At 41.3% G+C, this 144,179-nt stretch overlaps 1 non-coding gene across 1 annotated transcript; it reads left to right on the top strand.

The window, feature by feature from the left end:
• The first annotated feature begins 11,855 nt into the window (after positions 1-11,855).
• Positions 11,856-11,962, top strand: LOC122127648. The gene has a single exon (XR_006151236.1). It is a non-coding gene; the product is annotated as a U6 spliceosomal RNA (small nuclear RNA).
• Positions 11,963-144,179: the final 132,217 nt, after the last annotated feature.

The following is a 144,179-nucleotide window of genomic DNA, read 5'->3' as shown; positions in this document are numbered from 1 at the left end:
AGTCATGGCATCAAAAAGGCAGAGGCAAATTATCAGTTGGGACAAGAGAAGGAATAACTCTAGAAGAAAGGAAAAATGATAGTAACTAGTGCATACCAGAAACCATTCTAGGGAACCATTTTTGGTTATTGAAGAACTAGTTATCAACCAGGCTTATTCTTCATTCTTTAGCATTCTTTATTCTTTAGCATTCTAAATCTCTTAGGCTAGTTCTTAATCTCTGTGTGATAAATGTATCTCCTCCTATGTTGTTTTTCCATACCTGATCCCTTTTGGTTTCTAAAAATCTCAGTCTCTCCTAATACTAAATACACCTACACAGATGGAAAGGGGTTGCTAATGTAAGGGTCGCATAGCTCATGAGTCATTAAAGTAACAAAATGGAATAGGAGGACTTATTTATTGCTACCTCAATTTTTCTGAAAAGTTGCCATGTCATCATTTGATTCAAATTTCCATTATTTGTCTACATAGTGTCATTAAGTGCACTAAGTGGAAATATGAGCTGTATACTGGTGGGTTAAGTCTGTAATCTTAGTTAATCAGGAGGTTGAGACCACAGGATTGCAGTTCAAAGCCAGCCTGCTCTGGAAAGTCCATAAGAATCTTATTTTCAATTAACCACCAGAACCCCAGAAGTGGTGTCATAGCTAAAGTGGTAGAGCACTGAGCTTGAACTGAATAGCTGAAAGACAGCACCCAGGATCAGAGTTCAAGCCCCACGACCAACAAAAAGTGCAAATATGACTTTAAGTTTCCCCAAAAAGGAAGGACAAGGTCAATAGTAATCTTGCAAAGCAGAAAAAAAATAATACCAAAATGATTCAGTGCACTTACTTTTGCTGAGTTATTTAAGTTATGGCTTCTTGGTTGGACATATTGTCTTCTTTTAAAAATTGTAAAATATTAGCTTTATAATAAACTTCATTTAGTATTTCTTGGTTCAAAACAGAAGTCTTGATGCAGTTGATGTCACTTGGCGTTTTTCTTTTGCCAGTCATGGTGCCTGAACTCTGGGCCTGGGCAATGTCCCTAAGCTCTTCAGCTCAAGGCTAGTGCTCTACCACTTGAGACACAGCACCACATCCAGCTTTTTCTGCTCTTGTGGTGATGAAGAATTGAACCCAGGGCCTCATGCATTCAAGGCAAGCACTCTACTCCTCAGTCATATTCTCAGCCCATCACTTGCCTTTCTTTCTATCTCAGTTCAAAGCAAACCCAGACAGGAGAGTCTGTCAAACTCTCATCTATAATTAACCACCAAAAAGTCCAGAAGTGGAGGTTTGGCTCAAGCAGTAAAGTACTAGCTTTGGGTGCAGGTGGGCAGGAAAGACATCTATTCAGGGACATGGTCCAGTCTCTGGGAGCAAGCCCCAGAACCAGCACAAACTAAACAAGCAAGCAAACAAAAAACCCAAGGTATTTCTTTGGGACCCTCCTTAAAGGAGTACTGGTCTGAGAAGGGACTGCTTTTGCTGATTAAACTCACTGGATCCTGCTTTTTTGGAATCCTTATTGCTATGGAGAACTCAGGACCAGACTAAAGGAATGGATAACTACATCCTGCAACAAGAGACTCATCTCAGGAGTGAAATGTCCATCTCTAAAGAACTTTAAAATCTCCATGCCTTTTTTTCTTTGCAGTAGAATACTTTTAAAACAACGTTATTTTCTTTTATTCTATGCTGGACCTCAAATGGCACATTATTTCCTTTTGTAATACTCTCAACCAGAAGTTTACAAACAAGTTTTATATGAGTAAAAAGCACACTCGAAAAATCAGGGACAGAGTTTCCCTCAAGCCTTGGATCCTTTAACTGTACAGTAAAAAGGAAAGCACAAATTAACTTGAACTTTGTCATACCTCTACGTTCAATTCCTCTCCTGGGATCAGTTTCCACATCCAGTAATAGTTCCAGTAACAACTTATGGTGTTGCTTGAGGTATAATGTTTACTGGCTTCATTGAAAAAGCACAAGGACACCTTTGGACATCATGTAGCAGTGTTTCAGAGACAACTTAGTAAAGAGAAAATATGAAATTTAAATTGCTTATAAATACATTATCCATGAGTACATTGAGTTCAAACTTCATAAATGCTCTGTAAATTAAGGCGAATTTTAAATGGGAAGAGGGTTCTCAGATCATTTTTTTGTGAGTGTATGTGCTGTGCATTATTTTCTAAGTGAACAAGAGTTAAAAGGAAGAGAAACAATAGCAATAATAGGAGAAGGAGAAGTTCTTTGTTTAAGGGTTCAATACAATATAGAAGGCTGTACAAATAAGACAACATTGAAACAATGAAGCCAAGTTCAGTATGTAGATTTACAGAAGTGATATAGAGAAAGCATTTCTCCTACGTGGAACATGAAGTATGAGGCCACTCCCTTTCTAAATCACACATCCAATCGTGCAAATTTGTAAAAAGTAGAATAGAAGTATGATTCTGGTTCAATGCCAGTCAGATATAAGAGAATGGACTTAACTGGAAAAAAAGTCCATCCTGAAAGAGCAGGGATTATACTAGCAATGAACCTGGAGGCAAAGATCATATTTCTTTATATTTCATATATATATATATATATATATATATATGTGTGTGTATATATACGTATATATATACATATGCATATATATATATATATATATATATATATATATATATATATATATATATATATATATATAGTTGTTGTTGTTGGTCGTGGCACTTGAACCCTGGGCGCTGTCCCTCTGCTATTCAACTCCAGGCTAGTGCTCTACCACTTGAGCCACAGCGCCACTTCCAGTTTTCTTGTAGTTAATTAGAGAAAAGAGTCTCCGGGACTTTCCCACCGGGGCTGGCTTTGAACCTCAATACTCAGATCTCACTGCCACCTAGATTAAGATCACATTTCTAACAGTGTACATTCAGCATATGTAATGTGTATGTTCATCTATCTTTATATGAATTCTTGAGTTAAAAATCTGGGCTACAGGTTAGACTTAACACTCACAAAAATGTTTGTAGTTTAAAAGTTGATACTCCTGGAAAAATAAAACTTAAGGATGTAAAGGAGTCTGGGAAGTTCAGTTTGCACCCAGTCTGGGCAGAACAGTCTTTGAGACACTATCTATAATTAACCAGCCAAAGCTGAATTGGAAAAACATTTCAAGTCATGGAATACCACTCATGAGCAAGATTGTTGAATAAGAGCTTGAGGCTTTTGCATACATACACACAAACATACGCATACACACAGAGGCACTTTTATATGCACACATGAATACACAAATGAAACAACTTTCAGAATATGTAGAAAACATAGAAAGCAATAGAAAATATGTCCTGCGTAAAACTAGAATCAAGTGATAAATTTTAATATTAAAAAGTCCTCAAGTGAACTTTCTTCAAAAAAGTTTGAGACTATTACATAGGTAGGGACCAGAGTTAGTAAGAAAGTCAAGTAATCATTATTAAAGGGATCGGATCCATGGAAGAATGAATCAGAGACCCCTGCATGTGCATCAGAAAATGTTCATATCCTGTGTCAAATGTTAGAACATCTTTCAAAATTGTACATAAACAATCTGAATAGTCAATGGATAAGATCATCAGAGAAGTTCAGAATTGCTAGTGTGTTTCTAGATTAAATAAAACAACAAACTATGGCTGGGCAATATGATACAAGCCAGGAATTCTAGCACTCAGACTAAGACAGGAGATTAGAGAGTGGAATTACATAGTGATACCTTCCCTGGACCAGGTAGTATAATTTTGTCTCAATAAAACAAACCAAATTACAAGAAAGTAATACACAGTTGGAAGTTTGGGCTAATTTTGTCATTATGTTTTGAGAAGTCAAGTTTCCTATTGAAATGCAATTGATATATAATCCTCAGTTGTATTGTAAATCTCTCTTCATTAAAGAACATTATTAGATGCAAAATACCTTGTGATTCCCATCCAAAATTTGAAAAAGTAAGTAAGCGTCATTCTGTTGGATGCCAAAGAAAGGATGAAGGTTTACAAAACTTAAGCCCGGAGAAATAGCACAGTTCGTATAATGTAGGAATTTGTGGACCTTGCAAAATTATAATTTAGATTCAAAATAAATAGTTTGTTTTTTTTTGTAATTCCATATTCTATTGGATATTACAAAATTCTTTTTAAATAGAGGTTTTAACTGACAAATTCATAAATGATTCTAGCATTCTGTTTGCCTAGAATATTCTTTCAAGAGAGTTATAATTAGAATTTAGTTAATAGATCATTCCAACAGTTCATGTATAAAATGATAATGTGAATAATCTAGACAGAGTTGCCAACAAATGGATGATATTAATTTATAAATTTAGGAAAAGCATTTTTTGAGGTTTTGGTATCACATGGTATGAAGAGAATAATTGTGTGACATCTTCTTTCATCTACTTATATGTTACACAGGAAGCAATTTCGTTAATTATATGTCTCTGTATACAATGAGAAAAATGCTAGGTTTGGTTTCATTTTTATTTTATTTTTTTTGGGGGGGAGTCAGGTCCTGAGGCCTGAACTCTGGGCCTGGGCGCTGTCCCTCAGCTCTCCAGCTCAAGGCTAGTGCTCTACCACTTGAGCCACACGCCATTTCCGGCTTTATTTCTTTTTGCTTATGTGGTGCTGAGGAATCGAACCCAGGGCCTCATGTGCGCAAGGCAAGCGCTATACCACTGAGCGACCTTCCTAGCCCAATTTTTGTTTTTGTTTTATTGGTTTGACCTAGGGCTTGAACTCTGGGCCTTGACACTGTCTTTGAGCTCAAGGCTCCTGCCCTTCCACTTCAACGTCAGTGCCACTTGTGTCTGGCTTTTTCTGAGAAGTTTATTGGAGATAAGAGTTTAAGGGACCTTCCTGCCTGGATGGGCTTTGAACCATAATCTTCTGATCTTAGTATCCTGAATATCTATGATAGTTAAAAAAGTATGAATGTAAATAATATTTGCAAGAGTTCTGATCTCAAGAATACCACTGGGGGAAAATTGATGCAACTGAGTTTATTGTGGTGTTCTTTGCAGAACAAGGAGGGCATCACAATACCAGAGGTGCAGTATTTTTTCACAGTAGAGATAAGTTATTCATGATGTAAAATAAGGAAATTTTAAGGTGCACCTTACAAGTTGGAAACTGTTGGGTAGGATGACTTTATGGCATAAAGCTTGGGATTGCTAACTCTTGAAGAATTATTACAGATGCTTCATAGTTTTATCCTCTACAAGAATGTGGCTATTTTTCTGTTGACTTCTCAATGTGTAACACACCATTGGAAACTGCATCTATTGCAGAATTACATAACATGAAAACAAGTACTGTTTTGAATCTCTCAGGTATGGAATGTTCAGAATTTGAAAATGAGTAGTTATTAGTCATAGGAATTTTGAAGAACACATATATTCTTTCCTAACAACTTATTTAATTTTAAAAGTTATGGGTTTCCATAGAATTAAACTGTTTTCCGTTTTATGTGTATGAAAGTACTAAATTTATTTTTTTCCAAAATATGCAAGTATATTGTGAAGTATATTGTCTAGTTGGATAACATTCAAGCTGACGACCTTCTGATAAAGAAAGGGTAATTAAATCATATTAGATGCCAAATAGTATTGATTTTTAAAATTTTACTATATAAAGAATAATATTAACTATACAAATACAGTGAAATTTTATTTTATGCAGCTTATTTTTTTAAATTTAATTTTATTGTCAAAGTGATGTACAGTCGGGTTACAGTAATTGTAAGGTAGTGAATACATAACTTTTCAAACTTGTTACCCCCTCCCTCACTTTTCTCACAGTTTTCCTTCACTTACGTACCCCTCACAAGTTGTAATGTATATTTACTACATATTGTCTTGTGAGTATTGTTAATGCATTGGTTTGGCCTTTGTCATTTGTGTCACCATTGTGATGTTCCTCTTCCCTTCCCTAATTAAGGTAAATGTATACACAATACACAGGGTACCAAAATCAAATACAGCAAGGGATAAACCAAAGGGGAAAAACCAAAGAAAATAGAAATCACATAATACATAAAAAGCAACAACCGCAAATAATAATCTCTGATTCCATATCTTGGAGTTCATTTTGTTCAACATCAGCTTATGTGGTCATATATATGCATAACAAAACCACTGGAAAATAATAATTGTATGGACAATATATCGTGAAAACAACATGTTAACTGTTTTTCATGGTAAGGGGGTATTAGGATTGGTGAATTCGCAGTTTTGATAAAGGAATTTCAAAAGAGTTTTAAAAATATGACACGTAAATTTTAATTGTTCAAACTTTTAAACAACGTAGCCTATTAAGAAAATTTAAAATTGCCTGGGAAAATAGGCTTTCATGCAAAGAAATCCATGGACATTTAGTGGAGAGGGAGCAATATGAGTGAAGATGACTCATTTTCACACTAAACAAACAAACCTCAGAAACCTTGCTGTAAATCCTGTAGCTTTCCTTGAAAACTGTCCTTACCCAGGAAATATTCTCTCACTGTGTGAAACAAGGTTATAGTACAATTTAATTCAAATTTCTTTACAAAAAGACATCAAAATTTGTGAATTGACCTTTAATTACCAAACAGTAATTCTCTGAAAAAGATAATTTGGGTCAAAATACTTAGGGAGAAAGTGCCCTCCACAATGAAAAAAGGTATTGGCTTTACACTTTTGGTTTGTAATACTTTCCACAATGTCTTTGCCCATGAAGCACTGAAACACAGAAAAAAATCTGATTGGATACTTCCAACCAGTGATTTCACATTTCTAATTGGCTCACAAATATAAATCTTTATTAAAATGAGATAGTGAAGACTTCTCTTTTTACATAAGACAAAAAGTTTTTGGTTCAGAAAAGAATTGAGCACATGGAAAAAGTAAGAAAACAGTGTTCTTAGAAGCACTAGCTAAGAAAATTGGCTTCAGCAGTAGAGGGAGGCCAAAACTTTTTGATATAAATTGTAATATTTTTGCTACCTAAAGTGATTTTACAGAGCCGATTTGGCTCACTAAAATGCAGAACGGATTGAGTGAAGACATGAAAATAAATCTCACATTCAAAGAGGCAACTTAAAAGAGTTTTAAAGGAGAAACCATGAAGATGTAGCCGTGGGGGAGGCCTTAGAATCCTTCAGCTTCACTAGACTTGGAGCCAAGAAGCTGTGATTAATTGGAAATCAGGCAAGAGCTAAGAGGAGGACATAGAAGTAGGACATAGAAGCATTGTCCTTTGTAACAGGCACTGCCATCCAAGGTATGGGTGATTGAACTTTATTCTCTGCCATACATCTTGTTGATCAAATGCAAGACTAAGAGAAAAATAATCTATTGAAATAATTTTGCAAAGAATAATTTCACTGTTCCTGATATGGTATCTAAGGACACTCTTAAGTGAGAAGATAAAAGTGGAGTATTCTGCGGTTTCCTCTAAGCATCTTGTTAGCAAAACATATCTTTGAGGTTAGAAGTGATTGAACCAAAAAGTGGTGGAGTACTTATGTTTGTGGGCACTTTAGACAGAAGAAGACTTTCTTTTTCTTTCTTTTTTTTTTTTTGGGTCCAGTCGTGGGACCTGAATTCTGGGCTTGGGCGCTGTCCCTCAGCTCTTCAGCTCAAGGCTCGCGCTCTACCACTTGAGCCACAACGCCACTTCCGGTTTTTTTCTTTTTGCTTATGTGGTACTGAGGAATCAAACTCATGGCCTCAAGCATGCAAGGCAAGCGCTCCACCACTGAGCCACCTTCCAGCCCAACACAATAAGACTTTCAAGGTAAAAGAAAAACGGATATCCAAATATTTTTGATCACAGTTTCTTGGACTGGTTTTTTTAGAGACAAAGTTTTACATTACATTTTGTCCTGATTATCATCAATGTTGGGTTTTTATGGCAACCAAATGCAGGGGTGAAGTTTAATGGACTCCCATGAACAAGTAAACAGCATGATAAAAGAAATGGCAAATAATATTTAGTGAATTACTTTCACCAACTACTTTTCCAGAACAAAGAAGGAAATATATAACTCAAAATCAATTGATTTAAAAGTATGAAGAAAGAGTAGTGAAGAGAGATGAAAGAAAACATAGAGAATTGTTTTCTCTCCAGCAGAGTAATGGGTTCTTGATCTTTTCTATTGCATTCTATCTTCACAAGCTATCAAGTGTGACTCAGGACTACACTATCCAGTTCAGACAGAGAACTCACAGAAGGAAGATAACATTTGCAGCAGATAAAGTTGATTTATAACCTGAGGCAATCTATTTAAATCTGTTCTAATTTCTCCCCTACTCCAAACTGCCCTCTTTGAATAATTTTGTTTGCTTGTCCCAAGACTTCCCTTCATTAACTGCTTAAAATTTTGAGAGGTCATATTCATACTCTCTAGAGATTGCTGTTTGGTTGTAATTTTTGTGTGATTTTTCACTGAATTTCAAAAGGTTGTGCAAGTGTGTTACAGTTAAATATGTCCATCTAATTGTCCAATGCTCCTGGATCAGATTCACTCCTATCATTGTCAACCAACTCCTTCTCCAAAATTTATTTCAGATTTACCACTTCCTTTATCACATGTGTACATTGATATTCTAGCTGTACTTGCCCCTTGTTCCATTTTTCATTCATTCTATGTATTTACTATTATTCCTCTCTGGCTTCAACTTCCTGATAATCATTCTGTTAAACTGTCTGTTAATAGTTTAAAAGGTATATATACATTCCATGGAGTTTCAATCCTGCATATACTTGAACTTATGTCATCTTATATTTCCATAATTCATTCATCTGCTGTAAGAATTCATAAGACTGGAGACGTGAAGCACCTAGACATGATTTAATTCTCATCCATTTGGAAGATTAATCTTTAGTCAACAAGAAAGTTTAAAAATGGTTTAGAATGTATTCCAAACTACCAATTTTATAAATGGCTTCGTACAATGGTGTGTGATTATTTTGTTATACATGGGATAATATTTTCTACTACATTTAAGTTTTGGAAAAAAGAAAATTAAAATTTAATATTATAGAGGAATATGATAGAAATAAAAGACAGATTTTATGTTTGTCACATCTCTGATGAGTACGCATATTCAAGACTTACTATGTTAGACAGATAGGGAAAACATAAAATAACATATGATAAGGCAACTATTTGGGACTTTTTAAAATGTACCTTATTAAATAATGAAATTTACTTTATTAGGTAACGTTTGGGTTTGAAATATGGGAGGCTGAGATATTTAACAAATTTTGAAAGACACCTAATGAATAACACAAACGGTGGGTGGTACTATTTCTACAGTTTAATGAATGGTTGAACCTGATTGGCATTAGTGCTGGGTAAGTAAATCAACTCTATTGTAACTCTATTGTAACTCTATTGCCACTAAGTATCATCTATTTGTCAAATGTTATTTTGGTGAATGTGATTTTTTTTGGTAGGTCGTGGGGCTTGAACTCTGGGCTTGGGCACTGTCCCTGTGCTGTTCAGCTCAAGGGGAGCACTCTACCACTTGAGCCACAGTGCCACTTCTGATATTTGAGTGGTTTATTGGAGATAAGAGTCTAACCGACTTTCCTGCCCGGGCTGGCTTTGAACCGTGATCCTCAGATCTCAGCCTCCTGAGTATTTAGGATTACATGCATGAGCCACTAGCACCTGATTTGCAAATTTGATGTTTCAAAGTTTATTTGAAAAAGAATACACTTTCAGGAGATTAAATATTTTGAGAATGACAACATTTTTATACCACAGAACCAAGTTTTACTGAAGTACCTGTGTATTTTTTTATTGTGAAAATACTGTACACAAGGGTTACAATTACATGGGCAAGATAATGAGTGCATTTCTTATCAAGCATTGTAGCCTCCTCCTTTGTTTCCCCTTCCCATCCCTTCGCATCCTCCCCCTGCTCCCCCGACCCGATCCTCCCCACCACCACCCCCCCGGACCAAAGTTGTAAAGTTTGTTTTTGACATGGCAACTTGTACATCTCACAGTGTTATTAAGCAATAAGGATCTTCTCAATTAATGGTTTTTTTGTAAATTTCATTTGACCTCTAAGTCAAGTTTTCCTGGCCTTTATAGACCAATTGTGGATCTATCCTTCCAGGAGCTATTTTTCTGGCCCACTTATGCTGGACTGAAATTGTTCATTAATCATTAGGGGAGGGGTATTAAAAATAATCTTGTGACACTTTGTGATCTTGTTCACTCATATGGGCTGGTCATCTGTAAATTGAAAGTTTGAATTGCAGTACTTTCTCTTAGATTTTGTGATCTCATCCTTCATTTTAAGTTGACTTGCATTTCACTATTGCTTACTGCTAATTCCTGCTTCTCAAGGAATTGAGGCCCTGAAATATTATAGGAAATGAGAAATTGACATGGATCTTCAATTACTTTCTATTGGCAGGTTGCCTGGGCCTAGTAGAGAAGTCTTGACCCTGTTATCTGATGATGTGGGTAACTGGGACATGGGATCCTAGAACCCATACATTTTGCAGAAGATAAATATCTTGCATACATGATATCAGAAAAATTTGCGTATAATCAATAGTTATGCTTCAGAAATATGGAGAAAAACAGTTTGGAACCAGCGAGTTAAAACAATAAACAGAGCAGCAGAGTAAAATCCTTTATAGTTTAGAGGAAAACAACATTTTTTTTTACCATGTGAATTCAGAAGAACAAGAACACTTAGAAGGTATCACAAGTTTATAGTGAAGACATTACATTGATACTTTTTATATTCTAGTATGTATTCTAAACCTAATTATTTATATTCCAATTCTCTTTATTGGAATAAATAATTATCAATTTATTTGTCAAATTATCAATTTATTTTACTAAGGTTCACTGTGTGAAATATGAAATCAGCACATATAAATATAAAATATCTAACTATATATAATATAATAAAAAGGGCACATGTTTTGCATTGTTCTGTTGTGGTTAGGGTATCAAAGACAACTCTGTTTTAAAGTATTATTGCATTATCTGTACCTCAGTGTTAGGTAGAGTTAGACCTAAAGCTTTAGCATTTGTAGAGGCAAGAGGAAACACTGTGATTAAAACATTACCAATTTAAGGCCTAATAATGAGGAGAAACATGGACTTCTCCTGGAGCTATGGAAATATTTGGTGATAGAAAGTCAGTAGTGTAAGTTCCTGCCTGGTTGGACGGTAGACAGGCCAGACATCAGGAAATCATGCATATGAAGAATTTTTTCACCTTGGCGTTAACCTACTTTTGAAATGGTAGGTATAATAAACACTTAAATTTTGATAAAATACCTTCTAGTCTGAACAGTTCTGTTCGAAATGTTCATCTCTCTATGATCCCTTGTAACTAAGATTAGTTTTGTTCCAGTAAGACAATCTATGCTGTCAGGGTAGGATATTCTGGTTCGTCTGTTCCTACATGGAAGAAGGATAAAGGGTCAGGTAGACATTTGTGCCAGTAAGACCTCATTTGGGAAAATTTAAGCTGGAGAAGTTTAGAAGTAGCTCTTAAGCAAGGCTTACTTTGAAACTATTAGCTCCACAAAGCTAACTCAGTTACATAAATAAGTACTTGAAAAAGCCATCACCTTAGGACCTAGCTATAAGTGCTTCAAAGTATGATCAAATCTAAAATGAAAAAGCCTTAAAATTGTCATTGACAAAAAAACACAAATGTGAGCAATTGACTGAACAATATAATTTTTTTCCACTATACACATTATTTTAGGGAAATAAGATCAATAGTATTGTTAGGAACAATAAGGTTTCCTTGCTACAAATAGGCACCCAATGATATAAGCCTGTATAAAGATTGCATCATTAATTACTTAAATTTAGAGGATACTACCTGCTTCAGTAGTACGTATACCCAAATTACAACAATACAGAGATTAACATGACACTTGCACAAGGATAATATGGAAATATGTGAAGTATTCCATATTTTTCGTTCTTCAGTTGCAGAAATGAAAAACAGTTATTAAGAAGTTGATTGCAAAGTTACAAGCGTAACAATATATGCAAGTGTTAGAATTAAACATTAGTTTGACATCAGCGTATTAAATCTTCACCTTGGAAAGGCCTTTACATAGAATAACCTTTACAAAACTTTTGAAATTAGTTAACATTGTCATTTTATCCCAAAGAAACATACTACTATAAGAACCTAGAAAAAGGGACTGGGAAGGTGGCTCAGTGGTAGAGAGCTTGCCTTGCATGTTTGAGGCCCTGTGTTCGATTCCTCAGCACAACATAAGCAAAAAAAAGCCTGAAGTGGCGCTGTGGCTCAAGTGGTAGAGTGCTAGCCTTGAGCTGAAGAGCTGAGGGACAGCATCCAGGCCCAGAGTTCAGGCCCACGACTGGACCAAAAAACAAAAACAAGAACCTAGAAAAAAGTAATCTTAAATTTTCTATATGGAATGCAATATGAAAGGACACATTTATTAATAAATATATATATTATAAAGCAATGTTGAATTCAAAGTATATCTAGGAAAGAATGAAATAGATTATGGATATTATGCAAACACAGAATATAGAATATTTTAAAATATACTTTTTTCAGAAAAGAACCAGAAATATCTTTAGTTTCTGTACCACTCATTTCAACAGATAAGATCAAATTATTTCTGATTAAAAAATCTTAAACTGTGCAGAAATCATTACAGATGTACACAAACAACTCACATTTTGACATCAAAGCCAGGCAATTCACTTGGAAAAATTCCACGGAATTTTTACATTAAGATATTGCTGTTATTTGGATTGTGAAAATATTTTGTATGGACACAAAGAATGGACTGGCATTTTGATGTTTAAGAAACGTAACTGATATCTTAACTATGCTAAATAATGCTGCAATGAACATAGTTGTTCTGGTAGCTTTAGTATGGTCTTGTTTGATGCCTCTAAGTAGATGAATGGATTAAGAAAATAGAATCCTATGGAATGGAATTTTATGCCTCCCTCAGAAAGAATGACATTGCCCCATTTGTTAGGAAATGGAAAGACTTGGAAAACAATATATTAAGTGAAGTAAGCCAGGCCCAAAGAAACATATATCCTATGGTTTCCCTTATTTGCAATAACTAGTATATGTCTGAGACAAGCAGAAATGGTCAGATAAGTTGATGTTAGGTGAAATGAACCCCAAGATAAGGATTCAAATGTTTTTTTTTCTTTCTTGCAATTGTTTCTAACATATTTATAAGATGATTTCTTTGTTGCTTTGTATGTCCCTCTACCACCGTATAACCCCCGCTTTAATTGTATTTGGTGTTGGTATGATTTGTGGAGGGGAAGGAAAAAAACAAATTGTTTAAATAGGGATACAGGTTGACCCATTGCAACAATGAGATATACAAGATGTCATGTAGAAAAACGAACTTTACAACTTTGGCCAGGGGGAGGGTTAGTGAGGGGGGAGGGGAGTAGGGGGGAGATGAGAAGTTATGGGAAGGGGAAATAAAGGAGGAGCCAACAATGCTTGGTAAGAAATGTACTCATTACCTTGCCCATGTAATTTTAACCCCTCTGTATGGTGTTTTCACAGTAAAATAATAAAATTCAACAAAAAAAAAAAAGATAAAAGAAAAGAAACTTAACCGAAACATTACAATTTAATAGAACAATTTGTACAGCCTTCCACAACTTCAAAGAGGTAGTGATGCATACTTATCCTTTTGGTAATATCAAAGGCAGTTTCTTCCAAGTTGTTCTTCAGACCTGGTTTGATATAATGTTTCAACAGAAGGAGATCCAGTGTATTTTTGCTATCTATATTCCCAGGAGCAAGATGCAAGGGAGTCAAGAAGCGTTTAGTTTGGGCATTGGTATCTGCATCATGATGAAGTAAGAAAGACACCACACTGGTATTATTACACGAGTAAGCAATGCACAGGGGTGTCCAGCCATTAACAATTTTTGCATGAATATCTGCTGCTTGAGCCACCAACTCATGGACAATGTATAAGTGTCCACTGTAGGCTTCCCGATGAAGAGGGGTATATTCATTGTCATCCCTAGTATTCACATGAGTGGCCTTTATGGAAGGTAGTCAGAACACTCTACTAAGCCAATTATTTTCAGCAGCTCAAAGAAGAAATTTGCTTGATCCTACTCCATTTTTTTTCTTGCAATTGATACGATTTCTCACTTTATCATTTTGTTACTCATCTTCATCAGAATTGCCTAACTAGAGACTTTCAGTGCCAGTGGGAATAAGGTGTCCATGTATTTCCCCAATATTTCATATTTTTTGAACTTGTGGGAAAAATACAGTGAATTTTCTGCATCTTTTTTTTCATGATGATTTATTTTCTCTTTTTACATTTTTATTATTCTAAATCATTCTAACTGGAAAGTTGGGAATTGATGGAGAGCCGAGGAAAGATGTTCCTCTCCGTATTCAAATGTACAGACTGAAAATGAGGATCACTGTTGTCTTCATGTACAGCTTCTTCCAGGAATGAGAAAATAGAAGGTGGCTCAGGGGTAGAATGTTTGCCTTGCATGTACGAGCAATGGCAGGTCATGTCCACTTTGCAGCCTTGTCATTCAGACCCACGGTGCAAAGAAAAAGATGTAATACCCCAGCCCTCTGAAGCTTGCCACTTTTTGTGGTATCCTACTTTATTTCTTCCTGCAAACCCTCAGGGCCTAAGATCCCAGGATCGGCTATGGGTCCAGAGACTGCATCACAGCCTAGGGTGATGGAAGCTGAGTCAGAGCTGCCACAACCTGAGTTCAAGCCCCGTGGTTGGCAAAATAAAGAATAAATAAAACAATTAATTAACTATTTAACTAAATTAAAAAGAAATAAACCTCTCTAGTTTGGAATTTCTGCCAGTTTCCTTCCTTAGCCTGGGATTTGAACTCAGGGTCTTGGTAAATCTGTAGCAATGTGAGGGTAGGTGCAGAGTTGCCACTACTTGAGTTCAAACCCCGTGCCAGCCAAAAATAAAAAAAAAGTCACTGAGCTCTGCATGGGGAGTAGTTGTGGAGATGGGAGGGAAGGGATGGTAGGGGGAAAACAAACAAAGAGGAGGCAACAATGCTCAATAGGAAATGAACTCATGACCTTGCTCATGTAACTGTGATCCCTCTGTACAACATTTTTTGCAATAAAAATGTACAAAAAAAGAAACAATGTAGTGCTCAGAGAAGCACTTTGGAGGTAAGGTAAGGATGTCTGAAAAGCTGTACAAAATTCTACAGTGCTTTTTTAAAAAATGCTCTTTATGGAACTTAATGAACATAACTGCTTTCATTAAAAAAATTAAGCCACTGTCATGGAACTGGGGCCAGCATTTCTGTAATTACTGTGATTTGATCTCACCCTCCAGGTAACTCTTTTGCACCATGGGTGAAGGGGAAGCTTACTGTCTTTGAGGAAAAAAATTCAGGCTAGAGTTCTGAGGCCCGAAATGAATGCCCTGCAATGGAAAAAAATATTTCTATACATGTGTAATATATGATATATACTTACATATGTATGTTTATTACATATTATTTTTATTATTGATTTTGTATTTTATTTTTTATTTGATTCATTTATTTATTGTTTATTGTATTTAGTATTACTGTACACATAATATTTAGTACATGTTTTACATCTATTATAAAATGATTCACAATAATTTAGGACATTGACTCATTTTCATTTATACTTTATTAAGTTTTGAAACATGATACATAATTAAATGGAAGCATTTGTTACAGTCTTCACATGTTTAGAGTCTCTCCCACAGATGAGTTTTGTCTTCTTTATCTTTGGACACCTTCCTATAGGGATTTCGTTAGATGATTTATAATCAGAGGCCTTTTCTTGAGGATAGGCAAGTTGAGGAATAAAATTGTAAGGGTGGGGCTAGAATTGTGACTTAGTGGTAAGGAGCTTGCTCAGCATGCATGAATCCCATGGTTTGAATCCTCAGTACCACATACTTAGAAAAACTCAGAAGCTGTGGAGTGGCTCAAGTGGTAGATCTCTATTCTTGAGAAAAAGAAGCTCAGAGACAGTACCCAGGCCATAAGATCAAGCCCCAGGACTTTCAAAAATAAAAGACCAGATTCTGGTGGCTCACATCTGGAAAAGAAGGAAAGCCTGTTAGACTCTTATCTCCAATGAACCACCAAAAGACACTGTGGCTCAATTGGTACTGTTTGCCTTGAGCTGAAGGGCTCAGGGACAGTGCCCAGGCTTGAGTTTGAGACACACAACTGGAAAAAAGTGAGGGTTAATCAAAGTATTTTTCCTATTTGCTAATTAAGAGAATGTTCTCTGGAAAATGAATGCTGATGTATAACAGAATTGGAGTCAGAGCTCAAGGTTCAAGTTTAGTAGATCCATATGCCCAGCCTCTGAGACTCTAGCATTATAACCTTGTGTGCTACACGGTTCTGAAAGAGTTAATATGCTCCCCAAGCCCTTTGTGATAAGCAGTTGACTTGTACTGAAAATGTCATTACAGTTCTGAACCTAGCAGAGAATCAGTTGCTCACGCCCATCACCCTAGCTTAGGAGGCTGAGGTCTCAGGATCACAGGGTAAAGTCAGCCAGAGTAGGAAAGACTATGACACTCTGACTTCCACTTATGAAAGGTCAGATGTTCAAGAGCTTCCTGGGTTTCCCTTGGTGATGAGAATTTACTTGCATTCTAAATGTTCTTACAGTTCTCAAGCTATAGAAGCAGGAAAGAAACATTATTGACCCATCCTGGGTTCAAATTAAGTTCTCATGGTCCAAGCCCTAGCCCTGTTAGCAAGAAGAACTCCACTGTATCACTGTATTTGAAGGACAGAAAATAGTTGCAAAAGCCAGGCTAGGTGAAGAGACCAAGGCCTGCAGGATTAGGAGGCAGAAAAGACACACTCAACAGGAAAGTGAGCTGCAAAACCACTTATTCATTCCAGGCACAACCAGCAACAGGGGGGGGGGGGACTTCAAACATTTGTTAGAGTTACACCAGGGTCAGGCTTTTCTCAGCCTCTTCAAACAATGACTGATTAACCTTCCTCCCTCAGGTGAAGGGAGCCTCAAGCTATCTTTAGGTTACCAATACAGAGCCAGTTTAGTGTGTGAGTGTGTGTGTGTGGGGGTGGGGGAACAGAATTGAAAACCCTGATCTCTGGTTTTAAGGAGTGGGTTTTTCACTCTTCATCTGTCAGATTTGAAGGCCCTTCTTCTACCTCGGTGAGTCCATTCTCCTTCCTTCATTCTGCCCATCATTAATGCCAATCCCTAGTCCAAGGAGAAGCAGGGCCGTTTCTCTTCTCTCTCCAAGCACCTTAGTTAGAACCTGGCTCTTCCCTCTTGGCTCTGGGGCCCTCATGTGCCTGAGAAGCGGGAGAGAGACAGTCTTCCTGCTCTGTGGTTATGTGAATGCGATACTAGTATCCTGGCAAACTGCAGAAGGCCTCATGACTGCTAATTATTCCCTTCTTCCCTCTTGACGTCCAAGAACAGATTCATCTATCATCTTTGTATCTATCTATCTATCTATCTATCTATCTATCTATCTATCTATCTATCTATCTATCTATCTATCATCTATCTATATATCTACCCACCCACCTACCTACCTACCTATTTATCTCTTTGCCAGTTCTCTGTTGAACTCAAGGCCTGGGCACTATCTGTAGCAATCTATTACTTGAGTCACAGCACCAATTCTGGCTTTTTCTGTGTATGTGCTACTGAGGAATCGAACCCAGGGTTCTTGCATGCTAGGCAAACAGTCTCTCACTAATCCACATTCCCAGCCCCCTCATCTTTTTCTTAATGGTAGTTTTATATAAGTAGGCTGCCATTTTTCGTCCCCAAGTTAATTTTTCTGAATACCGGTTACCTCTAAGAAACCTGATCTTGTCTTCCCTTGCCTGATTTGTGATTGTTCCTGTGTTGGCCTCATAATAAAATGTAAATAAACCCTGCTGAGAGCCTAAGTGTGCATCATATAAGGACACTGGCCTGCAATCCTGGAAGAGAAAAGCGATGGGCCTGAAATGAAGATTATGATGCAGTTTGTGCAACAGGCATCTCTGAAAAATAAATCAGTAAATAAAAGCAGAAGCATTGCATATGGTCAGTTTCCACTCAGGGAGGTATTACACACATAAGTAGGTAAGGCACTGATACATAACTTGGCCTTCTCTCTTTGAATTTTTTTTTGTGGCCATTGCAGGGCTTAAACTCAGGGCCCTATGGAATCCTGAGTTGTGTTACTCAAGGCTGAGGCTCTACCACTGCCACAGCTCCACTTCCAGCCATCTGGTCGATAAAAATTGGACATGAGCACCTCCCAGGCTTTCCTGCCTGCTCTGGCCAGTATCTCCGGCTTGGCTTTGTCTCTCAAAGCTGCAGCTCTACCCTCTGGGCCACTGCTCCATTCTGGTTTACTGGTGGTTTATTGGAGAAAAGAGGCTCACAACTTCCTGCACAGGCTGGCTTTGGACGGCAATCTCCTGAGGAGGATTCTAGCAACTTTCCTCAGGGATTCGCCAAGGAACTGCTCCACATAAACCTTTAGTCTAAATCTCAAGAGGTACTAGAGAAAAACAGAAACTGGAAGATGTTTCTAGTGTGTTCTAGATACTTAAGGTTGGAAACATTCATAATTATTAGGTCATTTTATAGGCAAAAGTAGCACTTCAGACTGCATGAGGATCGTTCCAGCTTTCGATCCACTCATCCTGAGACAGTAAATTTACTGCAGCTCAATGCTAAGTGACTGAACTGGCATGTCCTGTGGACATTTGCTCCCAAATCCTGGAACACTCCTTTCTCACTTTTGGCTGCAAACCTGTGACCAGAGTAGAAGATGAGGAGAGAAAATCGTTTTCAGAGAAAGCAGCTATAAAGAACATTGGGTAGTTTACTTATAAATTAAAACCAATGGAATGACCCTGTTAAGAAGTCAGCTTGTCCAGAGTAAAAAATGAAGAAGGAAAGAAAAGGAAGTGCCAGTGGCTGCTGACTCTAATCTCAGCTCTGAGGAGGCTGAGATGTAGAGAACCTTAGTTTGAATCCAGCCAGTATTGGAAAGTCCCTGACACTGTTATTTCTAAGAGATCACAGAAAAGCCCAGATGTGGGGCTGCGACTGAAGGTTAATGCAATACCTGAGCAAAAGCAGCTCAGGGATAATGCCTAGGCTCATAATCCAACCCCAGGACCTGCCCTCGCAAAAAGGGCCTGTACCTCCATGTCTTTGCGTATGTATGGATGTTCCTTTAGGTATAGTTTCAGAGTACTCATAATGAACAGCACAAAACTAGGAAATTTGTTTTTAATACAATGATTTCATAGCATAGAGAGTGCTTTCGAAACAGTGCATGTTCAGGGACTCTCCTTACTGTTCCCAGTGTAACCTGAGGGTTTCTTCCCACCCCACGCTGTGGGAAGAAGTCTCACTCATTGTATGAACTGGCAAACAAAAGGCCTTACTCCTGTACAGCGGTGAAACAACTCCATTTGGACCAATTAGTGAGGATGAGTGTGGGTAGGCTCTGAAGGCCAGGAGAAAAAGGCCTCTTTGTACCCCAAGCTATCTCTCTCCCCAGTTCTCTGTTTTGACAGGATGCCTTCATTTTTGTAACCTCCCTTGGCAGGCCAAGTTCCCTGCACTTATCCTGCCTTTGTGAGACTATATTCCGGTGTTCAGATACAGTGCTCAATATAATTCAGGAGTTCTTCAGGCAGAAAACTAGGATATTGAACCTAATGAAATGTTTAATTGCAGGCGATTATGGGCCTGTGATGCCTTTCCTAGGTTTCTGGAACCTTGGGAAATCCAAGCACATATCACATATCAGAAAGATTCCTGTCATCTAGGGATGGTGAAGCTCATCATGTTTTGAAACATTTGACCTCTCCTTGTTGGGCCCTGGGTGGCTAGGTTTTGGGTTGAACACAGGGCCTGGGTGCTGAACATGAGCTCAGTGCAGAAGCCTAGTGCTTTACCATTCTGTGTCTTAGTTTCACTTCTGGTCTGTGTGTGTGTGTGTGTGTGTGTGTGTGTGTGTGTGTGACCCTGTGTGTGCGTGCAGACACCAGTAATGGAGCTTGAATTCAGCACTGTACCTTGTTTTTCTTGAACAAGGATAGCTCTCTCCCACTTGAACCACAGAGCTACTTCAGGCTTTTTGCTAGTGAGGTGGCCCTGAGAAATCAAGGCCAGGGTTTCATTTATGCAAAGCACTCTACGGCACATTCCCAGCCCTCTACTTCAGGTTTGTTAGTTTGTTTCTGCTTTTTTGTTGTTGTTGGTTGTAGCAGATGATATATGGGCCTGCGTGCTGTCCCTGAGTTCTTCAGCTCAATTCTGGTGCTCTACCACTTGAGCCACAGAGCCACTTCAGGTTTTCTGGTGGCCCATTGGAGCTAAGTGTCTCAAGGACTTTTCTGCCCCAGACTAGCTTTGAACCATGATCCTCAGATCTCATCCTCCTGAGTAGCTAGGATGACAGGCATGAGCCACAAATACCAAGCTTCCACTTCAGGTTTCTTAGTGTTCAATTGGACATAATAGTCTCATAGGACCTTTTGTGTATGAGATAGTTTGGAACCCAGATCCTCAGATCTCAGCTTCCTGAGAAGGCAGCTATCAACCCCTAGGTCATGGCACTCTGCTGCAAGGGGGTCCGTGGTTCCACATGGTGGAGTGGTAGCCATGTGCCCAAGAGGTAAGGGTCAGAGCCTGGGCCCTGAGTTCAAGGTGATGACTTAGCCAAAGCAGAACAAAACAATTGTCTTCAGGAGACAACTCACTAGTCTTCAGTAATACATAATTTTGTCCCTGCCATGGAGACATAGCTGAACTCAAACTTCTTGTCTGCATAATCATCTCAGTATGTAGCTCTTACAACGACCCAATGAAAGAATGAATCCTGAGAAGGACACAGCACGTGGCACTCTTCGCATTACTCAGCACACAGCATCCTATGAAAGACTCAGAACACAGCACCCAATGCAGGACTCAGCACACTGCACCCTGTGAAAGCCTCTACACATAGCTCCCTGTGCAAGACTCAGCACAGAGCACCCTATGAAGGACTCAGCACATAGCTCTATTCCAAAAGTTGTGATTAGAATGAGGGAAATAATAGAAATATACTGTGACATCATGAATATTGTGACATCACATTGCTAGATGTAATGACTATTGTGTCACATTGTCACATCACAAATCTGTTCTGACTTCATCACATTTGTGCCAACAAATCCCTTTGGAATCCTCACAATCACATTCTAAAATTATATACTCATTGTGAGTTAATGACAATTGAGGCATGCCATTGTCACATCAGCAATCTACTGCGACATCACAAAGGTATTTTGAAATCATCACTATTATGGCATCACCAACTTATTGTCACATAACACTCTTATGACATAATTTGATATCATATTGCAATTGTGATATTACTGTACCATCATGTTTTCACAAATCTATTATGCCCTCATCACATCTTAGAAAATTCATGGCCTTTGGGATATCAAGTTCTTTCTATGAACGTGTTTCATTGTGAACTTGTAGCAATTGAAATTTGAAATAAGATGTGACATTACAAACTAGTTTTGACATCACTAACCCAGTTTTATATCATTAACATTTTGAAAACTGAAACCTGTTAGGAATTTTAGCACTTTTGACAAAACACATGTGTCATCACAGTTCATTTGTGTATGTCATTATGATTTCATTCTCATATCCTCACTATATACTAATGGCAATTAAGATCTGACATGCCATTTTGACATCACAAACCCTTTGTGACATCATATCCAATTTGACATCAGACTGTTGTTATGACACCATCAGCTCATTGTGACATCATCAAGCTACAGTGACATCATAGCATTGCCATTTTGCTGTCATAGACACACTGTGAATGTACTGTGAATGTATATCCTGTGATTTCATAATATTTCAAATGTGGCATATCAGTTGATATCAGAAACACATTGTGACCTCATAACCATTGTAACATTATAAACCCTGTGTGACGTCATAACCAGTGTCATATCACATTGTTATTATGACATCTTTAGCTTATGGTGACATCACAAAATGACAATGACATTATAGCATTTGCCATTATGTCATTGTGATATCACAGTCACATTATGAATACCTGATCTGTGATTTCATTGTATTTGAAATGGGGCATATGGGTTGATATCAGAAACTCATTGTGTTGTCATAACCATTGTCACATCAAAATTCCCTTTGTGACATCAATTTGGCAATGTGACATAACAAAGGCAATGTGATGCTACTCAGGCACCGTGATATCACAATGGTCATGAACTCACAATGGGTTTCTGATATCAACCAACATGCCACATTAGAAATAGAATCAAATAACATAATAGGCAAACACAACGTGTATATGACATCAGAATGACAATGTGATGTTACAGTGCTATGATGTCATTGTAGTTTTACATGTCAAAATGAGCTGATGGTATCATAATGGCAACATGATGTCACAATTATGATGATGTCAGAAAAGATTTGTTATGTTTCAATGGTATGTCTGATGTCAGGTGTCATTAGTTCCCCATGAGGATATGGATACAAAAAAAGTTCTGTGATGTCACAGAGGTCATGTGTGTTTTCAAAGGTGGTAAGAGGTCATAATAGTTTAGTAATGGCATGATGTGATCCATAATGTCACAATGGAAATGAGATGTCACAATGGAAATGAGAAGTCTTATTGGGTTTTTGATGTCACATTGGTGATGAGGTCACAATGGTTTTGTGATTTCAGTTTATTTGTAATATCAGAATGATATATCCAATTTCAATTACTCATAATTCAATGTGAGGATACCAGGTGATAGAAGAAGCTTCATAGTATGAGGTCATAGCATGTGAAAACCCAATAGGACAGTGATTTTACAATGACAATGTGATGTCTCAACATCATGTTATAATCATGTTGTGAGGTCACAATTGGTGACACCATACTAATGAGGGGTCACAATAGATTTGAGATGTCCCAAGGGGTTGGTGATGTCACAATGGCATGTAGGATCTCAATTGTCATTAATTCATTATGTGTATATGAGTTTGGGAAGGGATTCTGATGTCACCAAAGTATATGTAGTCACAAAGGTGAAGAACTAACAGGTCTGAGATGTCCAAAGTCACACAATGGTTATGATGTCCAGTGGTGTGATATCATGATGTTACACTGGATTTTAGATATCTCATGTCATATCTGAAATATGAGGTCGAACACAGTATTTCAACTCACAAAGGGCCTAAGATACCACAATGGCATTTCACAAAAATTATGAGGACAGGAGAAGTATTTGATGTCACAGTGAGTTAGTGATATAATGAAGGCAATGTGCTGTGACAAAGAGATTTGATGTCACAAAAGTTATGAGTTCACAATGGTTTCCTGAAATCAACTCACATGACACATTTGAAATTGAATGAAATCAAAGAATAGGCATTCACAATGGGTCTATGACATCCAAATGACAATATGATGTCAAGGCAGCAATGTTTGATAGGATATGTACTCATTACCTTGCTAATGTAACTGCAATCCCTCTGTACACTATACTTACAATAAATAACACGCAGAAGAAAAAAAAAGAAAAAATGGTATGGTTTCATTGGTGTTTGGTGATGTTACAATGAGATGATGATGTCATGATGACAATGTGATTTCACAGTCATAATTATTGCTCAAAGTATTTGTGATGATACAATGCTATGTGTGATCACAATTTTCATTAGTTCACTATGAGGATATGGGTACACAAAGGGTCTGTGATGCCACAGAGGTCATGTGTTTTCTTAAAGGTGCTAAGAGTTCACAATAGCTTTGTGATGTCACAATGTGATTGCGAAGGCACAACAGCAATGTGATGTCACAATGGGTTTGTGTTGTCACAGTGGTGATGAGGCCAAATGAATTTGTGATGTCACTATGAGTTTGTAATATCACAATGACATGTGTAATTTCAATTTCTACTAGTTCACAATGAGGATACAATTTCAAAGAAAAAAATTTAAGCTCCAAAGACCTTGAGTTTTTAATCATAACTTGTGTGATATGCTGCCTTTAGTAAGCTTATAATGTTTTCAAACTCATAATGATTCTGGTATGACATAAGATATTCGAAATTGACTCTGACATCATGAACATTGTGACATCACATTGATAGATATCAAGACCATTGTATCATATTGTGAACTCATAAATCTATTAGGACTTCTTCACATTTGTGCCAATACATGACTTTGGAGACAACACAGTCTCTTTGTGAACTCATATCTTCATTGTGAATTGATGACATTTGAGATCTGGCATGGCATGGTGACATTTCCCACCAATTGTGAGAACACAAACCTATTATAGTAGAAACACATTGTGTTCTAATAGCCATTGTGGTAGCACAACCCCTTTGTGATCCCACATTTCCATTGTGATATCACTAACCCACGGTGAAATTGCAATCCTCTCATACCCAGTCCAGGAATGAAATGTGAAACCTGAATTCAGTTGACATCTAGATCATGGTGACATTACACTGATAGATGTTATGAGTATTTGGTCCTAACACCTGTTACTACTGCATCACTTTTGAGAAAACGCATGCTTTTGGAGACATCACAGTTCCTTTGTGAGCTCATATACGCATTGAGAGTTAATGACAATTGAGATCACATGTATCATTTTGATAGCACCAACCTATTGTGACCTCACACACCTGGTAAATTCATCACCAGTGTGGCCTTACCAATTGTGATATCAAAACATTATTAAGTCATCATATTGCAACCTACATTACCATTGTGATATCACTGTTCCATTGTTTTTTCAAAAATCTAGTATGTCTTCATAGCATTTTAGAAAATTCATGGCCTTTTATATTCAGTCTTCTTCTGTGAACTCATATCCTCATTGTGAAATAGTAGCAACTGAAATTGGACATGTGATTATGAGATGTGATTTCACAAAACTATTTGATTTCATCACCAATGTGACATCCCAAACCCATTGTGAACTTTCATTGTCATTTGACATCACTATCACATTGTGTCATCCCAAACCTATTAGGACCTCTTAGCACCATTGAAAAAACACATGGCCTTTGTGACATCACAATCTCTTTGTGTAACTATACCCTCATTATGAACTGACAATTGATATCAGACATGCCATTGTAACATAACGAACATTTGTGACATCACCAATGTGACATATTCTCATTATGACAGCATCAACTACTTTTGACATCACAGAACTACAGTGATAACATAGCATTATGAGGACACATTTTCATTGTGATGTTATAGACAGATTGTGAATGTCTGTTTTTAATCTTTTTTTTTTTTTGCGTGTGTGGGTCGTGGGGCGTGGAGCTTGAAATCTGAGCTTGGGTACTCTCCCTGTTCTTCAGTTCTAGGCGAGCACACTGTCACTTGAGCCACAGCGCCACTTCTGGTTTTCTAGTGGTTTTTATTGGATATAAGAGTCTCATGGATGTTGAGCATTTCTTCATGTGTCTATTGGCCATCCTTCTTTCTTCTTCAGAGAAGTTTTTCTTTAAGTCTTTTGCCCACTTGTTTATTGGGCAGTTATTTCTTTGAGGATTTGTTGTTGGGGGATTTAATTTTTTGAGTTCCAAGTATATTTTAGATATGAGACCCTTGTCCGTTGTATGGCTAGTAAAGATCTTCTCCCAATCCGTGGGCTTTCTATTGATCTTGATAGCTATGTCCTTTGCCATGCAGAAGCTCTGCAACTTTATGCAATCCCATTTGTCCAACCTTTCTTTGATTTGTTGTGTTTCAGGGTCTCTATTCAGAAAATTTCGGCCTGAGCCAAGGAGACCTAGGGTTTCTCCTATTCCATCCTGTAATGTTTTCAGAGTGTCTGCTTTGACTTCGAGGTCTTTGATCCATTTGGAGTTGATTCTGGTGCAGGGTGATATATAAGGATCTAGCTTTAGTTTTCTACGTGTAGTTAACCAATTTTGCCAGCACCATTTACTGAAGAGGCTGCCTTTGTTCCATTCTATTGTTTTAGCTCCCTTATTGAAGATTAGATGGCTAGAGGTCTGTAGGTTCATTTCTGGGTTTTCAATTCTATTCCATTGGTCCTGAGGTCTGTTCTTATGCCAATACCAAGCTGTTTTGATTACTATGGCTCTATAGTAGAGTTTGAAATTTGGTATTGATATTCCTCCAGCAGTGTTCTTTCCGATGAGGAGCGTTTTTGCTATTCGGGGTCTTTTATTGCTCCGTATGAATTTTTGGATTGCCTCTTCTATTTCCTTGAAGAATGAGGTTGGAATTTTGATAGGTATCGCGTTGAATTTGTAGATAGCCATTTTCACGATGTTAATCTTTCCAATCCGGGAGCATGGGAGGTTTTGACATTTTTTAAGTTCTGTGTTGACCAGAAAGAATGACATTGCCCCATTTGTTAGGAAATGGAAAGACTTGGAAAAAATTATATTAAGCGAAGTAAGCCAGGCCCAAAGAAACATAGGCCCCATGGTTTCCCTCATTTGCAATAGCTAGTATATGTATGAGTCAAGCGGAAAAGGTCAGATAATGTGATGTTAGGAAAATGAGCCCTTAGATATGTATTTTAATGTTTTTTTCTTTCATGCATGTGTTTCTAACGCATTTATAAGGTTATTTCTTTGTTGCTTTGTATGTCCCTCCCCCACAGTATAACCCCTGCTTTCAGTATGTTTGATGTCAGTATAACTTGTGGAGGAGATGGGGAAAAACAAGTCGTTTAAGGATACAGGTGGACCTATTGCAACAATGAGAAGTACAAGTTGTCATGTCCAAAACGAGCTTTACAATGTTGGTGCGGGGGGGGGGGGGAGGAGAAGGATTGGGACTCGGGGGAGAGAAGGGGGAGGCTGGGAAGGGATGTGAAGGGTAAACAAAGGAGGAGGCTGCAATTCTTGGTAAGAAATTTACGCATTATCCTGCCCATGTAATTGTAACCCCTCTGTACAGTATGTTCACAAATAAAATAAAATAAAAAAAAAAAAGAGTCTCATGGACTTCCCTGCCTGAGTTTGCTTTGAAGTGTTATCCTCAGATCAAAGCCTCCTGAGTAGCTTGGATTACAGGTGTTAGCCACCAGCGCCGAACTTTTTCATTGTATTCCAAATTTGACATGTGTGTTGATATCAGAAACATAATGTGACCTAATAACCATTGTAGCATCATAAATCAGCAGTGACATCAAATTGTTATTATGACACTATCAGCTCATTGTGACATCACCAAACGATAATGGCATCATAGCATTATAAATCACAGTGACATTGTTACATCATAGATGTAACAGTGTGAAAGCCTATTCTAGGAATTCATTCTGTTTCTGAAACCCATTTTGACCATATAACCATTCTGATATCACAATCCCTTGTGACATCGCATTGCCATTGTGATATCATTAACCTGCTATGCCATCACAAACCAGTCCTGTCCTTAAAAGTTTTGTGACATGTTGCCATTGTCATATATTAGGCCCTATGTGAGCTCACAATCTGTTTTCAATCTCATATTTCTGGTATGACATGTGATATCAGAAATCCCCTCTGACCTCATACTGCCAGAGGTCATGACCATTGTGTCACATTGTGATATCACAAAACTGTTAGAATGGCATCACATTTGTGACAACACATGCTTTTGGGGACATTACAGTCCCTTTTTGAATTCATACATTCATTGCCAATTAATGACAATGGAGAACTGCCATGACAATCTGACATCATGAACCCATTGTGACACTACAAACTTATTGTAACCTCATCATGAGAATGGCATCAACAACTAATTGCGGTCTTAAAGCATTGACATGACATTGTGGTATTGCCAGTGTGATGTCACTGTCCTATTGTGTTTTTATAAACCTATTACGGCCATATCACATCTTAGAAAATTCATGGCCTTTGAGACTTCAAGCTCTTTCTGTGAACTCCTGTACTTATGACCTCTAAGGCAAGGAGAAAAACCATGGAGTCGCATTTAACACAATAAACCAATTTACACTAGAAAGGGGACTGTGATTACCTTATCCTGGACTTGATACCCAGGTCCAAGAGCAGCCTTGACCACCAAACCTCAGACCTCCAATGGGCACCCTTTCTTAATTGGTCTGCAAACCAACATCCAAAAAATTATCATCTCCAAAGATCCAAACTTCAACGAGCAAGGCTTGTTACTTTTCCATCCCTCCCTCCTTCGCCACAGACCTGTCCTTCCTTCCTGGTCTTTTCCTTTTTCCCTTCCACCACTTCCTTCTTCTCTTCAGTCCACTCCACTCTCCACAGGTCTGCCCTACTCTATGCCAGTGACCAATTGCCAACCTTCTGCTCTCCTTCAACTTCCTCTCTTCTCAGATTTTTTCCTTCTTGCTGTCCTCACACTTTCTTCCATCTGGGTAGCTCCCATTTTTATCTCCCCTTCCAGTGCTCTGAAAATGCAACCTATATATAGGTTGTAACCTTCCTCACTCCAATGGGTCTCCTGCCTAACCGTTTTCAACCATCACTTCCCAAACTGCCCAATGTTCAATCACTTCTTGACAGCTCACCATGTGAGGTTTGACACCTCCACCTTTGGCAGCATTCCCCACACTATCCAGGGAGCCAGGCCAAGAATTTAAAATGATTGTCAGCTCCCACAGATAATTCTGTCCCCACTGGTTATTACAGTATCCTCATAGTGAATTAGAAGAAATTGAAGTTGTATATGTCACTGTTATATTACAAACTTGATGAGACAACACAAACTCATTGTGATATCACATTGCCATTGTGCCACCATGATCACATTGTGACGTCCCCAACTTATTGTGATCTCAAAAGCATTGAAAAAAGCATGGCCTTTGTGACATCACAGGCCTTTGTGTACCCATATCATTTTGAGCTAATGACAATTGAGATCAGACATGCCATTTTAACATCTCAAAACCTTTGTGACATCATCACCAGTGTAACATCACATTATCATTATGACAACATCAGCCCATCGTGACACCATATAACAACAATGACATCATAGCATTATGACATTACAATGTTATTGTTATGTCCCAGATGCCTTGGAATGCCTATTCTGTGATTTCATTCTATATCAAATGTGGCAGGTGAGTTGATATCAGAAATACATTGTGATCACATAACCATTATGACATCACAATACCTTGATGACACCATATTGGCATTATGATATCACTAACCCACTGTGACATCATCAAACTGTCCTATCCTCATAAATTTTTTGACATGCTGCCAGTGTGTTATCTTTGGCCTCTCTGAGTTCATAAATTGTTCAACTCATAATACTTCAGGTATGACATGTGATATCAGAAATCCAGTGTGACATCATGACCACTGTGACATCACACTGCCAGATGTCATGACCACTGAGTCACATTGTGACATCACAAACCTGTTACGACTCATTAAACTTGTGCCAATATATTCCTTTGGAGACATCAAACCCTTGTGAATTTATATATTCATTTTCAATTAGAGATCTGGCATGAGACTATGACATCACCCACCATCCCATTGTGAAATCACAAACCTATGTGACCTCCTCACCTGTATAGCATCACCAACTGTTTGTGACTTCAAAAAAATACTATATCAGGTAATGGTAACATCACATTGTCAATGGGATTTTCACCATTGCATTTTCACCAATCTATTATTTCCTCATATTTTACAAAATTCATGGCATTTCTGAATTCTAGCTCCTTATGTGAACTCGTATCTTAATTGTGATCTAGTAGAATGAAATTGGACATGTAATGGTGATATTACAAATTCATTGTGACATCACTATCCATGTGTGACCTTATCACCACGGTGATTTCACAAACCCATTGTGACATCACATTACCACAGTGATATCATGATCACCTTGTGACATCCCAAACTTGTGACCTCTTAGCAACTTTGAAAAAGCACATGGTGTTTGTGACATCACAGTCCCTTTGGGTAACCATGTCTTCATTGTGAACAAAGGACAACTGACATCAGGCATGCCATTGTACCATTACAAATGCTGTGTGACATCATCTCGAGTGAGATCACATTGTTATGATACCAACTGCCCATTGTGACATCCCAAAATGACAATGACATCATAGCATTATAACATCACATTTTCATTGCGAGGTCATAGAGACAATGTGATTGCCTATTCTGTGATTTCATTCTATCTCAAATGTGGCATATAGGTTGATTTCAGAAACCTATTGTGACCACATCACCATTGTGACGTTACAATCCCTTTTTGAATCATATTGACATTGTGATATTATTAATGCAATGTACCATCACAAACATGTCTTAACCTTACAAATTTTGTAATAAGCGACTACCTTGACCAGGGCTGGATGCCCAGAGCTAAATGCAGCCTCAACCATGAATCCTCAGTCCTCCCAAGATCAATCCAGCCATTTGTTAACTGGTCTGCAAACAACCAGCCCCCAACATAATTAACTCCAAAGCTCTACACTTCAAAGGACAAGGCTTTTTCCTTTCTCTTCATCCTCCTTCTCTTCAGACCTGTCCTATCTTTCAGGTCTTTTCATTTTTTCCTTCAACCATTCCCTTCTTCTCTTCAGGCTGCTCTATTCTTGACAGACCTGCCCTGCCCTGTCCAGGTGGCCAGTTGCCGTCCTTCACCACCTGCTCTCCCTCAATTTCCTCTCCTCCCAGGTCTTTACCCTCCTGCAGTCTCATCACTTCTTTCCTTCCAGGACTTTCCCCTTTTTCTCTCCCCTTCTGTTGCTCTGAACATGCATCCTATATATAGGCTGTACCTTTCCCCCACTGGAATATATTTCCTGCATAAGAGTTTTCAAACATAACTTCCCAAATGTCCATGCCAAATCATTTCTTGGCAGCTCACCATGTGGGGCTTGACATCCTATCTCCTTCAGCAGCATGTCCTTCCCCCTCCAGTGGCATGCACTCCCCTCTCCGGTGGTCTAGACTAGGACCCTATTATGACTATTTGTTCCCGTGGATTATAAGGGCACTGCTGGTTATTACAATGTCCTCATGGTGAACTAGGAGCACTTGAAATTGGACAAATAATTGTGATATTACAAACTCATGACATAACTAACCCATTTTGACCTCATCACCACTGTGACATCACAAACCCATTGTGAAATCACATTGCTGTTTTGACACCAGGATCACATTGTGACATCCCAAATATATTATGACCTCTTATAACCTTTGAAAAATTACATAGCTTTGTGACATCACAGTCCCTTTGTGTACCCAAATCCCCACTGTGAAATATTAACAATTGAGAATCATACATGACATTTTAACATCAAAAACAGTTTGTGAGATCATCACAATTGTGACATCACATTGAAGTTTTGACACCATCTGCTCATTGTAAAATCACAAAACGAAAATGATATGATAGAATTAGTACTTCACATTGTCATTGTGACATCATAGACACAGTATGAATGCCTTTTCTGATTTCATTCTATTTCAAATGTGGCCTGTAGGTTGATATCATAACCAAATCGTGAACTCATAACCATTGTGACATCACAATCCCTTTGTACATCACGTTGCCATTGTGATATCACTAACCCACTGTGACATCTCAAACCTATCCTGTCATCATAACTTTTGTGACATGCTGCAATTCTGATACCATAGGCCTTTTTGTCCTCATAATCTGTTGTCGACCTCGTTAGATTTCACATATGACATTTGATATCACAAATTCCCCGTGACATCATGACCATGGTGAGATCACACTGCCAGATATCATAACCATTGTGCCAAATTCTGACTTCACAAACCTTTTAGGATTTCAATATATTTGTGACAACACATACTTTTGGAGAAGACGCAGTACCTTTGTGAACTCATATACTCATTGTAAGTTAAAGACAATTGAGAACCATCATGTAATTGTGACATGCCCAACACATTGCGACATCACCAATCTTTTGTGACTTCATCACGAATGTGGCATCATCAACTAATTGTGACACCAAAAGAATATTTTGACATGACGTAGTGAGTTGATATTGCCATGGTGATTTCACTGTCCCATTGTGTATTCACAAACCTAAAATGACCTCATAACATTTTTAAAAATTCATATCCTTTAGGACTTCAAGCTCCTTCTGTGAACTTCATGCACATTGTGAAATACTAGCAATTGAAATGGGACATGTGTTGGAGATATTACAAAACCATCATGATATCAAAAACCCATGGTGACCTCATCACAACTGTGTATCATAAAGCTATCATGACCCTAAGTACCTTTGAAAACACACATGGCATTTGTGACATCACAGTCCATATGTGTACCCATATCCTCATTGTGTACACATGACAATTGAATTCATATATGCCGTTGTAACATCACAAACCCTTTGTGACCCCATCACCACATATTCATTATGACATCATTACTTCCTTGCAACATCAACAATTTACAATGACCTCATAGCATTATGAATTATATAGTCATTGTGATGTTATAGACACATTGTAAATTTCTATTATCTTATTTCATTCTATTTCAAATGTGGCATGTGGGTTGATATCAGAAAACCATTGTGATCTCATAAATATATGGCATCATATTCACTTAGTGACATCACAGTGCCATGGTGATATTACTAACACACCATGGCATCACAAATCTGCCCTGTCCTCATAAGTCTTGAGATGTGCTGCAACTGTGATGTCTTAGGCCCTTTATAAGCGTGTAATCTGCTTTAATCCTTATAATATTTCAGTTATGATATGTGACATCAGAAATCCACTGTGACATCATGATCATTATGACATCATACTGACAGACATCACGAACATTGTGTCACACTGTGACATCACAAGCTTCTTAGGACTTCATCATATTTGTGACAACACCTGCCTTTGGAGATACCACAGTCTGTTTGTGAACTCTTATTCTCTGTGATTTCATGAAAAATGGGATCCTTTATACCATTTGGATATCACCAACCAATTATGACATCATAGACCTACGATTACCCCTTATGTATATGGCATCAGAAACTAACTGTGACATCAAAATATTTTGTGAAGTCACAATATGACACGATGATCATGACATCTGTCAGTGTGATATCACAATGGTCATGATGTCACAGTGGATTTCTGATATGTCATACATGAAATATGATGTTGAAAACAAATTATGAGGACAAAAGGTGTAAGATATCACAATGTCAGCATGTCTCAAATGTATGAGGACAGGAGAAGTTTGTGATGTCACATTGTGTTAGTGATAGCACAATGGCACTCTGATGTCACTAAGTGATTATGATGTCAAAATGGTTATGTAGGCACAAATGTGCATTTCTCATATCAATTCTCATACCACAGAATCACAGAATAGGCATTCACAATATGTGTATGATGTTACAAAGAGAATTGTTGTCATAATGCAATATGTCATTGAGTTTGGTGATGTCACAATGAGCTGAGGTTTCCATAATGAAAAAATGATGAGACACTGTTGAGGATGTCACAAACACTTTTTGATGTTATAGTGGCATGCCTGATCTCAATTGTCATTACTTAACAAGGATATGGATACACAAAGGGACTGTGATGTTGAAAAGGGCATGTGATTTTTCAAAGGAGCTAAGAGGTCATAATAGATTTGAGCTGTCACAATGGAATCATGATGTAACAATGACAATGTTGTCACAATGGCTTTGTGATGTCATGGCGGTGATGATGTCAAAATGGGTTTGTGATGTCACAATCAAATTTCCAATTTCAATTGCTACCAGTTCACAAGGAAGATACTGTATTAATCAGCAGGGTCCCAATAATATATAGGGTCCAATAATCAGCATGGCCCCATCTCCTGGCAAGCTGGAGAGGACAAAGTATGCCACCAAAGAAGGTGGGGCATTCGGTGGGAGGGGCTGATGCATTAATCTCCACGTGTTGAACTGTTAAGAATTTATTGGGCTGTGGGCAGTTTGGGATGTTACAGTTAAAAAATGTTAGGCAGTTGGAGTGGAGAAGGGGTACAGACTTTATATAAGCTGCTTGTTCAGAGCAACAGAAGGGGAGAGAAAAAGGGAAAAGTCCTGGAAGGAAAAAAGTGGTATGATAGCAGAAGGGGAAAGACCTGGGAGGAGAGGATGTTGAGGGAGAGCAGGAGGTGAAGAATGGCAAAAGACAACCCAGGCAAAGCAGTTAAGGCCTGTGGAGAGTGGAGAGGCCTTAAGAGAAGAAGGAACTGGTAGAAGAGAAAAAGGGAAAGTCCTCGAAGGAAGTATAGGACTGTGAAGGAGAGACAAAGGGAAGGGGAAAAAAAGGCTTGCCCTTTGATATTTGGAGCTTTCGATATCATAATTTTGGGGGTTGATGGTTTGGAGAACATTTATTATATTAACTGTGTCTCGATGAATTCTCTTGAACTATAGAGGTCCTAATTTTTGGAGACCCCATTGACATAATCCATTTGGATGGCATCAGGCCTTGGCCCCAGAGAAAAATCCCCATAGGAGAGAGTGTCAGCACTCAGGGTTGAGAGTCTACCTCAAGTGTCTGTCTTCAGAGGAACAACATGGACAAAAGTCATTTAGGTACCTCTAAGGATACGTCTGGCCAAGCTTGCCAGTCTGTTTTGAGGACCCCCCTCTAGAGGTCAAGTGTGGCTTCCTTAGGAAGCCATCTGGGAACTCTTTGAGAGGCCGTGTAGGGCTTCCAAAGGAAGCTATCTGGAACCTCATCAAGAGTACATCTTCAACTTCCTTAAGAAGCCATCTGAGACCTACTCTGTAGGTCATCTGGGGCCTTCTCCAGGGGTCATCTTGGACTTTCTCCAGAGGTCATCTGGGGCTTCCTCAGAAGGCCACCTGAGACCTCTTCAAAAGTAGTCATTGGGGCTTCGTTAAGAGGCAATCCAGGACCACCTCTTGAGGTCATTTGGAGCTTCTTTGGGTGGTCATCTCGGGTTACCTTGATGAGAAATGTATGACTATCTTCGGACATCATCTGGGACTTCCTTGAGAAGCCATATAGGACCTTCTCTGGACGTAATCTGTGGCTTTCTCAAGAGGGTTATCTGGACCCTCCTCTGGAGTTCATATGTGGCCTCTGTGAGTGGCCATCTGGGAGCTACATGAGAGGTAATCTCAGCCACATTGAGAGGACATCTGGGACCTCCCTTGGAGGTCATCTAACACTTCCTTGGGAAGCCATTTGAAACCTCCAAGAGAGGTCTTTTAGGGCCTCCTAGGAATGACATATGTGACATCCTCCACAGATCGTCTGTGGCCTCCTCAACAGACAATCTGGGACATTCTCTCTGTCATCTGGGACCTCCTGTAGAGGTCAACATTGAGAGGTGTAGGGAATGTGGGGTGTCTGTGGCTATTGGTCTGTCTGTGTATGCTGATAGTTCTGCGTCCTGTATGCACCTGTGTTTACTCCTTTTCTCAGGATGGGAGAATAAGGCCTAAAGGTGTCATATCCAAAACATATTCTCCTCCAGGTTTACAGAATTCCTCAGAGAAAGATGCACTGATGTACTGTCTCTCCTATTCTTTGCCATCAACACCTCTAATGTTGTCCTCCCATACCAAAAGTGGTTGTACCAGTCTGAAGTGGTACAATGTGGTATGTTACCCTAATTACCTTTGAGACAGGAACTTGGAGTAGATGGTGGGCAAGCCCCATTTCCAATATATGTTCCCTTTACAACTAGTGACCTGTATAACTGGAAACAGCAAAATCCATCCTTTTCAGAAAAAAGGGGCTCATTACTTCATTAGAGACAGTAATTTTCACACACAAGCACATCTGGGATAAGGGTCAGCAAATTTTACAGGCACTTTTCACCTGGTAGAAAAGGGAGTGAATCCTGCTTGGTGACTTGAAGGTGGTCCTTCGACCAGAGAGTAGCCCCAATATTGAACCAGCAAGTCTTTCCACAGACTTACCCAAGCTGAGACTAACAGCAATTGAGGAATGGAGGTGCTTACCTATTATTGCCAGGTTCTGTTAGCAGGGATGCCACAGTGGCTAAAAAGCCAAATCATCAATCTAAGATGGGTGAGATGGTACAGTTCCCCAGTGAGTACCCTAATGCTTTTCTGAAACTTCTTCCAGAAGCCTATAGGACATATAGGCCCACAGATCTTGAAGCCCTGGACAATGAAAGAGTCCTATATATGGCCTTTGTTACCCATACAGCCCCAGATATTAGAAGAAAGCTTCAAAAGTCAGAAGCTTTTTAGGGAAAAGTTTATTCTAATTTGGAAGTAGTCGCCCAGAGGCTGTTTGTTACCAGAGATACCCGGGAAAGAGAGTCTAAGAAAAGGGTTTGAGTTTTGGTAGGAGCACCGGTATGGGGATCAAGAAACTCTTGGCAAAGACAGTACAAGTCATTTGCAAATGGCAATAGGGAGCCTCTAGGACTACATCACTGTGCTTATTGCAAAAAAAATGGACATTGGGAAAAGGAATGTCCAAGGAGGAGAAAGATAGAAAATGACAGGTTAATTAATCACATTAACCACATGGAAAATGTGTTCATATCTCTGGAGAAACATGCAAAGGAGCTTAGGGCTCTGAATTCGAACTATGTTCAATTTAAAAAGCAGCCCTCTGAACTTAAGAAATGTGGCAAAGAAAAAAATCCACCCTTCTATCTCAAAACATAGTTTTATAAAAGAGTGAGTCTCCAATATGTGCCAGTCAAAACCACCAAGAGATTAAAAGCACATAGAAGAGCACATTGGAGAAAACAGAAAATTTTTTGATGTGAAGAAAAGATTTGAGGATATAAATTAGGAACTTGTGAGAGTCAAAAATGAGAAGAAAATCCTCAAAAGGATCCTAGAAAACACTCAGAATCAAATGAAATTCAAGTACATTAGCCTGGGTGAGTATGAGGCAAATTAGGGGTCCACAGATCAGAGGCAAACAGAAGCACAGGACAGCAATGCTGCCATCCTTGCTAACTACAAGTGAGGCCAAGAAGAGATCCTGATGCTGCATTAAGAAAACATTGCCATGAAAAAGGAGCTGGACCTGATATAAGAATGTTTTAGGCTGAAGTACATGTCGATTATAAGCTTTGAAGAGTGTCACCAGAAATTCAAAGCAACAGAGAAAGAAGGAAAGGGTAGTTAGCATAGAAGATGGGAAAGTGCTGTGTCATAGAAGATGAAGCCAAGAAAAGTGAACAGGAAAATATCAGGCTCAAGAAAGAGATTGCTACTATTCAGAAAGAGTTAAAGGACCACATGCTCTGACAGAGAGTGCCAAGGAAAGGGAAAGAACATTAGGAACAAAAACAGAAGACCTAAGCAAACAGTTGGAAGATCTGTCACAAAAATACACTAAATTGGAAAATTAGAAAGAGAAACTACTAGAATAAAAAGCCAAAAAGACTGCTGAGATCTTCACCATAAATGTAATGCAGAAGTTTCATGTCCCAATGGAACAGGTGGAGGTGGGAAAAATTACCTCTCAATAGCACCTTTATGAACTTAAGGGAGGAGCTGAAGAGCAAGCAAAGGTGTTGTGAGAAGGAGCAGCAGTTGGCCAGTCAAAGGAACTCTCCTGTGACCCTGCCAAAACACTTGCAGGTTAAGGAGCACATTGAGAAGGAGAGTGGGATCACGTAAGCAAGTATGAGAGAAAAGAAGGAGAATAAAATGGAAGAAGACTCCAAGGTTCAGAGTACAATACAGGAAGTAAAGAAACTAGAGACCCTAAGATACAGGGAAACATCTGAGCTGATCATGTAGCTTGGGAGACCACTCTAAAACCAGTTGGTTCTCTAGAGCTTCTAGTCGTTAAGATTAAAGGAAGAAGCATAAACAGTGGTAATAACTGTGCAAATGTTTATACTGAACTTGTGAAAATAGCATACAGGCTCAAGCTTTCTGTCAGTTTACATATAGATATTTGCAGGTAAATTAAGTGAGACCACTGCCTAAATCTTCTGAAAGCCAGTGGGGCCTCAGCCTGAAATTCTTTGTAATGCGTGCAGGTAATTTCCAACAGGTAAATGCTGAAAAGCTGGAACTTTGGAAAGAATTCATGTATGAGGAACCTCAGACCGTGAATTTGGGAAAGTGGACTCCACAGAGGTAAAGCCTGGAAAGTATGAGTATTGGTATCTGTTAGTAATAGTGGACAATTTTTCAGACTGAGCTGATTTGGCTTACCCTTAGTTTTGGAGTCCAAAGATGGCCCTTCATTCATGGTCCAAGTTCTCAATTTTTAACTAACACCCTAGGAATAAATTGGAAGTTATAATCTATTTATAGACCTTAGAGTTCAAGGCACTACAAAGAATGAATATGACCTTAAAGGAAACTAACTAAATTAAATACAGATACTGGCCATGGCTAGGTAAGCCTCCTCCACTTTGCTGTCCTTCGAGCAAGATGTAGCTTCTATGTTAAAGGATTTAATTACTTTGAAATACTTTAGTGTAGACCACCCCCTTTGGTTCCTAAACTTGGGAAGGTTATATTAACAGAAATGTCTAACTACAGACTGCAGGCATTACAACATATTCTTTTATGTACCTATCCTTTGGTAATCAAGGCCCACTGGCCACCTCAGAAAAACTCCACCTGAAGGGGAGGGGCCAAGATGGTGATGGAACAGCAGGGAAACACCTCAGCTCTCTCTAACCAAATAGAGTTTGGACTTCAATGCTCTGTTTCTACAAATGACCCACAAAAAAGGCAATTACTCAGAGAGATACAGGAAGTGAAAAAAGAAAAGGGAAAAACTTACACAGACAGTAAAGTGGGAAGACCCTACCCCACCCATTGTTGGTGATGGGGCTCTACACTAAGCAGCTTAATTGGTGGGGTTTCATGCCAGGCTGCTTAAGTGGCCAGGCTCTGGACCGTCTGTGGACCACACACTCACAAGCATCCCAAGGGTCTCAGAAGACTCCCAAGAGGTCGTGCCAACCTAGAGAATACAAGCAGAAAACTCAGAAGGCAGAGCTAGCACAAAAACTCGCCACACCCTCCCTGGCATAGCATCTCTTCCTGGCTGGTACAAGCAGCCCAATCCAGTCAGGAGCAGCAGCAGCTGTCAGCAGTTGTGAACGACACTAGACTGGCAACATGGCACCTCTGTCCTGGTGGTTTAAATAGCCTAGCTTAACCTGGAGAAGCAGCGGCAGCTGGCAATGGTGGCAAACCACCCAGACTCCAGGCACAATGCCTCTTGACACTAGCCCACAGAAACAGCCCAGACCAGCCCTGGGTGGCAGCAGTGAATAGGGCAGGGACAGCTGCAGTGAACAACTCCAGATCGGTGAAGGTTTGTGCCTCTCCATACTGGTCTGCATAAGGAGCCCAGCCTAGCCTGAGGCAGCAGCAGTGGTTAACACCTGACTTGTGGTGGGGTGCCTGGCTTGCATAAGTGGCCCAGCTGATTCTGGGGCAGTGGCAGCAGCTGGGGAAGTGGCAACACCTGTGGCAGCAGCAGCGTCATCAACAGCAGCAGTGAACAACTCCGGACCCGTAGTGGGGTGCAGCGCTTCTCCATACTGGTTTTTATAAGCAGCGCAGCCTACCCCATGGTGGCAAAGGGGGTGAACAACCCCAGACTTGAGGCAGAGTGTGGTGCTGAACAACCCCAGAAAAGCCTCATGAACTTTCCTGACTGGACTGGCTTTGAACCTGAATACACAGATCTGAGCCTTCTGAATAGTTAGAATTACAGTCATTCACACCAGCAAGGTCTTATTCTTGCCAACCTCCTAATTTTTTCTGAAATAGATCATTTCTTAATTCATACAAGGAATTTAAGGAAATACAAAAGAATCGACATAATACCCTGTATTCTATCTGACCATAGTGGAATCAAACTAGCTCTCAATAATAAGGCATAAAATAGAAAAAACTTAAACACATGGAAATTAAACAGAACTCAGTTGAACAATACATGGGTCACCGAAGAAATTAAAGAAGAAATTAAAAACTTCCTACAATTCAATGAAAATGAAGAAACATCACAACGAAATCTATGGGCCACAGCAAAAGCAGTCCTGAGGAGCAAATTTATTGCTCTCAGTGCACACATCAAGAAAACAAAGACCGGATTGGGAAAGTGGCTCTGAGGTAGAACACTTGCCTTGCATGCATGAGGCCTGTGTTTGATTCCTCAGCACAACATAAGCAAAAAGGAAAAAAGCCAGAATAGCGCTGTGGTTCAAGTGGTAGAGTGGTAGCCTTGAGCTGAAGAGTTGAGGGACAGTGCCCAGGCCCAGAGTTCAGGCCCCATCACCGGACGACCCCCTCCAAAAAAAAAAAAAAGAAAAAAGAAAAAAAAGACCAAGTAAACAATCTTATGATGCAACTAAAACTGCTGGAGAAACAAGAAAAATTTGAACCTAAAGTTGCTAGACAGAAAGAGATAACCGAAATAAGAGCTGAAATTAATGAGGTAGACATTAAGAAAATTATAAATAAAATTAATAAAATAAAAAGGTTTTTTGTTAAAAAAAAGTCAGTAAAACTGAGGGACCACTGGCAAGAGTAACTAACAAAATAAGAGAGGAGACCCAAATCAATAATATCAGAGATATCACAGGAAAATTACAACAGACATCCAAGATATCCAATTAATCATAAAGAAGTAATTCCAGACTCTAATCACAAAAGAAGGAAAACCAAGCAGAGAGGGATAAATTTCTACTGAAATTCAAATTTCTATTCCCCCCTTTCCTTTTCAGCCATGCTTCTCTACCATGTATGATGGGGGCAGCAGTTCGGTAAACAAATATCTTTTCCTGCCTGAATAGCATGTGGTGTTCTCTTCATTGGCTACCTAATGAAACCTACCTATTTAATATACCTTACATATGGTGCTATGATTCGGATGGGGTTTTTGAGTCGGAAATGTTAGAATTTCCTAACCACCACTTTTCTGTGAACCAAACTGCCTTGAGACTTTTAACCAATACCATTGCTGGCCTTCACATCCACATCCACATTACTTCTCCAGTCTTGTGAGTGAAACTACTCTCTATGGCTCTTTGTTGGTCAATCTCTGTGCAGATGTGGCAGCATGACAGATAGCTCCTATGGCCTTTGGCCGAAAGGCTGGTAACCTACGAAGCTGAGGATGCTAGGTTTGGGGGGCTTGGCCATTTCTCTCTAGAGGGCTCTGGGGGAAGTCGGGATGCTGCTTCTGCTTGGTCAGCTCTTCTTCATTCACCAGACTGACTCTCCTAAACATTTTCTGGGGTGCTGTGAGTCATGCCAGAGCCGTAAAACCCCTCTGAAATGCCTCCTGCGCTCTCTGGATATCCAGAGCACCTAATGTTTTAATGCTATTCTAAGATTTAGACAATTATTGCCTCTGCAATGGTACATGGTCAGAAGTCTGTTTACTTTCAGGCTCTCTATGCTCTCTGCTATTCATGTCCAACTTTCTATATCTCTCCCTTTGTTTTCTACAACTTTTTGGATTGTGTCCTGAAGAATGCAATATGGGCTGGGTTCCAGGGACCCCCCTCTAGGTTCCCTCTCAAAGGCTTGCCAAACTAAGCTTGATTTTTTGTTTATGCTTTCTTTGCTTTTTTTCAGAAATTTGCCATCTTGAGTTCGCTATCTTGGCCACATGATGGGTTAAGGGTTTGGCCGGATCCAACCCTTACCGCTCCACCAAGCTTACTACTCCTACACCCACCTATTCTAATGTGCCTTTCTAACAAGTTGCTCTTTTCACAGACTCTGGAAACTGAGGCCCAACCATCTGATGTGCTTTGTTAGAAAAGATGTCTAAAAAATGTCAAAAAATTTAGGTTTTGCATTTTGCCTTTTTTGTTTTGTGTTGTGTTCAAGTACTGACAACATATGTGTCCTAAGATTCTCTCATCTAATGAGTTTTTTCATTGCAGAATATTTGGTCAATTCTTGATAAGGACTAGGTAAGCTCTTCTTATTCTATTTGATCTCCTTGTTACTTTAGTTGAAAATAACAAAGGGCTTTTGTGGCAAAGATTGTAGTTCAAAGCCAGCCAGGGCTGAAAAATCCCTCAGACTCCATTTCCCAACTAACCTGCAAACAGCCAGGCAGGAAGCATTTGCTCAAGCCTCTTATCTCTAACCAGGAAACACTGCAAGTGGTACTATAATTCAAAGTGGTAGAGTGCTAGCCTTGAGCAGAAGTGCTCAGGGACAGTGCCCAGGCCTTAAGTACAAACCTCCTTGAATACCAACTGGGACAAACCATCCCAGCAACAAGCACCTAGACTCAGCCAGTCTGGGGAACAAGGAAAAATGGAAAGGAGTAAGAGGAGATATTATCACATCATTCACTTTGTGCTGCCCTTTCAAAATTAACCAGAGCCGGGAGATCAATAGAAGTAAGAAGACTGCCCATCTAATGTCAATATCTATCTAACTTTCAACTGAAAGGAATTTATATTCTTGCCTTTGTTACTTGACTTATTCTCTACCTAGTCACCAGATGTCAGAAATAGTTAGCGACATTTGTACCAATATTTTCAGCCCCAAGACCTTCCTCTTGCTATTTATTTGCTCTATAGTATTTTTTTCAGTCCCTCAATGCCTGAGTCTTCTCCAGACTTCATCCAAGAGACTTGCCTACTCTCGACTTCATCTAAGCACTCAATGCCCAAGTGACAGCTGTTTCCTGCTGCCTTCTCCTAGAGGGGACCATATCTCAGCCTTTTACCACTACTGTTGACACCCATGAAAACAGGAAGTAGCCAGAGAGAATCTTTGCACTTTTTCATAATTATCAAAAGGCTGGAATATAAGGTCTGAACAGGGACACCCCCCTTCTTCTTGGCTAAGTTTCCACCCAATATCTGTTACATAGATAACTGGCAGATCTGGAAGCAGTCACCTTCCCCTCCTGCTAGGTCACATCCTGGGCCACCTCTGGTCACATGCCTCCCATCTGATCTTAGGAGGGTCGCAGACCCTGAGATCACATCTGGATCCAGTGTGTCCACACCTTTCCCCCACCTGGCCACGCCTCCTCCTGTCCATGGCCTAGATAAGTCCTGGCCCAGAGGTGGGGAACCCCTTCCTTTTCAGCCATGCTTCTCCACCATGCATGGTGGGGGCAGCCTTTTGAAAAAAAATAAATATTGCCCAAACAGAACCAAGAAGAAATAAATCAATTGAGCATGTCAATAACCTACAAAGAGATAATAGAAGTAATCAGAAGTCTTCCAACAGTAAAAGCCCAGGACCTGATGGATTCACAACAGAATTCTACATGGCCTTTAAAGAGGAACTAATACCCATACTCCTCCAGCTCCTCAGAGAAATAGAAACAGAGGGAGTAATCCCAAACTCATTCTATGAAGCCAATATCACCTTCATTCCCAAACCAGGCAAAGACCCAACAAAAAAAGAACTATACACCAATCTCTTTTATTAAGACAGATGCAAAGCTCCTCAATAAAACTGCAGCCAACAGAATCCAGAAACCTCACCAAAAAAATCATACATTATAACCAAGTAGGCTTCATCCCAGAGATGCGGGGATGGTTTAACACATGTAAGTCAATAAATGTAATCCATCACATCAACAGATCCAAGGTCAAGAACCACATGAATATCAACATTGATGCAGAAAAGGTTTTTGATGAAATTCAGCACTCATTTATGTTAAAAGATCTGGGAAAAAATAGGAATATATAGAACATTTGAAAAGACAATAAAAGCCTTACATGGCAGATCAAAGGCCAATATTATACTTAATGAGGAAAAACTACAACCAATTCCCCTAAAAACAGGAACAAGGCAAGTATGCCCACTCTCTCCACTCTTCTTCAATATAGTTCTGGAATTCTTAGCCAGAGCAACAAGGCAAGAAGAAGACATTAAAGGGATCCACACAGGAGAGGAAGAAGACAAACTATTTTTTTTCAGATGGCACTATTTTATAAATTAATGATCCCTAAAGCTCAGCCCCAAACTCTTAGAGCTTATAAACCAATTTGACAAGGTAGCAGGATACAAAATTAACCCACAAAAATCAGCCGCCTTTCTGTACACCAACAATGTACAAGCAGAAATGGAAATCAAGGAAACAACCCTATTCACAATAAAAAAGTATCTAGGAATTAAACTAACCAAAGATGTACAGGGTCTATTTCATGGAAAGTGTAAAAGCCTTAAAAAATGAATCATAGAGTGTGAAGATTCAGGGTCTATGTTGAGGGGGTAAAATGATACAGGCTCCAGTCTCAGGATTATCTGAGGACTGTGTTTGGTATTAGGAAAGCTCTTGGCACGCCGGGCTAGAGAGGGAAAATGTTCTCTCTCCCTATCGCAAAACACATGTCATAGACTCCTGGGAGCTGAGGAAGTAGCTCTTCTGCTTACTTAAGCATAGATGAACAGCTGGTCAAGCATTTTCCTGAGATTGGAGAAGTGGTTTGAGCTTGCTCTAAAATGGTTTAGATAATAATATACCAAGACATTGTCTCATAGCTCAAGTAAAAATGTATCTGTTGAAATTTTTGTGTGAATATCTTCTGACCAAATCTTGGCAAAGATCATGCTTGCTTGTCTTTAAATACCTACTAACAATAAAGCACAGCATGCAGTGGAAATTGCATTTTTCACTCTGAATCCCCTGTGTCCTGGTGATTTCGTGACGCTTACCCAGGGACCCCAATGAACTAGACGTTGACAATTGGCGCCCGAACAGGGATCCTGCACTGTTGAATTCAGGAAGGGTTATTCAGGTAAGTACTTTCAATTACAGGGTGATGGGACAAGTTAAGTCTACTCCGTACTTACATATGCTTAAACATTTACTTGCTGCCTATGGTGTAAATATTTCTTCTTTTGACATAGAAATGTGTATTAATGTAGTTAGGGAATGGAATCCTTTGGTTCCCCGATAAAGGAACATTAGATGTTGATAATTGTAAACGAGTAAAGAATAATGTAGAAAGAGCTGTTCGAGAAGGGGAAGAGATTAGATTTTGGTCAATTTGGGCTATTTTACATACCCTTTTTAAAGCTTTGAATGAGGAAACATTAATGGCAGACTTAAAGAAAGAGGCCACCCCTTCTATTGAAGATTTACAATTGGACTCTGAGGTTAAGGATGCAATAGATAAGGATGCATTGCAATTAACAAAGAAAAAACTAGAGGTAAAAATGGGCTGAAAAGGAACAAACTGAAAGTGTAAATAAAATTTCTGAGCAAATGGAATTGATTTTATCAAAATTACAGCAAATGGAGTTGGAAATTAGCAGAGTGAATGGAGAACCTGAGAAAGTGAAAGTAAAGCAGCCTTCGGCTCTTCCCCTGGCCGATGCAATATTTACAGCATCACTCCCTCACAAAACAGAGGGCTCAGACAGTGAGTTTGATGATGAAATGCCTATTTTTTCTTATCCTGTAATTCGACCACCCCCTATGAATGGTATAGCTCAACCAGCCAGATATGAAGGTGTTGCTGTTGATGATATTGGTAAACTTAAAAAGGCAGTGACGTTGTATGGTCCTCAGTATCTTTATGTTAAGGAATTGCTTAATGGGCTTGCTCGACATTACAATAATTTTGCTCCCGAAGATTGGAAGATGCTTTGTAAAGCCTTGCTTAAGGAACCTTAATACCAACAATGGCAAATGTGGTTTACTGAGTTATGTACAGAAAGGTCAAGACAAAATGCACAGAGCAGTAATTCACGCCTACAGGTCATAACCTTTCCCATGTTGAGTGTAACAGAACAATATGTGGATGCTCCTATGCAAGTGAACTCTCCGAAAGAGATCCATGAGCAGTTACAAGACATAGCATGGGAAAGGATTCGGCCAGTAGAAGAGCATTATGGCTCTTGAACTAAAGTAATTCAAAAACCTAATAAACCCTGTGTTAAATTTTTATCACAATTAAAATAGCACCTAAAAATACAAAAAGATACAGGGGTAAAATATTTAGGATACGTTGTTTCTAGACAAACAGTGACACCTCAAAAATATCTTTATGACGTGATCAATTACATACGTTAAATGATTTTCAAAAGCTCTTAGGAGATATTAATTGGATGTGACCAGCCTTAGAAATTCCTACTTATCAATTACATAATTTGTTTTAATTGTTAAAGGGGAGCCTGATTTACATAGCAAAAACTTTAACTTAGGAGGATAAAAATGAATTGCAATTTGTACAGCAAAAAATAAAAAAGAAATGGTTTTACATCGAGTAATGCTGAATCAACCCATAAATTTATATATTTTGGATGCATGGAAATACCCAACAGGAATTATAGGACAAAATGAGCTACCATTAGAATGGATTTATACACGGCATGGATTTACAAAGAATATTATGCCTTATGAACAACAGTTGACAATTATTATTCAACAGGACAGGCAACGGGTATTTACCCTATCGGGGTATGATTTATTTAAAATTATTTTTCCTTTGTCAAAAGACCAAGTAAAATATTTGTTAAACATGTCTGAAATGCTACAAATAGCATTAGTAAATTTTACTGGGCAATTTTCCTATCATTTTCCCAAAGGTAGATTGTGGGATTGCTTGCATAAACAACAATTTGTCATTAATGATATAATTACCAAGGCCCCTATTCCCACTGCTCTTACCAGTTTTACAGATGGCTCCAAAACAAAAAGTGCTTATTGGACAACAAATAAATATTAGGTACAAACAACTACTTTTGCATCAGTTCAACAAAATGAACTTTTTGCTATTATTAAGGTGCTGCAAGATTTTGTGGGAGATATTAATATTGTTACTGATTCTGCTTATGCTGTAGTAGTTGTGACTAATATAGTCACTGCTGTTACATATTCATCTAAACCCTAGCTAAATCAATTATTTAAACAATTACAAGCATTACTGCAACATACTGCAACAACGTAATGCCAAAGTGTTTGTAACTCACATTGAGGCTCATTCTTCATTACCTGGGTACCTTGTATATGGCAATAATCAGGTTGATAAATTAGTTAGTTTTGCTTCTGCTGAACAGGATCATGCTCATTTACATACAAATGCTGGCCTTTCATATATGCATTATAAAATACCTTATTCTCAAGCTAAACAAATTATTAAAAGGTGTCCTATCTGCAGACCAATGCATTTGAGAGTTGTATTTGCTAGAGTAAATACTCGAGGATTACAACCTAACGAGCTCTGACAAATGGATATGACGCATGTACAAGCCTTTGGCCGTTTTTCCTTTGTACATGTTACAATAGATACTTATTCTAAATTTGTTTGGGCTTCTGTCCTTATGGGAGAAACTGTTAACCATGTAATAGAACACTTTTTGGAAGCTTTTGCCATTATTGGAGTACCTGCCAAAATAAAGACTGATAATGGACCAGCCTATAAAAGAATCAAATTTAAAAGATTTTGTGAACTTTATGATGTGGTATATATTACAGTAATAGAATATAACCCCCAAGGACAAGCCATTATTGAATGAGTTCATGGCACACTAAAACAACAAATTAAAAAATTAAAAAGGAGGAAAAGGTTGGATGAAGGTATGGATATTTTGTGGTTTTCCATGCAAAATCCTAAAATAATTTTACATCAAGCTCTTTTTGTTCTCAATTTTTTAAACTTACCACAAGGAGATATTTTAACTACAGCTGAGCACCATTTTGAACAAGTTTCAGAAAATCCTTATTTAAATGCTCCCGTATGGATTAAGATTGCATTGGATGCAGAATGCCAACCAGGAACATTATTACATAAGGGGCGAGGGTATGGTTTTGTGTCTACACAGGATGGCAAACAATACTGGCTTCCAGCACGATGGATACAGACGCTGCCCAGTGAGGACAGCCAGTATCCCGCAAGGAATCAGCCACCAGTTGAGGAAGAAGAAAGCCCAGCTGCCCACCTGGGGGCAGGTTAAAAAGTTGACTGGAGAAGGACAAAACATGTTACAACGTGCTGGTAAACCTGTCACTGCTGAGAACTTGTTCTTGGCCATGTGTGCCCTGCTTACTGTAAACTCTGGCCATGCTAATGCTAATGTAAGTTATTAGGCCTTTGTTCCTAACCCTCCTTTATTGGAACCTGTTGTTTGGAGAGACATGGATATAACCATCTATACTGTTCCTGCTATTTTATCTCCTCGTTGGAATAATTTGACATTTTACAATAAGGATGATGGTAGCTTTTTAAATTTTACTTACTATATTCATTCCTTGCCTGTTTGGGCCCTCCTCCATGTTTAGTTATGAATTGGCAACATTGGGTTTTACCTGGGAAACACACTTCCGATTCTAGAACACAGCTACAGTGATTAACTACTTGGTCCATTAATAGTAGCTGGGAAAGTGTCACCTTTGATGGCGAGTTATCCTTACCTATGTGCCCTGATTTTACTTGCCTTTTGTGTGGCAAGAGTGTAGAGGAACATTTGGAAAAAAGTTCAATAATTTTATTAATTGAGGAACTTTTGAACAATTTATTAACACATGTTCAGAATGGAATATTACCAGATGTGATTTATCAAATGTTACTAGGATGCCGGATGCCATTAATGGATTGCTTACTGGAGCTCGATTGATAGCCTGGGGAGACGGAGGCATTACAGATGCTCGATGGGCTTTTATGGCTGCACCCACTGCTGATCAGGCTCATCGTTGGAAGGGCAAAGCGGCGCTATACCCCGTGATGCTACCAAATGGATTGTTTTCGGGGATGGCCAACTCTGCATCCACTTATAATTTTACTTTGTACAAATCTTATAATGTAACTGCTTGTGTACCTCTGCCTTATGTATTTTTAGTGGGAAATTTTACATTTTCTCCTACTATTTTTTTGTTTTAATTGTCGCCTGTATTCTTGCATTAATTCCTCTCTTAATTTTAATGACAGTGATAGTATTATGATTTTCCACAAAGAACTCATATTTGGCTACCTGTTAAATTAGGAAGAGAATAGTCCCCAAATCCTTTGGATAGTGTTGTTATTGAATTTTTTACCAAACTACTAAAACGTACAAAACGTACAATTGGAGCCATTATAGATGTGATTTTAAGCCAAATTGCTATTACTACTGTTGCTGCAGTGTCTGGAATTGACCTACACACTTCTTTACAAACTAAAAACTTTGTGAAAGAATGGCACCGGGATTCACATAAATTGTGGGTCTTACAGGCAAAAATTGATGCTCAATTACAAACACAGATTAATATTCTTAAACAGACAGGGGGATGGTTAGGAAACATTATTGGCTTTAGAAAAACAGTTATTGTTAAAATATGATTGGAATTCTACTACCTTTTGCATTACTAATGTAAAATATAATAAATCTATACATGATTGAAATGGACTACAGCAGTATTTATCTGGAAAGTCTACTGCTGCTCAATTAGTTGCTCAGTTACAATTTAATGTACATGATATTTTTGGTAAACAATTTGCAAATGATGATGCTTCTAATATTGCTGATACATTTATTAAACGGTTGGAAGGGTTAGATCTGAAAGGAATACTACAAAGCATTTCACATACTGCTAGTGGTATGGGAATTATGATTGTTATTATTCTGTTTGCACTTTTGCTGTTATATTTGATTTTTATGAAACCAAAGCAAGTTTCTATGATAACCCTGTGCAAAGCTTTACTTTTAAAACAAAAGAAAAAAGAAAGAAATTGTGAAGACTCAGGGTCTATGTTGACGGGGTAGAATGATGCAGGCTCCAGCCTCAGGATTATCTGAGGACTGTGTTTGGTATTAGGAAAGCTCTTGGCACGCCGGGCTAGAGAGGGAAAATGTTCTCTCTCCCTATCTCAAAACACATGTCACAGACTCCTGGGAGCTGAGGAAGTAGCTCTTCTGCTTGCTTAAGCATAGATGAACAGCTGGTCAAGCATTTTCCTGAGATTGGAGAAGTGGTTTGAGTTTGCTCCAAAATAGTTTAGATAATAATATACCAAGACATTGTCTCTTAGGTCAAGTAAAAATGTATCTGTTGAAATTTTTGTGTGAATGTCTTCTGACCAAATCTTGGCAAAGATCATGCTTGCTTGTCTTTAAATACCCACTAACAATAAAGTACAGCATGCAGTGGCAATTGCTGTTTGCACTCTGCATCCCCTGTGTCCTGATGATTTTGTGATCCTTACCCAGGGACCCCAACGCACTAGACCTTGACAATAGAAGATACCAGGTATCGAAAGATTTCCCATATTCCGGGATAGGCAGAATTAATATGGTGAAAATGACCATACTGCCAAAATTAATTAACACATTCAATGCTATTTCCATTAAAATTCCAGTGACCTACTTTTCTGAAATAGAGAAAATAGTCCAAAAATTCATATGGAACAACAAAAGACCTAGCATAGCCAAAATAATTTTAGGCAAAAGAAAGAATGCAGGAGAGTTCATGATACAGGACTTCAAGCTATATAATAGAGCCATAATAACAAAGACAGCTTGGTACTGGCACAAAGAGAGACCCAAAAATAAATGAGTCAGGTTAGAGGACACAGAAATATAGCCGCATATGGACAGTCAGTTGATATTTGACAAAGGAGCCAAAGATATACAGTGGAACAATCACAACCTCTTCAAATACTGTGTTGGGAAAACTGGCCACATGCAGAAAACTAAAAGTGGATCCTAGCCTATCATAATGCACTAACATCAACTCAAAATGGATTAAAGACCTTAACATCAAGCCTGAAAATCTGAAACTACTGCAGGACTGGGTATGAGAGACACTTGAACTTACAGGCATAGGCAGGAACTTCCAGAACAGATGCCCAGGGTCATTACAATTTTGAGAATGACTCGATGGGACTACCTTAAAATAAATAGTTTCCGCACAGATAAAAAAATAGCAACCACACTAGAAAGAAAGCCAAATAATTGGGAAAATATATTTACCAGCAATTATCTTGTACATGTAATTGTAACCCCTCTGCACAGTTTTTTTGCAATAAAAATAAAATAAAATAAATATTTACCAGCAATATATTAGAAAAGGGTCTAATAGCCATTATATATGGTGAACTTAAAAAACTAACTCTTCATAAATCTAACAAACCAATCTTGAAATGGTCAAGGTTGCTAAAGAGATACTTCTCAGAAGAAGAGATAAAAAATTGCAAAGGAACACGTGAGGAAATATTCATAATTCCTGGCTGTAAAGGAAATGCAAAAAAAAACAACTCTGAGATACCACCTTACTCCATTCAGAATGGCCCACATCCTAAATTTAGACAATGACAAATGCTGGAAGGGATGCAAAGAAAGAGAAACATTACTGCATTGCTTGCAGTAATGTATATTAATACAACCACTTTGGAAACCAGTCTGGAGGTACCTCAGAAAGCTCAATATCGACCTCTCCTATGAACTGGCCATACCACTCCTAGGCATCTACTCTGAACAATAGGAACCAGTATAGAAAGACACACACCTCAATGATTATTGCAGCACTGTTCACAATAGCCAAGATTTGGAAAGAACCCAGATGAGCTACTACTGATAAATGGATCCAAAAATTGTGGTACCTATATACAATGAAATACTATGCAGCCTTTAGAAAGGACAAAATGATGGCATTTGCAGGGAAATGAATGGAACTAGACCAAATTATTTGAGTGAGATAAGCCAAGAACAACAAGACAAATGGCACAGGGTCTACCTGATATGTGGATGCTAAAGCCAAAATGCAAGAAGGTATGACAAAGTAAACAGGACTCGAGAAACAAAGGACAGCCACTCATTTTGTTGTATCACCATTGATGACTCCATGTTCTTGACCATGTAGATGGTAGAAATATGCATGCAATAGAGGGAAGCCAGGAGGAGGAACACAATAAGTGGGAAATGGAACAACATACAACAAAGTGGCCCATCATTTGCACTGGACATAGAAGAAAAATAACTAAGCAACCCAAACACAGTGATGGGAAGGGAGGAATGTGTGGGAAAGAGGGAAAGAAGGAATAGCCGACACTAAGCAAAAGGAAAAAAATGTAAACATCATCTGAGGTGGGAAAAATAATTTGGATTGTCAAAGCTCATAGAATTAACAAACTTTAGACCATGATAACAATAATTTGCCTTGTCAAGTTTAAAAAGTGTTTGTGACTTTAACTAAGTATCACAATTCCACAATACTGTGAAATATGTGAAATATATGTAATCACCTATCTCAATTTTTCAAAACGTGTGAGAAGGGAAGGGTTATGAGGGATGAGTGACAATATTGTCAGACACCTTGTATTCATGTACTGTTTTGTAGGATGGGAACATCTTTGTAAAACTACTTAAAGAAAATAATAATAAAAACTGTTTAAAAATAAATAAACATTAGGATGACGATAAAAAAGTTCAAATATAAAATAAGAAATTAATCCAGTTGGAACGAAAATTTCTTTGGGGAGAGTAATGTAGTGTATTCTATAGCAAGTCTCACTTCAGCATTAAATTCAAAAGCTAGACCTCAAGTAAATGAAATAAACTAAGAAATTGAATTGAAAAAAGAAAAAAAAAGAAACTCCACCCACTCTTCCTTGCCTGGACAGCTGGTGTGGGTAAAAATGCATCATGCTCCTGAATTGGAACTGAAGTGGCAAGGACCTTACTTGGTCATTCTAACTTCACTGTTGCATATTATATTAGCATGAAAACAGCATTAGATTCATCAGTCTCTAGTAAAATAGGCAGTGGACCCATATACAGAGAAGGCTACAAGATGGACTGTGCAGACACTCAGAGGGACCCTTAAGGATAAGACTTACTAAGTGTTAATTAGCAATAACTAGTGTGTTTCTATAATTTACTTGTTTACAATTAAATTTACATTTTAAGCCTGTTCATTGGGTGGAGAGATGGGATTTTTTAGGACTTGGTAAGAACGAATCAAGGATTTGATTTGACATGAAAACCAGTGGGGGATGTATAAAGCAGCAAAGCCCTAATAATCAGCATGACCCACTAATCAATGCGGCCCCATATCCTGGCCCGCAGGAGTGCATGAGTCATGCCACCAAAGGGGCCAGGGCATGCTGCTGGAGGGAGTTGGATGTCATCCTCAAATGAGCTGTTAAGAAGCTATTGAGGAATGCGCAGTTCATGAAGTGATGGATGAAAACTGTTAGGCAGGAGACCCACTAGGTCTGGGAGGGGTTCAAGCTATATATAGGCTGCATAGCCAGAGCAATGGAATTGGAGAAAATCAAGTGAAGACCTGGAAGGAAGGAAGTGGTGAGATAGCAGGGGGGAAAGACTTGGGAGAAGAGGAATTTGAGGGAGTGCAGGAGGGGAAGGACGCCAATTGGCCACCAGGCCAGAGAAGTGTAGGCCTGTAGATAGTGGAGAGGCCTAAAGAGAAGAAGGAAGTGATGGAAGGGAAAAAGGGAAATGAAGGACATGTCTATAAAAAGGAGGGAGTTAGAGGAAAGGAAAAAGCCTTACCTATTGAAGTATGGAGTTTCGAGATGATAATTTGGGGGGTTGGTGGTTTGCACAGTAATTAACTATGTGCAGGGCTGCCCATTGGAGGTCTGAGATTTGGTGGTTGGGGCTGGCTTGTCAATGAGTGTACGGCCCAGGACAAGGCAAATGCAGGCCCATTTCTAGCGTAAATAAAATTACGCTCAATGTGCCTTATTACATTGTGTTTTATGTAACATAAGTATAGAAGTTTATAAGTTAATAGTGTCAAAGGCTACGAATTTTGTAAAATGTTATGAGGTCATAATAGCTTTGCAAAACCCAATGGGACAATGATATCACAATGTCAATATGATGTCACAATATCAAATCATAATAATATTTTGATGTCATAATTAGTTGGTGATGCCATAATGGTGATGAGGTCACAATAGGTTTATGATGTCACAATGGATTGATGATGTCACAATGGCATGCTAGACTTCAATTTTCCATAACTTCAAATGAGAATATAAATCCAGAATGGGATTGTGATATCTACAAAGTCATGCATTGGCCTAAACGTTATGAACTCCCAACAAGTATGTAATGTCACAATGGATTACAATGTTCATGATATCTGACAGAGTGATGACATAATTTTCATGATATCAGAGTGCATTTCTAATATCACATATCATACCTGAAATTAGTAAAAAACAGATTATCAGATCAAAAAGGGCTTGTGTGTCACAAGGGCATCAGGTCAAAGTTATGAGAGGACCGGTTAATGATGGCACACTAGTGATTCTGCTTCGAAGGGTTTGTAATATTACAATGGTATAACTGATCCCAATTGTTAGACCACAAAGAATATATGGGTAAACAACTGAATTTTTTTGTCACAAAGGCCATATGCTGTTTCAAAGGTGCTAAGAGATCATAATCGATTAAAACGTCACAATGTGATGGTGATGTCACAATGGCAATGTGATGATGCAATAGGTTTGTGATATCACGGTGGTTATGAGGTCACCCATGGAATAGTGATGTCATTATGAATTTGTAATATTACAATCACATGTCTGATTTCAATTGCTACTGGTTTACAATGAGGATAAGAATTCAAGGAAGGAGCTAGAAGTCCTAAAACCCATGAATATTCTAACATGTGATTTCAAAATAAGTTTGTGAAAACAGAATGGTAGAGTAATATCACAATGTCAATATGATGTCACAATATCATGTCATAATAAAGTGTTAAGGGAGTTCTGAGGAAGATGGTGGAGGAGAAGCTGGAGGCTAAACAAGCTTTCTCATAGAAAGCAGTTTTAGTGTTCAAGTGAACAATCCTTGGGTAGAGAATCACACCAAATGTGCCATCACAGTACAGAGAGTGTGTCCAGAGAGGGAAAATCCAGTCAAGGAGACAGATCTGAGCACTTGCAAGTAGCCGTGGCTGCTGTGGCTGCAGCGGCAGCAGTGGTGTCCATAGCCATCATTCCTACAACAGAGAGATCCCAGGACAAAGGTGCCAGACACAGCGGACAGGGGATTCTACTCAACACCAGCAAGAACTGAGAAGGAGCAGATACCTTCATCCTTCAGATTGCAGACCAGAGAGTGCCCAGGAACTAAGATTCTGTCATGAGTAGAACCCTGAAATCCTCACTCCTTCTCAGGGAGCAGAGGTGGGAATGCCAGCCCTATCCCCTACCACCACTGGAGATCTCCATCTTTGATACTGACAAAGACGCAGCTGAGCAGGTAACTCCAACTCAGGCCTTGGAAGAAAACAAAAGAGTCATTTTGCAAGTCACAGCAACAAGAAGGGACCTGGCAGGCTCAGTTCCACCCAGGGCAAAGTCACCCCGCCCAGGCAGAGAGAGCTCTGCCCTCAGAGAAGTGACTTTCTTCACGGTGTAAACAGAGCCAGAGTCTGCCCCTCCCTACAGAAGCCTAGACAAACAATTGAAATTCAGTAAACATAAATCCTGAGAATGAGTCAAAGCTGGACTCTGTGTCTCAGAAGCTAGCCCTTCAGGGAAAAGCTACTGTTTGCTAAATGGCCTCAAACCTACCCAGAACCTAGCCCCATCACAGCTTCTCCAAACTAGAGGAAATTGCCATTTCCCTCTTTTGGGATACTCAAAGCAGAACTCCGTCCCATTGAACTAGCCTGGGAAGAGGATCACAAAATCCTGCCTAACACAGAGCATTTTCTGCCCAAACAAACTGACTTAAGAAACCAATCAAGCCATAGGAAACCAAACACCACAAACAGACCAGAGACTCGACCAAGAGACTGGTTATGGACACAGGGGAGATACAAGTTCTTCCCATTCCCGCCCCCTAAAAAAAACTCAAAAAGCCAAAGAACTCTTTTATGAATTTTTTTTTTATTTTAATTTTAAAAATGTTTTCTGATAGTATTTTCTCTCATAATTTTTATTTTTGGTGTATGTGCGTGTGTGTGTTTGACCTTTTGGTCCTTTTTATTATTTTCATATTTTCTCTTTCTTTTTTGCATGACTTAATTGCTGTTCTGCTCATCCCCAGATATATACCTGTTGTCAATTATTACACCTTATCCTCCATTTTGTACATAATTAATCCAGAAATTTATTACTCAATTCACAACCTTTTAGGCTTAAATTCTTTACGAGCAGTTTTATTTCTTTATACCTACATAATTTTCTAGTAACCAATTAAAAAAACTTTTATTTTTTAGTTTTTCATGTCTCCTTTCTCCCCTCTCCTCTTCTCATCCTATTCTTTTCTTCTCTCAATACCATTTCTTTAAACTTACATAAATTGTGTTTCATTTCTTAAACTTGAATTTTTGTTTTTCCATTTTTTTCTTTAAAATATCTCTCCTATCATTCTGCCCAAACCACTTCCCTCTCAGAGATTAGGACTTGGTTAAATTTACTTTCCTTTAATCTATCCATATCCCTCTAGTCTTATTTTTCCCCACATTTCTACCTAAAGCTAATAATTTCTGGTTTGCCAAATCCTTCTTTGCTGTTTGTAACCCATTAATCCATGGTTGTTTGACGTTGAATAGATTGTATCTGTTGAACTATATTGTATTTGAAGCCATTTTGATTGTGCGACTACAGGACTCTGGTTGATGCTTGCCTTAAAATAGTATTCTAGCACAAAATTGGTGTTACTTTCATACCAAGTTGGCAGAACAAGCTGGAAGAGCACAAGAAAAATGGCAAATCCAGGTGTCTGAACTCCCACTCATGATAATCAGGTGACCGAATAGTTAATGAATAATTCAGAGGAGAGTTATCAAAAGCTCTATGAACACTGCTGGTAAACATGGTGAATGAAATAACTGAAAACTTGCAAAGGACTCAGTGTGAGTATGATAGAGAGCGAGAGGAGGCAAACAAAAATTAATACAGGAATCGTGAGAGCATTAGGGAACTACTTAAAGATTAAAACAGGAATTGCATAAGCCGGTTGAGAACAGTTAAAGAGAAATACAGGGATAACATGAGAAGGTTGAAAACAGTCATAGAGAATTACAGGAATTGTGTAAATGTGAGGAAACTTATCAAAGTGTAATACAGGAATTGAGAGAGAGGGATGAGAATAGAAGATCAATACAGGCACTCATGGAATCCATAAACAGACAGCTGAAACAATTCTGAGAGACCACAAAAGGAATGATGAATGGAGCCCAACAGAAGGAATGGGAGTCCAAGGAAACCATAACCAATCAACTAAGTGATTTGAGAATAAACACTGAACACCAAATTAAGGAAGTAAAGTTGAAACAATATCTAAAACAAATCTCCAACAAAGAATTTGAAGCCATTAAAACCACCCAATTAGAAGGAAAAGTAATAAAAACAAAGAAGGAAGACTTGACAGTAAGTTAGACCATGCAGAATATCGAATCTCAGGGATTGAAGACAGCCTGGATATTATAGAGAAAGAACATACAATTATCCAAGACAAATTCTAGAAATACGATCTATTCAATATTTGGAAGACACCATCAGAAGGCAAATGTGAGGATACTGGGTATAGAGGAGCACCTAGAGACAGAAGTTAATGGTCTAGGAAATATATTTAACAGAATCCTAGCAGAGAACTTCCCAAACATGCAAAAATATAGGCCTATTCAGATACAAGAAGCCATTAGAACCCCATATAGACCAGACCAGAACAGAACATCCCACTGTCACATTGTAATCTGCACAGGATCAATTCAGACCAAGGAAAGGATCCTTAAAGCTGTCAAGTCGCCTCTAAAAGGAAAAAAATTAGAATAACCTCAGATTTCTCAGCAGAGATGAATAAAGCAAGAGCCTGGCATGATGTATGCCATGCCCTAAAGAAAAGTAAGTACCAGCCAAGAATACTGTTCCCAGCTAAACCCTCCTTCATAACCGAAGGTCAAATAAAAACAGTCCATTGCAAAGAAAAATTGAAACAATAAATCTCCACCAAACCAGCTGTACAAAAGGTACATAAAGATGTCCTATGCATAGAAAACGAACAAGACCACAGTAAAGGGTGAGAAACTGCGTTCAAGGGAATAAAATTAGAACTCAACACCAAAAGCCACAAATGAAGTCCTGTAACACATGGAGGTTGAACAACACACTGTTGAATCACAAATGAGTCATGGAAGAAATTAGAAAGGAAATAGAAATTTTCATGATATTCAACAAAAATAAACACACAAATTACCAGCTCCTCTGGGACACAGCAAAGGTAGTACAGAGAGGCAAGTTCATAGCTGTGAGTTCCTATATCAATAAATTAGAGAGATTTGAAACCATCAATTTAATAAGACATCTGAACCTCCTTAAAAAAAGAGCAGCAAGATAAACCCCAATCCAAGAAATGGAAAGAAATAATTAAAATTAAATCAGAATTAAATGAATTAGAATCCAAAAACACCATATAAAGAATCAACAAAACAAAGAATTGGTTCTTCAAAAAATTTAACAAAATTGATAGACCCTTAGGAATTCTTATCAGACAAAGAAGACAAGACACCCAAATAACCTCAAAGATGAGAATGGAAACATCACCACAGAAACAACCAAGATTCAGAACATTATAAAGGAATATTTCTCAAACCATTATGCTAATAAGTTTGAGAACCTGGTAGAAATGGACATTTTCCTAGCTAATATCGACTTGCAGAAACTCAACCAAGATGAGATAAATCAAGTAACATGACCATATCAAGCATGGAAATAGAAAGAGCAATAAGAAACTTCCCACTTAAGAAAAGCCCAGGACAAGATGGATTTTAAATGGAATATTACAAGGCCTTCAAAGCAGAGCACACACCAATACTCCAAAAACTCTTCAATGAAATTGACAGAGTAAGCTCACTACAGAATTCTTTCTATGAAGCCATCATAATCCTCACCCCAAAGCAAGGCAGGGACTCATCAAAGAAAGAGAACTATAAACCCATTTCTTTGATGAACATTGATGTAAAACACCTCAACAAAATTTTGGCCAATCGACTTCAACATTTCATCCAAAATCTCATACACAACGATCAATCAGTATTTATTTCAGTGATGAAAAGCTGGTTCAATATATGCAAATCAATTAATGTAACTTATCACATCAACAAGAGCAAGGATTAGAACCACATTGTTATCTCAATAGATGAAGAAAAAGTATTTGACAAGATCCAACACCCCTTTATAATGAAGGCTCTGGGAAAACTATGAATCCAGAGAATATTCCTCAATACAATAAAGGCTGTATATGACAAGCCTACAGCCAGCATTATACTTAATGGTGAAAAACTAAAGCCATTTCCTCTTAACTCAGGAAGGAGACAAGGATGTCCACTCTGTCCGCTTCTCTTCAATCTAGTATTAGAATGACTATCTACATCAATAAGAAAAGATGTAAATAAAAAAGGGATGCAAATAGGGAAAGATGAAGTAAAATTCTCCCTCTTTAAGATGACATGATCTTGTTTTTAAAGAATCCCATGGACCACTCAGAAATTACTCATGATGATTCAAAACTTTGGCAAAGTAGCAGGGTATAAAATTAACTCTCAGAAATCTATGACTTTTCTGTATGCCAGCAATGAGAAAAGCGTGGCTGAAATTAGGAAAGCAACTCCATTCATAATACCACACAAAAATTAAAATACCTAGGAATTAACTTAATCAAAGAAGTGAAGGACCTTTTTGATGAAAACTTTAAAAACCTGAAAAAGGAAATCGAATCAGAACTTAGAAAGTGGTAAAAAAAAAAAAAAAACAAAAAAACAAAAAAACAAAAAAACAAAAAAAACCCCAACAACTCTCATGCTCCTGGATTAGAAAGATCAACATCATGAAAATGGTAATACTTCCCAAGGCTATCTACAAATTCAATGTGATACCTATCAATATTCCAAACTCGTTCTTCATGGAAATAGAAGAGGCAATGCAAAAATTCATATGGAACAGTAAAAACCCAGAATAGCAAAAACAATTCTCAACAGAAACAACAGTGCTGAAGGAATATCAATACCAAATTTCAAACTGTACTACAAAACCATAGTAATGAAAACAGTTTGGTACTTGCACAAAATCAGACCTCAGGATCAATGGAATAGAATTGAATACCCAGAAAATGAACGCACTGACATATAGCCACCTAATCTTTGAGAAAGGAGCTAAAAAATAGCATGGAAGAAAGATAGCCTCTTTAGTAAATGGTGTTGGCAACGTTGGTTAATCACTTATAGAAAACAAAAGCTAGATCATTATATATCACCCTGCAGCAGAATCAATTCCAAATGGATCAAAGACCTCGGAGTCAAAGCAGACACCCTAAAAACTTTAGAGGACAAAATAGGAGATACTCTAGATATCCTTGGAACAGGACTAAATTTTCTTAATAGAGACCCATAAACACAACAAATCAAAGAAAGGTTGGACAAATGGGATTGCATGAAATTGCAGAGCTTCTGCATGGCAAAGGACAAAGCTCACAAGATCAATAAAAAGCCCATGGATTAGGAGAAGACCTTCACTAACCATAAAAGGGACAAGGGTCTCATATCTAAAATATACTTGGAACTCAAAAAATTAAATCCCCCAACAACAAATCCTCAAAGAAACCACTGCCCAATAAATAAGTGGGCTAAAGACTTACAGAGAATCTTCTCCGAAAAGGAAAGTGGGATCGCTAATAGACACATGAAGAAATGCTCAGCCTCCCTAGCCATTAAAGAAATGCAAATCTAAACAACACTGAAATACAACATCACTCCATTTAGAATGGCTATAATCAAGAACTCTAATAATAACAGATCCTGGACTGGATATTGGTGAGATTGTAAACTTGTTCAACCACTTTGGAAAGTAGTATGGAGGTTCCTCAAAAGACTCTACATAGAGCTCCTTGATGACCCAGCAATCCCACTTTTGGGTATTTACCCAAGTGATAACAAACAAGAATATACTAAAGCTACCAGCATAACTATGTTCATTGCAGCATTATTTACCATAGCTAAGATATGGAACCAACCCAGATGCCCCTCAGTAGATGAATGGATCAAGAAAATTGGTATATATACACAATGGAATTCTATGCCTCCATCAGAAAGAATGACATTGCCCCATTTGTTAGGAAATGGAAAGACTTGGAAAAAATTAAATTAAGTGAAGTAAGCCAGGCCCAAAGAAATATAGGTCCCATGGTTTCCCTTATTTGCAATAACCAATTTATGTCTGAGACAAGCTGAAACGGCCACATATGTTGATGTTAGGCGAAATGAACCCCTTGGTAAGGACTCAAATTGTTTTTCTTTTCTTTTTTCTAGTATATTTGTAAGATGATTTCTCTGTTGCTTTGCATGTTCATACTCCACGGGATAACCCCTGTTTTCAGTATATTTGATGTTGGTATAATTTTGGGAGGGGAAGGGAAAAACAAATAGGGATACAGGGTGACCCATTGCAACAATGACATGTACAAGACATTATGTCGAAAACCAAACTTTATAACTTTGTCGTGGGGTGGGGAGGTGCAGAGGGAGAGATGGGAATGGATGGGAAGGGGAAACAACGGGGGAGGCAACAATGATTGATAAGAAATGTACTCATTACTTTATTCATGTAATTGTAAACCCACTGTATGTATTTTTACAATAAAAAATCATGAAATAATAAAGTAAAAATCCATGTCACTTTTTTTTGTCAGTCATGGGGCTTGAACTCTGAACATTGGCATTGTCCCTCAGCTCTTCAGTTCAGGAATGCCACTATACAACTTGAGAGCCACAGTACCATTTCTAGTTTTCAAGAGTTATATTGGAGATAAGAGTCTCACAGACTTTTCTGCCCAGGCTGGCTTTGAACCACTACCCTCAGATCTCAGACTTTTGGGTAGCTAGGATTACAGGCATGAGTCAACAAAGCCCAGATCCAAGACAATTTTTAAAAAGCAAGCTTATTGAAACTTCTGCCTTTTTCCAAGAAACAATCTTACTTTTTCAGCATTAGTTTATAACTATGAGTTACTTTTAGATGTAACTGAGTTTTTCAATAGAATCAAATATAAGTTTTATTATTACTAAGTATCCCACAAATATCACTATAATTGATTTCCCCCAAAGTCAATTATTACATACAATATTACTCACTATTATTGTTAGAGTCTATATTACATATAATGTGAAGTGAACCATTTCATATAAATTAGTAGATGCTATTTTAGCATTATAAATTCACATCTGTGATTTTAAACGAAGGAAAGAAGATTTTTCAAGTTAAAATGAAATATGAATGTGTAGTGTGTCCCAACTGAACCTAAAATTCTGAGTTCATACAGACAAAATTATTTTCTTTCAACTAAAGACTTTCCACTAAAGTAACACTATTAGAAATAGTGAGGCAAGAGGAGGAAGAATTAAAATCATGTCAAACAATGTCTCTGTTATTCTGCTAACCCCTCCTCTTTGATGACCTGCCAATTCCCCGTTGTCACAAAGCTTCAAGTGTCCCTCTTAGAATTCTATTTGGAAAAGTTCTCAATCACTGATTCTTTTTGTACTTTCTGTTATATGAAACAAAATATAGACACAAAACAATTGATATAAAATGCACACTTATGTTGAAGTCACCACAACTGGAAAAACAACCAACAAAGTAGAATTCCCCCAGGAACAAAAACATGTTGTGTCCAGTTTTTTTTTTGAAAGCACAAATAACTCAAATACATGTTAACTTGGAGTAGAGCCATAAAGATAACTGTGTCTCAAAAATAAGGTTGTGTTAATTTGTAATTAAATTCATCTAGATGAACCTAATATAGCAAATCCCTTGAATGGATAAAATTGTTTAAAACAAATGTGACTGTATAAGGAGTGAGATCTGCATATATATAAAAGAATAAAATAACAAAATCATGACATACTTTAAAAATTCAGAAATGCAATGAATAAGTCCAATAATATCCATATTGAAAACTAATTCCTACTGATTTAACAAGAAAAAATATGCAACTATACAATCTGAGCAGTGTACGTGAGTCTACATAATTTTAAACTACTCCAAATTACACTTTGTAGAAGACTGAATGTGGGTTACCTAAAGGAAAACTTCAACATATAATATAAATGAATTAAAAATCTCATGAAAAGAGAAAAGTAGTTACTGGAAAATACTAGTTTAATAAATGGTGGTCAAAATCTTTCTAGTACTGAAAAAATTGCACACCTATTTATTTAGATCCAGAAAAAGACCCAAGTTACTCGAGCTGATTTGAAACTTTGGCAAAGTAGCAGGATACATCTGTAAAATTTCTATGGATGTTGACTCTGGCAAGGAATGTATTTCCTCTTTGCTCTGACAAATAAATATATGAACGAACATAACTTCTACAACTAAATATCAAGACCTAACTAAACATATAACCAGAAAAGTCATCATGTAAGCTGTATTGCAACTGGAGTAAAATTGAGATACCACTTCACCCCAATTAGAATGGCTATAATCAAGAACTCTAGTAACAACAGATGCTGGACAGGATGTGGACACAAGGGAAAGTTACTGAATTGTTGGTGGGAGTGTAAACTTGTTCAACCGCTTTGGAAAGCAGTATGGAGGGTCCTCAAAAGACTCCACATAGAGCTCTCTTATAACCCATCAATTCCACTTTTGGGCATTTACCCAAATGTTCCCAAACAAGACCATACTAAAACTACCAACACGACTATGTTTATTGCAGCCTTATTTACCATAGCTAAGATACGGTACCTACCCAGATGCCCCTCAGTAGATGAATGGATCAAGAGAATCTGGTATATATACACAATGGAATTTTATGCCTCCATCAGAAAGAATGACATTGCCTCATTTGTTAGGAAATGGAAAAACTTGGAAAAAATGATAGTAAGTGAAGTAAGTCAGGACCGAAGAAACATATGTCTTATAGTTTCCCTTATTTGCAATAAGTAGTATATGTCTGAGTCAAGCAGAAAAGGTCAGATAAGTTGATGTTAGGGAAATGAATCCTAAAATATATATTCAAATGGTTTTTTATCTTTCATACGATTGTTTTTAACACATTTATAAAATGATTTCTTTGTTGCTTTGTATGTCCCTCCCCCACTGTATAACCCGGCTTTCATAGTATTTGATGTCTCTATAATTTGTGGAGGGGAAGGGAAAAAAAAATCGTTTAAATAAGGATAAAGGTGGACCCATTTCAACAATGAGATGTAAAAGTCGTTACGTCGAAAATCAACTTGACAAATTTGGTGCGGGGGGATGATGGAGGTGCGGGAGGAGGATGGGAAGGGATGTGAAGGGGAAACAAAGGAGGAGGCTACAATGTTTGATAAGAAATGTACTCATTATTTGCCCATGTAATTGTAACTCCTCTGTATAGTATTTTCACAATAAAAAAAGATAAATCAGTCATACTGATTCTGTATTTATTGTAAATGTTGATTTTTTTCAATAATTATTTCGTTTAGTTTGCTTTTTTAAAACATTGTGTTAAATGATGTATATCTTGGTAACAAATTTTGGATGCCTCCTTAAATTTTGTTCTGAGTATAAAGTCTCACTTCAGTTCCTAACCCGTGAAATGATGTTGATTACAAAAAAATTCTAATAGCCACTGTTTATAATACACAAAATCTCATAAGCATGACACCAAAAGCATTGGTTAACATTTGGATATCAGGGTCTCATGACTGATGAGGCCTATCTGCAGGAGTATCATTGTACCTAGATTCCTCAGCCTAAATTTAGCCACTGTTTAAAAATGTTTATATCTTTGTCACCCATCAGAGATTAAATCTGAATATAAAGCCTAAGGAAAATGATAAAGAATTTAGCTTTTCTGGATATAAAGTAACAATATGCATCATAGAGTAACTCACTGGTTTAAAGTCAACCTATTTCTCCAAAACATTCTAGGTATTTCCTTAAAATGTGTATTATTTCCTTGAAAGCAATGGGGAATGTGAGAAGAGGATTAACCAAGCATTGCCTTGAAATATACGTAATTTGGATGTACCTCTACAATTCGCTATAAGCATTTCTGATAAAAATGTTTGAATAATTGATTTTCTGTTCAGATATAATATATCCTAGTTTCATATACTAAACTACATTCAGAAAATGGTATATACCGATTAACTAAAGAAAGTCCTGGAAGAAAAAATGGCATCTCTATACTATGTGATGCCCAATTCTTAGGTATTTCATTCTGCCTCCATTTAGTGAATGCGATTGTTTAAATCCTTCATAAGGTATTAATTAAAATCGATCAGTGTCCTATAATATAATTGTGTATGATTTTGTTCTAGAATGATTCAAGGAGTGCCCATTCAATCACGACAAACATCACATTCCATTGGTAGTCATATGGATAGGAATGAGTTTCTTAGGATCTCCTGCCATTTGAAGGTGGCAGGATCAGGATTCGAACTGTGGGCTCCAGCTCCCACCACTTAAACCTGAGAATAGGGAACTCACCTGTGTGTCCAAGAACATCAGCAAGACCAGTGATAAGACAGGCACAAGTGTCTCTCAGCATTCCTCCTTGATACTTACAAGGCTTCTCTGAACATGACTTTTTTCATTTTTTATTGTAAAAATATTATACAGATGGGTTACAGTTAAATGAGCAAGGTAAAGAGTACATTTCCTATTGAACATTGTTGTCTCCTCCTTTGTTTTCCCCATACCATCCCTTCCCTCCCATCTCCACATCTACTCCCCCTGCCGATCTCAGTGACTTAATTTTTTATTTTTGGCTTTGTACAGGGTTTGATCTCAAGTAGTGGCAACTATGAACTTTCCCTCACATTGGGACACATTTACCAAGACCCTGAGTTCAAATCCCAGGCTAGGAAATAAAAGTGGCAGAAATTCCAAACCAGGGAGCTATATTTTTTATTTTAGTTAAATGATTAATTATTTTTTTAATTTATTCTTTATTTTGCCAACACGGGGGTTGAACTCAGGTCATGCAACTCTGCCTCAGCTTTGATCGCCCTAGGCTGGAGTACAACCTCTGGACCCAGAGCCGATCTTGGGATCCTAGGCCCAGAGGGCTTGCACGAAGAAAAAAAAAAGTAGGATACCACAAAAAGTGGTGAGCTGTAGAGGGCTGGGGGTTTACGTTTTTTACCTTTACACGGTGACCATCCTGGGTCTGAATGACACAGCTGCAATTGGACCTGACCAGCCATTGCTGAAGGCTGTTGGACTATCAGGGAAACCATAGGTCTACCTGTCAACATAGGCTCTGGGGTCAAATCCCGGTCCTGACACCTACCAATGGCAGGAGATCACAAGAGACTCATTCCTGTGCATAGAAATACCTATTGAAAGAGTACTTCTTGATGCAGTGTAGTCTAAAATTGGATGCAATAATCCTATCATGTGGATTGATCTTAATAGTTTATTGAACATGAAAAGAATAATATTACTTCAGGGGCGGTATAATAAATGCCTAAGAGTTGGTAGGAACCTAGTAGGTTTCATTCAATCATAGACAGACAGATCTGGTGCTCCTTTCCAATATGTATTTATTTGTATACCACCATCTGCCTATCCATGTATCACTGTTTTGGCCAAAACTGGGACTGGAGGTCAGGACTTGGGAACCACCTGACAGCTTCATTGTCTAGAGGCTGCTGTGCTCAGACTCATCCATTCATGAATTGGGCCTGGTAGGCCCTGACTTCAGATCCCAGCACTGCCAAAAATTTAATCTTGGAGTAAGAAGCCGAGTATGACACATTTTATCCTTTTCTGGGAGAGTCCTGAGTGTCAGGCATGATGGATATCATATCTACAAATCTGGATGCTGTGATAGGATGTAAGCAATGTAATAAATGGTAGCGGTTTCATCAGAGTCAATAAAATAATTGCTAAATAAATGAATAAAACCAGAAATAAAATGAATAACTACACCAAACACAATATGTACTGAATATCTGTATGGAAGTATAAATCCTATATTTAAAATGGATATAAAGAGTATGTTTTCCCAGCCTGAAGCTTGAATTCAGGCCTAGGGAACAGGCCTGACTTTCTTGTCTTCAAGCATGGTCAGATTCCCTTCTCTCACAGTGCTGCATATTTACCCAGACCTTGAGTTCAAATACCAGGCCTGGCAGAAAAAATGGCACGAATTGCAAACCAGGGGGGTATTTTTTTTTTAATGGCAGGTTATTGGGGATGCCATTGTCCTGCATGACAACATAGGTTGTGAGCCCTGGAGAAGCAAAAGTTGAGAAGGTGACGCCTCCACAAATTGAGGATCACAGAGAATGGAGACATGCCCCAGACCTAGAGGGTCTGCGAGCACTCTCAGAGGCTGAAATCCACAGGGGGAAACTCCCGCTGCAGGAGTGGTGACCCCTGCAATGGGGTCACAGTAGCTCAGTGGCAGACAGAGTTGGAGCCACAGGCCTCCTGCCTCATGAGCTGCCACCATAGCAGGCTTGGGGATGGGAAGTGGGACAGGGGGCATCCGAAAACAAAATCTGCTTCATCCATGACCTGCATGATGACGTGGACTTCCATAGTCCAGCGGATGAGCACCACCATCGATGCAGCCAGCTGTTGGCACACATCTGCACTGTCTTGGAATCCCTCATGGCGTGTAAGAGCAGATGTTCATCCTGGATGAACTGTGTCTGGAGAAAGCCAAGCGCGTGTGCTGGCTCTCCCAGGAGAAGATGGAGAAAGGAGAGCTGGGGAGCTGCTGTCCCTTCTTGCAGGAGAAGGAACAGATAGAGGGCTCCAGATGCCGGCACAGGATGAGCCCCCACAACCAGAGCTGCTTCAGATGCCTCAGGCTCTAGGGTGGGCAAAATGAGGGAGGAGCTGAAAGGTTTTGAAGAATTGCAACTTCAAGACAGCTTGGAAACTGCCAGAGGAGAAATCTGGGTTCCCGACCCTGTAGATGACTCCCCTATGGAGCACATCCTGCAGCAGATGCCCCACATCCAGAGCCATCTACAGCTAGCCGGCTTGGTCATGGAGTGCTCCCTTTCTTTCTTCTGTAGATTGATGTGGATGGATGATGACTCTCTATGTAACATACTGATTCTCAAAAGCCACGTCAGCCACCAGAAATAGGTGGCCAGGCAGCCTTCTCCCAGGCCTCCATCTGCCGTGTGATGGGAAGGGTAAACTGAAGGTCAGGTAGGGCAGAGGCTGCCGGGAAGCGGCCCAAATTCAAGGGACATATAATAGCCCGTTTGTGGCCAAGGAAGAGACCCATGTTATGCTTATCTCAAACAATAAATTGTTTTCAAAGGGAATAAAAGCCTCCAACAAAGATTTGTTCTTCCAGTCCTGGGGCTTGAACTCAGGGCCTGGCCACTGTCCCTGAGCTCTTTTTGGTTAAGGCTGGCACTCTACCAGTTGAGTGTTTACTGATAGTTCATCGAAGATAAGAGTCTCACTCACTTTCCTGTCCAAGCTGGCTTGGCACCATGATCCTCCAGATCTCAGCTTCCTGAGTAGGATGACAGGTATGAGCCCCCAGTGCCCAGCTTGTGATGCCTTTTGAAGGTATTTTGTCAAGTCTGTAAAAGGAGTCCCAAAGTCCTGGATAGACCATGACCCAATCAAGAAGCTGGGATGGGGGAAGGTTGACCTTCTAGCCATTCTGTTCTCCAAAATTAAAGATGCCAGTTGGCGTTGTATGCATCAAACACCTAGGCCAACAGCCATCAGGCTTAGTGGGGAATAGGTAGAGAATACCCAAAGATTGCAGTGTAGAAATCTCTGAATTTGCAAGCATGTGGTGTGTGTGTGTGTGTGTGTGTGTGTGTGTGTGTGTGTGTGTGTGTGTGTGTGTGTTTGTGTGTGTGTGTGAACTCAGGGCCTAGGCTCTATCCCTGTGTTTTCTTGGTCAAGCCTAGTACTCTGCCACATGAGCCACAGTCCCATTTGCTTTATGATGGTTAATTGTAGATAGGATTCTCAAGGACTTTCCTGTCCATTGTGGCTTGGATCAAGAGTAAACACAACTCACAGGTACAATCCTTATGGTGGGCGACTCCTGCCCCCTGATGGCCAGACATGGAACATGAGAGGCCGTGCCATTGTCCTCTAGAGTTCAATTGGGGGAAGTGACCAGGGCCAAGCTGACTTTTGCTCACCATGGGTGCTGATACCAGAGCAGGTCTGTTACACCCTAGGCCAAGAGAGCTCCAGGAGGCCCGGCTCCCAGGGGCACAAGGAAGGGAGAGGTCAGCTCTAGGCCGAGCTAAGAGCCTTTGCCCACAGACACCCCAACTTGGCTTTCCTGATCACCACAAGACCTGTCAAAGAAGAACCCCAAAAAAACAAAATTGGAGCTGTGGGTCAAAGTGATAGAGCTCTAGCATTGAACCAGTGAGATCAGGGACAGAGCCCCCAAGGTTTGAGTTCAAGACCCCCAGCTGACCCTCCCCAATAAAACACAGGTTGGCTAAAGTAAACTTGTAGTATTTGTGAAGTGTTTCTAAAGAATGGTGATACTAAAGAAAGTACCGTAATTCTAATGACAGCTGAACTTGTGACATACAGCTATGTGCTGAGTCCTTCACAGGGCGCTATTTGCTGGGTCCTTCCCACATGGTGTTTTGTGCTGAGTCCTCAAAAATGTGCTGTTTTCTGAGTCATCCCAAAGGGTGCTATCTGCTGAGTCCCTGAGAAGAGTGGGCCATGCTGGGTTTTTTAAAGGGTGCTGTGTGCTGAGTCCATTACACAACGTACTATATGCTGAGTCCTTCAAAAGGTGCGGTGTGCTAATTCACCCCAAAGGGTGCTGCTATGTGCTGAGCTTGAGAAGTGAGGAAGAGGTGAATTTTTCAAGTGCTTTGTGCCAAGACCTTAAAATAGGGTGTTCTGTACTGTCCTGCAAATGGTGCTCTGGGCTGAGTCCTTGGACAGTGTGGTATGTCCTTCCACACTGTGGTATGTGCTGAGTCTTTCAAAATTGTGCTATCTGCTAAGTTTTTTGAAGGGTGCTATGCACTGAGTGCTTTACACAGTGTGCAATGTACTCAGTCCTTCAAAGGGAGATGTGTGTGTCTTAACACAGGATGCTATGTACTGAGTCCCTGGGAAAGAGTGCTGTGTGCTTGAGTTTTTCAAAGCATGCCATGTGCTGAGTCCTTCACACTGTGAGCTATGGACTCCCTCATTCAAAGGATGCTGTGTGCTGAGTACTCTACACAGGGTACTATATACTGAGTCATTCAAAGGGAGCTGTGTCCTGAGTCCTTCACACAGGGTGCTTTGGGCTGTTTTTTGAAGTGCTTTGGGTTGTTTTTTGAAGTGTGCTATGTGCTGAGACATCTCAAAGGGTGCTATGTTCTGAGTCCTTGAAAGGCAGTTATCCCCAACAATCACACACACACACACACACACACACACACACACACACACACACACCAGGGTCACTGTACACCTGCTTGGTGTGTAGAGTGGAGGGGGAAGAAGGAGAGTATCCTCCAGTGGTGGTGCTGAGGGGAGATTTGATCCCCTGGGCAGATACTGGGGTTAGGAGGTAGTAATGAGCTGAGGTGAGGCTACAATTGCATGGCCTGGAAGCCTTAGGGCCCAGTCAGGGCTTGGCTTGCAGCAGGGGTGGGGGGCCGGGGCCAAGGGGAAGGGGGCATGGCAAGGGGAGGAGGGGTAGGATCCAGGGCACACTGTGTTAGCAGCAGGGGGTGGGTGCACCCCATGGGGGCAAGACAGCCAAAGAGAGGAGTGGGGGCAGAGAGAGAGAGAGCAGATCAAAGAGTGAGCACACACACAAAGGCAAGGAGCTTTATAGGCTGGTGACCTCCCAAATCTTAGCACAGGTCCCGGCAGGGAGCACAGAGCATGGGGAGCCTGTGGAGCAGGACATTGCAACAGACAGCCACTCAGAAGTGTGGTGGCCATGGCAGGCCTGAGTCTGAGGTCCCTGCGCAGGGAGTATGGAGGTGGAGGTGGCTGAGGTGGGGGCAGTGTTGGCTGATGAGGAGGAGCAGAGGCCAGGTGCAGCCCCTACATGCCCAGCAGACACAAGCCTGCCCACTCCCTGCAGCATCGCATTTCAAACACGGTGTTTTTGGCTCAGACCCATGGTGCCTCTCGAAGTCGCCCAGCAGAGATGGCATGCCCCTGGCTTGCTTGCAGCCCCTACCAGGTCTCGGATCCCGGTCCTTGGACTACGGGCCTGCATGCACCTGGAGGCTCTGCCTACAGCTTCTCCCAGTAGCACACATGAGTGGCTGCCCCATGGGCCTGCACCCTGCAAACCCTCCTGCCAAAAGACCCTCTCCTGCTGACATGGACCTGACCCTCCTGTCTCCCCTCTCCTGTACTGCTATTGCCTGCCCCATGCCCCACAGCCTGACATGTCCCTGCGACAAATGTACCCCAGTGTTGGAGAGTGGGAGTGGGTGACGACTCCGGGATCCCACCCCCACCCTAGTAACCGGTATACCAGGAAATGGGGTAATGCAGGAATGAGTGAGGAGGGGTCGCCACAGAGCTCCTGGCCTGGAACAGTGGGAGCCACACAGCCACGCATGTGCACCCTTCCTCTCCCTGTTGGGAACCTGGTGGCTTTAGTCAGAGGTGGGGAGCAGCACCTCCACACCTGCCTTCTCGTGTCTTTTGCTTTTTGCTGGGAGTGGTGGGTGTTGGATGCAAATGATAGGCCCTCTTTGCTGTGTGAGCCCTTGTCTTCTGTGCTCAGTCACCCTTTCACCTAAGGAGGGTCCCAGAAAAACCCACTAGTTATGTGAGGGCACTTGGAGTCAGATAGAAGGTGAATATCTGGGAAGAACACACCCCCTCTGACACACATATACCTGACCTGTCCCCCCACATCAGCTGTCAACAGTTCTCACATGGTGATCACATTTCCCAGCTCTCCCAGCATCTGCTGGCTCACAGTCCATCTGCTCTCCTAGTCCTTCACAAGAATCCACCAAGTCACCCAGAAGCATCTAGGCTGGAAGTAGGGAGTCTGTCCATGTATGTAGCCTTTAGGACCCCATGCATTTCCCAACACTGCCCCCACCCCAGGTCAAACACCCCTCTGGGACACTGTGACTCCCCTGCTTGTTTTCAGTCCTGGCTCTGAGGAGCCACCTATCTCAGGACACCTTCACACAGCGTCCTGGCCTGGGATTTTGGTGAATGGTGAATAAATGCTGGTTGTTCCCAAGGGAAAGTGTATGGGCCTTGAGAAAGGGAGAGATAGAGTGGTTCTGCGTTATTAGAGTGGTGCTCCTTTGGGTGGGAGCCACTAGTTTGACAAGGGAATCCCTGTGCTCCAGCTTGTACCTTGTCCCAGAGGAGGAACCAACAACTCAGGAGAGACACTGCTGAGTCTCTTTGTGTGTGCATTTGTGTGTGTGTGTGTGTGTGTGTGTGTGTATGCATGAGAGAGAGAGAGGGATGGAGGCAGAGAGAGAGAGACAGAGAGGAAGAGAGAGAGAGAGGAAGAGAGACAGAGAGGGAGAGAGAGGAGAGAGAGATCATCTTTCTCCTTATACCTGCCTGTCTGTGCTCAGGTGAGTGATCAGTTGGCAAATTGCATGTGCTGCATGGAGGAGTCTTCTGTCACAGGTCTGGATTTATGTGTGTGTGGTGTTTGTGTGTGTGTGTGGTTGTGTGTGTATGTGTGTTTGGAGAGCAGGGAGAACAATGAAAACATATTTAAGTCATTGTGTCTAAAAAGAGCAAAAGCATTTTATATGTATGTGTGTGTGTGTGTGTGTGTGTGTGTGTGTGTGTGTGTGTATTTGTTCTTCTTTTTTCATCAATGCCAAGTATGAGTCCAGCCATATTTTTGTTTTCTCCTTCACCATTTCATGGCTCCTTTGGAGAAATTTTCAGTAGACATTCCTTTCCACCTACCTCTTCCCTATTTCCTATAGCCCACAGTAGCTGCTGGGCCTGTGTGGGTCTCCCCTAGGAGGCCTGTGTGAATTGCAGACCAGGGTGGACAGAAGGACTGTCTTCAGCCAGAAGGCTCATGAGGCAAGTGTGAATGCAGGCATACTCTTCTAGCCAGACAGTCTGCTCTCGTGTGTATAGTTGGAGCTAATTAGAGGGTTGGGAATGTGTCTGCCAAATATAATTAAGGAATTAGTTGCGGGGGGGGGGGAGTAGGGCAGGGGCTGTGAGGCTAGGAGGGTCTGGGGCATGGTGAACGGTGTGACATGGCACATGGTTCACCACGACCGAGGATGAGAAGGCAACCTTACCCAGGGCATTGACTGTGTCCGTGGGCATCTGGGCAGGATGCTCTGGGGCCCCACTGGTGACATGGATTCCCTCCCAGGGCATTGTACCAGTGGTCAATCATCTCTGGGGTCCTGCAGACTCCAATCTGTGTCCCGCCTGGGCAGTTTCCAGCTGGGCAGTGGTAGGCACGTGCATTCCCCCTGTGGAGCCCGCTCAGTATCAGGCCGTGGCTGTTAGCAAGGGCTGTCTGAATGCCAGTTTCTGTAACCTGCTCTAGGCTGTCTGGAAGGAAAAGGGGACAGCTGACTTTGGAACCCTTTGATTGGGACAAATTAAATACCATGTTTTCCAGGGTTTTATCTTGAAGCTGACAATTTCCACTAACACCTGGGATTATGGGTCAAATTAGATGGAACATTTCAGCCACCAAACAATGACATTCAAAGCACCACAGGCAGAGTTCCCTAGCCAGATGGTCTCCTGCTATGAACATCATGCCTTGACTGCCTTTCTTTGGCAGCTGTTGATTCTATTCCTGCTCTCTCTAGGGTGACCACCACAGTCGAGGACATCATGGGGAGCAGAGATTGTGACCTCACCATCCCCAGCCTGCCAGCTGTGAGCAGAGATGATTCCCAGCATCTGCACTGGACTCTTGGAGATTCAGAAACCTGGGATGCTTCGAGGATCCTTTCTCTGCAACTTGAACCTTGGGGGCCGGATATGTTAGACCATCCTGGGTAGCCTCAGGGGGAGAAGAGGATGCCCCTTCAGCCAGGCCTTCATCTCAAGGCAACCTCGTTCACACCTGTGTGGGGAATTGAGTGCCACAGAGATGGTCAGCAGCTGAACAGAGATCTTTGAGAAGATAGGCATCCCAGAGGCCCCGGAATCCAGCGAGTACCTCGTGGCTCACTTCCTCGGAACCAAAACAGTTAAGTGCAGTGGCACCAGGAGGGCAGGAAGAGGGAGGACAGAGAACTGTGGGAGAGCTACATCAGGCTTCCCCCCCACCAGGATGCTTACCTGTATCAGATGGGACTTTTCTGTAGTATTGTCGTAGAAAGATGCTCATTTATTTATCCAAAAAACAGTTACAGTATGAGCCAGGCTCCAGGGGGTCCATAGACAATGAAAGGTTCCAGTGCTGGTTCCACAGTACATGAAGAAACCTTGGTTTGAGCTGGATGCCGATGCTTCACACCTGTCATCCTAGCTACTAAGAGGCTGAGATGGGAGGATAGAGGCTTAAGGCCGGGGCAGGAAAGCCTGTAAGACTGTTATGTCCAACTAACTAGCAAAAAGAAAACAGTAGAAGTGGATGTGAGGCTGAAGCTGTAGTCTGTTGGCCTTGAGTAAAAAGGCTCAACCACATCACCCAGGTTCTGAGTTCAAGGTCCAGGAGTGAGAGAAAGAAAGGAAAGAGAGAGAGAGGAGGGAAATACAGAGAGAGAAAAGGAAGAAAGGAAGGAAGAAGGAAGAACATGCAAGCCTTGGTTTGGAGTCCCTGGATCATGGGAGCCAACAATTCATATCTCTGTGGGGACAGTTGCAGAGCATAAAGGCAGTATGTAGGACCAAGCCACTAACCCCTCAGCAACTTCATGACATCCAGGAGCCTTGTGGTCACCGACTGCAGAGAGAAGCAGCCTTGAGTAGAGCCTTGGGCTCAGGGTGGGTCACCAGGTTTCAATCATCTTCCGCCCCAGGGAGTTTATTTTCTGGTCAGATATGAAGGAAATGTCTAAGGGCTAGGGAGGTGTTGGGGTGATGGAGTGTCAAGAGGGGGGAGCAAGGGATAAAAAGGAAGATGTAGAGGGAGGATGATCCCAGTTCAGGTGTGTCAGGACCTCGCCTGTCAACCTAGACCATCACTGATAGAGCTTTTGACCCAGCCACATTGCAATTAAATGTCCTGGTGCCTGTTGACCACCTGGCTATCATCCACCGCAGGATGCCTGTGCAGTAAGACATTGGGGACTGGGATTTCCAGGCTCAATCTGAAGATCACATCCTCTGTGTTCATTTCTTTACCAGAGAAAGAGGTAAGCATGCCACTGGCACAGGACAGACAGGGAATGAGGGCGGGAGTCAGATCAGTGGTGCCCCAAGATTTCCTCAAGTGGGCGTTAGGACCCCGTGATTGCCATTCTCAGAGGCAGAGGTGGGTGTCTTTGCTGGCTCAGCCTTTAGTCTAGATGGCAGATCTGGGACTCAGAGAGGGCCAACTGAAGGTGAGGAAAGTTTGGGTAGAGGCTGGTGGGAAAACTAGAGGCACTAGGCTCTGAGCATTGTTGTTTCTTTGAGAATACTCACCACCTAGGAACATTCTTGGGATGGATGAGCCCTTTTCTCCTTCCCGAGAGAGAGGGACCCTTGGCCCAGAAATCCTTTCATTCCCACATCTTGTAGTTGGATAACTAGAACTCACCTCACTGCCCAGTATTGAGGCAGTACAGCGAGAGATCCTGAGTCTTTGATAAGGTCAGGGGGTCTCAGTATGAGATTGTACTTGAATGTCCTAACTAGGTGCATGGTCAGTCCCATCTAAGAATGTCTTGATGTAGCACATAGAATCTAAAGAATCAGAGCATGATGGGGCCTGTTCTGGGAGTCTTGAATATCATGTCTTAACTTCAAGCTCCCATGTGCCCACATGCATCTCTTTCTTGGGTGGGTTTCAGCCTTGAGTAGCCTGGATTATAGCCACTGGCATCCAGCTACAAGGATATCTTTTCATATTTTCTTCTATTGTAACAGCTGTCTACTTGCCCTGGCCAAGATCTCTGACCTCCACAACAGCTCCCAGCAGCCCCTGATTGTGTGGAGACCACAAAGGTCAAACTGATCCCATTTCTTTGTCCTCACGGGAGGAAGTTATGTTTCATCTGAAGCCTGGGGTAGGAGGGGTGGCTGTAGATGGATGCTCAGCTGGGAGAGAGGTAGTCTGTTTTAGCCAAGAAGGTAAATGTGGCCAAATGCTAATAGCAAGAAATGTCTGTGAGACTCTCCTCTCCCAAGAACCACCTGAAAGCTGGAAGAAAAGATATGGTTCAAGTTGTAGAGAGCTAGCCCTGAATGAAAAAAGTGAGGGACAGAGCCTGGGCCCTGAGTTCAAGCCTTAGTACCAAGATGCATACTTGCTCATCCACACACAAACACACCACACACACACACACACACACACACACACACACATTCAGAGGAAGGTAGTAATGATGAGCTGAACTAGAACTGGGGGCAGTCTGAGGCATAGTCACAGTAAACTCTCAAGCCAAATCAAGTGCTTTCTCCCTAAGTCTTTCTTGGGCTGAGGGGTCTCGGCCATGCCAGTAAGTTCCAAGCCCTGGGATTCCTGGGATAGCGACTGCTACAAGCAACAGCCAGTTGGCTGTGGATTTCTGAGCCTACAAGGCTTTCATGAGCCCAACTCAACACCTGCCCAAGGTGTGCCTGACAAATTCACACACTTGTGATACCCGCATGAGTGGACGTTACTTGGAGTGACATCTTGCACCTCCTGCCCCTCCTGGCCCAGAACCCTGGTCTGAGATGGCAATCCACTGCTCAGATCCACATTGCACCCATCACAGATGCAATTCTGATGATCTCCATGCCCCAAGGCTCAATCTTTCTCTGGTACTGTGGCCCGCTCTGTAGGCAATGGCCTCCAAACAGGCTCCACTCAAGACTTGTAGAACACCTACACATTGGGAGAACCTCAGGGGGCCCACTGGAAACTACTTTGCCTAGAGCCATAGAGTGAGGTCCAAGCAGAACAGGTTTTGGTCACGGGGCTTGAACTATGGGCCTGGGCTCTGTCCCCAGCTCTTAAGCTTACAACTTGAGCTACAGAACTACGTCGGGTCCTCTGGAGGATCCTTGGAGATCAGAGTCTCCCGGACTTTCCTGCCTGGGCTGGCATTGAACTGCGATCCTCACATCTCAACCTCCTGAGGAGGTAGGAGGACATATATGAGCCACTGGCGCCCAGCTGATCTGGCCTTTCACCAGAGTTTACTAGGAGCTCCTGAAAGCTTTTCTTTATTTTTCTGTGCCAGTACTGGGCTTGAACTCAGGGTCTGATTTCTGGTCTCTTAACTTTTTCCCTCAAGGTTAGTACTCTACCACTTGAGCCCCAGCTCCATTTCTGCTTTTTGGTAGTTCATTTGCAAGAAGAGTCTCACTAACTTTCCTCTCCTGATCTGGCTGGACCCTTGATCTCTATCTATCTCAGGCTCCTGAGTAGGTAGGATTTACAGGGTTCGAGCCACTGTTAGCATTGGGCTAGAAGCTTTTCTTCCTGCATTTGCCCTGACTCCTCCATGCAATGCATGGCTGAGGGTTAGGAACTATGAAAAATAGGCTTCCAGCCACAGGAAATGGCTGGGGTCCCTAGTGGAAAGCCATTCTAATCTTCCCCCTAGGCCCCACTCTAGGACTCCACCCTCTGCCCTGTGACTCAAGTACAAACTTTGACCCAGCCTTGAATGTCCTACCAGACTTTTCTGAAGCCACAGAGCTTTCATTCCAACAACACCACCTGCTCTATAGCACACCTCAGGAGCTCTGTCCATGCTGTACCTTCTGCCTGAGGCTCTCTGTCTTGTATCCACATCTTAGAATTCCTGTAGAATTTTGGCACTGGATATATCACCTCCTGGAACAAGCCTTTGCTTCCCTTCTACCTCTTTTTTCATATTGAGTTGCTAGAGATGGAATTTTTGCAGGCTGACTGGCAAATGCTCTATCTTGGTGTGTGTGTGTGTGTGTGTGTGTGTGTGTGTGTGTGTGTGTGTGTGTGTGTGTGTGTGTGCCTCTCCTGGGTTTGAATTAATTGCCTGGATGCTATCCTATCCCTGAGCTTTTGTGCTCAAGGCTAGCACATTACTACTTGAACCACAGTTCTATTTCTGGCTTTGGGGGTGTTTAATTGGAGAAAAGGTTCTCATACAGACTTTCTTGCATGCAATTGGGATCCTTAGATCTCAGCTTGCTGAGTAGCTTCCAAGGGTGAGCCACCAGCACCTGCCTTCTACCCTACCTCTTACATATAACCTCAGCCTTCCTCTGAGTCCCAGAAAAAATATGTCTCACCAGGTTCACTTCTTTTTGTGCCAGTCTTGGGGCTTGAAATCAGGGTCTGGGCAAGTTCCTGAACTTCTTTTGCTCAAGGGTATCACTTAAGCCACAATGCGACTTTTGGCTTTTGCTGTTTCTGTGGAACTGAGGAATCAAACCCAGGATTTAGTGCATGCTAGGCAAACACTCTACCACTAAGCCACATTCACAGCCCAAGGCTCACTTCTAACGGGAGTTATGAGGGTGGGATTTATTGACATACCTCTTTAGACATAAAAATCGCTGAAAATTTCATATCTATCAAGATTTGGGAGCAGCATGTGACTAGGCAATGAGGAATGATAAATGAGTGATAGCCACCAGGCCCCAGAGGATCTAGGCTCACATCCTACAGAGGGATAGAGAATATGGAGCCAGAAACTTTGACCACTCCTACAGTGTAGGAACTGTGATCTCCCTGGAGGCAGTGGCCGGCTTCTAGTTGTCCCGATGGGACACCTCAGACAGAACATCAAGCTTCAGTTATTAAATGGCATACAAGGATGCTTTGTTCAAGTTGCCGGCTCAGACTTAGTACTCTTCAGGGCTTGTCCCAGCTTGCCCAGTTTGGGGGGCTGGGCATTGGCAACCTGCTGAATGCCCATCATCCATACATCATCCATCCAAACACAGAGACATGGAGTTATTGCCTCCTTGGGGGGGGGAGCATTTCCGTGTTGCACTATCAGCCTAGACCCTGTCCCTGAGCTCCTTTTGCTCAAGGGTAGTGCTCTGCCCTTGAGCAATAGCCCCATTCATGTTTTTTTCCCTGTAATCTCTTAGAAATAAGAGGGTCGTGGACTTTCCTGCCCCGGTTGAATTCAAATTGTCAGTCTCTACATCTCAGCCTCCTGAGGAGCTAGGATTACAGGCAGGAGCCCCTGGGTCCTGGTTTTCTTTTCTTCTTGTTGTTCTTTTTGTAATCATAACAATCTGAAATCTTCACGGTGTTATTCCAATGGTTTGCATTCGAAGTAAACTACCCAGGCTTGGAGTTCGAATGCCAGGACTGCCACCCACAAATTGAAGGAGATACTGACAAACTCATTCCCATTCATGTGAATGCTAATGGAATGTTATAAAAATAATAATTAAATTTGCAGTTAATTCATGATTCTATTTTAGAATGCCATGCAAAAATTATTGGATTTATATTTTCCATTCTAGCACCTTGGTGTGATTCCCCTAATGGAAGGATATTGAATAATTTTTAATTAATGTTTCTATAAGTATTCAACCAGGATACTTTATTAAATGGAGGCATAATTTCATAACTAATAATTGGTAATAATATATATAATTTAATATCCTCACATTCCCTCTCTCTTTATGCATATATATATATATATATATATATATATATATATACACATCTATCTATCTATCTACCAATCTACACAATCGATCTGTTTATGCTCTTGTCACTATTGGCACTACTGGGGCTCAGTGGTAGAGTGCTTGCCTAGTACATACAAAGCCTTGGGTTCAATCCTCACTACAATGTGCATAGAAAAATCCAGAAGTTGTGTTGTCGCTCAAGCATCGGAGCACTAGCTTTGAGCATAAAAGCTTAGAGACTGTGTCTAGACTCTTACTCAACACCCAGGAATGGCACCAAATAAAGATAGAATGTTCTGACTGCAACTATATAACGATAGCACTGCAAATACCTCATCACAGAGCAAGCCAGAAGTCTGATGCTGACAGCTGACATCTAACCTGACTTAGCCAGATGTAAACGGCTGCAACCCAGCTCCACAGAACCAGATGGTGCTGGCTCCATCACCTTTGTCATCCAAGATACTCGGGGGCTGAGATCTGACACTGTTGGGTTTAAAACCCAGCCCAGATAGGAAGTCGGTGAAATTCTGAGCTGTGGCACAAAGTGGTAGAGTTCTAGCCTTGAGCAAAAGATCATAGGACAGTACCCCCAACCTTTCAGTGAAATTTCCGTGGCTGACTCCACCTCCCCCCAAAACCCATCCCTCTTAATCATTAGATGTGAACTTTATGTAGTTTGTTATGTATTTCTGAAAGAATGGTGATACTGAGGAAAGCACCCTAACACTGACAGCTTGTGGGATACAGCTATGTGAGGAGTCTTTCATGAGGTATTGTGTGCTGAGTCCTTCACGGGGTAAATTCTTTCACTTAGTCCTTGTAAGGGCTCCAGAAGTCAGATGATTGTTCAGATGAGAATCTTGAGGCTCAGATATGTCCCCATGTCAGTGCCAATTGTGTATGTACCTAACTCTAGTGAGTTGTCTCCTGCAGACAATTGTTTTGGTTTATTTTTCTTGGTCGTGAACCTTGAACTTAGGGCCTAGCCACTGAACTTTCTCTGTTGGGCTCATGGCCAGCACCCCACCATGTGGAGCCAAGAACCCTCTTGCAACAGAGTGTTAGAGTGTAGGCATCTGTAGCTGAGGTCTGTCATCCTGCCTACTCAGGAAGCTGAGATATGACGACCTCGGTTCCAAACTATCCCAGACACAAAAGGTCCCATGAGACTATTATCTCCTATTCACCACTTAGAAACTTGAGGTGGAAGCTGGGTGCCAGCAACTCACACCTGTCATCCTAGCTACTCAGGATCCTGAGAGCTGAGAATCACAATCCAAAGCCAGCCTGGGCAGGAAATTCCTTGGGACGCTTCTCTCCAGTGAATTAACAAAAACCTGCAGGGGTGCTGTAGTTCAAGTGGTAGAGCACTTTTATTTAGCTGAAGAGCTCAAGGACAGCACCCAGGCCTAGACTTCAATTCCTCCAACTTACAAGAAAAGAAAGAAAGAAACCTGAAATGGATTGCTGGGAATGTGTCTTAGGGTAGAGTGCTTTGCATGTATGAAACCCTGGGCTTGATTATTTAGTACCACTTCACTAGAATAAAGCCTGAAGTGGCTCTGTGGCTCAAGTGGTAGAGTCCTAGTTTTGTACAGGAGAAACTCAGGTACAGTGTTCAGGCCCTGAGTTCAAGCTCTAGGACAAGTGTGTGCACACACATTCATGCACACACACACACACACACACACACACACACACACACACACACATACACACACAGATACCAGAAATGATGTTGTGACACCAAATGGTAAAGCACTGAGCTTCTGTTCTGAGCTCATAGTCAGCACTCAGGCCCTTTGTTCAACCCCAAAACCTAGCCACCCAGGGCCCAACTAGGAGAGGTCAAAGGTTTTAAAACTTGATGAACTTCACCGGCTCTAGATGCCAGGAAGCATTGTGATATTACACATGTGCTTAGATTTAGCAAGCTTCTAGAACCTAGGAAGGCACCGTTGCCAATAATGAATCATTTTATTAGATTCAGCTCCCTTGTTGTCTGCCAGAAAGGACCCTTGAATTTATTGTAGCAAGTTATTTCAACACTGGAACATAGTCTAACAAAGACAGGATAAGTGCATGGAACTTCGCCTTCCACAGGAGGTGGCACAAATGGAGGCTTCTTGTCAAAATAGCACTGAGGAGAGAGATAGCTTGAGTTTCAAAGGGGCCTTTTTTTCCTAGGCTTCAGAGCCCACCCACACTCCTCCTCACTAATTGACCTAGATGGAGTTGTTTGTTACACAGGTGTACAGATGTGAGGATTTTGTCTGCCTGTTCCAACAGTGAGGCAGACTTCCTCCAGCAGTCCCTGGTGTGGAGAAAACCTCAGGCTACACTGGGATTGGGGAACCCCGGAACATGCACTGTCTTGAAAGCACTGTCTGTGCTATGAAATCATTTTATTCAAAGCAAATTTCCTAGTTTGGTGCCTTTCATCTTAGGGATTCTGGACCTTCACTGATAGAAATACATGCATACATATATGGGGAGACATGGAGTTACTTTTGTTTTTTTTGGCAGGTTCAGGGGTTGTATTATGAGCCTAGGCACATTCCCTGAGCTCCTTTTGCTCAAGGGTATCGCTCTGTCCTTGAGCCACAGCCACAGTTATGGCAATTTTTTATTTCTGTGATCTCACAGAAATAACAGTGCTGTGGACTTTCCTGTCCTGGCTGAGTTCAAACTGGCATTCTCTACCTCTCAGACTTCTGAAGAGCTAGGATTACAGGCAGGCACAAATGACACCCGGCTTTCTTTACTTCTTGTTCTTTTTTTCATTGTGACAAACTGAAATCTTCACAGTGTCATTCTAATGGTTTGCATTTTGAAGTAAACTACCCAGGCCTGGAGTTCGAATGCCAGGACTGCCTCCTACAAATGGAGGGAGATCTTGAGAAAATCTTCACGATTCATGTGTATGCTTAATGGAGTGTTATAAAAGTAACAATTATAAGCCGGGTGCCGGTGGCTCACGCCTGTAATCCTAGCTACTCAGGAGGCTGAGATCTGAGGATCGCGGTTCAAAGCCAGCCTGGGCAGGAAAGTCCGTGAAACTCTTATCTCCAATAAACCACTAGAAAACCGGAAGTGGCGCTGTAGCTCAAGTGGTAGAGCGCTCGCCTTGAGCTAAAGAGCTGAGGGACAGCGCTCAGGCCCAGAGTTCAAGCCCCACAACCAAAAAAAAAAAAAAAAAAAGTAACAATTATATTTACAGTTAGTTCATGATTCTCTTATAGAATGCCACACAAAAAGTATTGGATTATGTCTTCCATTCTAGCACCACGGTGTGATAGTTCCAATTAAGGAATACTGACTACATTTACATTAATGCTTCAATAAGTATTCAACCATGATACTTCATTAAATGGAGGCATAATTTAATAATAATTCATAATATATATATAATTTAATATCCTCACATTGTCTCTCTCTCTCATATATAGCAAACTACACATCTATCTATCTATCTCTATATCAATCTCAATCTCTATATCTATATCTATCAACCACTGCTATGGCTTGTTCTCAGGTCCTCAGAACTGGCTGGCAGCTCAGTTTGCCAAGGACTATTTTTCTACACTGACCTTTTCATGAATTGGGCATTGTGGGCTGTGAGTTCAAGTCCAAGCATGGCCAAAATTTTACATGTGGAGTCAGACGTAAATTTTGACACATTTTTTTCCTTCTCTGTGAAAGTTCTGGCTCTCAATATGATGTATAGTATAACCCATATGTAAATATACCCATGTGATAAGATGTAATACATGAAATAAATGTTATATATGTAATAATACTAAATAAAATAAAAAATAAGGGTAATAAATGTCATAGGGAATAAACCCATATATGTAAATAGATCTCATATATGAATATTATTTTTATCTGTGCTGGGGCTTGAATTCGGGCCCTGGAAACTGGGCTGAAATTGCTTTATTCAATGATAGTGAGCTTCCTCTGCCCCACAGTGACACAGAATTGCCCAGGCCCTGAGTTCAAATTCCAGGCCTTCCAGAAAAATGGTGCAAATTCCAAGTAAAGGCCTTAATATTTTTTGGCCAGGCTTGGGGCTTGAACTCAGCTTGTGGCAACTCTGCCTCAACTTCTATCATCCTAGGCTGGGGTGTACCCTCTGGACCCACAGTCCATCCTAAGACCCTATGACCCGAGTTCAAATCTTGGGACTCACAAGAAAAAAAAGGAGAAGTGCTGGGAAGGTGGGTCAGTAATAGAGTGCTTAGCTTGCATGCATAAAGCACTGGGTTTGATTCCTCAGCACCACATAAGCAGAAAAAAGCTGGAAGTCGTGCTATGGCTCAAGTGGCAGAGCGATAGTCTTGAGCTGAATAGTTGATGGACAGCACCCAGAATCAGAGTTCTGGCCCCAATACCGAAAAAAAAAAGAAGAACAAAGAGAGGGGGAAAAAAGGAGAAGGATACAACTGAGAAGTTCCAGAAGTCGGTTTTACATAGTTTACTCCTTTGCATTGCAACCATCCTGGGTCTAAATGACAGGGCCCAGAAAGTGTACATGACCTTGTACTGCTGAAGTTTGGTGGACTATCATGGAAGCCATAGCCAAAACCAGCAACCTAGACCCGGGGTGCGAATCTCAGGACTGCCACCTACGAATGGTGGGAGATCCTAAGAAATGCTTTCTGATATACTTCCATACGAATTGAATGTTGTAAAGTAATTATATTAGTAGTGTATGATTATATTATAAAATTATACACAATAATTATAGTACACTGACTAAATTTCAATTAATACTTTGTTATGTATTCAACCACCATTCTTAAATAAAGGAAGGAATAATTTATCAATAAATGGTAGTAATATAGTATATAAAATCAAATAATATACAGATATCTCTGTCTTGTTTTATACATACATGCATATATATATATATTTCTATGAAACAATCTATATATCTGTTTCTACATTTGTCATTCCTGGGGCTTAGTGGTAGAGTGCTTGCCTAGTACATACAAAGCCCTGGGTTCGATTCCTCTCTACTGTGTGCACAGATACATCAAGAATTCATGCTGTCACTCAAGCAGCCGAGCACTAGCTGAGCATAAAAGCTTAGTGAATGTCTCTAGACTCTTACTCAAGACCCAGGAATGGCATCAAAAAAAAGATAGACTGTTCTGACTGCAACTATATAATGATAACACTACAAATACCTCATGACAGAGCAAGCTGGGAGTCTGAAGTTGATGGTTGGCATCTAACCTGACTTAGCCAGAGGTCAAGAGCTGCAACCCAGCACCATGGAACCAGACACTGCTGGCTCACCCCTAGCTGCTAGGGGGATGAGATTAGACACTGGTGGGTTGAAAACTCAGCCCTGGCAGGAAGTCTACCAGACTATAAGCTGTGCCTCAAAGTGTTAGAGATGTAGCCTTGAGGAAAAGATCTCAGGACAGTACCTCCAACCTATTAGTGCAATCCCCGAGGCTGATGACACTATCCACAAAACACACCCCTCTAAACCATTTAATGTGAACTTGTGCGGTTTGTGACATGTATCTGAAAGAATGGTGATACTGATGAAAGCACCCTAATTCTAATGACAGTTTGTAGGATACAGCTATGTGATGAGTCCTTCCAGGGGTGCTAGGTCGTTCATGGAGTACTGTGTGCTGAGTCCTGCACAGGGTCCTATGTACTGAGTCCTTCATGAGTTATATTGGTTCATCTGGTCCTTATAAGAGCTACAGAAGTAAGATAATTGTGCAGAGGCTCATATATGTCCCCAAGGCAGGGCTGGATTTATGTATACACTGAGCTCTAGTGACTTGTCTCCTGCAGACAATTGTTTTGGTTAAGTTTTCTCCATTACGAACCTTGAACTCAGAGCCTAGGTGCTGACTTTCTTCTTGGGCTCATGGCTAACGTTCTACCATGTGGAGCCAAGGACATCCTTGCAGCAAAGTGTCACGGCTTAGGTGTCTTTTGCTGAGGTCTATCATCCTGCCTGCTCAGGATGCTGAGGATCTTGGTTCAAAACTATCCCAGATCATGGTCCAAAGCCAGCCTGGGCAGGAAATTCCTTGAGATGGTTATTTCCAATAAACTACCAGAAAGCCTAAAGGGGTGCTGTAGCTCAAGTGGTAGAGCACTAGATATGAGCTGAAGAGATCAGAGGCAGCACCCAGGCCCAGACATCAACTCTTCCAACTTACAAGAAAAGAAAGAAAGAAACCGGAAGTGGAGCATAGGGAATGTTTCTTAGAGGTAGACGGCTTTGCATGTGTGAAACCCAGGGTTTGAATTCTCAGTACCACATCCCTAGGGAAAAAAAGCCTGAAGTGGCTCAATTGGTAGAGTGCTGTCACTCAGGTAGAGAAAAACTCAGGTAGAGTGGTTAGGAACTGAGTTCAAGCACCATGACTGGTGTATGCACAAACACACACACACACACACACACACACACACACGGAGGCATCGTTGCCAATAATGAATAATTTCATTAGGTTCAGCTCCCTAATTGTCTGCCAGAAGGACCCTTGAATTAGTGGTAGTAGTTTGTTTCAACACTGAAACATAGGCTTACAAAGACAGGATGAGTGCAGGGAACTTGGCCTGCCACGGGAGATGGCACAAATGAAGACTTCCTGTCAAAACACAGCACTGGGAGGAGAGATAGCTTGGGGTACAAAGAGGCCTTTTTCTCCTGACCTTCAGAGCCTGCCCACATACATCCTTCCTAATTGCCCCGCATGAATTGTTTGCTACACAGCTGTACAGGCAGGAGTGAGGCTTTTTCTCTGCCTGTTCCAACAATGAGGCACACTTCCTCCAGCATACTCGGGTATGAAAAAACCTCAGGCTACACTGGGAACATTGAGGGGAGCCAGGGAACATGCACCATCTTGAAAGTACTCTCTGTGCTATGAAATCATTCTATTCAAAGCAAATTCCCTAGCTGGGTGCCTTTCTTCTTATTGACTCTGGATGTTCACCGATACAAATACATGGATACATTCACAGACACATGGAGTTACTGGCTCTTTTTTTTGTGGCAGTTCCTGAGGCTTGAACTGTGAGCCTAGACCTTTTCCCTGAGCTCCTTTTGCTCAAGGATGCATTTTATTGTATCTTAAACCATGATTACACTAGGCTGGGGTGCAGCTTTTACACCCAAAGATGACTCAGGGATCCTAGGACGCAAGTTCAACTCCCATCTCTGGCAAAAAAAAAAAAAAACAACCAAAAACATCAAACCAACAAAAATGGACGAGGAAAAAAACCAGATAGTTTTATACAACAGTTTTACTTTTGTTTCCTTAGCACTGTGACCCTCCTGGGTCTCAATGACTTGGCTTGAAAATCGTACGTGACCTTGCATGGACGAAGGCTGGGGGCTGTCCATGAAGCCTGAGTCCAACCCAGACACCTAGGCCCTGAGTTCGATCCCAGGACTGCCACCTACACATGGATGAAGATCCTAAGAAATGTGTTCCTATCTTTAGGAATACTAATACAATGTTTGAAATGTACTAATTAAATTACTAATTAGCTAGTCATTCTTGTATATGATGATAAGCAATAAATATAGGTCATTGATTAATACTTTATTAAGTATCCTACTGTGATTAATTAATGTAGGCATAATTTTATACCAAATAATTGGTAATAATATAATACATAGAAATAAGATATAGACATCACTCTTTCTATACGATTATACACTAGAATTTACATAAATGTCTATCTGTCTCCCTGTATACATTTATAGATGCATATACATATGTAAATATACACACACGCGTGCACACACACACACACACACACACACACACACACACTGCATTCTAAGCATCTATCTGTTTATATATTGGCAATTCCTACGGCTCGATCTCAGGTCCTCAAATTTGCCCGCCAACTTCACTTGCATCAGACTGGTGTGCTAAAATTTGCCCATTCATGAAGTGGGCCTGCCAAAACCTTAATCCTGCTGGAAAGCCAACTGTCCCACTTGTTTTCCTTATCAGTGAAAGTCCTGGGTCTCAGGAATGATGTATAATACACAGGAAAATCTATGTCTTATGTAATATGATGCAAAAAATGATATATGTTTAATCATACTCACTAAAGTACATAAGAAATAAATAAAACACAAAATAAAATGAATACATTAACTGCAATATGCAGTGAATATGTGTATGTAAATATAAATCATTTATTTAAAATGTATATGAATATTATTTTTTCGAGTGCTAGGCCTTGAATTCATGCCCTAAGAACAGGCCTGACTTTCTTTTGTTCCAGCATGATGATCTTCCCAATCTCCCACAGTGCTGCAGATTTACCCATACGCTGAGTTCAAATCCCAGGCCTGGCAGAAAAAATGGCCCGAATTCCAAGTCAAGGAGCCTCATAATATTTTAAATATGTTTAATGTATGTATGTATGTATGTATGTATGTATGTATGTATGTTCAGATGAAATGGAAATAGAGCAACTATGAACTCAAAAGGAATGTGTAAAGAAGACATAGGCACAAAGTAGAATATGCCAAGAAATGCTGAAGTATAATTTCAAATAATGTGCTCAGGTTTGAGGGTGTGTTCAAAGTACAGCTTCAGACAATGTAGTTGGATATCTTGGGGGGAAAACTGCTTTAAACTATTCTGGGATAATTGTACAAGTAGAAGCCCCTAACTCTGACTCTAATGAGCCACAACATCATCAACTTAGGGACAATTTTCCAAGGGCAAAGTGAGAAAAAGAAGGCTCATCACAGTTAGTGTTCAGGTTGAAGCAATGGCCATCACATAACTTTTCTTATAAATGTTCATTTATTTTGGAGCATTAAAGTAGGAAAAAGCCAAGTAAATATTCTGCATGTACCTAAATTAAGTGGAACGTATTATATTGGAAGTTATAGATTATGTCTTTTTATACTCTATCTTGGGACAAATGATCTACTGTCAGTTATTTTCTTCTCTTCCCCTCTTTTGCCCTTCCACTTACATAATTATTATTTGAAGCGACAGGCTTGAGCTTGCATTTCTAAATTCTTCAAAATTATCTGAACTATATCATACTTCTGGCAGTCTCCTATATCTTTCTCAAGGGAAATATTTTGTCACTACCATTTTTGTCCTATATGATATTGGATATCTTCTTGCCTAATTCAGTCCAAGATATACATTAAACTTATCCAGATATCTCAACAATTGTACCACCATAAAATACTATCTTACTTAGAAAGGATTATTTTAGTATACCTGGTGAGGTGGCATCTGTCATTTTTGAATGACCCTAAATCATACTTACATGCAATCATGTTTAAAACCAATATGCCACTCAGTAGATGAACGAATTGACAAAATGTGAATTTTGTGGAATTCTATGCTTCCAATTCATAAGGAAATAGAAAGACTTGGAAAAATCCTACTAAGTAAAATCAACAAGCCACAAATAAACAGATTCCATGGTTTTCCTCATTTGTAATAAGTAGAAAATGTCTAGGATAGTCCTAGCAGATGAACAGAATTTCTCAACAGCTATGTATATATGACCATATAAGATGATGCTGAGCAAAATGAACTCCTGGATATTGAAACAGAGGTTTAACTTTGTGGTTGTTGTTTTTAATGTACTATGTGATTTCTTTTTTCTTTTGTGTTTTCCCCTATGGTTTATCCCCTGCTGTATTTGATTTCAGTATCCTATGTATTGTATATACATTTATCTTAATTTGGCAAGGGAAAAGGCACAACAAAATGGCGAGACAAAGGACAAAGGGCAAACCAATGCAATAGCAATACTTACAAGACAACATGTTGGAAATTTACATTACAACTTGTCAGGAGTATTGGGGTGAAAGAAAAGTCTGAGAAAAATGAGGGAGGGTATAAAAAGTTCGACGTGTTATGTATTCACTACCTTACAATTACTACAACCCCTTCTATATATCACCTTGACAATAAAATTAAATTAAAACATGACCTGCATAAAATACAATTTCACTGTATTGGTATAGTAAATATTATTCTATGTGTATTACCTTTTTAAAAAATGAACATTTTGGCTGCTAATTTGAATTAATTACCCCTTTCTTTATCAAAGAGACATCCACTGGAATTTATCAAACTATACAATATTTTCACAATATGCTTGCTATTATATTGAAAAAATATCATTTTTAATATTTTCTCATAATAAATCAGAAAACAGTTGAATTCTATGGAAACTCCTAACTTTTAAAACTTACTAATTGTTAAGAGGACAGAATATATATGGTCTTCAACATTCCTATGACTACTAACTACTCATTTTCAAATTCTGAAAATGCCATACCAGAGACATTCAAAACTACCTGTTTGCATTTTATTTCCAATGAGGCGTTACATATTTAAAAGTCAACAGAAAAAGTAGATACATTTTGGTAGAAGATAAAACTATAAAGTATCTATAATAATTAATTCCTCAAAAGTAAACATTTGTTCATCAGAGTAAGCTATTATTTCTATGACAATCAATCCCAATTTTTATTCCATAAAGTCATCCTAGACCAACAGTTTTCAATTTGTAAGGTACATCTTAAAATTCCCTAAATTCACATCATGACTAGCTTATCACTATTGTGAAAAAATACTGCACTTCTGCTAATGTGATGCCCTTCGTCTTGTGGAAAAAAACACTATACTAAACTTTGCTGCATCATTTTCCCCCAGTGGTATTCTTGAGATCAGAACACTTGCAAATATTATTTTTATTTTAATATATACTTATATATATTATCTATCATGGATATTCAGGAGATCTGAATATCTGAATATTAAGATCTGAAGATTATGTTTCAAAGCCACCCAAGCAGGAAGGTTCCTTAAATTCTTCTCTCCAATAAACTGCTCATGAAAATCTAGACACAAGTGGCATTGAGGTTCAAATGGTAGAGCAGTAGCATTGAGCAAAATAGGCTCACGGACTGTGCCCAGACCCAGAGATCAAGCCCTAGGACAAAACAAACAACAAAAACAAAATAAAACCAAACCCCAAACCTTGCATTCTCTCATTGTATACAGAGGTAAATAATTAAGGAAATTTCTTCCTGTGTTTTGTATAGGTAGAAGAAAAAAATGTCACACAATTAATCTCTTCATACTATGTTACACAAAAATCTCAAAAGATTGCTCGCTTTCTAAATTTATAAATTAATATCAATTTGTTGGCAACTATGTCTAGATTATTCACAGTATCATGTTACACATGAACTGTTGGAATTGTCGATTAACTAAGTTCTAATTATACCTCACTTGAAAGAATATTCTAGGCAAATAGAATGCCAGAATCATTTGTGAATTTCTAAATTAAATATTCTACTTGAAAAGAATTTTGTATTATCCTATTGAATAGTAAATTACAAACAAAAATATTTATTTTAAATCTAACTTCTAATTTGTATACAAAGCCCTACATTAAATCAATTTTCCTATTATTCAAGGCTTAAACTTTTGTAATCCTTCATCATTTCTTTGGAATCTAACAGAATGATTTTTACTTTTTCAAATTTTTGGTTGGGAATCATGATCTCTTTAGCATGTAGGAATGTTCTGTAATGAAGACAACATTTAAAACACAACTGAGGATTATATATTAGTTGCATTTCAATAGGAAACTTGACTTCTCAAAATATAATCACAAAATTAGCCCAAACTTCCAAATGTGTATGCCTTCCTTGTTTATTTTTTATTCCTTTCTTGGTTTGTTTTATTGAGACAAAATTATACTACCTAGTCCAGGGAATGTATCACTATGTAATTCCACTTTCTAATCTCCTGTCTTAGTCTGAGTGCTAGAATTCCTGGTATGAATCACATTGTCCTACCATTGTTTGTTGGTTTATTTAGATACAGACTCCAATAACATTTTCCACTAGACTGATGGCTCAGACTGTTCATGTACTATGTTCAAAGCTATTCTAACATTTGATACAGGATATGAACATTTTCAGATGCACCTGTAGGGATCTCTGATTCATTCCTCCATGGATACGTTCCCTTTATTAATGATGACTTGACTTTCTATCTCTGGCCCCTACCTATATAATATTCTCAAACTTTTTTTTTTTTTTGGGTCCGGTCGTGGGGCCTGAACTCTGGGCGCTGTCCCTCAGCTCTTCAGCTCAAGGCTAGCGCTCTACCACTTGAGCCACAGCACCACTTCTGGCTTTTTTCTTATGTGGTGCTGAGGAATCGAACCCAGGGCCTCATGCATGCAAGGCAAGCGCTCTACCACTGAGCCACCTTCCCAGCCCTATTTTCAAGCTTTTGGGGGGAAAGTTCCCTTGAGGACTTTCTAATATTAAAAATTATCACTTGATTCTAATCTTACGCAGGAAATATTTTCTATTATTTTCTTACTTTTCTAAACATTCTGAGACTTCCCAGACTCCTTTCCATTATTAGGTTTTATTTCTCCAGGAGTATCAACTCTAAAACTACAAACATTTTTCTGAGTGTAAAATCTAAGCTGTAGCCCAGATTTTTAACTCGAGTTCATATAAAGATAGATGGACATACACATTACATATGCTGAGTGTACACTGTTAGAAATATGATCCTAAGCAAGTTTCCAGTGGCTCACGCTTATAGTCCTAGCTACCCAGGAGGTTGAGACTGAGGATTGCAGTTCAAATCCAGCACTGGTAGGAAAGTTTCTGAGGCACTTATCTCCAATGAAGCACCAGAAAATTGGAGGTTGTGGCTCAAGAGGTAGAGCACAAGCTTTGAGTTGAAGAGAAATGGGACAATGCCCAGGCCTGGAGCTCAGGCCACACGAGCATCAAAAAAAGAAAAAAGAAAAAGAAAAAGAAAGAAAAAGAGAAAAAGAAATGTGATCTTAGCCACCAGTTCATTGCTAGTATAATTCCTGCTCTCTCAACATGGCCTTTTTTTCAGTTAAGTCCATGCTCTTATATCTGACTTGCTTGGAACCAGAATTATTCTTCCATTCTACTTTTTTACAAATTCGCATGATTAACTAACATGTTTAGAGCTAGTAGAAGAAAGAGAGTGGCCTCATCCTTCATATTCCATTTAGGAGTAATGCTTTCTCTATATCACTCCCATAGATCTACATACTGGTCTTGGCTTTATTGTTTCAAAGTTATCTTATTTGCATAGTCTTCTATAATGCATTGAACCATTATACCTAAACGTAGAACTTCTCTTTCTTCTATTCCCATTGTTTCTCCTTCTACTAACTTATGTAAACTTGGGAACTAATGCACAACACACACACTCACAAAAAATGTTTCTGAGAACCTTCTTCCCACTTAAAATTGGTCTTAATTTACAGAGCACTTAGGAAATTTGAAGTTAATGTACTCCAGGATAATTTTTTTTTCGTTTTTTTATTGTGAAAATGGTGTAGAGAGGGGTTTGAGTTACATAAGTAAGTTAATGAGTACATTATGTAACGAACATTGTTATCTCATTTGTTTCTCCCCTGCCATCCTTTTTCTTCCCACGGTCCCAAATCCCCCCTCCCATCCCCAGATTGTAAAGTTCGTTTTCAACATAGAGTCTTGTTCATCTCATTGTTACAATGGGTTATACTGTGTCCTTGTTTCAGAATTTTATTTCCCTTCCACTCCCACAGTAGAAAAATGTATATGCAAGATGCAGGTCACCAACATCAAATACAGTGAAAATGGGTTATACCATGGAGGAAGAAAATAGAACATAGACTAAAAAAAATCACAGCATGGTAATAAAAGAGTTCCTGCTTGACTTGACTCCCTGCTGCCTCTGACTGTCTCCAGGTCTAGGAGAAGCTGGGGAATGGGCAAGTGGCGCACTTACCTTTCCTCGGACCCGGTCTGTCTTCTGCGAGATGGACCAAGACCCAACATCTGGCACCCAACATGGGGCACGAAAGGAAAATATTCCAGCCGAGGTTAAGGGGTCTCTAAGGGTAAGTGAAATCCTTAGTATGGGTAATGCTATCTCAGAGAAGGAGGAGGAGGGGGCAACATTAGGCCTAGAGGGAATAAAAGAGGACTTGGGAAGTGGTAAGGAAAAGAGGTTACCCCTCTGACTTGGGTGCCCCTGACAGTCCTATGCCCTCACCCTAATCCCACAATTTAGGGGGGGAGGTACAGTGCCCTATGCGGCCCTGCAGAGGAACCTGGGAGATCTGGACCCCTACAGACCTTCCACAGAGAAGCTGAGGGCTGGAAAAATAACCTACACTGAGTCCTATCCTGTAAAGGAAGGGCCACCCAGGAGCCTGGACCCTGGGCCAAAGGATTCAATTCCCCAAGTGTATTCAGTCAATCCGGCACCAGAGCTAACAGACCCTTGGAATGGTATCCATGGGAAGCCAAGGATATTAAACAACTCCGCAAGGCAGTGGCAGAGCATGGTCCGAACTCTCCTGGGCCCAGACCCTATTACAGGACATTGCTTATTACCAGTGTGTCCCTAAGGATTGGCTAGATGTGGCCAAAGCTGTCCTCACCAGTTCTCAGTTTATTAAATCGTGTGCCTTCTTTAAGGAGGAATGCAGATGGCAGGAGGAGAATACCTGGGAGGCTCAATCCACAATACCGATTACTTATGCCATGTTAACAGGGGCAGGGGAATGGTACTCCACCGACATCCAACAGGCCGCAATACCTGGCCTCTACAGTGACCAGGTGAGGCAGGCAGGACTTGCCGAGTGGTACTAATTGGATGAAGGGCCCACTGAGTCTGCCATAGCATGAGTAAGACAAAAACTGGGTGAGCTTCTACCTGATTTTATAGACCGAGTCCAACAGAGTGTTCACCACAAGTCGCCAGCAGGGGACCTCCGAGATCAGTTTTTTAAAGCTACTGCTTTGGGAAGGGATGAATGCAGACCACCACGTAACCTGCATGGGATTGAGAGAGTGTTCCCTGAGCACATGAGTGGTGGCCTTGCAGGATGTGGAATGCAACAGCCCCAGGCCCAATCATTATCTTTACCTTTAAAGGCTCAGACATCTGCAATGTCTAAGGCTATTAACCAGGCTCTGGCAGCCCAGGGCCAAGGAACCCCAAGGCCATCAGTGAGAGGGACTTGTTTTAAATGTGGACAGGAGGGCCCCTTTAAGCCGGACTGTTCACAACAAGCCCCCCTGCCCCCCCCCTGCCAACCAGCCCAGTGGGTCCAAACCACTCCCTACACCCTGCCCCAGGTGCAGGAAGGGATACCATTGGAAAAAGGATTGTCGATCCAAGTTTGATTTAGATGGGAAGCCTTTAAACTAGGGGAGGGACATCCTCCAACCCCGTTAGCTCAAGGAGGAACCCCTTCTGCTGTAAGGCCCAGGCAGCCTCATGGCAGGACAAACCAGGCCTATTGGACCATACCCCTGGGGGAAGGACTCCACCCTAAAATGAGTATTTTCATAGGTGTAAAGCAGTTTCACTGCCTAATTGAACTGAGGGCAGATTGACCCATACTCAGGGAGGAGGAAGTTCCCTAGGACTCGAAGCTTGCACACGGGCCCCCAATATTGCGGGTAGGGGGCAAATCCTAGTCCAAAAAGTTGGTCGCCCTTATGAAATGGACTAGCTTAGATGAAGAGCAGGGAAAGATATGCCCTTTAGTGGCAAAAATCCTCACCACCAATTTACTAGAGCAAGACATGCTAAGACAAATGGATGCTGTCGTCACTACAGACCATCGAGCATCCTATGATGATATCCTGGATGGAGAAGAATCACAAAGGCTTAAACAGGATCTAGAGGGAGATAAGAAAAAGATTTTTTTTAACTTTCATAAGTACAGAGAAGAACATCAGGGACCCACTTGGGTGCACCCCCAATCCTAAAGGCAATTGTCCCCCAAGTACCTCCCATTAGGTGGAAACCAAAAAGCCCTATTTGGGTGGAGCAGTGCCACTGACCAAACCTAAACTTGTAGCACTCCACCTTTCGGTAGAGGAACAGATAAAACTTGGGTAAATACTCCCTTCTGTGAGTCTTTGGAACACACCAGTATTTGTTATCCAAAAAGCATCCGGGGCTTGGTTCATGCTCCAAGATCTACGAAAGGTAACTGAAAGGATGGAGCTAGTAGGAATTCCCTAAGAGGAATGCCCTGGACTCCTGCTTCAGAATATACCTTGGTTGTAATTGATATTAAAGACGGTTTATTTTCGATCCCCTTGCATCTGAATGACTGAAAGAAATTTGCCTTCTCCATCCCTTCTCTTAATTTTTTCCCATCCTCTTTGGGGATTTGAATGGTTATTGCTGCCACAGAAAATGGCCAATAGCCTGGCCTTTTGCTAACAATACTTGGCCACACTTTTAGGGCCTGTGTTGGGTTGAGACACCTCCCGTCCCTATGCCTACATGGATGACATAATTCTGGGGCACCAAGACCTGGGCCGCCTGGAGGGCCTTCTAGCCCAGATTCTCACCATATTAAAAAAAAGGGGAGTTTTACCATAACCCTAAATAAAATTCAAATGGTACCTCATTTTTATGGTGTTCGGATCCCACCATACCTTGACTCAGGCCAGCCCCCTTAAGCCTTTGCTGGATATTCCAGCATCTCTGTCCCTAACCCAACTTCAAAGTCTTTTAGGAGAAATCAATTGGCTGTTGCCATGGGTTCCCATCCCTAAAGATAGTCTTGTGCCATTATTCACCCGACTAAAAGACAGGACACCCCAAGAAGTTATTACAATTACAAGCAGCCATTGGGCAATATTTTTACAGTTCCAAAGAGCCCTGGATGAACTTTCCCTGAAGAGGTATTCTATTCTTAAGCCCTTTTCCCTCTCGTTGTTTGCAGGTGTTACATTGATTTCTGCAGTTTTAAGTCAAACGGGGGAAGCCATTAGAGTGGGTTCACACTCCTCTGGGGGACACACCTCAGATGTACTCTCAGGCAGACCAACTTGCTGATGCTATTGTCAAGGGAAGGACCCAATCCCAAAGGCATTATGGCCTTGACCGTCACTCCACTCTTTTTCCTTTTTGGATGGCAGACGTTGAGTGTTCACTTGAGCCAATGCTCAACTTGCTCTCTCCCTGGAAGGGTTTCTAGGTCAAATTGACTGCCATTATGGGTCATCTAAATGGACCGTCATGTTATGGTGACTTCCCCTCATAATGCCTTCTCTATTTTCTCCTACACCTATTCCTGGTTCCTTCCATGTTTTTACAGATGGAGGTAAAACAGGTTCTGCATATGCAACCTTTGAGGAGCAACAAAAGACCCCAAGCCAACAAAGATTTCAACCTTGTCAAGGGTCAGCACAATAAAAAAATGTTTGCTGTAATTATGGTCCTTCAGGGCATTCAAAAACCCTTTAATTTGTATTCTGATAGTTTATATGATTAACTTGCTCCCTCATGTTCCCCAGGCACATATTAAGCTGGATGGAAACCCTATTTTCCCATTATGGACACCCTTAAGGGCCTATTAGATGGACAGGGAACCCCTATTCGTATTCAACATTTGAGAGGGCATTCAAAACTTCCTGGGTTTTTATCCATGGGCAATAATTGGGCAGACCAGTTAGCTACTGGCCCACAAGCTTTAATGTTACAAGAGGCCATCCATTTACATGATTTAACCCACAATAATTGGAGAGGTTTTCAACATAGATTTCCTCAGATTCCTGTAAAGGACCTCAAAAAGATAGTACATACCTGTAAAACATGCCAGCCCTTCTTAAAAGTACCCCCGCTACAACCACCAGGGGTAAATCCCAGAGGCCTCAAACCCAATGTCCTCTGGCAAACTGATGTGACTCATTTTCCAGACTTTGGTAAGCTTAAATATATTTTTGTTTCTATAGATACCTATTCAGGAGCATGTTGGGCTACAGCACATACAGGAGAAAGAACTAAACATTCAGAAGCACATTTACTTCAATGCTTTGCCACCTTGGGTCTACTAGCACAAGTTAAAACTGATAATGGACCTTGTTTTGTTAGTAAAGCAATGTCAGAGTTCTCTAACAGATGGCATATTACTCATACTACAGGAAATCCCTATAATCTCCAAGGCCAAGCAATTACAGAAAGAAATCACCAATGTCTTAACGAGCAATTAGTAAAACAAAAAGGGGGAGTTAACCCCCATATATAGTTACAGATAGCTTTGTTTACCATTAACATTTTAAATTTTTCAAAAGGGGCAATTGAATCCAGGTTTCAGAAGCACTGGGGACAACTAAATCCTAAGCCCCAAGTGAAAGTCAGGTGGAAGGACCCCCTGACACTACAATGGAGTGGACCTGACCCCCTAGTTACCATGGGCAGGGGATTCAGATACGTTTTTCCCATAGGGGAGACAGCCCCCATTTGGATCCCAGCCAGGAACTTTAAGGTTTTACCCATTTCTTCTATACAGGAAGAAGCCCAAGGATAAACTAACCAACAAGGAAAGTAAAACGGCTATGCTGGTCAAGGATTGTGTTTAAAAGAGGGAAAGCTAAAAAGATATTTACTAACCATCCCCAAAGGCAATCAGCCTTTGAGAAACTCTTGCATTCTTTAACAATTGCAGATGGTGATGCTCCAGCTGTTGGCTGTCCTGACCCTCCCAGTCCTGGCAATGGTCCTACAGAATACACATCAACCTCAATGGGTGACCTGGGCAGTGATCAGCATTGGCAATGGAGAAATCATCAACAGCACCAAAAGGAAGCTGTCCCTTCGACCTGGTGGCCTGAGGTTTATTTTGACATATTTGACCTGGCTAGAGGATCCTGGGATGTTGGAGATTGAGACCCCCTTTACCAAGGATAGCCTCAGTATGGGGGCCGCGAGGATGCACTGTGCCTCATGTGTGGTACCCCCAATACCCAGGCTGCTCCCATGCTTTAAAGAGGTCAACCTTATAAGATAGTGACTTTTATATATGTCCCAGAAGTAATCTAACTGCTTCGGACATTTCTAACTGTGGTGGGGCTGAAGTTTATTAACTTTACTGAGGAGGGAAAAAGGATAACTAACTGGGAGATGGGCAGGATGTGGGGTTTGCGGATATATTGAAAAAGATAGAGCCCAAGAGATCCAACGCATGGCTCTCTGTGTCTATTATGATAAGCTCATTGCTGAAGATTACTCCATACTTTATGTGAACCACGGAAAGAGGAGGTGCCAATTGGGCGAACCCCATAAGAGGTGCCCTGACCTGAACCTCAGCATAGAGGTGGGTTTGCCATTAAAACAAAAAGGATGAATCTGTAGGGCACATGGAAAGCAAATGTGGCGCTGAGAGACAGTTGAGTGGACAGAGTCCGAGTTGTTTATGTTAAAATCTGACTGTGTACCACAACCAGGTAAAGTGACGTCTGTACTTGAATAGCTCGAAAGACAGCAGGGAAAGTATAGAAAGCTTAGGTGCATGATAAGGTGACCTCTACAGTGATTGGTTGGTTCCTTTTCCTCCCCTTCCATGTCAAGCGGTTTTTTGCTTTAAAACTTGCTTGCTGCATGGTGATAAACGAGTTCCTGCTTGGCTTGACTCCCTGCTGCATCTGACTGTCTCAGGGGATATTGGTGGCTGGCGAATGGGCCAGCAGCACACTTACCTTTCCACAGACCCCATTCATCTTCTGCGGGACAGATGAAGATCAAACAGGTAGGAGGAGAACAAAGGAGGAAGCAACAATGCTCAATAGGAAATGTACTCATTACTTTGTTAATGTAACTGTAACCCCTCTGTACAACATTTTTACAATAAAAAACATACAAAAAATAATGTAGTACTCAAAGAAGCACTTTGGGGTAAGGGAAGGATATCTGAATAACTGTACAAAATTCTACATTGCTTTTTTTTAACTGTTCAGTATGGAACTGAATAAACATAAGTGCTTCCATTAAAAATTTGAAGTCACTGTCTTGGAACTGAGGCCAGTATTTCTGCCATTGAAGGGATTTGAGCTCATTGTCCAGGTAACTCTTTTACACCATTGGTGAAGGGGAAGCTCACTCTCCTTGAGGAAAAGAAATTCAAGCTAGAGTTCCCAGGGCCTGCATTGAGGCCCTGCAATGTAAAAAATATTTCTATACATGTGTAATATATGATATATATGTACATATGCATGTTTATTATATATTGATTATTTTAATTATTGATTTTGTATTTGTTTTATTTTATTCATTTTATAGTTTATCGTATTTCGTATTATTATACACATAATATTTATTATGTTTTGTACATCTATTATAAAATTATACACAATAAAGCAGGTCATTGACTTGTTTTTCATTAATACTTTATTAAGTGTTGAAAAATGATACATAATTAAATGGAGGCATTAGTCACAGTCATCACATGTTTAGAGTCTCTCCCAAGTATGAGCTTTGTCTTAGTTATCTTTTGACAACTTTCCATAGGGATTCCTTTAGATGATTTATACTCAGAAGCCTTTTCTTGAGGATAGGCAAGTTGCGGAATAAAATTGTAAGGGTGGGGCTGGGAATGTGGCTTAGTGGTATAGAGCTTGCTGAACATGCATGAATGCCAGGGTTTGAATCCTCAGTGCCACATACTCAGAAACACCCAGAAGCTGTGGAGTGGCTCAAGTGGTAGAGCGCTAGCCTTGAGAAAAAGAAGCTCAGAGACAGTACCCAGGCCCTTAGATCAAGCCCCAGGACTGGCAAAAACAATAGGCCAGATGCTGCTGGCTCACTCTTGGAACCCTAGCTTCTCAGGAGACTGAGATCAGAAGACCAAAGTTCCAAGACAGCCTACACAAGGAAAGCCTGTTAGACTCTTATCTCCAATGAATCACCAAAAGATCTCACATGGCGCTGTGGCTCAAGTGGTAGAGTGTTTGCCTTGAGCTGAAGGGTGCAGGGACAGCACCCAGGCTTCAGTCTGAGAAAAACAACTGGATAAAGAGTGAGGGATAATCAAAGTACTTTTCCTATTTGCTAATTATGAGAATATTTTCTGGAAAATGAACATTGATATACACCAGAGTTGGAGTCAGGGCTCAAGGTTCAAGTATAACAGATCCATATGCCCAGCCTCTCAGACTCTAACATTATAACCTTGTGTCCTACAGAGTTCTGAAAGGTCCAATGTTGAAAGGCATAATATGCTCCCCAAGCCCTTTGTGATAAGCACTTGACTCCTATTGTCAATGTCATTACAGTTCTGAACCTAGCACAGCACAGTAGCTCAGGCCCATCACTCTAGCTCAGGAGACTGAGGTCTCAGGATCACAGGGTGAAGCCAGCCAGGGCACGAAAGTCTATGACACTCTGACTTCCACTTCTGAAAGGTGAGATGTTCAAGAGATTCCTATGTTTCCCTTGCTGATGAGAGGTTACTTGCACTCTAAATGTTCTTAGAGTTCTCAAGCTATAGAAACAGGAAAGAAACATTGTTGACCCATCCTGGGTTCAAATGAAGTTCTCAGGATCCAAGCCTTAGCCCTGTTAGCAGGAAGAACTCCAGTGTAACACTGAATTTGAAGGACAGAAAACAGTTTCAAAAGCCGGGCTAGGTGAAGAGACCTAGGCCTGTAGGATTAGGAGGCAGAATGTACACACTCAAAAGGGAAGTGAGCAGTAAAACCACTTCATTCATTCCAGGCATAGCCTGCAAAGAGGAAACCTCAAACATTTGTTAGAGTTACACTAGGGTCAGGCTTTTCTCAGCCTCTTCAAACAATGACTAATTAACCTTCTTCCCTCAGGTGAAGGGAGCCTCAGGGTATCTTTACGTTAATAATAGAGAGCCAGTTTAATGGGGGAGAGGGGAGAAACAGAGTAGAAAAACCCTACGCTCTGGTCTTAGGGAGTAGGTTTTTGACTCTCTGTCAGATTTGAAGGCCCTTCTTCTACCTCTTCCAGTCCATTCTCCTTCCTTCGTTCTCCACATCATTAATGCAAATCCCCAGTCCAAGGATAGGCAGGGTCCATTCTCTCCTATCTCCAAGCACCTGAGTTAGAACCTGGCTCTGCCCTCTTGGCTCTTCTGCTGCCTGAGAAGTGGGATAGGGACAGTCTTCCTGCTCTGTGGTGTGTGATGGCGATTCTGGTGGCCTAGAGCACTGCAGAAGGCCTCATGACTGGGAATTGTTCCCTTCTTTCCTCCTGAAGTTTAAGACCAGATTCACCTATCATCTATCTATCTATCTATCTATCTATCTATCTATCTATCTATCTATCTATCTATCTATCTATCTATCTATCATCTACCTACCTACCTACCTACCTACCTACCTACCTACCTACCTACCTACCTAGTGAGCTAGCTATATCTTTGTCAGTTCATGGGTTGAACTCAAGGCCTTGGCACTGTCTCTAGCACTCTACTACTTGAGCCATAGCACCAATTCTGGCTTTTTCTGTGTATGTGCTACTGAAGAATCGAACCTAGGGCTTCTTACATGCTAGGCAAGCACTCTCTCACTAATCCACATTCCCAGCCTCCTCATCTTTTTCTTAATTGTAGTTTTTATGTAAGTTTGCTACCAACTTATGTCCCCAAGTTTAAATTTCTGAATACTGGTTATTTCTACGAATCCTGATCTTCTCTTCTCCTGCCTGATTTGTGACTGTTTCTACTTGGCCTCAAAATAAAATTTAAATAATGTCTGCTGAGATCTTAAGTATGCATCATATAAGGACACAGGCCTAGAACCATGGAAGAGAATAGCCATGGCCAGAAATGAAGAGAATGATGTGGTATGTGCAACAAGTGTATCTGAAAAATAAATCAGTAAATAAAAGCAAAAGCAATGCATATGATCTGTTTGTACTCAGGGTAATATACACCCATAAGTAGATAGGGTACTGGTACATAATTTGGCCTTCTCTTTTTGAATTTGTGTGGCCATCCCAGGGCTTAAACTCAGGGCCCCATGCATTCCTCAGTTGTTTTGCTCAAGGCTGAGGCTCTACCTCCACCACAGCTCCACTTCCAGCCATCTGATCATTAATTGGATATAGGTCCACCCAGGCTTGCCTGGTCTGTCCTGTATCTCCTGCTCGGCTCTCTCAAAGCTGGAGGTCTACCGTCTGGGCCACTGCTCCTCTTCTGGTTTTCTGGTAGTTTATTGGATATAAGAGTCTCACAGATTTTCCTGCTCAGGCTGGCTTTGGATGGTGATCTCCTGAGGAGGCTTCAAGCGGCTTTCCTCATGGATTTACTGAGAAGCTGCTCCACACAAAACCTTAGTCCAAATCTTGGGAGGTACTAGCAAAACAGAAACATGAAGATGCTTCTAGTGTGTTCTAGATACTTGTTGGAGACACATAACACTCATAAATATTGGATCATTTTATAGGGGAAAGGAGCAATGCAGAAAGTACGAGGATCACTCCAGATTTCAGTACTCTCATCCTGAGACAGTAAATTCACTGCAGCTCAAAGCTAAGCGACAGAGCTGCATGAACTGTGGACCTTAGCTCCCAAATCCTATGACACTCATTTCCCACTTTTGGCTGCTAAACTGTGACCAGAGGGGAAAATGAGGAGAGAAAATGCTTCTTAGAGAAAGCAGCTATAAAGAACATTGGGTAGTTTAATTATAAATTCAAACTATTGGAATCACCCTTGAAGAAATTAGGTTGTCCAGATTAAAAATTGAAGAAGTAAAGAAAGGCAGGTGCCAGGGTCTGCTGACTATAATCCCAGCTCCTCAGGCAGATGAGATGTAGAGATTCTCATTTTGAGTCCAGCCCAGTTAGGAGAGTCCTTGAAATGCTTTTTCTAAGAGATAACAGAAAAACTCAGAAGTGGGACTGTGATTCAAGGCTAATGCACTACCCTTGTGCAAAAGGAGCTCAGGGACAACCCCTAGGCTCATAGGTCAACTCCAGGACCTGCCCCCCCGCCAAAGAGCCTTTAACTCCATGTCTTTGTGTATATATGGATGCATTCCTATTGGTGAAACACCAGAGTAGCTGTTATGAATGGCACCAAGCTAGGAAATTTGTTCTCAATACAATGATTTCATAGCACAGAGACAGCTTTCATGACAGTGCATGTTCTGGGGATACCATGAGTGGGCCCAGTGTAGCCTAAAGGATTCTCTGTACCCCAGGCCTGCTGGAAGATGTCTCTCTCATTGTCTGGACAGGCAGACAAAAGGCCTAACTCCTGTACAGCTGTGTAAGGAACAACTCCATCCAAGCCAATTAGTGAGGATGAGTGTGGGCAGGCTCTGAATGCCAAGAGAAAAAGGCCTCTTTGTACCCCAAGCTATCTCTCACCCCAGTGCTCTGTTTTGACAGGAAGCCTTCATTTGTGCCACCCCCCGTGACAAGCCAAGTTTCCTGCACTTACTCTGCCTTTGTCAGGCTATGTTCCCGTGTTCGATAGAGTGCTAAATGTAATTCAGGAGTCCTTCTGGAACACAATTATGGCTCTAAACCTAATGAAATGTTTCATTGCAGACGATGATGGGGCTATGATGCCTCTCCTTGGTTTCCTGAAGCTTGGGAAATCCAAGCATGTGTCGGATATCACAATACTTCCTGTCACATGGAGCTGGTGAAGCTCATGAGGTTTTGAAATCTTTGACCTCTCCTAGTTGGATCCAGGGTGGCTAGGTTTTGAGCACAAGGCCTGTGTTCTGGCCATGAGCTCAGAGCAGAACTATATTGCTTGGCCATTTTGTGTCACAGCTTCTGCTTTCTCTCTCTCTCTCTCTCCTTCTCTCTCTCTCTCTCTCTCTCTCTCTCTCTCTCTCTCTTCTCTGTCTCTCTCTGTCTCTCTCTCTCCCTCTCTCTCTCTCTCTCTCTCTCTCTCTCTCTCTCTCTCCTCTCTCTCTCTCTCTCTCTCTCTCTCTCTGTCTGTGCTGTGTGTGTGTCTGTGTGTGAATACACTAGTCCTGGAACTTGAACTCAGAACATGAGCATTGTACTTAGTTTCTCTTGTAAAAATATAGCCCTTTCCCACTTGAGCCACAGAGCCAATTCAGGCTTTATTCTGGTAATGTAATCAGGCCCAGGGTTTCATATATACAAAGCACTCTATGCCTAAGGCACATTCACAGCCCTTTATTTCAGGTTTGTTAGTATGTTTCTGTCTTTTTGTTTTTGTTGTTGTCGGTTGTAGGAGTTGAAGTCTGGGCCCTGGGTGCTGTCCCTGAGTTCGTTAGCACAAGTCTTGTGTGCTAACACTTTAGCCACAGAGGCATTTCAGGTTATCTGAGCCTCAATATTCCTGTCTGCATAATCATCTCAATTGTGGAGCTCTTAAAAGGACCAGATGAAAGAATGCACCCTGTGAAGGACACAGCACATGGCACTCTTTGAAGGACTCAGCACACAGCACCCAATGGGTAAATATGAAGCACTGTGGGGGAAGGGGCTGCTCACCGTGCTGGAAGACAAGAAAGTCAGGCCTGTTCCCAGGGCCTGAACTCAAGTCTTAGCACTCATATATTTTAAGTACATGATTTATATTTACATACACAATACTGCATATTGTGGTTAGTGTAGTTATTCATTTTGTGTTTTATTTATTTATTATGTATATTAGTGAGTATGATTACGCATATAACACTTTTTACATCCTATTCCATAGGACATAGATTTGCCTGTGTATTAGACATCATTCCTGAGACCCTGGATTTTCACCAATTAGGAAAACAAGTGGGACAATTGGCTTCTTCCACCAGGATTAAGTTTTTGGCAGTTCTGTGATTTGAACTCTGCACCTAGAAGGCCCACTTCATGAATGGGTCAGTGTTAGCACACCAGTCTGATGCAAGTGAAATTGTCGGGCAAACTTGAGGACCTGAGATCAAGCCCTAGGATTGGCCAATATATAAGCACATAGATGTGTAGATGCAGTGTGTGTGTATTTACATATCTATATGCAGCTATACATGTATACAGAGACAGACATTTATGTAGATTCTAGTTCATAACTATATAAATTGATGTCTATATCTAATTTTATATATTCTATTACTACCAATTATTTGGTCTAAAATAATGTCTCCATTAATTAATCACAATAGAAGACTTAAAAGTACTAAATTAATCAGTGACTTGAATTTATTGCATAATTCAATTAGTACATTTCAAACATTCTATTAGTGTTCCTATACATAGGAACATAGGCTCTTCAGCAGTGTGTAGGTGCCAGTCCCAGGATCCAACTCAGGGCCTAGGTGTGTGGGTTAGGCTCAGGCTTCACTGACAGCCCACCAGCCTTCAGCCATGCTAGGTCACATTCAATTTTCAAGCAGACCCAGGATGGTCAAGTGCAAAGGAAACAAAGGTAAAACTTCCTGTTTTTCACCCTCCTCCATTTGCGTTGGTTTGATTTTTTTTTATTTTATTTTTATTTTTTGCCAGTGCTAGGAGTTGAATTCGGTCCTAGGATCCCTGGATCATCTGTGGGTGTAAAAGCTGCACCCCAGCCTAGGGTAATCATGGTTTAAGACACAATAAAATGCTTCCTTGAGCAAAAAGGGCTCAGGGAAAATGTCTAGGCTAACAGTTCAAGCCTCAGGACCTGCCACACAAAAAAGAGCCAGTAACTACATGTGTCTGTGTATGTATGCATGTATTTCTACCGGTGAACATCAAGAGTTGCTATGTTGAAAGGCACCCAGATAGGAAATTTGCTTTGAATAGAATTATTTCATTGCACAGATAATTCATTCAAGACAGTGCTGGATCTGAGGCTCCCCCTCACTGTTCCCAGTGTAGCCTCAGCATTTCTCCACACACCAGGCTGCTGGAGGAAGTCTGCCTCATTGTTGGAACAGGCAGACAAAAAGCCTCACTCCAGTACAGCCCTGTAACAAACAATTTATGCGGGGCAATTAGTGAGGATAAGTGTGGGCAGACTCTGAAGGCCAGGAGAAAAAGGCGACTTTGTTCCACAAGCTCTTTCCCCAGTGCTTTTTTTTGACAAGAAGCCTTCATTTGTGCTGCCTCTCAGGTCAGGCTAAGTTCCCTGTACTTATCCTGTCTTTGTTAGACTATATCCCAGTGTTGAAACAAACTGCTACCACTAATTCAAGAGTCCTTCTGGCAGACAACTGGGAGCTGAACCTAATGAAATGATTCATTATTGGCAAGGGTACCTCCCTAGGTTTCCGGAAGCTTGCTAAATCTAAGCTTATGTGTAATATCACAGTGCTTCCTGTCATCTAGGGCTGGTGGAGCTCATCAGGTTTTGAAACCTTTGACCTCTCCTAGTTAGGCCCTGGGTGGCTAGGTTTCGTGGTTGAAAACAGGACCAGGGTGCTGACCATGATCTCAGACCAGAAGCTCTTTGCTTTACTTTACTTTACTTCTGGTCTCTGTGTGTGTGTGTGTGTGTGTGTGTGTGTGTGTGTGTGTGTGTGTGTGTGTGCGTGTGTGCACAGGAACGCATGCATGTGCACATGCACCAGTCCTGGAGCTTGAACTCAGGACCTCAGCACTGTTCCTGAGTTTCACCTATACAAGGATAACACTCTACCACTTGAGCCACAGAACCACTTCAGGCTTTTTTTCTAGTGATGTGATAGTGAGGATTCAAACCCAGGGTTTCATATATATAAAGCACTCTTCCCCTAAGACCCATTCCCAGCATTCTACTTCAGGTTTCTTTTCTTGTAAGTTGGAGGAATTGAAGTCTGAGCCTGGGTGCTCCTCTGAGCATTTTAGCTCAAGCTCTACCACTTGAGCTACAGCGCCCCTTCAGGCTTTCTGGTCTTCACTGGAGAAAACCATCTCAAGGAATTTCCTGCCCAGGCTAGCTTTGGACCATGATCCCCAGCTCTCAGGCTCTTGAGTAGCTAGGATAACAGGCCCAAGTCAGTGGCAACCTGCTTCCACTTCAAGTTGCTAAGTGGTGAGTAGGATATAAGAGTCTCATGGGATCTTTTGTGTCTGGGATAGTTTTGAACCAAGATCGTCAGATCTCAGCTTCCTGAGTAGGCAGGTTGAAAGACCTCAGCTACAGACGCCTAGGGTCCTTGGCTACACCTGATAGGGCACTAGCCATGAGCCTAACAGGGAAGGGTCTGTGCCTAGGCCCTGAGTTCAACATTTACGACAGAGAAAAATAAACTAAAACAATTGTCTGCAGGAGACAACTCATTAGAGTTCAGTACATACATAATTATAGTCTTAACATGGGGACATATCTGAGTCTCAACTTTCTCATGTGCATAATCATCTTAGTTGTGGAGCTCTTACAAGGATCAGCTGAAAGAATGCACCTTGTGAAGGACTCAGCACACAACACCTCATGAAGGACTCATCACATAGCTGTATCCCACAAGCTATCACTAGAATTAGGATGTTTTCATCAGTATTGCCATTCTTTCAGAAACACGTCACAAACTGCACAAAGTTCACATCTAATTGTTTAGAGGGATGGGTTTTTTTTGGGGGGGGGAGTTAGCCACGGTATTGCTCTGAAAGGTTGGGGCTACTGTCCTAAGATCTTTAGCTCAAGGCTAGAGCTCTACCACTTTGAGCCACAGCTCAGAGTTTTGCAGACTTCCTGCCAGGGCTGGGTTTTAAACCCACCAGTGTCAGATCTCAGCCCCCAAGTATCTTGAATGACAGGGATGAGTGAGTCAGCAGCATCTGGTTCCATGGAGTTGGGTTGCAGCGGTTTACTTCTGGCTAAGTCAGGTTAGATGGCAGCTGTCAGCATCAGACTCCCAGCTTGTTCTGTGATGACGTATTTGCAGTCTTATTCTTATATGGTTGCATTCAAAACATTGTTTATTTATTTTTGGTGCCAGTCTTCGGTCTTGAGTAAGAGTCTAGACATAAGCTTTTATGCTCAAAGCTAGTGCTCGATTGTATGAGGGACTGCTCAACTTCCAGATTTTTCTGTGCATGTGGTAGTGAGGAATCGAACCCAGGTTTTTGTACATACAAGGGGAACACTCTACCACTGAGCTCCAGGAGTGACAAGTGTATAAAACAGATACATGTGTAGATTGGTAGATAGATAGATAAATAAATGTATATGTATAAAACAAGAGAGATGTCTGTATACTATGAAATTGCATATATATACGATATTATTACCAATTATTAGCAACTAAATTATTCCTTCCTTTATAAGTATCCTGACTGAATAAATAATAAAGTATTAATTGAAAATTAGTCAACGAATTATAATTGTGTACAATTTTATAATATGAAAATCATACACTACTAATTTAATTGTTACTTTTATAACATTCCATTTGTACGGATGTAATATCGGAATGCATTTCTTAGACCATCCCACCATTCATTAGTGGCAGTCCCAGGATTCGACCTCCAGGTTTAAGTTGCCAGTTTTGGCTATGTCTTCCCTAATAGCCCACCCAACATCAGCAATGCAAGTTCATGTGTACTTTCTAGGCCTTGTCATTTAGACCCAGGATGGTCACAATTCAAAGGAAAAAAATAAAGTAAAACCACCTTCTTGAACTTCTCAATTTTATCCTTTTCCTTATTATTTTTGCCAGCCCCGAGATTTGAACTCGGGTCCTAGGAAACCAGGGTTGGCTGTGGCAGAGGTGCCAAGACCTAAGTTCAAGCCCCGTGCTTGGCAAATAAGTAAATAAGTAAGTAAGTAAGTAAATAAATAAATAAATAAGGCCCTGACATGCAATTTGCATCATTGTTCTGGCAGGCCTGGGATTGAACTCAGAGTCTGGGTAACTCTATAGCATTGTGGGTGAAGGGGAAGCTCACTGACCTTAAAGACAAGAAATTCAGACCAGTTCCCAGCATCTGAATTAAAGCCTCAGCATAATATTCATATATGAGATCTATTTACATACATGGGTTTAATGCATATAAGGTTTATTACCCTTATTTATTTAGTATTATACATATAACACTTCATTTATTACATCATATCATCTAGATTATATTTACATATGGATTATACATCGTACTGAGACCCAGGACTTTCACAGAAAAGACAAAAATTTGTCAAATTGGCTTCTAACTTCATGAATAAATTTTTGGCCTTGCTAGGATTTTAACTCACAGCCTAGAATGCCCAATTCATAAATGGGGTCTCAGTCTTAGCACACCAGCCTCTAGCAAACTGAGCTGGGAGGAAACTCTGAGGACCTTAGATCAAGCCACCGTAGTGCCCAATATATATATTGATAGATATATATGTGTATATACAAAAATATATAATATACAGAAAAATAGGGAATGTGAGGATATTCAATTATGTATATTATTACCAATAATTAGTCATTACATTATGCCACTATTTAATGAAGTATCATGGTAGAATACTTATAAAAGCATTAATTAAAAATTAGTCAATATCCTTCCATAGAATGGAAAACATAAATCCAATAATATTTGTGTGGCATTCTAAAATATAATCATGAATTAACTGCAAATTTAATTATTTCTTTTATAACATTCCATTAGCATTCACAAAAATAGGAATGAGTTTGTCAGGATCTCCCTCCATTTGTGGGTAGCAGTCCTAGCATTTGAACTCCAGGACTGGGTAGTTTACTTCGAATGCAAACCATTAGAATGACACCTTGAAAATTTCAGATTGTCACGATTAAAAAAAGAACAACAAGAAGAAAAGAAACCCAGGTGTCAGTGGCTCCTGCCGGTAATCCTAGCTCCTTAGAAGGCTGAGATGTAGAGAATGCCAATTTAAATTCAGCCAGGGCAGCAAAGTCGGCAACACTCTTATTTCTAAGAGATCACAGGAAAAAAAAAACACCATGAGTGGGGCTGTAGCTCAAGTTGCAGAGTGCTTCCCCTGAGCAAAAGGAGCTAAGGGACAAGGCCTAGGCTCATAGTTAAACCCCACACCTGCACCCTCCCCCCAAAAAAAGGGAGCAGTAACTGCATGTCTCTGTGTATGGATGGATGATGTATGGATGATGGGCATTCAGCAGGTTGCCCATGCCCAGCCGCCCCAACCTGGGCCAGCTGGGACAAGCCCTCAGAGAATACTAACTCTGAGCCAGCAGCTTGAATAAAGCATCACTCTGCCATTTAATAACTGAAGCCCTGAAGGCTTTTATTGGGCTGGTGTGTGCAAAGGATGCATTATGTTCTAGCTGAGGTGTCCCCTTGGTACACCTAGCAGCCAGCCACTGCCTCCAGGAGTGGTCGAAGTTTCTGGATCTATATTCTCTATCCCTCTGTAGGATGTGAGCCTAGGCCTCTGGGGCCTGGTGGCTCTCACTCATTCATCATTCCTCATTGCCAAGTCATAGACTGGTCCCAAATCTTGGCAAAGTTATGAAATAGTCAGCAATTTCTATGCCAAAGGGTAAGCCAATAAATCCCACCCTCATAACTCCTGTTACAAGTCAGCTTTGTGCTTCGAATGTGGCTTAGCGGTAGAGTGGTTACCTACTCCACAAGAAGCCCTGGGTTTAATTCCTCAGTACCACAGAAACAGAAAAAGCCAAAAGTGGCACTGTGACTAGCCTTGAGCAAAAGAAGCTAAGGAACATGCCCAGACCCTGAATTCATGCCCCAACACTGGCAAAAAATAAAAGGGAGCCTGATGAGACATATTCTTCTGGGACTCAGGAGGGCCGAGGTTAGAGGAAAGAGATAGAGGGCAGGTGCTTGTGGCTCACCCCAGTAATCTCAGCTACTCAGGAGGCTGAGTTCTGAGGATCACAATTACAAGCAGGAGAGTCTATATGAAACACTTTTGTCCAATTAAACACCCAAAAAGCCAGAAGTAGAGTTGGGATTCAAGGAGTAGAGTGCTAGCTTTGAGCACAAAAGCTCAGGGATAGTGTCCAGGCCATGAATTCAAACCCCAGTACTGGCACACATACACACACACACACACCAAGATAGAGCATTTGCCATTTAGCCTGCACAATTTCCATCTCTAGAGGGAAAAAGGAAGGAAAGACTTGCTCCAGCAGTTGATATAACCAGTGCCAAAATTCCACAGGAGTTCTAAGATGTGAAACAGGATAGAGAGCCTCAGGCAGAAAGTACAACATGGGCAAAGGTCCTGAGGTGTGGTGTAGAGCAGGTGGTGTTCAGACAAATCTGGCAGGACATTTGAGTCTGGGTCAAGGTTTGTATTTGAGTCACTGGTACGGAAGACCCTGGGGTCCCAGAATGAGGCCCAGGGGGAAGATTAGCTTAAGTTTTCACCATGGACCCCAGCCATTTCTTGTGGCTGGAAGCCTATTTTTCACAGCTCCTGACACTCAGGCATCCTTTGCATTGAGGAGTCAGGGCAAACGCAGGGAAGAACTCTTGCTTAAGAAAAGCTTCTAGCCCAATGCTAACAGTGGCTCAACTCCTGTAAATCCTAGCTTCTCAGGAGACTGGGTTCAGAGATCATGGGTCAAAGCCAGCTCAGAGGAGGAAACTTAGTGAGACTCTTCTTGCCAGTGAACTACCTAAAGCCAGAAATTGCGCTATGGCTCAAGTGGTAAAGTGCCAACCTTGAGGGAAAAAATTAGGAGACCGGAGCCCAGCCCTGAGTTCAAGGCCAGTACTGGCACAGAAAAAATAAAGAAAAGCTTTCAGGAGCTCCTAGTCCACTGTGGTAAAAGGCCAGATCAGCCAGGCACTGGTGGCTCATGCATGTCCTCCTAGCTCCTCAGGAGGCTGAGATGTGAGGATCGCGGTTCAAAACTAGCCCAGGTTAGTCCAGGGACTCTGAAACTCCAGAAAACTGGAAGTGGCCCTCTGGCTCAAGTGGTAAGCTGCAGCTAGGTGACAGCACCCCATGACCAACACCTGGCCTGCTTGGATCTCACTTTGTGTCTCTAAGCATAGTATTTTCCAGTGGGCCCCTGAGTTTCTCCCAATGTCTAGGTATCCTACAAGTCTTGAGAGCAGCCCATTTGGAGGCCTTTGCCTACAGATCGAGCCACATTATCAGAGAAGTGTCCAGCCTTGGGGCATGGAGGTCATCGTCTGGCTCATCAGAATGAAATCTGTCATGGGTGCAGTGTGGGTCTGAGCAGTAAATCAATGTCTCAGACCACGGTTCTGGGTCAGGAGGGGCAGAAGGTGGCATGGCAGGTAAAGCCTACTCACGTAGGTATCACAAGAGTGCAAATCTGTCAGGCACACCTCCGGTGGGTGTTGAGTTGAGCGTGAAAGACTTGTGCGTTCAGGAATCCACAGGCAGCTGGCTGGTGCTTGTAGCATTCTCTATCCCTGGAGTTCCAGGGCACACCAGTGCTTGAGGTCCAATGAAGGTCTTCAGTCGTGGGCCGACTACAAAAGAGCATCCATAGTGACATTTCCGTTGGTCCTGTGGCCCTGTGCACGGATGGAGGGGCAGGTTCCATGGAACTTACTGCCATGGCCCAGACACAGTCAGTGGCTGCTGGGAGCTGATGTGTACTGTAGTTCAAGTGGTAGAGCACCAACCTTGTGCAAACAAGCTAAAGGATATCACATAGGCTCTGAGTTCAGGCCTCGGTAAACACACGAACACACACATACACACACACAAACACACACACAAATACACACACACACACACACACACACACACACTCATGCACAAAAAAGCACACACAACAACATCCTTAGCAGGTCCCAATGGTTCATACCAGCAATCCTAACTACTTAAGATGTTGAGCTCTTAGGATGGCAGCTTGAAGCCAGCCCAGGCAAGAAAGTATGTGAGACTCTTCTCTCCAGTAAACTACTAAAAAAGATGAAAGGTGAGCTGTGGTTCAAGTGGCACAGTGTTAGCTTTGAGCAAAGGAAACTCAGGGAAAGTGCCTAGGCCCTGAATTTCAGCTCTAAGATTTTTTTGTACAGACACCCTTTGCCTCCACCCCACCCCCAATCAGGCCATAAATCCAGATTTTGGTCACCCTGGATCTCACTTCCACTCCTGCCACTTTCATAGCACTGCCACAAGTGCCCGGTGTTTGGCCAGCACTGGATTAAGGGAACTTTGAACAAGAGGCACATAGCCAGGTCAAGGCTAATGCCCCAGAACACTGAGGTATTGGCCATACCAGTTTCTCATGCCTCAGTTCCCTGGGCCTAGAATCTAAAGTCTGTGCCTCTGTATTCTGGGCATCCAGAATTGTCTATAACGACCTGATAGGCCAAGCTGGGGCAGGAAGATAGCCTTGCCTGCGACAAGTTACGTTGACATTTCCTAGACACCAACGAATACTTCCAAGCCACTTTGGCCTCACCTCCCATGTAGCCATGGACCCTCCTTGTATGGGCAACCTTCAGTCAGCTATCAAGCTCAAGTTGGCCAGAGCCACCAGAAACCCTGTTTCCTCCACTCCACTGCCAGCCTGAAGAGAGGGACACGCAGCCAGAGGCCCAGCTGAGGAAAAGAACAGGACATCGCATAACTAAGGACCCCCAGAGGCAAGGGAGTCCCTATGCCATCCGGCCCTGCTGGCCCAGAATCCCCTGGAGGTGCCCAAAAATTTGCACAGGCCAGACTTGGGTCCCAAAGTAAAGCTGAAATGCAGGCAATTTAGGACTCATTGTTGAACTTGATAGGGGGCTAAAGGACAAGGTCAGCATGGAGGAGGGGCACCATCTGAGGCAGAAAGAGTCAAACAGGCACCCAGGAAGTGGACAGAGAAAAAAGAGGGAAAAATACACACACACACACACACACACACACACACACACACACAAGTAGCCCAAGGCCAAGGCCTCAGAAGTCACTGAGCACCCTGAACATCACACCCCCAAGAAGATGGCACTACTATCCTCAGACCAACTGTAGACAAAACTCATGGCCTCTCACACATCTGGAATCGCTTATAACACAGTTTGGAATTTACTTAATGTACACACCACTATGCAGAAATCTCAGCTACCTTATTTTTGGTTGTCTGTCATGGGGTTTGAACTCTGGGCCTGTGCACAATCCCTCAGCTCTTCAGCTGAAGATGGGAGCTCTACCACTGGAGCCACAGTGCCACTTCTGGCTTTCTGGTGGTTCACTGGAGATAATGTGTCACAGATTTTCCTGCCCAAGCTGGCTTTGAACCACGATCATCAGATCTCAGCCTCCTGAGCATCTAGGATGACACAGTGTGAGCCACCAGTGGCGCCTGGCTTCAGCCAACTTCTTAGACCCAGAGGAAACCCAACTCATCAGGCCACAAGCCACATGCAACCCTTCACTTCAGACTTTGACACCAGCATCCAAAACCATTGTTCCATGGATGGAGAGCATATAATTGACACTAACATCCCACCCCTGCTCCAATTCACCCACTCCCTGCCTGCCACAGGGCACGACCTATGAAATTCCTGGTAAGGCACCACCAACCCTACTGTGGTTTCACACTGGGGCACACCTGGGGAGTTCTTAGAAATGTCTGTACAGTGAGGCCAGCACCTGGTCTCCCAACCACAGCACCCCCACTACTTCAACATCTCTTGCACCCCCACTACTTCAACATCTCTTGCAAGCAAGGAAGGGGTGTCTTTCTTTCTTCCTTCCTTTCTTTGATTTTTGGTTGAGGAGCTTGAACTCAGGGCTTGGGTACTGTCCCTGAATTCTAATTTTCCTTAAGGCCAGTGCTCTACAACTTGAGCCACACTACCACTGCCAGTTGCAGATTGGAGCTGAGGCTCTCGTGGGACTTTCCTGCCTGGTCTGGGAAATGAGAACCTCTGGATCTCAGCCTCCTGAGTGCCCAGGATGACAGGCGTGGGATGACAGGTGTGAGCCACCTGCACATGGCTTAAGGTGTGTCGTCCTTCAGAATTTCCAGCTAGTCCTCCTCTAGATGCTATCACCTAGACACCCCTCTACCTCCCTCAGGAACAGCAAAGGGAGGCTCAGAATCTGGGTGGGGCCCTGGGCATTAAAGGGCCCCTCCACATCACTAGCCCTCTCCAAACTCCCATTTGCCTCCTATGGATGGCCTGGTCTTCCAGAGCAGATCAGACCCACTAGGAGTTCTGGGGCCTTCCCTGTATCCCCCTGCCTCACCCAACCAGTACCTGAGAATTTCTGGGGCCAGCTGTTCCATGTCCCAGTGGAAGACGTTGGGATGGTTGCTGATAACGGTTCCAGGGATGTCCAGGGCAGAAGGAATGTCCAGCTCCCTTCTGTCAAAGAAGGAAACACAAAGCATGGATGATCTATTAAGAGCTACAGGGCATAGCCATCCACCGGTCACCAAGGTCCCTTGGAGAGCTGTTTTATGTTGACAGCCCTTGGGCTTGGCCTTGGGGCCTGGGTGGTATCCCCGAGTTTCTTTGGCTCCAGGCGAGCACTTCCACCTGCGCCACAGTGCCACATTTGACATTTTCTGTGTATGCAGGACCTAGGAATCAAACCCGGGGTTTCCTCCATGCTAGGCAAGCCATCTACCTCTAAGACACAATCCCAGCCCTGCATAGCTGTTCTTCTGTGACCCATCGGGCCTGTCTCCAGACAGTCTTGCACATCTGTACCGAGTTTCTCACCAACAGCCCTGGCTGGAAATGCACATGCTCTGCTATGTTGTCCGTCATCTGTGGCAACTTTGCTCTCTGTGCTTCCTGTCAGCTCCTCCTTGTTAAGTGAGACCCCCTTCTCAAGGGATGCCTCTAAGAAGCCCATTCTGATCACCTTGGCAGACCTGGAACTTCTCTGTTCTGCAGGCTTCCGGCCTTATCACACCCTGCCTTCCGTCCAGTGTGGGTTAAGAACGCACAAAGTGGAAGGCCTGGCTTCCACCACCGGATTTCTGAAGGCACTGATACACCACCCAGGGACAGGTGTTGTACCACACTCCGAGATAGGGCCCTCGAAGCTCGGGCAGTCTGTGGGCAACAAGAAGGGGCCATTTCTTCGTGTGGGGTTGAACTCAGGATCTGGGAGCTGTCTCTGAATTTTCATGGCCAAGGCTGGTGCTCTACCACTTGAGCCACAGCTCCACTTCAGGCTTTTTGGTGGTTCCATGGAGAGTAGAGTCTCACAGGCTTTCCAGTTTATGGCTGGCTTCAAACTGTGATCCTCAGATCTCAGCCTCCTGAGTAGCTAGGATGACAGGTGTGAGCCTTAGCCCCGGGTGATGGGCACGAAAGGCTTTTTTTTTTTTTGCTCCCGTTTCAACTAGCAAGCCCAAGTTAAAATAATCAGTTACAGGGGATCAAGATCCTCTCCTAGGTCAGTTAATCCAAGGAGATAAAGTGTCTTTGGAAAAGGCTAGTCTGAGTAGGCCTAGTGGTATGTGTGGGGATGTGGGTGGGGGTGTGTGGAAGTGTGTCGGGGATCCCTATCCCATCTCTCTGGTACCTTATCTTTCCAGCAGGGAGTGCAGCCAGGATAGTCACCCCAATGAAGGAGAATGGGGGAGGGTACCTAAGGTCACATCCAGGGGGATGATCCGAATTATGTCCTGCAACCGAACCTGGACAGATAAAGGAGAGAAAGAGAAGTTTTGGGGAACATCAAGGGAAGCCCCTTACCTTTGGCTACAAGTACTAGCAAGAAGACTGAATCCATCTTTCTTGGTCGTCAGATAAAAGGTGTACACTGTTCATTTATTATATTATTATTTTGTGAGTCCTAGGGCTTGGATTCAGGTTATCTCTGAGCTTCTTTTGTTCAAGGCTGAGGCTCTACCACTTGAGCCACAGCACCAAATCTGGCTTTTGTGTGTGTGGGTTTTGAGGGAGAGGTGGTTCATGGGAGATAAGAATCTCACAAACTCACCTGCCTGGGCTGGCTCTGAGTCACGATCATCAGACATCAGCTTCCCAAATAGCCAGGATGATGGGCAGGAGCCACCAGCTCCTGACCGCCACCATCCATTTATAATCCCTTAGTCCCAGGACTGAGCCACCCACACTGCACCCCATTGTTCGGAGTGGGAAGCAGATATGAGTGAGTTTGATAATTTAACAGCCTACCTATCTTTGAGCATTGTTCCGGGTCAGACTGATGGCGGCTTCCTAAGGAGGAAGCAATGACTTGGCTCTGTCACAAGAACAAACGTCCTCGGGAGGTGTCAGGTGTAGGGCCTTTCCTCTGCACTCTGCCCCACTAACCGAAATGACACACCCTAGCAAAGGATAGTAGACACTGAGTGATTTCATTGTCTTATAGCCAGGGTCTGGCCAGATAGGTGAGGGTGAGGGTCAGAGGCCCGGGATTGTGCGGGGCAGGGGGACAATGCCTCCTCATCCAATTTCCTTCAACCGTCTAGCAGAGGGATTTGGGGAAGGACTCATGGAATGGACAATGAATAACCATCATGGTCTAGCCAGGGCACAGAGGGGCTTACCTCATGAAGCTGGTTCAACAGGCTGACCGACACATCTCCTGACCCACAGCCCACATCCAGAATGAGAAGGCCACCTTGGGTTCCAGCCAGATAGGGATGATGGGCCACCTCTTCCAGCACCCATTCAACCAGTTCCTGTGTGAGAGAGAGACAGAGAGATAAAAAAGGCCAAAATTACACTTTTGCCGGGTGCCAGTGGCTCAGGCCTATAATCCTAACTACACAGGAGGCTGAGATATGAAAATCATGGTTTATAGCTGTTCCAGGCAAGAATGTCTGTGAGTCTCTTATCCTCAAAGAACTACCAGAAAACCAGAAGTGATGCTGTGGCTCATGTGGCAGAGTGCTAGCCTTGATCTGAGGAGCTTGGGTACAGTGCCCTGGCCCAGAGTTCAAGCCCCACGATGGACAAGCAGTGGACTTCCCACCATAAGAAGTGGACTGCATAGCACCCACTGTCCTAGGGAGCATGGCAGAGAAGTCAGGCCAAGCTTCCTGTGCACTGGGAGTCACGGGTAGATCACCCGGCTTCTCCATGCCTCATTTTCCCCAGCTACAAAACGAATAGAGTGAAGGATCCCCTTCATCATGGAGATAGGGCAATGTTGAAAGAGAGCCATGTTTGTTTTCATTATCCCACACCTATTGCATGATTAAGAGCAGACCCCCTCTGCCATATCACCTCCTGCTGAGTCTCCCTGAGAGATCATGCCAGGCAAAGCATAAGCTTCATGGAAGCATGCCTGCAGGAAGGGGGTGTTGGTTCAAGGCTTCCTATACACTTGGCTGCACCTTTATTACCTCTACCTTTATTCTTAATATATTCTTCTTGACTGTACATTTGTTGCCTTTATTCTTGTTTTGGCTATTTTTCTATTGATCCGCGAACAGAGCATGTCGTTTCTTTCCATTCCAATAGAGATGGCTTCTCTAAATAATAAAGACTAGGACCAAAGATTAGATGTGGACAATTCCCCAATCAATATATCATCTGATGAGACGCTGCCTCCAGAAACTCCTGCAACTTCAAAAGCAGTTTTGCGGCTCACTCATAGTAAATATAGAAATTTAAAATTTCCAGATATGATACAATAGGCAGAATTAATGAATTAAACTAAACCAGAAGGAGTTATCCCAAAAGCACAGAGTTATAGAAAATGGGACCTCTGATAATAAAAGGAAAATAAAGATTCCCACAACAGTTATGACTAAGTTTGATCCAGCTTATGTTTAGGGAATAGATGGTGGTTTCCCACAAAATATAAAGTTAGTGACATAACATTTCCTGAGCTGACTGATGAACCATTGCCTTATACAGGAGTTTACAAAGATGCAAATAGATGGATTAATGTAAAAGGAAAAAGAGTATCTTGGTACTCATTAGATTTTATGCAAACATTAGGCAGCTCTAGACCATTATGGTGTTTATTATCAAAATAACAAGATGTTTTAAAATAACGATTAGAAATTTTTGTGGACAAATATTGGGATTAAAATCATAGGAAACGGAGAATGCCTGACTCAACCTGGAAGTGGTTTTAAGGATGGTTTCAAAGGGTCTTGAAAATATATGGAAAAAATAAAAAGAGTACAATATAAGTACAGCCCTGTCTTAGGTTTGTTAATTATTAAACATAAAAAGGCTAAATAGATGATGCATTGTATTAAACAATATGCTAGACTTGTCTCGCACCACTTATCTTAAAGAATTGATGGGATAGTCATCAATTTTCATGTAGCCCATTAATGCTTTGCTTTTCTTAGAAATTGATTATATGCAGAAATAAAGAATCTATGTCACAATCACCCACTGTATAAAAATGTTAATTCTCCTCAATAAAGATACACTCAGCTGCAATTCTTTTGAGTCTGTGTCCTTTTGTCACTTTGCTGACTCCTTGCCCATCTATCCCAAAATCCCTGTCCCATCGGTCCTAGTACTCTGGCCGAGCTGGTCTGTTGCAAGTGGCGCCCAACGTGGGGCTCGAAAGCACATGCAGCTTGAAGCTGTACAGACAATTCTTGGGAAGGTGAGCTGTCTCTTCTCTTTCTCTCATTATTTTCAGGCAAAGGATAGAACCTCATCAGAGCACTGCAGGCTCCCTGATAAAGGCTGATCAGCATAAGACAATGAGCAGGTATTTAAAATCATTGGGCATTCTCAATCTAGAAATAAGGAATTATTTCTCTCTGTGTTAAACCACATGTTGGAAAGTAAAGGTAATCATGTTTCTAAGAAAACTTTTGTGGAGTTTGTTTTAAGGGTTTCACCCTGGTTTCCTGAGGAGGAAAGCTTATCTCTGCAAAACTTGAAGAAGGGTGGTATGAAATGAGAAGCTTAGCTGGCATTCAGCAAAAACAAGATGAGCCTTATAAAGAATTTGTGGCTAGATTAGAAGAGGCCTTGCAGTGAATGCTTCCCTCCCTGAAGGAATAGAGCTATTGCTCAAACAGTTGGTGTGGGAAAATGCAAATTCACAATGTAAAGAACTCATAAGACCAATTCACTAAATATTATTTGCCATTTTTTTCTATCATGCTTTTTACTTTCCTAGCGAGTCCATTAAACTTCCCCCTTGAATTTGGTTGTCATGAACACCCAACTTCTATGTTAATGAGGACAAACTCTAATGTAAAACTTTGTCTCCAAAAACCAGTCCAAGAAGCTGTGATCACAAATATTTGGCTATACTTTTTTCTTTTTCTTTTACCTGAAATCTTCTGGTGTCTAAATTGCCCACAAAAATAAGTACTACACCACTTTTTGGTTCAATCGCTTCTAACCTCAAATATATATTTTGCTAACAAGATGCTTAGAGGAAACCAAAGTATACTCCACTTTTTTTTCTTTTCTCTTAAGTCTCTCTTTAGATACAATATCAGGAAAAGTGAAGTTATTCTTTGCAAAATTATTTCAATTGATTATTTTTCTCTTGGTCTTGCATTTGCTCAACAAGATGTATGGAGGAGAATAGAGTGAAATCATCCATACCTTGGATGACAGTGTCTGTTACAAAGGACAATGCTGCTATGTCCTACTTCTATGTCCTCCTCTTAGCTCTTTCCTGATTTCCAATTAATCACAGCTTCTTGGCTTCAAGTTTAATGAAGCTAAAGAACTATAAGGCCTCCCCCATTGTTCCATCTTCATGGTTTCTCATTTAAAACTCTTTTAAGTTGCCTCATTCGATGTGGAATTTATTTTCATATCTTCATTCAATCTGTTCTGCATCGTAGTGAGCCAAATAGGCTCTGTAAAATCACTTTAGGTAGCTAAAATATTAAGAGAATCTATATCAAAAAGTTTTGGCCTCTCTCCACTGTTGAAGCCAATATGCTTAGCTAGGGCTTCTAAGAACAGTTTTCTTACCTTTTCCATTTCCTCAATTCTTTTCTGTTCCCAAAATTTTTTGGCTTATGTAATAAGAGAAGTGTTCACTATCTCATCTTAATAAGGATATTATTTTTTGTGAGCCACTTAGAAATGTGAAATCATTGGTTTGAATTATCCTATCAGATTTTTTTTCTGTGTTTCAGTGCTTCATGTGCAAAGACATTGTGGAAAGAATTACAAACAGAAAAATGTAAACCCAATACATTCTTTCATTGTGCAGGGCACTGTCTCTCTAAATATTTTGACTCAAAATATCTTTTTCAGAGAATTACAGTTTGTTAATTAAAGGTCAATTCACAAATTTTGATGTCTTTTTTTTTAAAGAACTTTGAATTTAAATTCCACTACAGCCTTGTTTCACAAACTGAAAGTATATTTCCTGGGTAAGGACATTCTCAACGGAACTTACAAGATTTCCAGCAAGATTTCTGAGGTTTGTTGGTTTGTTTGTTTGTTTGTTTAATAAGCCATCTTCACCCATATTGCTCTCTCTCCACTAAGTCTCCATGGATTTCTTTGCTTGAAAACCTCTTTTACCAGGCAATTTTAAATTTTCTTAATAGGCTATGTTGTTAAAAATTTTGAAGAATTAAAATTTACCTGTCATAATTGTAAAACTCTTTTGAAATTCCTTTATCAGAATCGCGAATTCACCAATCCTAATTCCACCTTTACCATCAAAAACAGTTAGCGTTGTTTTCATGATATAGTGTCCATGCAACTATTCTTTTCCAGTGGCTTTGTTATGCATATATATTACCATATAAACTGATGCAGAGCAAAATGAACGCCAAGTTATGGAAACAGAGGCTTTTTTTGTGGTTGCTGTTTTTAATGTAGTATGTGATTTCTATTTTCTTTTGGGTTTTCTCCCTCTGGTTTATCCCTTGCTGTATTTGATTTTGGTACCCTGTATTTTGTATATACATTTACCTTAATTAGGTAATGGAAGAGGAAAAACAAAATGGTGAGAAAAAGGACAAAGGGCAAACCAATGCAATAGCAATGCTCACAAGACAATATATGGAAATGTACATAACAACTTGTGAGAGGTATTGAGGAGAAGGAAAACTGTGAGAAAAATGAGGGAGGAGGTAACAAGTATGAAAAGTAATGTATTAACTACTTTACAATTACTGACGGGATCATTGCAAGATAATGTTAAAGCATGCATAGATGCCTCACCAGCAGTCATTCAAGGAATGGCATATGCTGCAGCAATGAAAAGAGAACCATTCAGGGCTTTTGTACAAAAATTACATGAGACACGACCTCAGGCCAGAAATGGGGTCTGTTTCTCATGTGGCCAGTCAGGACACATGAGTAAAGATTGTCAACAAAAGCAAAATAAACCTAGTAACAATAAAAAGGGTAAAGCGCCTGGACTTTGTCCACAATGAAAGAAAGGCAATCATTGGAAAAATGAGTGTAGATCAAAATATCATAAGGATACAATTCTCCTAACAGCAGAAGAAAAGGAGACCAAAAAACAAGAAGAGGGGTGCTCCCTCAGCCGCGTAAACGAAAGAGGGGAAACACCTACTGTTACACAATAATCACCTAAGGGGTCAGTTCCATTAAATCCCTTGTCTCCTCCATTAACAGTAGGGGATTTTCCAAGAGCTACTCCAGGAAGTGCAGGGTTAGATCTGGCAGCAAAAAGAGATTGCTTTATCTCTATCATGTATGGTGTTCAGCTTATAGACACTCAATTTTATGGTCCTGTAATTGATGGAACTGTGGGCTTGATAATTGGTAGAAGCTCAAATTATAACAAAACTTTGAGGTATTACCGAGAGTAGTTAATGCAGATTATCAAAGGGAAATTAAAGTAATGGTAAGGTCTTTAAAAGAAAATATGCAAATACATATGGATCAAAGAATAGCTCAAATCTTAATTTTAAATTAAGTCCATCTTCTAAATCAAATCATAAAACAAGATCGAGGTACAGGAGGTTTCAGTTCCACAGAACTGTGGCCTGGGTACAATCTATTTCTAAGGATCGGCCCATGAAAACTATGAAAGTGGATAGAAAGCCTATTAAAGGTCTCTTGGACACAAGGGCAGACCCAACATGTATTGCACGAAAAGACTGGCCCTCATTCTGGCCAATTATGAAGACAGAATCTCCATTAATGGGATTGGGTATGGCTAACAATGTTGCTAAAAGTTCAAAAATTTTAAAGTGGGAGTGTGAAAATAGATTTGGAAACTTTCAACCTGATATTATATCTTCTTTCCCCTTACATTATGGGGCAAAGACATTATGCAAAACAAGGAACTAAAATTAGGTACTTTAGATTTCTTTAGTGTACAAAATTTTTCATAGGGGCCGCTGATGAGAAGTTTGCTGATGCAATATCATAGAAAAATGATCAGCCTGTGTGGGTTGATCAGTGGTCCCTAACTCAAGAGAAGATACAGGATGTAGAACAATTGATAATTGAGCCATTACAGAAAGGACATTTAGAGGAATCCAATAGCCCTTGGAATACTCCAATTTTTGTAATTAAAAAGAAATCTGGGAAATGGAGGTTGTTACAAGACCTCAGAGCCATTAATAACACGATGTATGACATCAGGGCTCTTCAGCCAAGACTTCCATCTCCTGTGGCTGCTCCTAAAGGACGTTATATAATAATCATTCATTTTCAGGATTTTTTAACAATAAAATTGGATCCTAATGATTTTCAAAGATTTGCATTTCGTGTGCCCTCATGTAATTTGAAAAGGCCCTGGCAGAGATATCAGTGGAAGATCTTGCCACAAGGCATGAAAAATTCTCCTACATTGTGTCAAAATTTGTGGATAAAGCTTTACAAAAAACTAGGGAAGAGTTTTCTAATGCTTATATTATTCATTATATGGACAATATTTTAATAGCTGCTGAAAGTAAACATTTAACAGAACAAATTTTAACAATTAATCATTGAACAATTAACCAACTTTGGTTTGCTTATTATTCCAGATAAAATTCAACATAATAAACCTTTAAATTATTTAGGAAAAATAATACATTAAGTCACAAAAATGAGTATTAGGCTAGATAAATTAAAAACATTAAATGATTTTCAAAAATTACTAGGAAACATAAATTGGGTTAGACCCTAATTGAAAATTACCACAGGAGATTTACACTCATTGTTTGAAACCCTAAAAAGGGTATCTAATCCTAAATCTAAGAGACAATTCATTCCAATAATGTTAGAAAAAATTTCATTGCTGGAAGAAAAGTTACAAGAAAAAGTGGTCCAATTGGACTATAATAAAGACTGGGCTTTTATAATATTAAAGACATCTTATATTCATACAAGATGTTTATGACAAGATGGAGTCCTGGAATGGCTTCACTTGCCTCACAGTCAGACAAGAAAGATAGCTTCTTATGTATATTTGTGCAGCCATATCATTGTCAAGGCAAGGAGTAGGTCCGAGAGTTACTTGAGAATAATATAATTATACCTTATAATAAACAACAATTAAAAATATTATTACAGAATGATGAGAATTGGGGATTAGCATTATTAAATTATACAGGACAAATAAAATTTCATGTCCCTCAACATCCTTTATTAAAATTTGTGGAAGAGGTAAAAACCATTTTTCCATTAGTGGTAACAACACTTTTAGAAGGAGCTCTAAAAGTTTTTACTGATGGGTCCTCTAATGGAACTTCGGTGATATACATTCCAGACCACTCCCCTATTATTAAAAGGGCATCTGACATTTCAGAGCAACAGGCAGAAATTATTGCTGTAATTTTAGCTTTAACCATATTTTCACAGCAGTATAACATTTACACAGACTCTAAGCATGTGGTTAACTTATTTGCCACCATAGGGATAGCTCTTTTATCAGGACAATCAAAAATTATAGACTTGTTACAACAGTTACAAAAAAATTAATTCAACTTAGAAAAGAAAAGTTATTTATTGAACACATAAGAGACATACAAATTTACCAGGTCCTCTTTCATTTGGAAGTATGATGGCTGACTTATTAACTAGAGAAACCATCATGCTTTATTTGTAATTAATCACCTTAATACTAATGAACAAAATCTTACACTTATGAAAAAACTTTGGAGCGAAATTGGAGTTAAAGTTTAGCCAAAAGTTAAAAGGAAAGATTTGCTCACAGCACCTGGAAAGGGCCTGATGTATTAATCACTTCGGGAAGAGGGTATACATGTGTGTTTCCACAGGATGCCGACTCACCCATCTGGAATCTCAACCGACTCGTGTGTCCCTACAAAAATAAGAGAAACCCAGGGAAAAAAAAAAAAAGAAGATGCAAATGAAGAAAGCGATGCAAAAGCTCAAAAGTCTTCACCTTTCTCCTCAACAGGCGAAGACAACAAAAGAAGCCCAACCACCAATCTGGGAACAAATTAAGAAGCTCACCAGTTCTGCAGAGGAGATTGTGGTTTCTACAGGAAAGACTATCACTGTTGAAAATATGTTTTTTGCTATGCTTGCATTATTGCTGTGCAGGCAGTGTCTGTTTCAGGAGAACAATACTGGGCATATGTTCCTACTCCTCCTCTTCTACATCCCGTGGGATGGGGGCGGGGAATGAGGATCTAATACAAGTAATGACAAATAATAGTGACCTGTTTGGAGGTTTGGAGGACTATTCTAATTCTCATATGACTTCTCAAATAATTAATTATGAAGGAATGACAGATACCACTCCAATTTGCATAACGCTATCAGGAGAAAATCTCCCCAGGTGTTTGCCTCTAAACTATAGAACTTTTTGACTGATGCCCTTGATCAATCCAATGATAAAAATAGTTCAAAAAAAGATTGATGTGGGAAATGGCATGATGACATTAGGCTTTCATACTTATAATGAATCCTTTTTCATTCCCAAGAGGAATATACATTTAGGTAACTGCCTACAAAAATATCATGACAAAGATCAGTTTGGGGATGCATTAATTACCTCACCAAAATGGTGGGAATTTGAATTTCAAAAGGCCTCTTTTTTACAATCCTATGGGGCACCAGATAGTATTTTTGATTTTTCCATTGCTAACCCCGATTATGATTATGCCGCCTACTTAAAACATAATTCATGGAAGTTTAATGGCTCTACTCTTGATATGCACGGGGAACCCCTAAAAAGATGGCTCACTGCAGGGTGGGTGGCTTCCATTTTGGTGAGTCACTCTTCCTTTCACAATAAAACGTGCATTCAGCTGGATTGGTTCAGACTTTTTGCAGCAACAAACATGATTTTACTGAAAAAGCCCAAAGAAACTAAGAGTACTGCAATTGGGGTAAAAGCATGTGTGGGTTAGCCTATGGGAATTTTCGCTGGAAAACTAGATAATTTAATCATTATTAATCAAGGAAAATCTTATTATATTAGCTGTAAGGATTGTATTTTTACTAATTGTCTTACTTCTTCTCTGGATAAAACATATTCTGTAATTTTTATTTTAAAAAGACCTTCATATGTAATGTTATGTGGAGATCTATAAAATGACCCTTGGTTTAAAAATTTTGCTTTACAAATGCTGAAAACTCTGGATATTATGTTGCAGCCAAAACGCTTTGTTGCAGCCTTGATTTTAGGAATAAGTGCTTTAATAACAATAATTAACTCTTTAGCGATTTCTACAGCAGCCTTAGTAAAGGAAGTAAACACTGCTCATTTTGTTACTGATTTAAGCAAAAATGTTTCATTAGCCCTAGCAGAACAACAAATTATAGATAAAAAGTTAGATATGAAAATAAATGTTCTGGAGGAAGTGGTTCTGGCTATAGGTCAGGAAGTTCAAAATTTAAAAACACAACTCTCAGTTAAATGTCATGCTAGTTTTAAATATGTCTGTGTTACTGCTCTAAAATATAACTTTTCTCTTAATTGGAATGCCACAAAAATCATTTGTTAGGAGTTTGGAGAGATGAAGATATCTCTCATGTTATGGAGGCTTTCTAGGGCAAAATTAGAGCAGTTAGTAAAGCTCATTTTGATGTAAAAAATTTACAATCTTTAGCAGCATTATTTAAGCATAACTTAGAGGCCCTCAATCCTCTGGATTGGATCCATGTAATAATTATAATTACCATTGTCAGATCAATTCTCCCAATTCTTATTCTTATATTTCCAGTCATTTTCCGGATGATCTTTAGATTTGTCTCTTCTGTGCACCGAGACATTCATGAGCTTCAATTAAAAAGTAAAAAAAGGGAGAAATGCCATGATACCTCCTGCTGAATCTGCATGAAAGATCGTGCCAGACAAAGCATAAGCTTCATGGAAGCATGCCTGCAGGAAGGGAGTGTTGGTTCAAGACTTCCTATACACTTGGCTGCACCTTTATTGCCTCTACCTTTATTCTAACTATATTCTTGGCTGTATATTTGTTGCCTTTATTCTCGTTTTGGCTATTTTTCTATTGATCCACGAACAGAGCATGTGAAGCCACTTCCCCTCATGCCTGTCCTTGCTCCTCTCTGCTCTCTCTCTCTACCTCTACTCCTCTCGTGGACCGTGTCACACCCTCTGCGCATGCACAGCTGCCCCTGCAAGACCCTGGCCACTGATGCCTCCAAAGTGAGGCCCCTGGGTGCTGCCTCCTCCCCTCGGCCCAGTCTCCTCTTCACTTGGCTCCGCCCCCTACCCTTGCCCACAAGAGCAACCCTGACTGGGCCCTAAGGCTTCCAGGCCATGGGAATTATAGCCACCTCAGCTCAGCACTCCCCACCAACCCTATCACTTGCTCAGGGGATCGAATCTCCCCTCAGCCCCACCACTAGAAGAGACTCTCCTCCAAACCTCTCCACTCCACATATCAAGCACGTGCACAGTGACCCAGTGAGAGAGAGAGAGACTGAGAGACTAAGAGACAGAGAGATTGTTGGGGAAAACTACCTCTCAAGGACTCAGAACATAGCACCTTTTGGGATGACTCAGCAAACAGCATACTTCAAAAAACAGCTCAAAGCACCCTGAGTAAAAGACTCAGCACAATGTGCCCTTTGAAGGACTTAGCATATAGTAACCTTTGGGATGACTCAGCACACAGCACCTTTTGAAGGAGGGAGTCCATAGGACGCAGTTTATAGGACACAATGCATGGCATGCTTTGAAAAACTAAGCACGTAGAATTCTTTCCCAGGACTCAGCACATAGCACCCTGTGTTAAGATTCCATACACACCACTCTTTGAAGGGTTGAGTATGTAGCACCCTTGGTAAAACACTCAGTGCACAGCACCCTTTGAAAAACTCAGCACATAGCACAGTTTTGAAGGACTCAGCACATACAACCTTGTGGAAGAACTCAGCACAGAGCACCATTTGAAAGACAGTACAGAGCACACTGTTTATAGGACTCGGCACACAGCACTCACATCATCCCTCTCTTCTCAAGGATGCAGCACATTGCACCCATTGGGATAACTCAGCAAACAGCTCTCTTTGAAGCACTCAGCAAAAGTGTCCTCTGTAAAGGACTAGTCCCACAGCACCCATTGAAAAATTCACCTGTCCCTCCCTTCTCAAGGTTTCAGCACATAGCACCATTTGGGATGAATTAGCACACCGCACTTTTGAAGGATTCAGCATAAAGTACATTGTGTAATGGACTCAGAACCCAGCACACTTTGTAAAACCCAGCACAGCCCACCTTCTCAAGGATTCAGAACATAGCACCCTTTCGGATGACTCAGCACAGAACATGGTTTTTGAAGACTCAGAAAAAACACCCTATGTGGGAAGGACTCAGAAAACAGCACCCTGTGAAGGACTCAGCACATACCTGTATGTCACAAGTTCAGCTGTCATTTGAATTAGAGTGCTTTCTTCAGTATCATCATTCTTCAGAAACACTTCACAAATCCTACTAGTTCTCATTTAGCTAAAATATCTTTTATGGGGGAAGGTCAGCTGGGGGTCTTGACCTCAAAGTTTGGGGCCCCTGTCCCTGAGCTCTTTGTTTCAATGCTAGAGCTCTACCACTTTGATTCACAGCTCCAATTTTTGTTTATTTTTGGGGTTGTTCTTTGACAGGCCTTATGATGATCAGGAAGGCCAAGTTGGGGTGTCCATGGGCAAAGGCTCTTAGCTGGGCCTGGAGCTGACTTCTCACTTCCTTGTGCCCCTGGGAGCAAGGCCTGCTGGAGCTCTCTTGGCCTAGGGTGGAACAGATCTGCTCTGGAATCAGCACTCAGGGTGAGTGAAAGTCAGGTTGGCCCTGATCACTTCCCCAAATTGAACTCTAGAGGACAATAGTCCCCCAAGATGGCACAGGGACACATGTTCCACGTCTGGCCACCAGGAGGCAGGAGTTGTCCACCATAGGGATTGTATTCATTGTGTTTACTCTTGTTTCCCTGGGGCTCCCATCATGCTTTGAAGCCACCCTGGACAGGAAAGTCCTTGAGACTTACCTACAATTAACCATCAAAAAGCAAGTGGGATTGTGGCTCAAGTGGCAGAGCACTAGCCTTGAGCAAGAAAACTCAGGGATAGAGCCTAGGCCCTGAGTTCACACACACACACACACACACACACACACACACACACACACACACACACACACACCACATGCATGCAAAATCAAAGCGTTCTACACTGCAATCTTTGGGTATTCTCTACCTTTTCCCCACTGAGTCTGGTGGCTGTTGGCCTAGGTGTTTGATGCATCCAACACCACCCGGCATCTTTAATTTTGGGGAACAGAATGGCTAGAAGGTCAGCCTTCCTCCATCCCAACTCCTTGATTGGGTCAGGGTCTATCCAGGACCTTTGGGTCTCCTTTTACAGACTTGCCAAGATGCCTTCAAAAGGTATCAAATGCTGGGCACTGGTGGCTCATGCCTGTCATCTTAGCTACTCTGGAAGTTGAGATCTGGAGGATCACAGTTCAAAGCCAGCCTGGGCAGGAAAGTGTGTGAGACTCTTATCATCGATGAACCATCAGAAAAAAAGAAATGGCCCTGTGGCTCAAGTGGCAGAGTGCTAGCCATGAGAGAAAGATCTCAGGGACAGTGACCAGGACCTGAGTTCAAGCCCCAGGACTGGAAGAACAAATCTTTATTGGAAGCTTGTTTTCCCTTTGAAAACAATTTATTCTTTGTGATAAGCATAACATGGGCCTCTTCCCTGGCCACCAATAGGCCATTAGATGTCCCTTGAATATGGGCCACATCCCAGCAGCCCTTGCCTTACCCAACCCGCAGTTTACCCTTCCCATGACCCAGAAGATGGAGGCCTGAGAGAAGGCCACCTGGCCACCTACTTATAGTGGCTGCTGAGGCTTTGGAGAGTAATTATGTCACATAGTCATCATCTGCATCAGTCTACAGAAGAAAGGGAGGGAGCACTCCTCACCTGAACCCATGAGCTCTGGGTGGCTCTGTATGTGGGGCAGCTGCGGCAGGATGTGCTATGTCGGGAATCCTCTATGGGGTTGGGAACCTCGATCTTTCCTCTGGCAGTTTCCACACTGCGTTGAAGTGGCAATTCTTCTAAACCTTTCTGCTCCTCCCTCATTTCCCTGGAGCCTGGAGGCATCCAAAGCTGCAGCAGTGACAGGAGGCTCAGCCTGTGCTGGCATCGGGAGCCTGTTGTCCATGTCTTCCCCTGTGAGGAGTGACAGCGGCTCCCGCTCCTAGGACACTGGTACACATATTCACGTTTCTTCTGACACAGCTCAGCCAGAATGAACATCTGCTCTTTACATGCCATGAGGGACTCCTCAACAGTGCGATGTGTGCTGACAGCTGCCTGTATCTACGTTGAAGATCACCTGCTGGACTATGGAAATCCATCTCATCAGGCAGGTCATGGACAAAGTAGATTTTCTTCTCGGATGCCCACGTGTCCCGCTTCCCATCCCCACACAGGCTGTGGTGCCAGCTCATGGGATGGAGGGCCTGTGGCTCGAGCTTTCTCTGGCACTGAGCTGCCAGGTGAACCAGGTGCCCACAGCGGGCCTGCCACTCCTGCTGCAGGAGTTTCTCCCTATAGATTTCAGCCACTAAGAGTACTCACAAATCCACGTCCCTCTCGGTTTGGAGAATTTGTCCATCCTCTGCAATGGTCATGTGTGTGTGTGTGTGGGGGGGGAGTCACTTTTTACTTCTCCAGGGTTTTCAACTTACCCTTCCCCAGGGAAAGCCAGGAAGCTCAGCTGGGCCTGCAGCCACTCCTCTTGTGCTCTGGTTGCTTTCAGGCACTTGAGAGGGTCCTGTCACTTTGGGGGCACCACCTGGTCTCCCCAGTTGGTCAGGCCGTGCACTTGCTTCAGCTGCTCCAGGAGTTGGGTCTGCCTCTCTAGGTGCTGCTGCATGGCCTCCTTCTCGGAGCTCAGCCGCTAATTGGAGGTGATGTGCTGCTCACAGGTGGCTCTGAGCTCCTGCAGTTGGGCCAGGGATTGCTCCTGCTGGTTCTGAGATGCTTGGCTTTCTTTCTCTCTCAGCCACTACATTACATTCCTCTATCTTCTCCTCTGTGTGGACCAGTTGTTCCAGCAGATGTTTCTTCACCTGCTGCTCTGTGTCCAGGATGCTGGCGAGCTCTTCCTTCTCACCGCTCACACTGTGGAGAGCGTCCCACAGCAGGGCCAGCTGTTCCTCCAGCTGTTCGTCACACATATATGCACATCATGGGGTCTCGGGGATCTCCTGCCAATCCTTGGCCTTCTCCTCCAGTCTCCACAATTGCTCCTGCTGCTCCGCTTTCTGGAGATGGAGCCTCTGGTTTTCCTGGACCTGGATGTGAAATTATTACTCCAGGTTTTTAAACTCCATCTGCATGCAGTAGGCCTGGGCCTGCAACTGCCACTCGGCCTGAGATGGGCCATGGTTCCTCTAGCCTGTTCTCTAGGCCGAACACCTGCCTCGACCCTCGTTCCTTCTCCTCTGTCAGTTGGTTCACCCGCTGGGTCAGCTGCCGGGCCTCCTCCTTCCACGTGGACCTCTCAATGCTCAGGTCTTCTGTGAAGGTGTCTCTCTCTAGATTCACTGTGCTCACCAGTCAGCTCACATTGTCCAGTAGTCTCTTCAGTACCTCATGCCCCACCAGTGCTTGTTGGAACTTGCAGATTCCTTTCTTCCTATTGTCCAGAGCACTTCCAGCTTCTCCTGTAACTTTGAGTTTACTTGCTCCAGGTCATTGAAGCTTTTGGCCTTTTCCTTGAGCAGAAGGGTCACATCATACAGCTGTTCAAAGAACCTTTCTATCTCATTCTGTGATCAGTGACCACAGAAGTTGACATCTCCAGCTCTGGCATGCACTGCTCTGTGGCCTGCAGGCAGCTGGTGAGAGCTTTGTGCTCCCTTTCTGTGTCATCAGCCGCCTGATGCACACAGGTGGGTGCACATTGTAAATTGCTTTCTGCTAAAACCAACCTCTGTATGGGTGCCTTGTGGATCCCTAGTTCCATTTTAGGTACTGCATGCACCTGAGCTATCTTCTACCTCTCTTTCTCCCGTTGAACCTGCAGGTCTGTCTTTTCCTGCTTCAGTGGTTGGATCTTGGCATAGAGTGCCTGGTTTCTTCTTTTGTTGGGGTCCAGGGTGGGCACCAAGTGTCGGTAGCATCTCTGCAGATCCTTGGTGGTATCAGGACCATTGATACTCTGGAACCTCGTGGCTGTGACTGTGTCCAAAGGCACGGGAGGCCCATGGTGGCTATCACCTTTGGCCGGACCCTCCATTGAATCACACTTCCCGGTGGTGTTTGTTTGGGGATCCTTCCCTTTTTCATGTTCTTTGTTTTCTTGAATGTTGCAGATCTTTCGGGAGGATTCTTCTACCTGTGTTCTGGTGGCAGTTTCATGCCCGCAGCTTTCTCATGGAGTCTTGTTGTTTCAGACATCGGAAAGCTGGGATGGGAAAGATGGGCTAGCCACGTTCCCAAGCTCTGGAAAATCCTCTCTTCTCCCACTCACTGATTAGGATGTCAATTTCATACTCTACTCCAAAGTCACCTGGAGTCTCTTGCTCACAACTTAGCCACCTCTACCTTCCTCAACTGCTGGTATTGGTGTCAACCAACAGAGGGAATCCTGGTGCTTCCCGGGCAGCATGGAATGTGGGTGTGGCCATCATTCTTGTATCCCACTGGTCAGAAAGAACCATGAAAGAATGGGAGTGTGACCAGAATACTGTGATGCAGGCAGAATGGGCGGAGTCAAGATGAGAGCAGCTGCTTTCCCAGGAAATTCGGTCCAATTCCATTGGGGACAAGATGGTGATCTGATTTAGCTGGATGGCCGCACAGATTGTTCTGTATGTCTGTTTGTTGCCAGTCCTGGACCTATAACTCAAGATCTGGGCACAGTCCATGAGCTGCTTTTGCTCAAGACTAGCCCTCAACCTCTGGAGCCACACGGCTCTACTTCTGGCTTTTTTGACATTGAAGTTGGAAAGGGGTCTCAAGGACTTTCCTGCCTAGGGTGACTTTGACCATGATCCTCCTATCACAGACTTGTATGTATTAAGGAGGACTGCTGTGAGCCACGGGTGCCTGCCTAATCATTGATCTTGCTGATGTTCTTGGACAGACCTGTGAGTTCTCTATCCTGGGGATTAAATGGTAGAAGCTGGAGCCCACAGTTTGAATCCTGTTCCTGCTACCTCCAAATAGCAGGAGATCCTAAGAAACTCATTCCTATCCATATGAATACCAATGGAATGTGATATATGTCATGATTGAATGGGCAGTTCTTGAATGATTCTAGAATAAAATTATACACAATTATATCTTAGGACTCTGATCAATTTTAACTAACACTTTATGAAGCATTTAAACAATCATAGTCATTAAATGGAGGCATAATGAAATATCTAAGAATTGGGTGTCACATAGTATGAAGGTGCCATTTTTTCTACCAGGACAGGGATTGGAACTCATGGTCTGGGTAACTCTGTTGCACTGTGTGGGAAGGGGAAGCTCACCTCCATGAAGTCAAGAAATTCAAGTCTGTTCCTTAGTCCTGAAATTGATCCCCAGCACTAGAAAACATCTTTTTCATGTATATTTTACATACATGATTATATTTACGTACATATATTGACTCTTTATTGCGTTCAGTGTAGTTATTCATTTTAATTTTGTTTTATTCATGTATTGGCCATTTATTTTATTGAGTATTATGGCACATAGAACATTGATTACATTGATTACATAGGATATAGGTCTGCATATGTATTCCACTTCATACCTGACACCCAGGACTTTCACAGAAAAAGAAAAAGTGTCACCATCAGCTTCTTACTCCATGATTCATTGTTTGGGAGTGCTGGCGTCTGAACTCAAAGCCTACAAGGCCAAATTCATGAATGAGTGAGTGTCAGCATGCCATCCTGGGGCAAATTGAGCTGACAGGCAGTTCCCAGGATCTTAGATCCAATCCCTAGGGTTGACAATATAGGAACAGATTGACATGTAGATGGTATTATGCTAATAAATATATATCTTTATAGATTGCCAGAGATGTCTACACATTATTCAGTTATATAGACTACATTTCTACCAATTCTTGGGTATTTATTATGCCTCCATGTAATTAATGTTATTGTTTTAATCCTTAATAAATAAATAAGTAAATAAAATAAATCCTTTATCCCTGTAAGAAATAGTATTCTTTTAATGCTTTATATTAAATAAAATCAGTCTATTGAAATTACGATGTCTAATTTTATACGGGTAGCATTCACGATTAGCTCATTCAACTGTGACATTGATAACATTCCATCGTTATTCCTACGGATGGGAATAAGTCTCTTAAGATCGTCCACTATCTGGAAGTGGCATGACTGGGATTCGAACTCTAGACCTATGTTCCTGTGTGGGACTATGGCTTCCCCAATAGCCCGCCAGCCTTCAGCAATACAAGATGAAGTACCTTTTGGAACCCTGTCATTCAGACCCAGATGGTCATGGTGCAAAGGAAGAAAATGTAAAAATGCAATCATTCAACCTTTTTTTTTTTGGTGGGTCATAGGGCTTGAACTCTGGGCCTGGGTACTGTCCCTGTGCCCTTCAGCTCAAGACGAACACTCTACCGCTTGAGTCACAGCGCTACTTCCGAGTTTCTAGTGGTTTATTGGAGATAAGATTCTCATGGACTTTCCTGCCTGGGCTGGCTTTGAACTGTGATCCTCAGATCTCAGCCTCCTGTGTAGCTTGGATTACAGTTGTGAGCCACCGGCGCCAGGCTCTGCCACTTTTTTTTCTGTGCATATTTTTTCCACTTGCAAGGCTTGGAGATCTAGCATCCCAGGATCAGCTGTAGCTCCAGTGGCTGCACCCCAACCTAGGATGATGGAAGCTGAGAGAGAGTTGCCATGACCTGAGTTCAAGACCTTGCTTCGCAAAAAAAAAAAAAAAAATAGCTCCCTGGCTTGTAATTCACACTGTTTTTTCCTACCAGGCTTTGGATTAGAACTCAGGGTCTGGGTAACTCTGTAGCACTGTGGAGGAAGGGGAAGCTCAACATGCTTGAAGACAAGAAAGTCAAGCCTGGTCCCTAGGCCTGAATTCAAGCCCCAGCCCTGGAAAACATACTATTTATATACATTGTAAACATAGAATGTGTATATACCTATAGATGTTCAGTCCATATCCTGTTTTTGTGGTTATTGATTGTATTTTTGTTTTATTCAATTATTTACAGTTTATTGACTGTGATGATATGCATTTCATTTATTATACTGACATCCCATCACATAGTATCTAAATTTGTAGACGTGTTCTCCATCATGTCTGACACCTAGGACTCTCAGAGAAAAGGAAAACAGGTGTCACACTTGGCTTTTTGTTCCACAATCCAATTGTTTGCAGTTCTGGGATCTGAACTCAGGGCCTAGGAGATCCAATTCAACATGGCAACCTCTAGCCAAGCAAGCTGCCAGGCAGTTCCCAGACCCTGAGATTGAGCCAAAGGGGTGGACAAAATAGCCATACATGGATAGGCAGGTGGCAGTATACCAATAAATGTATATTTGTATAGAATTCCAGAGACATCTACTTAGGATTCAATGACATCAACTACATTCCTACCAACTCTTAGGTATTTATTATGCTGCCATTGAAGGAATAGTATTGTTTTCATGCTTAATAAACCATTCATTAAGATCAATCAGCATCCTAGGATCATTGCGTCCCATTTTAGATTAGACCGATGCCCGCAGAAACTTATTCAATCATGAGTTTCCAAACATCCCATCATTATTCCCGTGCATAAGAACAAGTCTCTTGGGAAGTCTCCCTACTGGTAGGTGTCAGAACCAGGATCCAATAGCAGGGCCTTTGATGACATATGGGCCTGTCACTTCTGCGATAGCCCGCTAGCCTTGGCCAATGCAAAGTGAAGTAAACTTGTAGCCTTGTCATTCAGACCCAGGTGGGTCATCATGCAAAGGAATAAAATGTAAAAAATCCATCCTGTGGCTGTTTTCCACAACCCTGCAAGGCTTCAGGGCCTAGGATCACAGGACTGGCTATGCGCCCATGGCAGCCCACCAGCCTAAAGTGATCGAAGCTGAGGCAGAGTTGCCATGAACTGCGTTCAAATCGCTTGGTTGGCAAATAAAATAAAATAAAATAAACCACTCTAGCTCAGAATTCGCACCATTTTTTCTGCCACAGCTGGGATTCCAACTCAGATCTGGGTAACCCTATAGCATGGTGGTTGAAGGGGAACCTCACCATCCTTGAAGACTACAAGATCACTTCTGCTCCCAGGGCCTGAATTGAAGCCCCCGCACTGGCAAAAAATCATATGCCCACCTATTTCAAACATAGGATCTCTATTTACATACATGTGGAATGCATGATACGTTCAATGTATTATTCTTTTTATTGTGTGTCTTAGTCAGGAATGCATTTTGTATTTTATTGATTATGATGACAGGTATAACTGTGCTGGCAGGGATGAGAACTAATTCCCATGTCTATAGCATTGCTTAAGCCTTCTCCATCCTAGCTGAGACCCAGAACTTTCACAGGGCAGGAAAACAAGTGGAAGGATTGGATTCTCACATCTGCATTCCTCTTTTGGCAGTGTTGGGGTTGGAACTTAGAGCTTAGCAAACCCAATAGGAGAAAGGGTCAAGTTGAGGACACCATGCTGAGAGCTAATAAGGAACTAAGCTGTTCCCAGGACCTTGAGATCGAGCCCCGGGAGTGGGAGGGGGAGAGCACAATACTCATCCATTCCTAAGCTGAAGGTAGTATGCATATTTGTATACAGTAGGAGAGATGGCGACCTGTGATGGAATCCAATATACCACATGACTACCGATTCTTGGATCTTTCCCGATGCCTCCATTTCATGACTGTGATGATTATGTTCATGCATCATCAACTCTTCACTAAAAATAATTGATACACAATGAGTCTTGCCTATCATTTTCTACGTGCATCCTGAAGAAATTACACATTCAAAGATGAGATTGATCGAATTCCATGACCTTTCCAAGTGCCAGAAACGAGTATCTCAGGATCTCCCGCCATTCCCTCAATGGAGGGGGGCTGACCTGGATTCGACCTTGAGGTCTCCGATACCCCGTTGCCCTTGGGCTTCCCCAAGAGCCAGCAGACCTTCAGTCACTCCAGGTCACCTTCACTCTGCAGGCCACCGTGTTTGGACCCAGCATGGTCACCAGGCAAAGGAAAATGAACATAAAAGCGCCAGGTGGAACTTCCTGCCACATTTTTTTTCCCTTCGCGGTTTTTTTTTCCTGCAAGCCCTGGGGTCCTAGGATCCAATGATGGGTTGTAGGTCCAGAGGCTGCAGCCTAGGATGATCGGAACTGAAGCAGAGTTGCCACGAATTGAGTTCAAGCTCTGAGTCTGTTAAAAAAAAATTATGAAGGAAGCATCCTAGCTTCGAATTCGCCCCATTTAACTGCCAGAGCTGGGATTTGAACTCAGGTCTGGGTAACTCTGTTACACTGTGGGGGAAGGGGAAGATCACCATCCTTGAAGACTACAAGTTCAGGCCTGCTCCCAGTGCCTCAATTGAAGCGCAACACTGGCAAAAATAATATGCCCACCTATTTTACACATAGGATCTCTATTTACATACATGTGTGGAATGCATCATGCTTTCAGTGTAGTTATTTATTTTATTGTGTGTCTTAGTCAGAGATGCATTTTGTATTTTATTGAGTATGATGACAGATATAAATGTGCCGACATGCATGAAAACCTATTCCCATGTCTACAGAGTTGCCTATGCCTTGTCTATCCTAGATGAGACCCAGGACTTTCACAGGACTGGAAAGCAGGTGAACTGATGTATTGCTCACATCAGGACTCATGTTTCGGCAGTGTTGTGATTTGAACTCAGAACCTAGCAGGCCCAATTGGCAAAAGGGTCAAGGTGAGCACACTGGCCTGTGAGCAACTGAGGAGCCAGACCATTTCCAGGACCTGACATTGAGCACCAGGGAGGGCCAGGATAGGCATAAATTCATAATTTAAACATCGGAATTCTATTGATATACATGTGTGGACCGCATCTTGCTTTCGGTGAACTTCTCCTTAATTTGTGTCTAATTCATGGAGGTATTGTGTATTTTACTGAGTATGCTGACAGCTACAACTGTGCTGACATAGATGTCAACCTGTTCCCATGGCTATAGAGTTGCCTATATAGCATGCCCCATTCCTATCTGAGAAGCAGGACTTTCACAGCACAGGAAAAGAGGAGGATTACTTGGCTTCTCACATCAGTAATCATCTTTTGACAGTGCTGGGATTTGAACTCAAGGCCTAAAAAACCCAAGTGGTAAATGGGTCATGGTGAGTACAATAGCCTGTTAGCAAATAGAGGGTTAGGTCCATCCCGGGACCTGAGATCGAGCCCTGGTGGGCGCCATTTTTGATATAAATTCATACTTTACAGAGATGACCTCTATTTACTTACATGTGTGGAATGCATCAGGCATTCCGTGTAGTTATTCTTTTTATTTTGTGTGTTAATCAGAGATGCATTTTGTATTTTACTGCATATGATGACAGATATAACTGTGCTGACATGGATGGAAACCTATTCCAATGAGTATAGAGTTGCCTATATAGCATACTTTGTCCTAGCTGAGACCCAGAACTTCACAGCACAGGAAAACAGGTGCAACAATGGGCTTCTGAAGCATTCAAGTTTTGGCAGAGTTGGGATTTGAACTCAAAGCCTAGCCGGCCCAATTGGTGAAAGGGTCAAGGGGAGGACACTCTCCTGTGAACAACTGAGGATTTAGGCCGTTCCCAGGACCTGACATCGAGCTCCAGGGAGGGCCAGGATCGGCATAAATTCATAATTGAAACAGGATCTGTATTGACATATTTGTGTAGACAGCATCTTGCGTTCGGTGCACTTCTCCTTAACTTGTGTCTAATTCATGGAGGTATTGTGTATTTTAGTGAGTATGGTGACAGATATAACTGTGCTGACATGGATGGCAACCAGTTCCCATGGTTATAGATTTGCCTATGCATTCATTCTCCATCCTAGCTGAGACCCAGGACTTCCACATGAGAGGAAAACAGGTGCAACGTCTGGTTTCTGACCTCACGATGAAACTTTTGTCAGTGCTGGGATTTGAACTCAAATCTGGGCAACTCCATTGCACTGTGTGGAAAGGGGAAGCTCATCATCCTTGAAGACTAGAATGTCAGACCTGGTCTAGGGCCTGATTTGAAGTCCCAGCGCTGGACAAAATAACAAGCCCACCTCTTTTAAACATAGGATCACTACTTCCATAATGGGGTGATATACATCTTGCATTCAATGTAGTTTTTTTATTTGGAGTCTTATTCGTGGATGTATTGTGTATTTATTGAGTATGGTAACAGGTATATCTGTGCTGCCCTGGATGACAACTGATTCCCATGAGTAGAGAGATGCCTATAAAGCATTCTCCATCCTAGCTGAGAACCAAGATTTTCACAGCACAGGAAAACAGGTGCAACGATGGGCTTCTCACATCAGGATGAATCTTTTGGTAGGTCTGGGATTTGAACTCAAGGCCTAGGAGGCCCAAGTGGTGGATGGGTCATGGTGAGCACACCAGCCTGTGAGCCACTAAGTTGATATGCGATTCCTGGACCAGAGATTGAGCCCCAGTGGGGGCCTTAATAGTCATCAATTCATAATTAAAACGGTGAATCTCTATTTGCACACATCGGTGGGCAGCAACTTGTTTTCGGTGTAGTCATTGTCTTTACATGGTGTCTTATTCACGATGTATTCTGTATTTTCCTGAGTATAGGATGACAGATATAACTGTGGTGACCTGGATGACCACCTATTCCCATGAGTATAGAATTGCCTATGCATTCTCCATCTTAGCTGAGACCCAGAATTTGCACAGCACAAAAGAACAGGTGTAACGACTGGTTTCTCACATCAGGGTGAATTTTTGTCAGTGTCCATGTGAGCACACCAGCCTTTGAGCCAGTATGGATCTGGGCCCTTACCAAGAACTGAGATCTAGCCCTAGGGAGGCCACAATAATCCTCAATGCATCATTGAAACATGGGATGTCTATTCATATGCATGTGTGGACTGCCTCCTGCAATGACTGTAGTTATCCTCTCTATTTTGTGTGCTATTCGTGGATGTATTGAGTATGTTCTTGAGTATATGATGACAGGTATAACTGGAATAACATGGATGACAACCTATTCCTATGGCCACAGGGTGGCCCATGCAGTCTCCATCCTAGCTGAGAACAAAGACTCCCACAAGAAAGGAAAATAGGTGTAAACACTGGCTTGTGACATTAGGATGTATCTTTTGGCACTGCTAGGATCAGAAATTAGGGCCTAGCTGGCCCAATAGGTGAATGGGTCCACGTGAGCACACTAGCCTGTGAGCCACTAAGGAGTTAGGACGGTCCTAGGACGTGAGATCGAGCCCCAGGGCGGGGGTTCTGGGGAGCTCAATACTCATCCATTTATAAGCTCAAGATATTATGCAAATAAGTACATATTTGTACAGAGTAGGAGAGATGGCGAAATGTGATGAAATCCAATCTACACTGTGACTACCAATTGTTGGATCTTCCACTATGCCTCCATTTCATGACTGTGATGATTATGGTCATGCTTCATCAACACTTCACGAAAAATAATTGATACCCGATGAGTCTTGCCTATCATTTTCAACTCGCATCCTGCAGGAACTACTCATTCAACCACATTCCATGACTCTTCCTAGGTCCAGAAACTAGTATTTCAGGATCTCCCGCCATTCCCTCAATGTAGGGGGGCTTTCCAGGATTCGAAATTGGGGCCTCCGTTGCCTGATCAGCCTGGGGCTCCTCCAATATCCAGCAGGACTTCAGCCATGCCAAGTCACCTTCAATCTGCAGGCCACCAGGTTCAGACCCAGCAAGGTCACCATGCAAAGGAAAATAAACAAAAAAGCATCAGGTGGAACTTCCTGCCACTTTTTTCTTCTCATGGCTGTTTTGTTTGTTTGTTTGTTTGTTTTTCCTGCAAGCCCTGGGGTCCTAGGATCTGAGGATGGGCTGTGGGTCCCGAGGCTGCAGTCTAGGATGATCACAGCTGAGACAGAATTGCCACAAGTTGAGTTCAAGCCCTGGGTATGGAAAAAAAATAAAAAATTAAAAAATTATGAATGAAGCACTCTCGCTCAGAATTCGTGCCATTTTACTGCCAGATCTGGGATTTGAATTCAGGTCTGCGTAACTCTGTCGCACTGTGGGGGCAGCTCACCATCCTTGAAGACTACAAGGTCAGGCCTGCTCCCAGTGCCAGAATTTGAAGCCCCAACACTGGCAAAAATCATATGCCCACCTATTTTATACATAGGATCTCTATTTACATACATGTGTGGAATGTATCATGATTTCAGTGTAGTTATTCATTTTATTCTGAGTCTTAGTCAGGAAAGCATTTTGTATTTTATTGAGTATGAGAACAGCTATAACTTTGCTAACATGGATGACAACCTATTCCCATGTCCTATGCCTTGTCCATCCTAGATGAGACCCAGGACTTTCACAGGACAGGAAAGCAGGTGGACTGATGTACTGCTCACATCAGGATTCATGTTTTGGCAGTGCTGTGATTTGAACTCAGAACCTAGCAGGCCCAATTGGTGTAAGGGTCAAGGTGAGGACACTGAGGAGATAGACCATTCCTAGAACCTGACATTGAGCACCAGGATAGTCATAAAATCATAATTTATACATAGGACCTCTATTGATATACATGTGTGGACAGCATCTTGCATTCGGTGCACTTCTCCTTAACTTGTGTCTAATTCATGGAGGTATTGTGTATTTTACTGAGTATGCTGACAGCTACAACTGTGCTGACATGGATGTCAACCTGTTCGGATTGCTATAGAATTGCCTATGTAGCATGCTCCATCCTAGTTGAGTCCCAGGACTTTCACAGAACAGGAAAAGAGGAGGATCGATTGGATTCAGACATCAGTATTCATCTTTTGCAGTGCTGGTATTTTAACTCAATATCTAACAGGCCCAAATGGTGAATGGATCATGGTGAGTACACCGCCCGTGAGCCACTAGGGGGTTAGGTTGTTCCTGGGATCTGAGATCGAGCCCTGGTGGGGGCCATTATTGATATAAATTCATAATTTACACAGATGATCTCAATTTACATACATGTGTGGCATGCATCATGGGTTCAGTGTAGTTATTTTATTGTGTGGCATAGTCAACGATGCATTTTGTATTTTATTGGGTATGATGACAGATATAACTATTCTGACATGGCTGGCAACCATAAGTATAGAGTTCCCTATATAGCATATTCCATCCTAGGTGAGACACAGGACTTTCACAGCACAGGAAATCAGGTGCAACAATGGGATTCTCACATCAGGATGAATCTTTTGGTAGGTCTGGGATTTGAACTCAAGGCCTAGCAGGCCCAAGTGGTGGATGGGTCATGGTGAGCACACCAGCCTCTGAGCCACTAAGTTGATATGCTGTTCCTGGGACCTGAGATTGAGCCCCAGTGGGGTCCTTAATAGTCATCAATTCATAATTAAAACAGAGGATCTCTATTTCCATACATGGGTGGGCAGCATCGTGTAGTCACTGTCTTTACATGGAGTCTTATTCATGATATATTCTGTATTTTCCTGAGTATAGAATGACAGATATAACTGTGGTGACCTGGATGACAACCTATTCCCATGAGTATAGAGTTGCCTATGCATTCTCCATCCTAGCTGAGACCCAGAACTTGAACAGCACAGAAGAACAGGTGCAATGACTGGTTTCTCACATCAGGGTGAATTTTTGGCAGTGCTGGGATTCGAACTTGGGGCCTAGGAGGCCAAACTGCCCAATGGGTCCATGTGAGCACACCAGCCTGTGAACCACTAAGGAGCTGGGCCTTTCCCAGGAACTGAGATGTAGCCCTAGGGAGGCCACAATAATCCTCAATGCATCACTGAAACATGGGATGTCTATTCACATCCGTGTTTGGACTTCCTCCTGCATTGAGATTAGTTATCCTCTCTATTTTGTGTGCTATTCATGGATGTATTGTGTATGTTCTTGAGTATATGATGATAGGTATAACTGGGCTGACATGGATGACAATCTATTCATATGGCCACAGGGTGGCCCATACATTCTCCATCTTAGAGGAGACCCAGGACTCGCACAGGAAAGGAAAGCAGGTGCAATGACTGGCTTCAGACATCAGGATGAATCTTTTGGCACTGCTGGTATCTGAACTTGGCGCCTAGCAGGCCCAATAGGCAAATGGGTCCACGTGAGCACACCAGCCTGTGAGCCTCTAAGTATCTAAGCAATTCCCAGGACCTGAGATCGAGGACCGGAGTGAGGGGGAGCACAATCTTCGTCCATTTTTATGCTGAAGGTAGTATACAAATAAGTACATATTTGTATAGAGTAGGAGAGATGGCGACCTGTGATGGAATCCAATTTACCCTGTGACTACCAATTCTCAGATCTTCCCCAATGCCTTCATTTCATGACTGTGATGATTATTGTCACGCTTCATAAACTTCATAAAAAATAA

The sequence above is a fragment of the Dipodomys spectabilis genome, unplaced genomic scaffold (genome assembly GCF_019054845.1).
Source record: "Dipodomys spectabilis isolate Male_0828 unplaced genomic scaffold, ASM1905484v1 ptg000306l, whole genome shotgun sequence".
NCBI lineage: Eukaryota > Metazoa > Chordata > Mammalia > Rodentia > Heteromyidae > Dipodomys > Dipodomys spectabilis.
The sequence above is the reverse complement of the archived record's forward strand: the minus strand, read 5'-3'. Positions and strand labels throughout refer to the sequence as shown.